At 46.0% G+C, this 144179-nt stretch overlaps 1 protein-coding gene across 1 annotated transcript; it reads left to right on the top strand.

Moving 5' to 3' along the window:
- Nucleotides 1-35964: 35964 nt before the first annotated feature.
- On the top strand, nucleotides 35965-129296 carry LOC143964221 (gonadotropin-releasing hormone II receptor-like). Its single transcript, XM_077473926.1, has 5 exons — nucleotides 35965-36039; nucleotides 52323-52402; nucleotides 69143-69659; nucleotides 99554-99755; nucleotides 124469-129296. Exons 3-5 carry the CDS (start codon nucleotides 69150-69152, stop codon nucleotides 124870-124872), a joined length of 1116 nt encoding a protein of 371 aa, XP_077330052.1. The 5' UTR covers nucleotides 35965-36039; nucleotides 52323-52402; nucleotides 69143-69149; the 3' UTR covers nucleotides 124873-129296.
- Nucleotides 129297-144179: the final 14883 nt, after the last annotated feature.

Genomic DNA, 144179 nt, shown 5'->3' with positions numbered 1-144179 from the left:
AGTATAAGCCGAGATTTTCAGCCTCTTTTTTGAGGCTGAAAGTGCCCCCCTCGGCTTATACTCGAGTCATCGCTGTCTGCCTGCTCGATCAGCGTGTCGAGCAGACAGACAGCGGACATTCTACCCTTCAAACGCCGCGCCTCCGCCTCCGCCTTCGCCTGTGATAGGCGGAACACTGAATTTCCCAGCAGCCTGTGTTCCGCCTATCACGGACATCGTCTCATCCTCGTACTACGGACGAGGATGAGACGATGTCCGTGATAGGCGGAACACAGGCTGCTGGGAAATTCAGTGTTCCGCCTATCACAGGCAAAGGCGGAGGCGCGGCTTTTGAATTTTAGAATGGCCGCCGAGGCGCCGACGAAGAGCGGCGATCCTGGCAAGGCACGGGACGGAGGCAAGGCAAGGCACGGCACGGGACGGGACGGAGGCAAGGCACGACACGGGACGGAGGCAAGGCACGGCACGGGACGGAGGCAAGGAGGCAAGGCACGGCACGGGACGGAGGCAAGGAGGCAAGGCATGGGACGGAGGCTCGGGACACAGGCTCGGGACACAGGTAGGCTGGACACACACACACACACACACACACACACACACACACACACACACACACACACACACACACACACATGGACACACACACACAGGGATGGATGGATGGATGGAGACACACACACACAGGGATGGATGGATGGAGACACACACACACAGGGATGGATGGATGGATGGAGACACACACACACAGGGATGGATGGATGGATGGACACACACACACACAGGGATGGATGGATGGATGGACACACACACACACAGGGATGGATGGATGGATGGACACACACACACACAGGGATGGATGGACGGACACACAGGGATGGACGGACACACAGGGATGGACGGACACACAGGGATGGACGGACACACAGGGATGGACGGACACACACACAGGGATGGACAGGCATGTCTCACCCTCGGCTTATACACGAGTCAATAAGTTTGCCAGTTTTTTTGGGGGTAAATTGGGGGCTTCGGCTTATATTCGGGTCGGCCTATACTCGAGTATATACGGTATATAAAGAGGCTGTACTGCACTGGTGACATGTATAGTATGTAAAAAATAAAAAACATTTGAAAAAATATATTTTTTTTTTCTTAAATTCACTGCTATAAGCAGACATAGTATGTAAAAAAATAAATAAATCTGATCAACTCCACAGAGTGGTACGGTATTACTATGGTAATACTGCATTGCTCTGGTCACAGTATGTAAAAAAAAAAAATGTAAAAAAAAAAAAGAAAGAAAAATAAAGGAAAAAAATATTTTAAAAAAATGTAAAACAAATTATTAATTATTACTTTTTTTTACATAGTGTCACCAGTCCGTGTCCTAGGTCACCGCCACACCACTTATATAAAGAGGCTAGTACAGTACGCACTGGTGACATGTATAGTGTGTAAAAAATAAAAAAACTTTTTTTTTCTTAATTTTCCAAAAAATTGTGACAAAAAAATTACAACTTAAAAAAAAAATGTTCCACGCCTCTTGCTAAATACCTCAGAATGTTTACTTCCCAAAAAGATCATTTGGTGATATTTGTACTGTCCTGACATTTTTGGGCCTCAAGAAATGAGATGGCTGTCAGCACGTCAGGGTTGATCGATTTTCAGATAAATACCATCGTTTGTGGACTCTAGAACTTTCCTACAGACTATATAATATACGCTGATCTGGGTTATTTTCACCAAGGAAATGTAGCCAAATAAAATATGGCCTAAATTTATGAAGAAAGATTATTTATTTGCAAAGAAACAAAATAAAAATGCATTTTTTTTTTTGTTTTTTTTCAAATGTTGGCTCTTTGTTATTTATTTATCAAAAAAAAATAAAAACCCCAGTGGTGATTAAATACCACCAAAAGAAAGCTCTATTTGTGTGACAAAATGTGTAGCAATTACGTATGGGTACAGTGTTGCATGTTTGCGCAATTGTCATTTAAAGTGTGAGAGCGCTGAAAGCTGAAAATTGGCCTGGTCAGGAAGGGGGGGGGGGGGGGGGGGGGTGAAAGTGCCCGGTATTGAAGTGGTTAAAAAAAGCCTGTTGCCCAAAAAGGAGCAGGAACTTCTTTTGAGTGACAAACGCCCATAGGGCAGCTCACTGAAATGAATGGGTTGCCCCCTTTTGTGCGACGCGGAGGTTTGCGTTAAAATCGCCCCCACACAAAATTGCGAGCGGGAACGTGAGTTCCTGCTACCTTCCCCGAAAATAAGACCTAGCGTGATTGTGGGCGATGGCTGCAATATAAGCCCTACACCCCCCCCCCCCCAATTAAGCCCTACCCTGTTTCCTCGAAAAGAAGCCCTATCCAGAAAATAAGACCTACAAGGACTTTAACTAGGGCTTATTTGGGGGTTAGGGCTTATATGCGATAACCTTGTGGACGGCCTTCCCAGAAGAGTTGAAGCTGTTATAGCTCCAAAGGGAGGGCCAACTCAATATTGAACCCTACAGACTAAGACTGGGATGCCATGAAAGTTCATGCACGTGTAAAGGCAGGCGTCCCAATACTTTTGACAATATTGTGTATTTTGGAGTGTCTTTCCTGAACTGCCTGCCTCAGATTATGCAACAGCATTTAAGGGAGAATGAAGTCGGAGCTCTTGGAAATTCTCAAATAAGAGAGTAAAAGGAAGAAAGCAATAAACACAGGGCCAGCATAACAGGGGTTAGTATAAGGTTGGTATAAGGTTTAAGAGCATTAGGGGGATGCTGCAGGATAGGTTATCAGGCTGTATGGGGCCGGGTTTGAGCTGGGTGGAGCAAAGGGGGGTAATTGCTCAGTAGACCGGGAAAGGGAGGGCTGCAGTCAGAAAGCAGAGTGGAGCAACTTCCCACCCTCCCGCCCTGAATATGGTGTTTTTTTTTTCCTGGTTGGGGAATTGGGGGTTGGTTTAGCCAGATGTGGTGGTGGCGGGGTGCAAGGTCCTTTTTAGGTTCAAATGGGCACAAAAGGTATGGTGTAGGGACCCGTCTGAGGTGCGGCTCCCAGTTGGCGGATGTGTACCTGCGGGTTGTCTCCGGGTTGGTGGTTTTTGCGGCTGGAGGCCTATGAATTAGGTACTGTCCTGGGTTTTACGCCTTTAGGGCCTTGTGGCTCTTTCTTTATAATAAGCCGTCTGTTTTTTTTTTTTTTTTTTTGTGTTATTCATATGTTAATTGTTGTTTATTTATATTTGTTTAATAAAAAAGGCTACTCTGGCCAATTTAAAGTGGTTGTAAACCCTTACAACACACTTGGACCTACAGGTAAGCCTAAAGCCGCGTACACACGGGCGGACTGTCTGGTCAACTTAGTCCGTCGAAACACATTTCAGCGGACAGTCTGCTCATGTGTGGGCCTCAGCGGACTTTTTCAGCGGACAGTCTGGCGGACTAAGTCTTTCGGAATTTCCGTAATATTGTCCGTCATACTTTGGTTTCAGCGGACAATCCGCTCGTCAGTAGGCTAGTTAGACGGACTAAGAATGGCGCATGCTCAGAAAGGATTTACATGGCGAAAGGGTGCATTGCTGTGTATTGGACTTCCTATTTCTAGTCCCGTCGTACGTGCTGTACACCTCATCGCGCAAGCTTTCGATGGACTGTTTTGCATCCGTGTGTGGTCAAGTCCGTTCATTCGAAAGTAGGACGGACTGTCCGTCGGATTGTCTGACGGACTAAGTTGGCCATACAGTCCGCCCGTGTGTACGCGGCTTAAGGCTTACCTGTAGGTCCAAGAAATTTCTCCTAAACCTACACGGTTTAGGAGATATTTGCCGAAAGACAGGCACCGCACTGAGCGCGGCACCGTCAACGGCGAATATGCTGCGCGTGGCGGCTCCCGTGCGCATGCGCAGGAGTGACGTCATCACGGCTTCGGAGCAGCGAGACCCACCGAGAAGATGGAGGCGCCGGACTACAGGGGACAGCGGTGACATCGCTGGCTCCTGTGTCAGGTAAGTGACACATAATGGACTACTATGCGATGCGATGCGATGCGATGCACATTAGTCCATTATGCTTACCCTTTGCAGGGAATGAAAGAGGAAGTAAACTCATCAGGGTTTACTTCCTCTTTAACTTCAATTTGGTGTGGTCACTACGGGAAGGGTGGGGTTTTTGGTATAGCAGTTAACAAGACATATTTAATACCATAGCCATGAAATTTTCTTTCTATAAAAGGCTGTCTTTGATGGCCCGGACCTTCACATGACCCAGCTTATTTTAACTTTTGGATGACAGGTCAATATTCAACACTCTGCATAAGAATTTTCTAATATGACTTGACAGTTCCAGATTGTCTTTAGAAAACTTCGGAATGGCAGCCTCTTATTCTTTGATTTTTTTTATTAGGAGAGCTCGGAAAATCACCACTCTTCAGTTCTATGTGTTCCTCAAGGTGCACTCATGAATATGGATGTTAAAGAGGAAGTAAACCCTGATGAGTTTACTTCCTCTTTGATTCCCTGCAAAGGTAAAGCATAATGGACTACTATGCATCGCACAGTAGCCCATTATGTGTCACTTACCTGACACAGGAGCCAGCGAAGTCACCGCTGTCCCCTGTAGTTCCGAGCGTCCATCTTCTTGGTGGGTCTCCGTGGGTCTCGCTGCTCCGGCGCTGTGATTCGGCATGCGCACGGGAGCTGACACTCGCGGCATATTGCCGCGATCTGTGGCTTACCCAGTGCGCCTGCGTGCCGCTGTCTATGGCGCATGCGCCGTAGACAGCGGTGCCTGTCTTCAGGTAAATATCTCCTAAACCGTATAGGTTTAGGAGATATTTCTTGGACCTACAGGTAAGCCTTAATCTAGGCTTACCCAGGGCCGTCTTTAAGGCAGGGCAAAAGGGGAAGCTGCCCTGGGCCCTGTCATTGTTGTGGGGCCCAAAGTAGCTGCCTCATACTTGCCAACTATCCCAGTTTAAATGTCCTTGTCCCTTGAAGTTTTAGCCCTGTTGTTGTGTACAGATGACTCACCTGCAGACCCTGTGTTTACATGTAAATAACTGGCATTCATATGTAAATAGCAGCGGCATTACTAAGCAAAGAGCTGTGGCCATCTGCATTGATATGTAAATAAAGGTGGCATTCACAGTGAGAAGATGTTGTGCTGTAACCTCTAGCAATCAGTGAGTAGTATTACTGTACAGTAATCTCTAGCAACTAATTAACAAGCAGAAATCATTTGCTGTAACCTCTAGCAACTAATCATTGAGCTGTAATGTGTGCTGTAACTTCTAGCAACCAGTCAGTAAGCAGTAATGATATGCTGTAACCTCTGGCAACCAATCACAATTGCTGCCTGATCTGATACATTAAACTGATTTTAAGTCCAGCTTCTATTTATTGTATGTCTAAGAGCAGGTGGAGAGTGAAATTGCATGGGAGGGGGGCCCCCCAAAATTTTTTTTGGGGTTTACAACCACTTTAACTGGATAAGATGCCTGCAGAATCCTCACTGTGACCCCCCATAACCCTTTAATCCTTTCCAGACAATTATGTTTTAGCAAATCTTCTTCTTCTAAATCTTTGGTTGGAGCCTAGTTTCTCAGCAGTGGAGGATTGGAATAACTCCAAACCAGCCTTTCTCAACATTTTAATATTGGAGAAACCCAGAAATAACTTTAAGGCCTTGGGGAACCCTTGCTATTAATTACTGTATCTACAGATTTGATGATCACAAATTCAATTCATTGGAGGACAATCAGTCAAACGGCCCCCCCCCCAATATGGAAAACAAATCATGAATAATAGGTGCAGATATTGTCCCCCACTATAGAGAAGATTTCTCTAGCAAATAACCTCAAATACCTTCAGAGTACAACATAGTAAGTTCTTTATAGGATTGCAAGTTTATCCTTGAAGTATCTGCTGGTTCTAGCACTGAGTAGGCTGTTTCTCGGTGGATCGTAATATCCTCCAGACTGTATCCATAGTCAATTCAGTGGTCTCCACATTGCAGTATGTCCATGCTTGCCTTGCTTTACTTCTACTGATACGAGGCACTATTCCTCCCACTGATACCAATGATGGGGCACTATTCCTCCCACTAATACCAATGATGGGGCACTATTCCTCCCACTGATACCAATGATGGGGCACTATTTCTCCCACTGATACCAATGATGGGGCACTATTTCTCCCACTGATACCAATGATGGGGCACTATTTCTCCCACTGATACCAATGATGGGGCACTATTCCTCCCACTGATACCAATGATGGGGCACTATTTCTCCCACTGATACCAATGATGGGGCACTATTTCTCCCACTGATACCAATGATGGGGCACTATTCCTCCCACTGATACCAATGATGGGGCACTATTCCTCCCACTGATATCAATGATGGGGCACTATTCCTCCCACTGATGGGGCACTATTCCTCCCACTGATACCAATGATGGGGCACTATTCCTCCCACTGATAGCAATGATGGGGCACTATTCTTCCTACTAATACCAATGATGGGGCACTATTCCTCCTACTAATACCAATGATGTGGCACTATTCCTCCTACTAATACCAATGATGGGGCACTATTCCTCCTACTAATACCAATGATGGGGCACTATTCCTCCTACTAATACCAATGATGGGGCACTATTCCTCCCACTGACACCAATAATGGGGCACTATTCCTCGCACTGATACCAATGATGGGGCACTATTCCCCCTACTAAAGGGTCACTGGTTCGAATCCTGACCATGACACCATCTGCCTGGATCTGGGGATGTTCTCCCTGTGCCTGTGTGGGCTTCCTCCAACACTCTAAAGACATGCTGGTAGGTTAATGGGGTCCCGTCTAAATTGACCCTAGTATATGTATGAATGTGAGTTAGAGACCTTAGGTTGTAATCACCTTGAGGGTAGGGACTGATGTGAATGTACAATGTATACGTAAAGAGCTGCGTAAACTAACAGCACTATATAAGTATCTGAAATAAATAAAAAAATAATACCAATGATGGGGCACTATTCCTCCCACTGACACCCATGATGGGGCACTATGCCTCCCACTAATATCAATGATGAGGCACTATTTCTCCCACTGACACCAATGATGGGGCATTATTCCTCCCACTGACACCAATGATGCGGCATTACTTGATGCACTAATACCAATGATGGGGCACTATTCCCCCACTGACACCAATGATGGTGCACTATTCCTCTTACTGATACCAATGATGGGGCACTATTCCTCCCACTGACACCAATGATGGTGCACTATTCCTCTTACTGATACCAATGATTGGGCACTATTCCTATCACTGACACCAATGATGGGGCACTATTCCTCTTACTGATACCAATGATGGGGCACTATTCCTCTTACTGATACCAATGATGGGGCACTATTCCTCTTACTGATACCGATGATGGGGTACTATTCCTCCCACTGACACCAATGATGGGGCACTATTCCTCCCACTGACACCAATGATGGGGCACTATTCCTCCCACTGACACCAATGATGGGGCACTATTCCTCTTACTGATACCAATGATGGGGCACTATTCCTCCCACTGATACCAATGATGGGGCACTATTCCGCCCACTGACACCATTGCCGATGCACCGTTGCTCCCACTGACCACCATGCCTGAGGCAATTTCCACTCTAGATCTGGTATAAATGATTTAGATGAATCAACGTTTAGAACAAATATTTAAATGTGATCATCAGTAGACTTATCCAAATGCCAACCATTGGAAGGATCTTTGTCATAAATCCCACAGCCTTTTAGCCTTTCAATAACACTGACTCATATATTGATTCCAACCAGTTTTGTTTTTGTGACGTGTTTCCCAAGTCGATTCGTGATACAGACTATTTTTATACAGTTCTACGACAATCAATCTGACAGCAGCCAGTTGGGTATAGATTGACGACAACAGATCTTGAGAAGCCAGGCGTTTTGTTTATAAGTGGAGGGGATCAATAGGAGGTGTCCTAAACCCCACAATCACTTATGTTTAAAAAAAAGCAAAGAATCACTTTTCCAATTGGTGAATACTATCACATGACAGGGAGTTTGTTAGACCCCACACGATAGTAATACGGTTAAATAAAGGGAAAGAAAAAAATTATATAAATGTAATAAAAATCATTTTAAACAAATGTCAATGCCCCCTTGCCACTCCCGTATCCAGCCCAACGTGACCTGCGGTGTAGGGCGAACACACGCATGTAAACATAAATTGCAAAATTGCACCACACATGTGAGGTATCTCCATGAACATCACAGTGAGAGCAATTAATCTAGGTCCATAATTTACAGTTAAAGTGGTTGTATAGTCCTTTTAGGTACTTTTACCTACAGGAAAGCCTATAATAAGGCTCACCTGTAGGTAAAAAAAAAAATCTCCTAAACCTGTATGGTTTAGGAGACATTCCCCTCGCAATGCGCCGGGGATTCTCAGCTGAAAGCCCGGCAGACGCCGCACGCGGCCGGGAAGAAATCTCTTGCGTGCATGCGCGGGAGTGACGATATCGCAGCTCCGGCCACTCACAGCGCCAGAGCCACGATACCCGGAAGAAACGCCGAGGGAACATGTCAGCTCCCTCGGCGTGGATCGGACCAGATGTCGGGGCCTCGTTCTAAGGTAAGTATTTCATAATGAGCTAGTATGCGGTGCATACTAGCTCATTATGCCTTTTCCTTTGCGGGTAGGAAAAAAAAAAAAAAACACATCAGCGGGTTTACAACCGCTTTAACTCTAAACTGATAACCTGCAAAGACTTTTAAGGAGAGTTTCGGGGTACCATCATTTTTTGCGATTTCGTGGGCACACAAAATTTTAAAGGTATGACATGTTTGGTATCTATTTACTCAACACAAGCCCATATTTTATATTTTACCCAAAAATTCTGTATTATATTTTGCCATCCAGATGTAGTTAGTATGATTTACATACTGGGCCTCCTCTTAGCCCTTGTACACACGGTCGGAGATTCCGACGGAATGTGTCAGATCGGACCGTTTTGACGGATATTCCGACTGTGTGTGGTCTCCATCGGACTGTTTCTGTCGGAGTATCCGACAGACCAAGTTTTTCAACTTGCCGGTAAAATTTTCCGACAAAATGCTCCGATCGGACATACTCCGATCATGTGTAGAGAATTCCGATCGGACAAAGTGCCACGCATGCTCAGATCAAATTCCTACACCAAAGCTATTGGCTACTAGCCTGAACGTAGTCCCATCGTAACGAAATAAGGTCACCACGTCGGATTTTCCGACAACTTTGTGCGACCGTGTGTATGCAACAGTTTCGGACAAAATCCGTCGGACAAAATCCGACGGATTTGGTTGTCGGAATCGCCGACCGTGGCTTAGTGGGGAAGCATGGGAGGAACATGCAGGACCTTTTGGGAATGCTTGAACACCTTTTTTTTTTCATGTAAAACTAGATTCAGGGCAACCCCTTCTGTAGATAAGGGCTATTCCTCCACTCTCCTCTCCATCAACTCCCTCTATGGTTTGCAACAAAAGGGAATGCGCCATCACCTGTTTTGGCATGACTGATATGTCATTTATCAGGGCTTTTACACTGAGCCGCCCTGGGCGTCGGCAGTAAAGCAGCGCCGGTTTACCGTAGTTTTCAGCGGCGCTATTCAGCAGCTAGCGGGGGCGGTTTTAACCCCCCGCTAGTGGGCAAAATGGGGTTAAATCCGCTGGCAAAACACCGCCGGAGCAGCGTTTTCCAGCGGTAACGCAGCGCTGCCCCATTTATTTAAATGGGGAGCAGCGGTGGAGGAGCGGTGAGTTCACCGCCCCTTCACCGCTCCAAAGTAGCTGCTGGCAGGACTTTTTCTGACCCTGCCAGCGTACCGATCCAGTGTGAAAGCCCTCGGATTTTCACATTGGAGTGAATGGAGCCACTTTTTTCAGGCGTTATTTTTAGCGCTGCAGAGCCTGAAAACCGCTGGCAGTGTGAAATGGGTCTTAGAAGAATTTCTTTGTGTGGACTCTTTACTCTCCTAACCTCAAGATGGGATGGGAACATCCTCTGGAAATGGATTGTGGCTGGTAGAGGCTGGCAACTGGGGTCCGATCTGTAAGATATGAAGCAGGTGGGTGCCGGATGTCTGGGGGAGCTGATTAGGCCAGACCAGGAGTCTCTTAGCCCCTGTACACACGGTCGGAGATTTCCACAACCAAATCCGTCGGATTTTCCCGTCGGATTTTGTCCTTCGGATCTCGTCCGAAACTGTTGCATACACACGGTCGGACAAAGTTGGCGAAAAATCCGATCTTTCAGAACGTGATGACGTAATTTCGTTACGATGGGACTACATTCACGCTAGTAGCCAATAGCTTTGATGTAGGAATTTGATCTGAGCATGCGTGGCACTTTGTCCGATCAAAATTCTCTACACATGATCGGATTAGGTCCGATCGGCCCAGTTGGTCGGGAAATATTTCCAACATGTTGGAAAATTGGGTCTGACGGAGATTCGGACGGAATCAGTCCGATGCATACCACACACAGTCGGATTATCCGACGACACGGTCCGATAGGACACATTCCGACGGATTCTCCGACCGTGTGTACAAGGGCTTAGAGTGTGATTTAGGAGGGTGTGGTACAAGAATTCTGTCCGGTGCACTCCTCTGGGAGTCTCAAGCCCATAGCTACACAGTTGGTCAAGGGCGTTTCTTAAAGAGGAGGGCCGGTTTAAAAAAAAAAAATTTTTAAAGTCAGCAGCTGCAAACACTGTAGCTGCTGACTTTTAATAAGCACACTTACCTGTCCAGGGCGCCCGCGATGTCGGCCGCCCGAGGCTGACCCGTCCCTCGGTCTCGGATCCCGGCGCCACCATTTTGGCTAAGGGAAATAGGCAGTGGAGCCTTGCGGCTTCACTGCCCGTTTCCTACTGCGCATGCGCTAGTCGCTCAGCGCTTTGTGAATGGGGCGCGCTGTGTTCTGGGACCCACAGTTCCCAGAACACAGCGCGACCCATTACCCAGAGGCGCCGCACGGAGGAGAGAAGACCAGAAGATCTCCGGTGAGGAGGAAGAGGCAGATTAGGATGATGTGCCTAGCAACAGGCATTTCTGGTAAGTTAAAAAAAAAAAAATTTCATTTTTTTTTCTGATTTTTTTCTAATTTTTAATGTATTTTTTTTTTTTTTCAGGATCGCCCTCCACTTTAACCTTTTTTCCATCGAGGCACCCTTCGAAATTATAGACAATCTCACCCTTTAAAATTATGAACAGTCTCGAGGCACCCCATTCTAAAATGTAAAAAACTACAGGCATACCCCACTTTTAAGTACAATGGGGTTTATTTACTAAAGCTCGAAAGTGCAAAATCAGGCTCACTTCTGCATAGAAACCAATGAGCTTCCCCGTTTTGTTACCAAAGCTTAATTGAACAAGCTGGGGTTAGAAGCTCATTGGTTTCTATGTAGAAGTGAGCCTGATTTTGCACTTTCCAGCTTTAGTAAATAAACCACATTGTGTACTTAAAAGTGGAGTATGCCTGTATGCTAATAACTTTACACAATGCAGCAACAACCACACGTAGGACACCCAGCGTTAGAGGTGATTTATTCTTCCAAAGCAAATACACTTCTGATCACTGGTACTGACTAGTATTCCAATGTTTATCTTCTCCCTCAACTTCTCTCCATCAGTCAGCTAATGTCACCCCAGTGTTGAGGGAGAGGAGCACAGGAGGGTCAAACAAGGATGCTGTTGAGGCAACACACATCCTCCTTTTTTACTGATGACATCATTGGTTGTTAGGATGCCAGTGTCCAGAAATTCATAATGGTGCATAATGAAAACCTGTGGCTTTGTGTAACTAAAAGGCAGGCTTGAGCCACCTGCTGGCTTGTATACAATTTTTGATCAATTTTAGACATTTTGCCAAGGCACCCCTGAAGAAACCTCAAGGCACCCAAGGGTGTCAGAAATGAAATCAGACCGAGACAGAAGTACAGTTAAAAAAAAACAAAAGGTCTCCACCTGTGTCATAGGTGGAGACCTTTAGTTCTCCCATACAGAGGAGTGTATGGCTCCCATGGTTCTGAGAAGCAGGATCTCCCAGTCTATGGATAGTGTAGGACCCACTAATCATGGGGTACTTTGTTGCAGTAAGTGGGCTTAAGCACCATATAGCAATATGGCGTGACCAAATCCCCATGTTTTCTGAAAATGTGTGCGCTGTAATATTTTGTTCTGTTCAGAAGTACAGTTAAATCACACTTATTTAATAATAAAAGTAAGTAGAATAAAACATAGTCAAAACATAGCCAGAGATCAGGAACCGGAATAGATAGTCAGACAAGCCAAGCATCAGGGAGCCGGAGATGAGCGTAGTAAAACAGCAAGCAGGATCTGGAGCCAGAAGGGATGTCAGCCAAGTAAGTCTTTTAACAGGAATGCAGGAGATAGTCTCTGTTATGTTGAACAAGGCAAAGGCAAAGCTCCTCTGGGCTGGACAGCTTAAGTAGGCAGGACTGACGAGTAGGATATGATCAACAGCTGAGTCACTGTGGAGAGATAAGAGCTGGCAATTAGCTGACAGCTGAAAGGCCAGCTCAGAGAAGGAAAGGCTGAGCCCAGCCCTGACACTGGGAACCAGTGTTGTATTTTGGTCTAAACTACTTTGTATTCTCTGTCAGGCGGTGTGAGATTCCCCCCTTGACAGGTGACTTCTAGTCCCGGCCTCTGAGGTGACGTCACTCAAATGGGATGGGAAGGGAGCGTGGTGCTCATAAACTGAAGTGAGTACAGCAGTAGAAAACTTTTCAGCAGAAGGTGGGCGCTCTGTGTAATGAGGGGGACGGACGAGGGGAGCTCTGCAATGAGGTGTAGTGGCTTACCTGAGGGGGGGGGGGGGGGGGTGTGACTCACACCAGGTACTACAGCTCCAAGGTTGCCAATGCAGATCAAGTCTAACGACACACACTGTTGTCAGCTTGTCTGGTTACTCACAGTGGTTCCAGCACCTCACAGCAGGCCCGTCGCAACAGGACAGGCAAACCAAACAATTGCTTGGGGCCCCCGAGCTGGCCTGGGGCCCCAGCAGGGCAGTCCCTTGCCGGGCCGCGGCTTCCTATAAATGCTGCGGCCTGTAGCTTGGCCGAGCTCCTGTTCCTTCCTCCTGCAGTCAGGAGATTCAGTTTGCTGTTCCCGGCCCAGACTGACAGGAAGTGCGCACACTGAGTGCTCACTTCCTTTCAGTCCGACTGGCCGGGAACAGCAAACTGAATCTCCTGCCGCACGGTACGGGGTGGGCAGTCATCAAGACCTGTTGCTCACAGCTTGATTAGACACCGTTGGATTTCCTTTGCATATTGCACTTTTTGGACTTCTTTCATGGACTGTATTAATATATACTGGCACTAGTTATATACAGCATTTGCCGCTGTGTTCACACGGAATACATTGCACTTTGCACCAGGATTTGCTGCTTTATTGTTGCCCATGCATTTTTTTTTTTTTTTTTTTTAGTTTTTGTGACACATAGCATTCTTTGGACTTTGCACTAATCGTTTGATTCTTTGCACAATGTATTTGTTGTTCGCACCAGATTGGGTAAATCTGTGATGGTTATAACAGTGCACATTTATTTATATATATTTTCTATGCACGTTGCACTATATATTTTTTACAGTATTTTTAGCATGTCATGCATTGTTTTTTATTCAGTTTTTTATTACGTTTATTAGAAGTATATTTTAGCATGTTATACACTGTTTTATACTTTAATACCAGGAGTGTACTGTGATATTAATTTAATTCAAGCTTTTTTAGGGTATGGTTTGACCCTTTTTTTTCGATGTCCACAGCAGTTCCACCATCCAATTTGCATTTACACTTGATAGCGCAGGAATAATTACTCCAGTCATCAAGACCCATTTAGTATGAAAAATATGGTAGCTTGGTGACCATAACCTACCTGGATGATATGTATCATAAACAAAACAATTACCATAGCTTTCTTTCCATTTTCTTTCTTTACCATCCCATTTCTATCTTATTGCTTCTTTTTTGAATCAGGTAATATTTATTAAAGCTTTTTGCAAAAATTTACAAAGCAGAGAAAAGACTCTACACTAGAATTTAAAGGGAAGAACCTGCCTGAAACTTGTAAGCCCCCGTACACACGGCCCGGACATTCCGATGGAAAATGTCCGATCGGACCGTGTTGTCGGATAATCCGATAGTGTGTGGGCTCCATCGGACTGTTTCCGTCTGAATATCCGACAGACCAAGTTTGACAGCTTGGCTATAAAACTTTCCGACAACATTATCCGATCAGACTTTGTCTCCTATTGGAGATTTCCAATAGGACAAAGTGCCGCGCACGCTCAGATCAAATTCCTAGACCAAAGCTATTGGCTAACTAGCCTGAACGTAGTCCCGTCATAAGGAAATAACGTCATCACGTTCTGAACGATCAGATTTTCCGCCAACTTTGTCCGACCGTGTGTGTACAACACAAGTTTCGGACAAAATCCGTCAGACAAACCGTCCGACCGTGTGTACAAGGGCTAAGACCTATATTAACCACCTCAGCCCCGGAAGATTTTACCCCCTTCCTGACCAGAGCACTTTTTGCGATACGGCACTGTGTTGCTTTAACTGACAATTGCGCCGTATTTGATCACCTCTGCGATTTTTATTTTTTGCTCTATAAACAAAAAAAAGAGCGTCAATTTTGAAAAGAAAAACACAATATTTTTTACTTTTATAAATATCCCCAAAAAGTATATTAAAAAAAGATTTTTTTCCTCAGTTTAGGCCGATACGTATTCTTCTACATATTTTTGGTAAAAAAAAAATCGCAATAAGCGTTTATTGATTGGTTTGCACAAAAGTTCTACAAAATAGGGGATAGTTTTATGGCTTTCTTATTATTATTTTTTTTGTTTACTAGTAATGGTGGCGATCTGCGATTTTTATCGGGACTGCGACATTATGGTGGGCACGTTGGACAATTTTGACACATTTGTCAGACCATTGGCATTTTTACAGCGATCAATGCTATAAAATTGCATTGATTACTGTGAAAATGTCACTGGCAGTGAATGGGGTTAACCACTAGGGGGCAGTGAAGGGGTTAAGTGCGTCCTAGTACGTGTTCTAACTGAAGGGGGGGATGGGACTGTGCAGGGGAGATGACAGACTGTCTGTTCATACTCTATAAACAGACGATCTGTCTCTTCTCCCCTCAGAGAACCGGAAACTGTGTTTATACACACAGATCCCGGTTCTCGGTGTGCCCCGAGCGATCGTGGGAGCCCGGCGGTGAACGTATGGACTCCATGGGCGAGCAAGGGGCACACACGCGCCCCCCCTATGGACTTATCATGACAGCGATTCGTGAAGCCGAGCTATGTTGCCGCAGTATAACTGCAGCGGCTGGTCGCTATGCGGTTAAAGTGGAAGTATATAGTCCTGAGTTTTAAAATGTGCGGACAGGCAGGGATTTTAATGCAGAAGAGACATGCTTCATCTCTTCTGCATTAAAGTTACTTAATTGGAAATTACCTTGCGCCAAACATATGTGTGTGCTAAATTTGTGAAAAAATTACCTGGAAATAAAAATTAAAAATATGTGTATATAGCTGCAAACCCCAAACTGAACGATTTAATCACTAGTATAGAATGAAAATTAAATGATAGGGGGCGCTAGTGCATTATATTTTAAATTGAATAGCTATAATAGTGAACCGTGAAACACCTGCTCTATTAAAGTGGAGTTGCACCCAAAAAAATAAAAAAATCATGAATGTTCCTATAAAAAAAAAAAAAACATTTGGAAAAAAAATGTTTTTTTACTCACCTCTAAAATGGCTGTTGCTAGGGGGTCCCTCGTAGTCTGCCGCCTTCAGTGCCTGGGTTGGTGACACCACTTCCCCTCGGCGCAGGAAGGGCTCAGCTCTGCCCCCTCCCTGTCACGTGTCCCAGATGATTGCGTGGCCAATCACGGCGCGTGGCGCCGCTCGCGCATGCGCAGTGGATGCCCGGCTGTGACCACAGTTACTGTACAATGCCGGCACCGCCGAACGGACGGGGAGACGAGCGGGGCTTTGATCCCCCCGCATTGCTGGACCCTGGGACAGGTAAGTGTCCGTTTATTAAAAGTTAGCAGCTGCAGTATTTGTAGCTACTGACTTTAAATTTTTTTTATTTTTTTTTTTAAATGGGAACACCACAAGTATGAGTAGAGTGTGGTAATCTCTATAGATAACACAGTGTTAAGATATCATAAGGATAATAGGTATCAAACAATTATACATTTTCAACCACAAAAAAGCAAAAAAATTGAATTTTTATAACAGCTTACCTGTAAAATCCTTTTCTTTTGAGGTACATCACGGGACACAGAGACTCAGTAATTACTGATGGGTCATAGGGTATCCCTAGGTGATTGGACACTGGCACACCCTAGACAGGAAGTTCAATCCCCCATATAACCCCTCCCCCTACTGAAGGTACCTCGGTTTTGTAGCAAAGCAATATAAGTGTATTAGAAGAGGGGGGGACCTCTGTGTCTCGTGATTTACCTCAAAGGAAAAAGATTTTACAGGTAAGCTGTTATAAAAATCCTATTTTCTTTCTCGTACATCACGGGACACGGAGACTCGGTAATTACTGATGGGATGTCCCAGAGCAATGCTATCTGAGGGGAGGGGAACCACACAAGATAGGGTGTACTCAGACCTGAGGACCCTGTACCGCTGCCTGCAGCACACTACACCCAAAGGCAAAGTCCTCATGCCTTCTCACATCCACCTGATAAAATTTGGTGAATGTATGGATTGATGACCAGGTTGCGGCCTCGCAGATTTGAGCCATGGAGGCCTGGTGATGCATCGCCCACGAAGCACTAATAGCCCTACTGGAGTGCGCCTTGATCTGAAAAGGAGGAATCTATTGCTTCAAACCGTAAGCTTGAACAATTACTTGTCGAATCCATTTAGCAATGTTGGATTTTGACACTGCCTGTCCTCTCTTAGCCCTTGTACACACGGTCGGAGAATCCGTCGGAATGTGTCCTATCGGACCGTGTCGTCGGATAATCCAACTGTGTGTGGTATGCATCAGACTGATTCCATCCGAATCTCCGTCGGACCCAATTTTCCAACATGTTGGAAATATTTCCCGACCAACTGGTCCGATAGGACATACTCCGATCATGTGTAGAGAATTTTGATCGGACCAAGTGCCACGCATGCTCAGATCAAATTCCTACATCAAAGCTATTGGCTACTAGCCTGAATGTAGTCCCATCTTAACGAAATTACGTCATCACGTTCTGAAAGATCTGATTTTTTCGCCAACTATGTCCGACCGTGTATATGCAACAGTTTCGGACAAGATCCGAAGGACAAAATCCGACGGGCAAAATCCGACGGATTTGGTTGTGGAAATCTCCGACCGTGTGTACAGGGGCTTAGGACCCTCTGGCAACACGAACAAAACATCCGTTTTGCGAACCTGCGCCGTCGCTTCCAGATAGGCTTTGACTGCTCTCACTACATCCAAAGAATGTAGTGACTTCTCTTCCATAGAGCAGGGATTTGGAAAAAAAGGAAGGCAGAACAATATCTTGATTTAGATGAAAACCTGAGACCACCTTCGGTAGAAAACTAGGATGAGGGCGCAAGACCACTCTATCCTTGTGCATTATCAGATTACAAGAGAGGGTCGCTAATTCTGATACTCTTCTGGCAGAAAAAATAATGGCCACCAGAAAAATTTATTTCCTTGTCAACAGAACTAAGGGAATTTGATGTATCGGTTCAAAAGGCTGCTACCAACACCTAAGACACTGGTGAAACTGAGGTACCTCCAGTAGGGGGAGGGGTTATATGGGGGATTGAACTTCCTGTCTAGGGTGTGCCAGTGTCCAATCACCTAGTGATACCCTATAACCCACCAGTAATTACTGAGTCTCTGTGTCCCGTGATGTACGAGAAAGAAAACTGTGTCAACAGTGATACAATGTTGGAATATCAATCTCAACAATAAAGCTTCATAAAAGTCCAATGTGATGAAACAAAAGGAGAAAAATACAAAGAAAAGTACAGAAGGATCGGTGCCACCTTCACCAAATATGTTGTCACCCGAAGTGCTCTACATAAGGGTGTCTGCTCACCAGATGATGTTGACCTAATTGTTAAAAAAAGGTCAATTGCGCTTTAGCAAGATTATGCTTGCTACAATGTGGAGACCATGTACTGGGTCTGTACCTCTTCCCCGTATGGATATCACAAGCAGAGTTGGTATGGAAAAAAATAAATAGGATCCAAAATAGTGTAGTCCCATTTATTAAAAAAAATTCCAGTAAAAACAAGAAAGCCAAATGGCAGCTTACATTTAAAAGTGCCCTGGCCCGGCACTGAGGCTGGATGGCATGTGGGTATGTAGATGGAGATCCACGATCAGCGTGTTCCACCGCCGCCAGCCAGCAACCAAAGGGACCGGATGTGATGCGATAACGTGACCAAGTATCGCCTCAACGTACATTTCGTTATTACGTCTTCGGGAAGCTTACTTGGTCACTGGTGGTACATGTTTATATAGTTAAAATACTGCGCCTGGTGGGAGGAGATGGTCATAATGAATTATTTTACAAATTCTGGTGCCGGTAGTTGGGCAAGCGTACGGACTCACGTTATAGATATAACATTATGCACATTACAAGTAAAAAAAAAAAAAATTTGAATTAAGACTATTAAAATTTTAAGTTTACAATACATCCTAATAACCTGCTCCAGATATATATATTAACTACTTGACCACTGGGCACTTAAACCCCCTTAATAACCAGACCAATTTTCAGCTTTCGGTGATCTCACATTTTGAATGACAATTACTTAGTCATGCAACACTGTACCTATTTGAAATGTTTGTCCTTTTTTTTCACACAAACAAAGCTTTCTTTTGGTGGTATTTAATCACCGCTGCGTTTTTTTTTTTTTTGCGCTATAAAAGAAAAGAGACCGAAAAATTCTGTAAAAAAATGAATTTTTCTTAGTTTCTGTTATAAAATTTAGCAAATTAGTAATTTTTCTTCATATATTTTGGCCAAAATTTATACTACTACATATCTTTGGTAAAAATAACCCAAGTCGGTGTATATTATGAAAGTTAGAGTCCACAAGCTATGGTACCAATCTCTGAAAATTGATCACACCTGAAGTACTGACGGCCCATCTCATTTCTTGAGACCTTAAGGCCCCTTTCACACATGCGGACAGTATGTCCGTATTTCCTCCATCCGTTTGTGGATGAAATACGGACATACATGCATTCCTATGGGATAGCGGTTGTCTGCGGATGAACATCCGCAGACACCCGCTATTGTCCGCCTCGGCAATTGTCCGATTCTGCAGATGGAGGAAAATCCTATTTTTCTATCCATCTGCAGAGCGGATCGGATGAACACGGACAGACGGCCCGTGTTCATCCGATCCCCCATAGAGGAGAACGGAGAGCTGACAGGGCGGTCCCTGCACAGTGTGCCGGGACCGCCCTGTCCGCCGCCGGCTCAGCGGGGACGACGGAGCGATCCCCGCTGAGCGAGCGGATCATCACTACTGATCCGTCCCGTGTGAAAGGGGCCTAACAAGCCAGGAACGTACAAATACCCCCCAAATGACCCCTTTTTGGAAAGAAGACATTTCAAGGTATTTAGTAAGATGCATGGTGAGTTTTTTGAAGTTGTATTTTTTCCCACAATTCTTTGCAAAATCAAGATTTTCTTTTCTTTTTTTTCTTTTTTCACAAAATTGTTATATTAGCAGGTTATTTCTCACACACAGCATATGCATAGCACAAATTACACCCCAAAACACATTCTACTACTGCTCCTGAGTACGGCAAAACCACATGTGTGAGACTTTTACACAGCATGGCCACATACAGAGGCCCAACATGCAGGGAGCACCATCAAGCGTTCTTGGAGCTTAAATTACACATATCATTTCTTGACTACCTCTTACATTTTTAAAGGCCCTGGAGAACCAGAACAATGGAAACCCCCCAAAAATGACCCCATTTTGGAAAGAAAACAACCCAATGTATAATCTATGAGGCATATCGAGTCTTTTGAACATGTAATTTTTTTTTTACAAGTTTTTGGAAAATGTGTAAAGAAAATGAAAATGCATTTTTTTTTCACAACGTTGTCCATTTACACAATATTTCTACATTTCAACATATCAAAAATTACACACCAAAATAGATTCTCCTACTCCTCCCGAGTACGGCGATACCACATGTGTGAGACTTTTCCACAGCGTGGCCACATACAGAGGACCAACATACAGGGAGCACCATCAGGTGTTCTAGGGACATAAGTTTCAAATCTAATTTGACTACCTATTACACTTTTGTGAGGCACTGTAGTGGCATGGATGTGGCATGAATGGGGATGGAGGAGCCATGGATGGGGATGGCTGAGCATGAATGAGTATTGCCGGGTACGGCTGAGCATGGATGGGTACGGCTGAGTATGGCTGGGTATAGATGGGATGGCTGGGTACGGCTGAGTATGGCTGGGTATGACTGAGCACGATTGAGTATGGTTGGGTTTGGCTGAGGAAGACTGGGTATGGCTGGGTCCAGCTGGGTATGGCTGGGTACGGTTGCATACGGCTGGGTATGATTGAGTATGGCTGAGTACGGCTGAGTATGGCTGAGTATGGCTGAGTATGGCTGAGTATGGCTGAGTATGGCTGAGTATGGCTGGGTCTGGCTGAGTATGGCTGGGTCCGGCTGAGTATGGCTGAGTATGGCTGGGTCCGGCAGAGTATGGCTGAGTATGGCTGGGTCCGGCTGCGTATGGATGGGGGTGAATGGGATAGCTGAGCATGGATGGATGAATAGATTAGTATTGCTGAGGATTCATGGGTGGATGAGTATGCTGAATATGAATGAGGATGGATGGATGAGTATGCTGAGTATGTATGGATGGGTGAGCATGGATGGATGGATGGGTATGCAGAGTATGTATAGATGGGTGAGTATGGATGGGTATGTAGAGTATGTATGGATGGGTATGGATGGGTATGCAGAGTATGGATGGGTATGCAGAGTATGGATGGGTGAGCATGGATGGATGGATTGATGGATCTGTCACAGAGCAGCGCTGTGGGCACTACACATGCAGCCCACAGCGCTGCTGCCACAATCTCTCCCCTCTCCGCTCACACTGGACGGAGGAACCCAGAAATCATTCTGGTTTGTTTACATGTGATCGCTCATTTTATGGAGCAATCACGTGGTAAATGGCTGTGATTAGTGGCCGTTCACCGTGATCCATGATGCGCTGGGTCCTCTAGACCCGGCGGTCACGGAAGTTCTCGGGTGAACGTGAGAGCAGAATTCTGGGAGAACGTCATAGTACGCCCTCCCAGAGTTAAGCAACCGCCCTGTAGCCATAATTCGGCTATGGGCCAGTTGCTAAGTGGTTAAAGTTACTTACCTGCCTGTCCGTTGCTGTACAGTGCATCATGCACATCCTCTGCAGAGCCTGCTCTGCTCTATGGGCCTCTATGGGCAGTTGGATGTAAACAAACTCTGCTTTCCATTTACACCCGACTGCTGTCTGATCTGGCCCGCCCAAACGGAGGGGAACAGATCCCCTTCCATTTGTTTTTAGCGGACCATATTCGATTGGAGATTGCACCTGCTGCTTCATAGAGGAGAATGGAGGGTCCAATAGGGTTTGCCTAAAAAACAAACAGGTGGATCAAATTGGACTGCTCATGTGAAAGGAAGTAGTGGGACAAATCTAGATGGGGGAGGGGGGGGGGGGCGTTCGACCTTAGTCTTGCCTAGGGCAGCACAAAACCAAAATACACCACAGCTGGGAACCCTGGTTGAAAAAGGCTGGTCTAGGGAACCAACCTAGGGCCAGGCACATATGGGTTGTAAAGGTTACATACAGGGGTGGACCGACAACTCATGGGGCCCCCGGGCAATAGGAGATTATGGGGCCTCCAGGCAATCCGAGATTATGGGGCCACACAGTATACACACACACACAGTATACAATCACACAGTATACACAGACATGTTTCTATTGGCTGAGAAGGTACTGGAGAGGTGGGGCAGCTATAATCTCAGGATTTTTAGACCAAAAGGATGTCGGTAAGGGACATTTCAGAGACAGATGTAAAAAAAAACACAGATTTTTACATACTGTCCCTGGTTTTACTGAGGCTGGCAACCCTGATGGGGCCCCCTAGTGGCTCGGGGGGCCCTCAGGCATTGCCCGAGTGGCCCAATGGTCAGTCCGCCCCTGGTTACATATTCCACCACCAGTTGGCAATTGTGCACATGGAAGACATGCGGACCAGCACATGGCTTCTGTTACATTTCAGTCCTTGTCCTCTGCTTGCCTTTTTTTTGGGGCTCGAATTCTACAACACAGGTTCTCTTTAATTTTGCCTTTTTAATATTAAAATCTACTCTTTTAAAATGACATTAGGAAATATGAGGAATTTATACATACTGATGGGACGCCCTTAGTAGGAGGATTTAGCCAGCCGTCTACTGCTTTTACATTGAGGTTCAAATGCAAAACGCCCTGATGCTTATATAGCCATTGTATCAAATGCATGATAAAATGAATAAATTAATTTTATTATCGTTACAAATATTGAGTATTGCATCTTTTTAAGATTTGTTTATGGCTTTTTTTTTTGTCCATTTCAATGTTACATAGACGCTACCTGACAGAGAAACTGATAACTGACCGGGGTGACTCTCCTTAATGACATATATCTTCTAAGATCTCCATAAATGAACATTGTAAATGCACATTACCTGGATTCTGGTCTAAGCAGTGACTCATTGCATCGTGTTCTGATCAATGTAAGCGTGACGTTCGGTGACCTGCTGCTCTGACAGATACAGCAGTGAGTGCCTCGGGCCGTCCCTAATGAGCAATGTGGCTAATGCTCACTCCTGTCCAAATGCTCTATGATCCCCGTACACTAAATTATAGCCTTCTGGTTTTCTGGAAGTGCATTCTTCATCGAAAGGGAAACTGAAGATGAAAACAGGAACCATTTAGGAATATCTATTTTCCAACTTATTCGATATTTTATTTAAAAAGAATCAATACGGCTAAAATACGTCTAGTCATTTCTGTATATGAATAACACATACACACTCGACAAAAGGCTTTTTAGTTCTAATAAGCTTTTTTAATAACGTGCTATGAAGAGTAATGGTCTGCAGTAGCATGCAGTATTACGTCAAGAATTGTTTTTTTCAATACGAGTTGTTCTATGGGGCTGAAATTGCATGTATGGTTGGTTGTGATGTTACAGGTTAATGCAAACCTCTACCATCTGTGATAGGTTTAAAGCAGTGGTCTCCAAAATGCAGCCTGGGGGCCAGATGCAGCCCTTTGCTCACCTCTATCCAGCCTCTATCCAGCTCTTCCACTGACACCAACAATGAGGCATAATTCCTGGGGGTGACACCAACCGGGCACTATTTCTCCCATTGACATAAAAAATGGGACATTATTCCTCCCATTGATACCAATGATGGGGCACTATTCCTCCCACTAACATCAACGATGGGACACTATTCCTTCCACTGATACCAATGATGGGGCACTATTCCTCCCACTAACATCAACGATGGGGCACTATTCCTTCCACTGATACCAATGATGGGACACTTTTCATACCACTAATACCAATGATGGAGCACTATTCCTTCTACTGATACCAATGATGGGGCACTATTCCTTTTACTGATACCAATGATGGGGCACTATTCCTTTTACTGATACCAATGATGGGGCACTATTCTTTTCACTGATACCAATGACGGGGCACTATTCCTCCTACTGATAGCAATGATGGGGCACTATTCCTCCTACTGATACCAATGATGGGGCACTATTCCTCCCACTGACACCAATAATGGAACACCATTCCTTCCACTGATACCAATGATGGAGCACTATTCTTTTCACTGATACCAATGACGGGGCACTATTCCTCCTACTGATAGCAATGATGGAGCACTATTCTTTTCACTGATACCAATGATGGGACACTATTTCTTCCACTGATACCAATGATGGGGCACTATTCCTCCCACTGATACCAATGATGGGACACTATTCCTCCCACTGATACCAATGATGGACACTATTCCTCCCACTAATAGCAATGATGGGGCACTATTCCTCCCACTGATAGCAATGATGGGGCACTATTCCTCCCACTGATACCAATGATGGGACAATATTTCTTCCACTGATACCAATGATGGGGCACTATTCCTCCCACTGATACCAATGATGGGCCACAATTCCTCCCAATGATACCAATGATGGGCCACAATTCCTCCCACTGATTCCAACAATGGAATGCTATTTTTCTCACTGATACCAATGATGGGACACTATTCTGCTAATGATACCAATGATGGGACACTATTCCTGCCAATGATACCAATGATGGGACATTATTCCTCTTACTGACACCAACAACGGGGCGCTATTCCTCCCCCTAAAACCAAAGATGCATTGTCTACTCCCACTGACACCAGGACAATTTCTACTCCCAATGGCCACAGGCAGGCCCCACTAAAGTCTGAAGCACAGTAAACTGGCCCTTTGTTTAGAAGACTTGGAGACCCTCAGTTTAAAGGGTGCGATCACCCAACTCAGGTCTTTGGTGGATTTTCTCAGGCTTGATTTTTGTTAAATGTCTTCGAGACCCCGTGCTATAAGACCTTTCTAAATGCACATCTGCTAAATGCAGTTCAAGGATGTATTCCTGACTTGTAAGTCAGGATAAGTATGTTGTTCACATAAAATCAATTAAATTAGGACAATGGAAGAATTGACCGCTATTCTATACAACAGGGAAGATAAGCACCAGTATTTTGGATTTTATGGACACATTTCACCTTCTCTGCACAGTATAACCCTATACTGACTATGTCCCCATCTGTCAATGCAACTTAAAATTCCATCATCAGCTAAACATACTCAGAGCTTTCAACCATGGCCTTTATAAAGCTGGGGGGGCACCCCTGACATTATTACTTGATTTTGTGCCCCCACTTTTAATTTCTTTGAGCACACCCCCTGTTTTTCTCCTCTACCTTGGCTGCATATTCTAACAGTCTTTGCCCTTAACGCCCAACTAGGAACTACTTTCTCCCCTCCAACCTCTTACCACACCCCAACACTCATAAAATGGAAAAATTTGAACGCTGTGACACAACAGTCTTAACACACCCATCCACCCAAGTCTGCACACTCTGTGACCATCTACTGTACCATGTCTGCACAGTCTCTGATCAACTCCTGTAGCATGTCTGCACACTCTTTGATCATCTCCTGTAGCATGTCTGCATACTCCCTGACCCTTTTCTGTAGCATGTTCGCACACTCCCTGACCATCTCCTGGTAATATACACATATTGCTATTGTGGTGTAGGATCTGGACCCACTGTCCCTCCAGCCCTCTCTCTCCTTCTTTCTTTCCTTCTCTCTCCTTCCCTCCCTATCTCTCTTTTTTTCCTTTCTCTCTCCCTCTCTCTCTCTTTTTCTCTCTCTCTCTCCCTCCATCTATTCCTCTCTTCCTTCTCCCTCCATTCCTATTTCATGTCAGACTCTACCCACACCCATTTAAGCCATGCCCAACATTTAGCATAGTTTAAACCACGCCTGTTTTTCACTCTGCCTACAGACAAAAGAGTATCCCTATACATTTTTTGAGATTGTTGCCATCTATGCAAAAGGTGCAGGCTGAATTCATGTGATAACGGACTATATACAAGATTTTAGTAATGAGAACGATATCATTAGCAGTAATCAGGATGGATCCATGAAGAATTGTTTTTGCCAAATCAATCTACTAACCTTCTATGAGGAGGTGAGTTCCCAGCTAGATAAAGGAAGGCCCGTAGACGTGGTGTATCTGGATTTTGCAAAAGCATTTGACACAGTTCCCCATAAACGTTTACTGTACAAAATAAGGTCCGTTGGCATGGAGCATAGGGTGAGTACATGGATTGAATACTGGCTACAAGGGCGAGTTCAGAGGGTGGTGATAAATGGGGAGTACTTGGAATGGTCAGGGGTGGGTAGTGGGGTCCCCCAGGGTTCTGTGCCGGGACCAATCCTATTTTTTTTGTTCATAAACGACCTGGAGGATGGGATAAACAGTTCAATCTCTGTATTTGCAAACGATCCTAAGCTAAGCAGGACAATAACTTCTCCGCAGGATGTGGAAACCTTGCAAGAAGATCTGAACAAATGAATGGGGTGGGCAACTACATGGCCAATGAGGCTTAATGTGGAAGAATGTAAAATAATGCATTTGGGTGGCAAAAATATGAATGCAATCTATACACTGGTGGGAGAATCTCGGGGGAATCTAGGATGGAAAAGGACCCGGGGGTCCTAGTAGATGATAGGCTCAGCATACAGAATATTGGCATTAAAAAGAGGATCAACTCCAGAGATAAAACAATAATTCTCCCGCTCTACAAGACTCTGGTCCGGCCGCACCTGGAGTATGTTGTCCAGTTCTGGGCACCAGTCCTCAGGAAGGATGTACTGGAAATGGAGCGACTACAAAGAATGGCAACAAAGCTAATAAAGGGTCTGGAGGATATTAGTTATGAGGAAAGGTTGCGAGCGCTGAACTTATTCTCTCTGGAGAAGAGACGCTTGAGAGGGGATATTATTTCAATATACAAATACCGTACTGGTGACCCCACAATAGGGAGAAAACTTTTTTGCGGAAGGAAGTTTAACAAGACACGTGGCCACTCATTAAAATTAGAAGAAAAGAGGTTTAACCTTAAACTACGTAGAGGGTTCTTTACTGTAAGAGCGGCAAGGATGTGGAATTCCCTTCCACAGGCGGTGGTCTCAGCGGGGAGCATCGATAGTTTCAGAAAACTATTAGATAAACACCTGAACGACCACAACATACAGGGATAAACATTGTAATACTGATATCACACACATAGGTTGGACTTGATGGACTTGTGTCTTTTTTCAAACTCACCTACTATGTAACTATGTAACTGAGTTTGTTTCTAAGATACTTACCAAGAACCTCCTCTTTGCAATACATGTGCCTTGATTACTTTAACTACCATGCTGTCTCTATGGTGACTTATGCCGCGTACACACGATCGAATTGTCTGGCGTACTTAGTCCGACATACAATCCGGCAGATAGTCTGGCGGACTTTCTACCGAACGGACTTGGCCACACACGGACACACAGAAAGTCCGGCGTTTGTTAGTGCGATGACGTACAGCACGTACGACGGGACTATAAAAAGGAAGTTCAATAGCCAGTAGCCAATAGCTTCCTTTTTCGTACTTGCTTCTGGGCATGCGTCATTCTTAGTCCGCCGGACTAGCATACTGATGAACGTATTGTCCGCTGAAACCCAAGTCCAACGGGAAGATTGGAGTGCAAAAATACTTTCTTAGTCCGCCGGACTTCACGCTGGAAAAGTCCACTGAAGCCCACACACGATCGAATTGTCCGCTGAAATGCGTTTCGGCGGACTAAGTACACCGGACAATCTGATCGTGTGTACGCGGCATAACTCACATTGAGTCTGGATGGTTCCCCATTGGGAAGTTGGTCCTTATATTTGAAGATTATTTGTACAAAACCATTGGTTGTTTACTGAATCTACCTGAATTTCCCACCCGAGACTCCCAAAACATGTCAAGTCCACATGAACTGAAATCAGAATCTTTGTATGTTTTGAACCCATACTGAGAGTCAGTTTTTTTTTATGGTACTCAGTCTCTCTACTCTATGTCTACATAAAGTCCATTACTACATATTCTGATCATAGTTGTACATGATTTGTTAGGATGTGGGCATACACTATATTACCAAAAGTATTGGAACGCCTGCGTTTATATGCACATGAACTTTAATGGCATCCCAGTCTTAGTCTGTAGGGTTCAATATTGAGTTGGCCTATTCTTCACAGCTATAACAGCTTCACCTCTTCTGGGAAGGCTGTCCACAAGGTTTAGGAGGGTGTCTATGGGAATGTTTGACCATTCTTAGAGAAGCGCATTTGTGAGGTCAGCCACTGATGTGGACGAGAAGGCCTGGCTCGCAGTCTCTGCTCTAATTAATCCCAAAGGTGTTCTATTAGGTTGAAGTCAGGACTCTGTAGGCCAGTCAAGTTCCTCCACCCTCAAAACTCGCTTATCCATGTCTTTATGGGCCTTGCTTTGTGCACTGGTTCAAATCATTTGGTGGAGGGGGGATTATGGGGTGGGGTTGTTTTTCAGGGGTTGGGCTTGGCCAGTGAAGGGAACTCTTAAGCCCCATACACACTATCAGTTTTTCTGCTGAGTTTTTCCTTCAGATTTACCAAAACCATATAATATGAGGTCAGACCTTAGGAGTTTCAATTTGTATGCAATCAGGTAGGCCCTTCCACTACATGGTTTTGGTAAACCTGAAGGAAAAAATCAGCAGAAAATCTGATAGTGTGTATGGGGCATTAAGAGTTCCCTTCACTGGAACTAAGTGCCAAGCCCAACCCCTGAAAAACAACCCCACCCCATAATCCCCCCTCCACCAAATGATTTGAACATCAGCATACCAAGACATTTTGGACAATTTCATGCTCTCAACTTTGTGGGAACAGTTTGGAGACGGCCCCTTCCTGTTCCAACATGACTGCACACCAGTGCACAAAGCAAGGTCCATAAAGACATGGATGAGTGAGTTTGGTATGGAGAAATTTGACCTTGGCCTGCACACAGAGTCCTGGCCTCAACCTGATAGAACACCTTTAGATGAATTAGAGCGGAGACTGCAAGCCAGGCCTTCTTGTCCAACATCAGTGCCTGACCTCACAAATGTGCTTCTGGAAGAATGGTTGAACATTCACATAGACACATCTCCTAAACCTTGTGGACGGCCTTCCCAGAAGAGTTGAAGCTGTTATAGCTGCAAAGGGTGAGCCAACTCAATATTGAACCCTATGGACTAAGACTGGGATGCCATTAAAATTAATTGATAAAGAAAAGGAGGTGTAAAAAGGCATGGAAAGCCAAGACACTAACTAAAATCTATCAGTAATGAGAAAGCAATCCCGCCCCTTGTCAGTGCAAATAATTATGAGCTGGTTCAGTCTCAACTGATGGCCTATAAAAGGGTGTCTCATTACCAAGTTGTTATACAACAAAAATCTCATGATGGGTAAAAGCAAAGAGCTCTCTCAAGACCTTCGCAACCTTATTGTTGCAAAACATACTGATTCGCATTGGTTACAAAAGGATTTCTAAACTTCTGAATGTTCCACTGAGCACTGGCCATAATCTGGAAGTGGAAAGAATATAATTTCACCATAAACTGGCCATGACCAGGTGCTCCTCGCAAGATTTCTGACAGAGGAATAAAAGAATTGTCAGAAGAGTTGTCTAAGCCCTTGTACACACGGTCGGACATTCCGACAACATAATCCTTCTGATTTTGTCTGACGGATTTTGTCCGAAACTGTTGCATACACACGGTCAGACAAAGTTGTCGGAAAATCCGATCGTTCGGAACGTGATAACGTTCGTTCGTTACAACGGGACTACGTTGCGGCTAGTAGCCAATAGCTTTGGTCTCGTAATTTGATCTGAGCATGCGTGGCACTTTGTCCGATCGGAATTCTCTACAAACTCTCGGAAAAAGTCCGATCAGATTTTGTTGTTGGAAAATTTGAGATCCTGCTCTCAAAATCTTTCCGTCGGAAATTGTAATGGAAAAAGTCAGATAGAGCCCACACACGATTGGATTTTCCGACAATATAATCCGATCGGACCTTTTCTGTCGGAATTTCCGACCGTGTGTACAAGGGCTAAGAGCCAAGGACCACTTGTGGAGAGCTTCAGAAAGACCTGAATTAGCAGGTACAATTGTTCAAAAGAAAACAATAAGTAATGCACACTCAGCCACCATGGCCTGTATGCACGTTCACCACACTAGACTCCATTGCTGAAGAAAAGCATGCCGGAGCTCGTTTAACCACTTGCCGACCAGCGCACGCCGATGTACGTCGGCAGAATGTCACAGGCAGGCAAATGGGCATACCTGTACATCCCTTTAAATTTGCCGCCCTGCCATTGGGAGCGCGCTGGCGGCGGCGCGCTCCCGCGCTGGTCGGGACCCCCGTGAGTCCGGTCGCGGGACCCGCAATTGTCTCACAGAGCGGCCGAATGAAGAAATGCCGTTGTAAACAGCATTTCTCCATTCTGCCTAGCAACTAGTGGCGCTGATCTCTGCGCCATGTGATTGGAGCAGAGATCAGTGTTCACTATATTAAAGCCCAACCCCCCCACAGTTGGTAACACACCCCTAGGAACACTTAACCCCTACACTGCCACCCACTGGTTAACCCTTTCACTGCCAGTGTCATTTACACAGGAATCACTGCATTTATATAGCAGTGATTACTGTATAAATGACAATGGTCCCAAAAATGTGTCAAAAATGTCCGATGTGTCCACCACAATGTCGCAGTCACAATAAAAATCGCTGATCGCCGCCATTACTAGTAAAAAAAAAATAATAAAAAATGATTAATAAAAATGCCATAAAACTATCCCTATTTTGTAAACGCTATAACTTTTGCGCAAAGCAATCAATGATCGCTTATTGCGATTTTTTTTACCAAAAATATGTAGAAGAATACGTATCGGCCTAAACTGAGGGAAAAAAATGTTTTTTTTTATATATTTTTGGGGGATATTTATTATAACAAAAAGTAAAAAATAATGCGTTTTTTTTTTAATTGTCGCTCTATTTTTGTTTATAGCGCAAAAAATAAAAACCGCAGAGGTGATCAAATACCACCAAAAGAAAGCTCTATTTGTGGGGAAAAAAAGGATGTCAATTTTGTTTGGGAGCCATGTCGCACGACCGCGCAATTGTCAGTTAAAGCGACGCAGTGCCGAATCACAAAAAGTGATCTGGTCTTTGACCAGCAATATGGTCCGGTCTGTAAGTGGTTAAAGTTTGCTGCACAACATTTAGACAAGCCTGTGAAATACGGGGAGAATATAGTCTGCTCAGATGAGACCAAAATTTAACTCTTTGGATGCCATAAAACACACCATGTTTGGAGGTCAAATGGCACATCACCCCAAAAACACCCCCCCATACCAACAGTGAGGTTGGAACATCATGGCGTGGGGCTGTATTGGCAAACTTCATATCACTGAAGGAAGGATGAATGGAAAAATGTACCAAGACATTCTTGATAAAAATCTGCTGCCATCTACCAGGATGATGAAGATAAAACGAGGGTGGACATCCCAAACACAAACCCAAGGAAACTCTCAATTGGTTTCAAGGAAAGAAAATAAAGCCGCTAGAATGGCCCAGCCAATCACCTGACTTGAATCCAATAGAAAATCTATGGAGATCAGAGTTCATAGAAGAGGCCCACCGAACCTTCAAGATTTGAAGACTGTTGAAGAATGGGCCAAACTAGACTAGTTTCTCCATACAGGAGCCGGCGTTATGAAGCTGTCATTACCAACAAAGGATTTTGTGTGAAGTATTAAATACATTTCAGTGTTCAATACTTTTTCCCTGTGTCATTCCATGTTATTAAACATAACTTATTTTTTCTGAACTTATTTGATTTGGTGTCTTTGTATGTATGGATTGCGTGAGTTGTTACCGAAATGTGGTGAAAATTTTATGTCAAAAGCACCTTTACCAATATATTTACCTAGAAAAATGGTGTTCAATACTCATTTTACCCACGCTGTATATACAGTATCTCACAAAAGTGAGTACACCCCTCACATTTTGTTAAATATTTGATTATATCGTGACAACACTGAAGAAATGACACTTGTCTACAATGTAAAGTAGTGAGTGTAGAGCTTGTATAACAGTGTAAATTTTCTATAAGTAAAAAAATGGTGTTGCGCTCCTAAATAAAACTCAGCAGCTACTAAAATACTCAATCTATATCTTAAAGATAGGTATCAAAAATATATAAATAATAAAAACTAAAAAACACAGTGCGGACGTGCTAAATATATCTAAAATGATGATGTCAGGAAGAAAAAGTAAAACAAAGTGCATATGTGCATAGCACAAAAAATATTAAGAATATTAAAACTATTAAAACTTAAAAGTGATATAAAAGTGTTTAAATAATTCAATATTTACGGCAATAGTGCTGTGAAAAAAAAAAGTATAATATAAAGTGATGAAGTGCATGTAACAAAAAACTTCAAAATCGATTGGGTTTAATCAAGGTGACCCATAGATAGTCCAATCGTGAAAAGATGTGGTGAAATATCACAACCAAGTGAACATAGTGTAGTTGTGTGTTCACAGTGCCAAGCCAACTCTCTCCGTTCGTGATTTCCACGTGTTAGTTAGTGGCCACACCAGGTAATTACCTTACTGCTGTAAGGTATACAGCGAAATAGCCTTTAATGGGGAACACTCGGATTCAGGAGATGGGCAAGGGGAACTTCAAACTTCTCTAGCGTCAACGTCATCAATCAAATTCCTCCGTGGATACTATCAGCATATACACTCAAAGAATAGATAGAGTCCACTATAGTGTAGTAGATTTAAAATATCATCAAAGTTTATTAAAATAATATTGAACTACTCACAAACATGAGGAGGACAGAACGCACAGCAAACAGACCAAACGAGTGTGTCACTCGGGTGTAGGCGTCACTTCCGGTATCCGACGTGTTACGCCACTTCCCGTGATTTCCCGTGTAAATTTTCTGTCCCCTCAAAATAACTCAACACACAGCCATTAACCCCCCTAGCGGTAATCCCGAGTCTGGCTCGGGTTGGGATTTCACTAACAGGAGCGGTAACCCCGAGCCAGACTCGGGATCGCTTCGCTGGATGCAGGGAGGACACAGGGAGAGTTACTTACCTTGTCCCCTGGATCCAGCGATGTCCCCCGCGCTGTGTGATCGAGCCGTCCTCCGCTCGATTCACAGTGCCGAATGCCGCCGAGCTCCGTTCCCTGCGACGTTACGGCACACGGGAGCGGAGAACGGCGGCAAATTAAAAAAAGTAAAAAGACACAAAACACACACAGCACTGTAAAATTACACACCCCCTTTGTCCCTAGTGGTCTGTGCAGTGCCCTGCATGCACTTTTATATTATAAATACTGTTTTTTCTGCTGGAATTGGAGATTGCCCATAGCAACCAAAACGTGTCCCTTTTTCAGTGTTTTAGGATTTGATTACATTATTGAATCATTTTTATTATTCTTTATTATATTATAAACTTTATCATACCCGGGAGGTCTGCTAGACTCTGGTTTGAACAGATTTAAGAGAGTTATTCCTAAGAATTACAGGACTACAAAATAAAACGCCAAATTTCCATGCAAAATAATTGTACCACTTTCAGCACCTAAAACCAGACTGAATCATCCTGCCAGGGAGGGTAAGGTCTAAACCGCTGGCAAAAAAATGAGTACACCCCTAAGTGAAAATGTCCAAATTGGGCCCAAAGTGTCAATATTTTGTGTGGCCACCATTATTTTCCAGCACTGCCTTAACCCTCTTGGGCATGGAGGTCACCAGAGCTTCACAGGTTGTCCTCTTCCCCTCCTCCATGATGACATCACAGAGCTGGTGGATGTTGGAGACCTTGCGCTCCTCCACCTTCCTTTTGAGTTGGCCCCACAGATGCTCAATAGGGTTTAGGTCTGGAGACATGCTTGGCCAGGCCATCAGGGGTGTACTCACTTTTGTTGCCAGCGGATTAGACATTAATGGCTGTGTGTTGAGTTATTTTGAGGGGACAGCAAATTTACACCGTTATACAAGCTGTACACTCACTACTTTACATTGTAGACAAGTGTCATTTCTTCAGTGTTGTCACATGAAAAGATAGATTAAAATATTTACAAAAATGTGAGGGGTGTACTCACTTTTGTGAGATACTGTATATATAGAGGGATCTGTTATCTGAAAAAAATCACAATCGGTCATTTTATTTAATTCAGCATTTACTCCACTTACTGCAGCAATATGGTCCAATTCACTCAATCTCAATTACTAGCTTGGCTGTTTAAAAGAAAGCAGGCAGCCAATTACTGCCGCCGAATTCACGCAGTGGGATTAAATTGTCATTGCCCAAATTTACCGATTTTGCAGCTGAGTGGTTCAAATCTTTTTGTACACATGAAAAAAAATAAAAAAATCTCATAAAACAGATGTTGAAGCTGGAGCGTTGGCTACTTCACAGATGTTTCTTAAGGAGGAACTCCTCCCTTACAATCCAAAGTCATTTTTTATAAATCTTATGCCGCGTACACACGATCGAATTGTCTGGCGTACTTAGTCCGACATACAATCCGGCGGATAATCCGGCGAACTTTCTACCGAACGGACTTGGCCACACGCGGACACACAGAAAGTCCGGCGTTTGCTAGCGCGATGACGTACAGCACGTACGACGGGACTAGAAAAAGGAAGTTCAATAGCCAGTAGCCAATAGCTTCCTTTTCGTAATTTGCTTCTGAGCATACGTCATTCTTAGCCCTTGTACACACGGTCGGAGAATCCGTCGGAATGTGTCCTATCGGACCCTGTCGCCGGATAATCCGACTGTTTGTGGTATGCATCAGACTGATTCCATCGGAATATCCGTCGGACCCAATTTTCCAACATGTTGGAAATATTTCCCGACCAACTGGGCCGGTCGGACGTAATCCGATCATGTGTAGAGAATTCTGATCAGACCAAGTGCCACGCATGCTCAGATCAAATTCCTACATCAAAGCTATTGGCTACTAGCCTGAATGTAGTCCCATTGTAACGAAATTACGTCATCACGTTCTGAAAGATCGGATTTTTCGCCAAGTTTGTCCGACCGTGTGTATGCAACAGTTTCGGACACAATCCGACGGACAAAATCCGATGGGCAAAATCCGATGGATTTGGTTGTGGAAATCTCCAACCGTGTGTACAGGGGCTTAGTCCGCCGGACTAGCATACTGACGAACGTATTGTCCGCTGAAACCCAAGGCCCGACGGGAAGATTGGAGTGCAAAAATACTTTCTTAGTCCGCCAGACTTCACGCTGGAAAAGTCCGCTGAAGCCCACACACGATCGAATTGTCTGCTGAAATGCGTTTTCGGCGGACTAAGTACGCCGGACAATCTGATCGTGTGTACGCGGCATTAAAAATTATCCTTTGTATAAAAGTAAGAAAAAGCATATTTACTAGTCAATAGAGTCCAATGTTGTCTTGCTTGTAGGGAAACTTCTCCCTACACTATTCCTCTATGGCGACGCCATCTTGAATTCATATCTGGTGTATGCGCAGACATGCCAAAAGGGATCTTTTGCCAGATCTATGGCACCCGGCAGCTTCCAGGGGCATGCCTGTGCATATGCTGGACCCCTGGTGCCAGCAAAGACATGCTGTGGGCCCTGCCAGTAAACTGCGCCATTTCTACACATGCAGCAGATCCCGCGCACTGCCTTCTGGGATGAGTGACATTGAAGCCGCAGGAGGAGGCAGTTTGCAGAATCGCAAACGTGCGCAGAGACTTTGCAATCTCGAAGTGAGTCAATGGTGTTCCTGGCGTGAGTAAGGCCTGGGTATGTCATTCTCGCCTTTTTTTTTTTTTTTTTTTACAATTGTGTTATAGGGAGAAGGGGAAAAGACAGGGGAGAGCAACATAAAAAAAAGGTGAAGGTCAGCTTTACATTTTTTAAACCTATCCAGTTGCAGTTTGTAAAAATGTTTCCTGTTTTATTTTATAATAGGACATCTTGTGGAGCTGTATGGTGCTAGGAGCTGCACTTCATCTTCAATGGGGTGTCTGTTAGTGGCGAGATGCTCCGTCTCCCCTCCCACTACTCCCAGCTCATCCCTCTGCTCTGCACACTCAGGATCCCTCATAGATACAATGTCTGAGGATGTGAGAGCAGACGCTGGACCAACTTCACAGCATCCCAACACAAGAACCATCTGGTGAGTTCATCACACAACTAATTCCCTGATATCATTCATACCATATACTCTATAGAGAGGATATATCATGTTATACATACAACTGCTTATAACTTGTGCAGGATTAGAAAATACATTCCAGATTTATAACATGGAAGGCTGGATACTGGAATCTCAGCAAGATATAAGGAAAGAGCCATGGCTCTCATTGAAATGTAAATAATGTATATATATATATATATATATATATATATATATGAGGATTATCACTGTCACTGCTCAGAGTCCTGAGGATGGGAGATGGAAGGAAAAACAACGGGGGACACAACATGTAACTTCTTCATGGAAGTTTTATTAAAAGAACAGAATTGATATAAATGTCACCGGATGTGAGATGTGACCCTTCAATCACGGACTTCTACAAATCCTCAGCTTCCAGGTAATAGATCTATACATATAACTGACATTATTTATCTCTCAATTGATGATCTATCATTTTAGATCTCTCTGTGTATCTGTCCATCTATCTATACAAAATATATACAATCTATACATACCTGGCTATCTATCTCTCTATCTTTATATATCTCTCTGTGTATCTGTCCATACAAAATATATACATACATATCTGACACTATCTATCTCCCTGTGTATCTACCTGTCTATACATCTATCTATACAATATTTATCTATCTATCTATCTATCTATACAAATTATATATATATATATATATATATATATATATATATATATATATAATCTGACACTATCTATACAATCTATCTATCTATCTATCTATCTATCTATCTATCTATCTATCTATCTCTGTGTATCTATCTGTCTGTCCATCTATCTATACAATACGTATACATACCTGACACTATGGGCTTGATTTAATAAAGGCAAATTTTGCAATATTTGCCTTTAGTAAATCAACCCATCTATACATACATACCTTTCTATCTATCAATCTATCTCTCTATCTATCTATCTATCTATCCAATATCTATCAATCTATCTATCTGTCATTATATATCTCCCTGTGTATCTACCTGTCTGTCTATCTATCTAATATCTATCCATCTATCTATCTATCCAATATCTATCTATCCAATATCTATCTATCCAATATCTATCTATCTATCCAATATCTATCTATCTATCTATCCAATATCTATCCATCTATCTATCCAATATCTATCCATCTATCCATCCATCTATCTATCCATCCAATATCTATCATCTATCTATCTATCCCATATCTATCTATCTATCTATCTATCTATCTATCTATCTATCTATCTATCTATCTATCTATCTATCCATCCATCTATCTATCCATCTATCTATCCATCCAATATCTATCATCTATCTATCTAATATCTATCTAATATCTATCTATCTATCTATACAATATCTATCTATCTATCTATACAATATCTATCTATCTATCTATACAATATCTATCTATCTATCTATCTATACAATATCTATCTATCTATCTATCCAATATCTATCTATCTATCTATCTATCTATCTATCCAATATCTATCTATCTATCCAATATCTATCTATCTATCTATCTATCTATCTATCTATCTATCTATCTATCTATCTATACAATATCTATCTATACAATATCTATCTATCTATCTATCTATCTAATATCTATCTATCTATCCATCTATCTATCTATCCAATATATACCTGCACGATTTATTAAAACTGGAGAATCTGGTGCAGCTCTGCACAGAAACCAATTAGCTTCCAGGGGCTTTTTTTGTCAAAGCTTAAAGTGACACTAATACACACGGTCTGACTTTTTCCTGCAGAAAAGGTCAGACGGAATCATTCCATCGAATATTCCGATCGTGTGTGGGCTTCAGCGGGCTTTATCTTTCGAAAATTCTGACAGACCTAGAAATAGAACATGTTTTAAATCTTTCCGACGGAATCAGTTCCTAACTTCTGTACGCTGTTCCGACGGACCAAAATGGGCGCAAGGGAAGCTATTGGCTACTGGCTATTGAACTTTCTTTTTCTAGTCCCGTCATACATGTTGTACGTCACAGCCAGACATGCGGCCCGGAGGCCCACGGCCCACTGGGAAAACGCCCGGTCTGCCCTATGGCCAATCCGGGCCTGATCTCAGCAATAGATCCCCACACAATAATAGACTCCCCCACAGGGGTGAACTGACAACTCATGGGGCCCCCGGGCAATAGGAGATTATGGGGCCACACAGTATACAATCACACAGTATCAGGGCCGTCTTTAATATTGATTGGACCCTGGGCAAAAATTTTCTTAGGGCCCCCCTCCCCCCATGCAATTTCGCTCTCCACCTTCTCTGAGACGTACAATAAATAGCAGCTAGACTTAAAATCAGTTTACTATATCAGATCAGGCAGCGATTGCAATTGGTTTCCAGAGGTTACAGCATATCATTACTGCTTACTGACTGGTTGCTAGAGGTTACAGCACTCCTTAAGGCTCACTGATTAGTTGCTAGAGGTTACAGCACATTTCTGCTTGTTGATTGGCTGCTAGAGATTGCTGTACAGTAATACTGCTCGCTGGTTGCTATAGGTTACAGCACATCTTCTCCTAACTGCAGGGGGCATGATATACCTATGAATGCTGCCTTTATTTACATATCAATGCAGTTGGCCTCAGCTATTTACATATGCATGTCACTGCTATTTACATATGAATGTCAGTATTTACATGTAAACAGAGGTCTGCAGGTGAGTCATCTGTACACAACAATAGGGCAGAGCTGGGCAGCATTAGTAGCAGCACAGGACTAAAACTTTAAGGGACAAGAGAATGTAAACTGGCATAGTTGGCAAGTATGAGGCAGCTGCTTTGAGACCCACAACAATGACAGGGCCTAGGGCAGCTGCCCCTTTTGCCCTGCCTTAAAGACGACCCTGCACAGTATACACAGATATGTTTCTATTGGCTGAGAAGGTACCGGAGAGGTGGGGCAGCTATAATCTCGGGATTTTTAGACCAAAAGGATGTCGGTAAGGGACATTTCAGAGACAGATGTAAAAAAAACAGATTTTTACATACTGTCCCTGGTTTTACTGAGGCTGGCAACCCCATATGGGGCCCCCTAGTGGCCCGGGGGCCCTCGGGCAGTGCCCGAGTGGCCATATGGTCAGTCCGCCCCTGCTCCCCCAGCAACAATGGACTCCACCCCAACAACAATAGATTCTCTGCAGCAACAGTGAACGACCCACAACAAAATATCACACCCAGTAACAAAATATTCACCCAAGCAAAATTAAACCCCCCCCCAGCAGCACCAACTGATCTCCCAGCAGCCAGCATCAATAGATCATCCAGCAGCCAGTAAAAATAGACCTCTCCCTCAACAGTAGATCCCTTCCAGCAACATAAGACCCCCCAGGAACAATAGATTCCCCATCAGCAACAGCAGACCCTCGCACAAAATCAGATCCCCATGAGTGACAATAGATCCCCCAGCAGCCAACATCAATAGACCCTCCAGCACTCCCCACACCCGATGTTATTACATACATTCAGTGCTGGAGGTGCCGCAACTGCGTTCCCCATGTTCCCACTGAAAAAAAAAGCCCTGCCAATAACAATAGTATTAATAACAAATATACTACTTCTACTACTACTAATAACATTAATAGAAATAATACAACAAATTATAATATTAATAATAAATATACTACTACTACTACTACTAATAACTACTTCTACTACTACTAATAACATTAATAGAAATAATACAACAAATTATAATATTAATAATAAATATACTAGTACTACTAATAACTACTTCTACTACTACTAATAACATTAATAGAAATAATACAACAAATTATAATATTAAAAATAAATATACTACTACTAATAACTACTTCTACTACTACTAATAACATTAATAGAAATAATACAACAAATTATAATTTTAATAATAAATATACTAGTACTACTAATAACTACTTCTACTACTACTAATAACATTAATAGAAATAATACAACAAATTATAATATTAATAATAAATATACTACTACTAATAACTACTTCTACTACTACTAATAACATTAATAGAAATAATACAACAAATTATAATATTAATAATAAATATACTACTACTAATAACTACTTCTACTACTACTAATAACATTAATAGAAATAATACAACAAATTATAATATTAATAATAAATATACTACTACTACTAATAACTACTTCTACTACTACTAATAACATTAATACAAATAATTCAACAAATTATAATATTAATAATAAATATACTACTACTAATAACTACTTCTACTACTACTAATAACATTAATAGAAATAATACAAAAAATTATAATATTAATAATAAATATACTACTACTACTAATAACTACTTCTACTACTACTAATAACATTAATAGAAATAATACAAAAAATTATAATATTAATAATAAATATACTACTACTACTACTACTAATAACTACTTCTACTACTACTACTAATAACATTAATACAAATAATACAACAAATTATAATAATAATAAATATACTACTACTACTAATAACTACTTCTACTACTACTAATAACATTAATACAAATAATACAACAAATTATAATAATAATAAATATACTACTACTAATAACATAATAATAATAATAATAACGGTAAAAATAATAATACTAGTGATGATAATACTATTAATATTAATAATAACCTCTTGTTAACAACTCCCTTCAGTGAAAGCAGAGTTATTGCACATGAAGCAAATTGTCAGCAAGGTGTTACAATTCTAACTAATAAGCAATTTAAAAAGCTGACACGTAACCGCAGCCCTTCCATCCTTGTTTAATCCAATAAGGACCAGGACAGGCTTAGTGCATATCACCGCTGGCTCAGGGTCAGGAGGCATTCATATAGTAATGAAGAATAATTGAAATAGAAGGATACAAGCCTTTCTGAAATGGAGGCGATACATTGTACCCAATGTTTTCTATTATTTAATGTAACAATACTTTGAAATGCCTTGCCTAGAGTCAGGAGACCATTAGTGACATCCACATTGTATTGTGCACTAGACCTGACTTTCACATCGTATATCTCAGATGATTATCACCTCCAGCTGACATAGAAAACAAGCACATTTCTTTCAAAGAATCCCATTTGGAAGGTAAAAAAAATGTAAATAGATACAATGTTATGTCCTTGGGAATAAATTGAACATTCAAATTATTCGGTTGGGGTCATGGAAATTCCTTATCTTAGCATATTCCTTGAATACAGATAGAGATCTCTAATTAGTGGATGGAAGGATTTTGTGTCAGGACAATTATGGCTTGGGAAGTGTGTACTTTATTTACAGAGATCTAATGAACATTAGATAAGCATCATTTCACCGTCTATGGCTCTTTATGTAAAAACATGGTAATCAGCCCCCCGTACGTGGCGGTATCGTTTTTTAATAGGAAATAATGGGAAGCCGTTCACTTTGCAAGAAAACCTTTCTTAAAGCCCTAAAGTGGAACTAAACTCTTTCACTCAATCTTAAAGCGGAGTTCCAGGCTTTTTATGTTCATTAAAAGTCAGCCGCTACAAAACGTGAAGTTGCTGACTTTTAATAAACAGACGCTTACCTGTTCCGCGGTCAAGCGATGCGGCCGATTGGAGCGCCGCTCCTCTCCACCGGCGCCTCCATTGCCACTCTGGGCACCCGGCCGTGACAGCTTTCGGCTTCACGGCCGGGCACGCACGGCGCATGCAGGAGTCGCGCTGCACTACCGGAGTGGACAGGCGATCTCCTGAGACCTGTCACGTGTCCCAGGAGATCGCCTAGAGGGAGGGACCGCCTAAGGCTAATGGAGGAGTTGCCTCAGGGCGCACCCTGTGCGGAAGGAGGAAGTGGGACAGGAAGTCCCACTTCTAACGAAGCCCCCACCCCCCACCCCCCCAAAATAAAATTACATGCCAAATGTGGCATGTAAGGGGGCGAGGAGTGCTTAAAACGGAAGTTCAATTTTTGGGTGGAACTCCGCTTTAACACTGTTTAATCCTTAGGCTGATTGCATTAGTAAATAGATAGGAAAGCATATTATATTTACTTCCATTATAGCATATTCTTTCTTTTTTTCTTTTTCTTTTTTTTACCTTTTTTTCTTTTATATTATATTTACTTGTTGTAAGGTTTTTTACATTTCTTCAGTTGCTTCCTGGGTTCTGGTTGATCTCATACACCCCAGCAGTCTCAATCTCATTGTTCTCAAGACAAGAAGAATGTCTAGCTGTTGCGGTTCAAAGCCAGTGGAAGCTGGCATTGAGTGAGACTTCATTCATTACACTGTTGGATTTTGGATCCCAGGCCTATATTGTATATGAAAGACATTTATATATGGACTAATACTCCTGCTTAGTTGATGGCACTGTTAAGCAGGGCTTGTAAATTTTGTATATAGTTATTAGGGTAGTTAGGCTGTATTTTTTCTGTATTTTCCCAGGGATCTGGAGAAACAAATGGAAAACATGGCGAGTCAACATGTGCTATAGTTATTGTCTATTGATTGTGGCTCGTACTCAGACTCAGTTGGGCCTTTGGTGGTCTGGCCATTACGTTTCACCCTAAATATTACATAAATTCTATGGACTTTAGCATATATTATGCCTTGGGTTTGAAATGGTAAACTTTGACTTGTGCAGGACTATCTCTGTGGAGATAATGCTCCAACCCTAGTGACATAATGTACTGTAAATGTGTTGGTATCTTTGTTTTTTTTTAAGAGGACAACACTCAAGACTTGCACTGCCATTTTCTTTCTAATTACTAACCTTTATGATTAGATAGTGGTAGGGCTTTACCCAGTTAGGTTGCAGATATTCATGTATATAAGAGTGCAGACACCTGGACTGGCCTTGAAGTGACTTGGTGCCAGTTATCCATTTTTTGAATATATATATATATATATATATATATATATATATATATATATATATATATATATATATATATATATATATATATATATATATATATATATATATATATATATATATATATATATATATATATATATATATATATATATATATATATATATATATATATATATATATATATATATCATTTGTATTTAAAACCTTGTACTTTAAATTTGCTTCAGTTTTATCATGTGGAATGCTGATTGTCTGAATATTTATGTGGTCCCAGGCCAATCCCTGAGGTAGACCCCCAGTAGATAACTGGGAGTACATAAATAGTTTGAGGCCTGGAGTAGAGGGGTTCTTGTCCAGGAGGAGAAGATCCTAGCCTGAAGGGCTTCTGCCCTTCTGGCCAGTCCAGCTGTGCTTCTACACTGGTTCATCGAAATCCCAGCTGCAGCAGCTGGGGGGCCTATTCTAGTGAAGTTTGCTGGAGCTAATCGAAGGATTTGTCTGGGGATCTGGTCTGAAGAGCCCACAGGAGACATGTCTGGCTGATATTGGAAGGAGGCATCCAAATTTCCATGGAAATTTGCAAGTACAAACCTGTGTGTGAGACCCCAGTGACTGTGTGCTGTTAGTATCCCTCTGGCACCAGTGTCAGCCTGTGCTAAAAGGTGGACATTCTCTATGGTGTCGGCTCATTCCATTATTTGCTGCTGCAAGGACTGAGCTAGGAAGCTTTGAGAAAGAGACAAGTGTTCTTATATTGATATTTAATGCTACTGGAGTATCCCACAGTTACCCCTGCACCCATCCAAGTTCAAGTTTATTAAAGCATCAGAAAAAGGATACCCCTAAACTCATTATTGAGCCAGAAGAGTGACTGAGACTGTGTGTGCCTGGCTTCAGATACACTAGCCTGGGAAAGAACCTTTGGGACCACTCAGCGCGCCCTTTCAGGGGTGAGCACTACAGGAGTAATATGTCCATTGCTAACAGTTCCAACCATTTGTTAAAACCCAGCAACTATGGGTAGTGTGATCGTCTGCTAGTGAGTTGTCCTAACTGAAGTATTGAAGTTAAACTAAACAGAAGGCAATGCTCTGAGATACGCAGCCTCCTCTGTAAGGGAATGGATGCTTAGGATTTAATGAGCGACCAGCATCCAGGGTCCCATTGACAATTCACAGCTGGAGAATATTTTGCAAAGTGTGACTGGTAATGACATGAGCAGTTGGTACAAGGAGACTAAAAGTGTTGTTCCTGCTGAGCCTCCCGGGAAAACGGGATGACTTAGAGGAGATGTGAACTGATTCCTAACTGCACATCATCTATTCTCTGAGCTTTATGTGGATTACAGAAGATAAAAAAAAAAATATTTATAAAAAAAATATTGGTAAATAAAGAAGAAGGACAGAGGAACAAATCAATTCACACTGATCATCAGTACACACTGGACATAAAACCTTTGGCATAGTCGATGTCCAAGGCCACCAGTGCAGATAGTTATTGTCAATCCATTTCTCTCATGTCCTGTATGGTGGAGAATTACACATAAAGTTTAGACTTTTACATTCGGTAACAATTACATATGGTCAGCATTCCTACAGGAAATAGTAGGCTCTGGAAGTTCCTGTCAGGCCCATTTGTGCGGGTGGTGAACCCTGTATGTTGGGACTGCTCCTTATTCAAGCTGATTTGACGTTAAGTCATACAGATGGGCTTTGGTGTCTGTAGACATCTTTACAGTGACCCTACACTCACAGAGTAAAGCTGGCCATACATGGATTCCCAGACACATCCAGTCGTTCAGATCAGGTGTGTTATTGTGTACCCAAGCCACGTCCAATATTTCAGCTTCAGTGTATTCCTCTGTGCTGCAGCCACATCCAGTTTTCCAGCTCAAGTGTGTTCCTGTGCACTCCAGCTGCATCTAGTCTTCCAGCTTCCATGCATTTCTGTGCACCACAGCCACATCCAATCTTCCAGCTCCAGGGTGTTCCTGTGCACCCCAGACACAACCAGTCTTCCTGCTCCAGTGTGTTCCTGTGCACCCCAGACACAACCAGTCTTCCAGCTCCAGGGTGTTCCTGTGCACCCCAGGCACAACCAGTCTTCCAGCTCCAGTGTGTTCCTGTGCACCCCAGACACAACCAGTCTTCCAGCTCCAGTGTGTTCCTGTGCACCCCAGACACAACCAGTCTTCCAGCTCTGGTGTGTTCCTGTGCACCCCAGACACAACCAGTCTTCCAGCTCTGGTGTGTTCCTGTGCACCCCAGACACAACCAGTCTTCCAGCCTCAGTGTGTTCCTGTGCACCCCAGGCACAACCAGTCTTCCAGCTCTGGTGTGTTCCTGTGCACCCCAGACACAACCAGTCTTCCAGCTCCGGTGTGTTCCTGTGCACCCCAGACACAACCAGTCTTCCAGCTCTGGTGTGTTCCCGTGCACTCTAGACACAACCAGTCTTCCAGATCCAGGGTGTTCCTGTGCACCCCAGACACAACCAGTCTTCCAGCTCGGGTATGTTCCTGTGCACCCCAAACACAACCAGTCTTCCAGCTCTGGTGTGTTCCTGTGCACCCCAGACACAACCAGTCTTCCAGCTCTGGTGTGTTCCTGTGCACCCCAGACACAACCAGTCTTCGAGCTCGGGTGTGTTCCTGTGCACCCCAGACACAGCCAGTCTTCCAGCTTCAGTGTGTTCCTGTGCACCCCAGACACAACCAGTCTGCCAGCTCCGGTGTGTTCCTGTGCACTCCAGACACAACCAGTCTTCCAGCTTTGGCATGTTCCTGTGCGCCCCAGACACAACCAGTCTTCCAGCTCGGGTGTGTTCCTGTGCACCCCAGACACAACCAGTCTTTCAGCTCTGGTGTGTTCCTGTGCACCCCAGACACAACCAGTCTTCAAGCTTCAGTGTGTTCCTGTGCACTCCAGACACAACCAGTCTTCCAGTTCGGGTGTGTTCCTGTGCACCACAGACACAACCAGTCTTCCAGCTCCAGTGTGTTCCTGTGCACCCCAGACACAACCAGTCTTCCAGCTCCGGTGTGTTCCTGTGCACCCCAGACACAACCAGTCTTCCAGCTCCGGTGTATTCCTGTGCACTCCAGACACAACCAGTCTTCCAGCTTTGGCATGTTCCTGTGCGCCCCAGACACAACCAGTCTTCCAGGTCGGGTGTGTTCCTGTGCACCCCAGACATAACCAGTCTTCCAGCTCGGGTGTGTTCCTGTGCACCCCAGACACAACCAGTCTTTCAGCTCTGGTGTGTTCCTGTGCACCCCAGACATAACCAGTCTTCCAGCTCCGGTGTGTTCCTGTGCACCCCAGACACAACCAGTCTTCCAGTTCTGGTGTGTCCCTGTGCACTCCAGACACAACCAGTCTTCCAGGTTTTTCGTGTTCCTGTGCGCCCCAGACATAACCAGTCTTCCAGCTCGGGTGTGTTCCTGTGCACCCCAGACACAACCAGTCTTCCAGCTTCAGTGTGTTCCTGTGCACCCCAGACACAACCAGTCTTCCAGCTTCAGTGTGTTCCTGTGCACCCCAGACACAACCAGTCTTCTAGCTTCAGTGTGTTCCGGGCACACCAGACACAACCAGTCTTCCAGCTTCAGTGTGTTCCTGTGCACCCCAGACACAACCAGTCTTCCAGCTCTGGTGTATTCCTGTGCACTCCAGACACAACCAGTCTTCCAGCTCTGATGTGTTCCCGTGAAATCCAGACACAGCCAGTCGTCCAGCTCCATGGTGTTCCAGTGCACCCCAGACACAACCAGTCTTCCAGCTCCAGGGTGTTCCTGTGCACCCCAGACACAACCAGTCTTCCAGCTCAGGTGTGTTCCTGTGCACCCCAGACACAACCAGTCTTCCAGCTCAGGTGTGTTCCTGTGCGCCCCAGACACAACAAGTCTTCCAGCTCGGGTGTGTTCCTGTGCACCCCAGACACAACCAGTCTTTCAGCTCTGGTGTGTTCATGTGCACCCCAGACACAACCAGTCTTCCAGCTCGGGTGTGTTCCTGTGCACCCCAGACACAACCAGTCTTCCAGCTCCAGTGTGTTCCTGTGCACCCCAGACACAACCTGTCTTTCAGCTCCGGTGTGTTCCTGTGCACTCCAGACACAACCAGTCTTCCAGCTTCAGTGTGTTCCTGTGCACCCCAGACACAACCAGTCTTCTAGCTTCAGTGTGTTCCGGGCACACCAGACACAACCAGTCTTCCAGCTTCAGTGTGTTCCTGTGCACCCCAGACACAACCAGTCTTCCAGCTCTGGTGTATTCCTGTGCACTCCAGACACAACCAGTCTTCCAGCTCTGATGTGCTCCCGTGAAATCCAGACACAGCCAGTCGTCCAGCTCCATGGTGTTCCAGTGCACCCCAGACACAACCAGTCTTCCAGCTCCAGGGTGTTCCTGTGCACCCCAGACACAACCAGTCTTCCAGCTCTGGTGTATTCCTGTGCACTCCAGACACAACCAGTCTTCCAGCTCTGATGTGTTCCCGTGAAATCCAGACACAGCCAGTCGTCCAGCTCCATGGTGTTCCAGTGCACCCCAGACACAACCAGTCTTCCAGCTCCAGTGTGTTCCTGTGCACCCCAGACACAACCAGTCTTCCAGCTCCAGTGTGTTCCTGTGCACCCCAGACACAACCAGTCTTTCAGCTCTGGTGTGTTCATGTGCACCCCAGACACAACCAGTCTTCCAGCTCTGGTGTGTTCCTGTGCACCCCAGACACAAACAGTCTTCCAGCTCCAGTGTGTTCCTGTGCACCCCAGACACAACCTGTCTTTCAGCTCCGGTGTGTTCCTGTGCACTCCAGACACAACCAGTCTTCCAGCTTTGGCATGTTCCTGTGCGCCCCAGACACAACCAGTCTTCCAGGTCGGGTGTGTTCCTGTGCACCCCAGACACAACCAGTCTTCCAGCTTCAGTGTGTTCCTGTGCACCCCAGACACAACCAGTCTTCCAGCTCCGGTGTGTTCCTGTGAACTCCAGACACAACCAGTCTTCCAGCTTTGGCATGTTCCTGTGCGCCCCATACACAACCAGTCTTCCAGGTCGGGTGTGTTCCTGTGCACCCCAAACACAACCAGTCTTCCAGCTCCTGGGTGTTCCTGTGCACCCCAGACACAACCAGTCTTCCAGCTCGGGTGTGTTCCTGTGCACCCCAGACACAACCAGTCTTCCAGCTCCAGTGTGTTCCTGTGCACCCCAAACACAACCAGTCTTCCAGCTCCAGTGTGTTCCTGTGCACCCCAGACACAACCAGTCTTCCAGCTCTGGTGTGTTCCTGTGCACCCCAGACACAACCAGTCTTCCAGCTTCGGTGTGTTCCTGTGCACTCCAAACACAAGCAGTCTTCCAGCTCCAGTGTGTTCCTGTGCACTCCAGACATAACCAGTCTTCCAGCTCCAAAGTGTACCTGTGCACTCCAGACACAACCAGTCTATATCCAATCTCCAAAAAACTCACCATGACTCTTACTAAATACTTTGGGTTGTCTACTTTACAAAAAGGAATAACTTGGGAGGGGGGGGGATTTGTACGTTCCTGACATTTGAGAGTCTTTAAAACCAGTTCCTCATTATCTTTTTATGGGGGCAGAATGGCTCCCTTGTGCGAAACCCCATACGGGTACGGGGTTGCCTTTAAGAGCCGCCAGAAGGGGGACCCGATGTGCGTGGCCAGTGGTCATGATTGCCGCCGGCCACGCACGATCGTGCAGTTCATGCAGATGTGCTGTCAGGGCAGATGAGACATGTCGTTTGTGCCTACTAACTCGGAACAGAGATATGTCTCCTCACCTAGTCAGTCCTATCCCCATACAGCTAGAACATGCTGATGGATCACACATTTAACCCCTTGATCACCCGTAGTGTTAACCCCTTCCCTGCCAGTGACATTTATACAGTGTATATTTATAGCACTGATCTCTGTATAAATGTCAGTGGTCCCAAAAATGTGTCAAAAGGGTCTGATCTGTCCGCCGCAATACCTCTAAAAATTGCAGATCACCACCATTACTAGTAAAAAAATATTAATAATAATAAAAATGCCATAAAAATGCCATAAATCATTCCTATAGTTTGTAGATGCTATAACTTTTGCGCAAACCAATCAATATCAACGCTTATTGTGATTTTTTTTCACCAAAAGTATGCAGAAGAATACATATCGACCATAGAAATGTATTTTATTTTTTTTAAATTTGGGGATATTTATTATAGCAAAAAGTAAAAAAATATTGTTTTTTTTTTTAAATTGTCAATTTTTTTTTTTTTGTGCAAAAAATAAAAACCACAGAGGTGATCAAATACCACCAAAGGAAAGCTGTCTTTGTGGGAAAAAAATTATGCAAATTTTATTTGGGTACAGCGTCGCATGACCTCGCAATTGTCAGTTAAAGCAACACAGTGCCAAATTGTAAAAAGGTCAGGAAAGAGGTAAACTCTTTCAGGGCTGAAGTGGTTAAGAAAAGAGATCGGCCGTCAGTACTGAATGATCGATTTTCAGATATATATCCCATAGTTTGTGGACTCTAAAACTTTCACACAGACTAAATAATATACACTGATTTGGGTTATTTTTATCAAAGAAATGTAGCAGAATACAATTTGGCCTACATTTATGAAGAAAGGTTATTTATTTTCATAACTAACTTCGTTTTTAAAATGTTTTCATTTATATAGCAAAAAAAAAAATTATAAAAACATCCCACAATGGTGATTTAATACCACCAAAAGAAAGCTCTAAAAAAAAAAAGAAAAAGTTTTAAAAATGCTAAAAATTGCATTTGGGCACAGTGTTGCAGTATTTTTTTTTAGGTGACATTGTGACAGTGATTAAAAGGAATTATTAATATTTGTTTATTAAGCAACAGTAAATGTGACTTTCACCCAGAGAATAGGTGCAGGAACTCCCCTCTGCCAAGTCCCCCCTTGTCTCTGTCCCCTACCCACCTCTGAGCACCTTCCCTTGGCTCCGCCCCCTACCCACCTCTGAGCACCTTCTCTTGTCTCCACCCCCTACCCATCTTTGAGCACCTTCTCTTGTCTCCACCCCTGTTCCACCTCTGAGCACTTTCCCTTGTCTCCACCCCTGTTCCACCTCTGAGCACTTTCCCTTGTCTCTGCCCCTACCCATCTCTGAGCACCTTCCCTTGTCTCCCCCCCCACCCACCTCTGAGCACCTTCCCTTGTCTCCATCCCCTACCCATCTTTGAGCACCTTCTCTTGTCTCCACCCTCGTCCCACCTCTGAGCACTTTCCCTTGTCTCCGCCCCCTACCCACCTCTGAGCACTTTCCCTTGTCTCCGCCCCGCTACCTACCTCTGAGCACCTTCCCTTGTCTCCGCCCCCTACCCACCTCCAAGTACCGTCCCTTGTTTCCACCCCATACCCACCTCCCAGTGCCACCTCTTTTAGAGAAAACAGAACCAAGTATAATTTTGTGATGATAAGTAATCTGTATGGAATTTGGTAATTATAATAAGATAATAGCCCTCCCCCAAAGCAAAAAGCAGATCCCCCGCAATAATAAAACCCCCAGCAGCAATAGAAAAAAAAGATTGTCTTTTTTTGTTCATAGGTGATCAAATAGCACCAAAAGAAAGCTCTGTGGGGAAAAAAAGGACGTAAGTTTTATTTAGGTACAGTGTTGCACGACCGCGCAATTGTCAGTTAGAGCACTTTCACACTGGAGCATTGGGGGCTTCAGCGGTGCTGCGGAGATACTTTTAGAGCTGCTTCACAGTCATTTTAGTGGCACTTTTAACCCCAGCTAGAGGCCGAAAAAAGGTTAAAAGCGGCGCTTCGTGGGAAACAAAGGACATCAATTTTATTTGGGTACAGCGTCGCACCATCGCGCAATTGTCAGTTAGAGCACTTTCACACTGGGGTGTTTGGGGCATCGGCGGTAAGGCACCACTACTTTTAGCGGTACTTTACCGTTGTTCTAGCGGCGCTTTTAACCCCAGCTAGCCGCTGAAAAAGGGTTAAAAGCGGAACTTAGTGGGAAGAAAGGGACATAAATTTTATTTGGGTACAATGTTGCACGACCGCGCAATTGTCAGTTAGCGCACTCTCACACTGGGGCTTTGGAGGCATGGGCAGTAAATCGCTGCTACTTTTAGCGGAGTTTTACAGTCATTTTAGTAGCACTTTTAACCCCCGCTAGCAGCCAAAAAAGGGTTAAAAGTGCCCATAAAGTGCCACTGTAGCGGCACTTTGTCGGTGCTTCAGCGGTGCTGCCCATTAATTTCAATGGGCAGGAGAGCTTTAGGAGCGATGTATTCACCACTCCTACAGGGCCTCAAAGATGCTGCTTGCTGGACTTTTTTTAGCGTCCTGCCAGCGCACCGCCCCAGTGTGAAAGCCCTCGGGCTTTCACATTGGAGTGACAGGAGAGGCGCTTTACAGGCGCTATTTTTAGCGCTGTAGCGCCTGTAAAGCGCCCCAGTGTGAAATTAGCCTTAACCACTTCAATACGGGGCATTTTCACCCCCTTTTCCTGCCCAAGCCAATTTTCAGTTTTCAGCGCTGTCGCAATTTGAATGACAAATTTGCGTGGTCATACAACACTGTACCCAAATGAAATATTTATTATTTTTCCCCCCCACATATAGAGCTTTCTTTTGGTGGTATTTGATCACCTCCGCGGTTTTAATTTTTTGCGCTATAAACAAAAGAAAAGTGACAAGTTTGTAAAAAAAAAAACACAATTTTTTTTTTTTTTTGCTATAATAAATATCCCAAAAAATGTTCTCCCTCAGTTTAGGCCGATATGTATTCTTCTACATATTTTTGGTAAAAAGAAAAAAAAAATCGCAATAAGCGTATATTTATTGGTTTGCGCAAAAGTTTTATGGCATTTGTATTTATTTATTTATTTATTTTACTAGTAATGGCGGCGATGTGCAATTTTTATCGCGACTGACATTGCGGCAGACACATCGGACACTTTTGACACAATTTTGGGACCATTTACTTTTATACAGCGACCAGTGCTATGCAAATGCTGTGAAGGGGTTAAGAGTAGGGGGCAGTGAAGGGGTTAACCGTGTTGCCTAGGGAGTGATTCTAATGCCCTGTACACACGGTTGGACTTTCCAACGGAAAATGTGCAATCGGATCGTGTTGTCGGAAAATCCGATCGTGTGTGTGTGGGCTCCATCTGCGGACTTTTTCCGCCCGGAATTTCCGACGCACAAAGTTTGAGAGCAGGATCTAAAATTTTCCCCACAACTAAATCCGATCGTGTGTAGACAATTCCGATGGAGGACCGAAGTGCCGCGCATGCTTGGAATAAATTACGAGACAAAAGCTATTTTCTTGGTGTCGCTTCTAACTTCCCGCCGGCCTCTTTCTCTTGCAGAACGCACACGCGAGCGACCATGCTGATGACCAGTAAGCGGACACGGATTACACGCCCGGGAACGCCAGATCTGCGATTCGGTGAGACGAGACCTGCAGTGTGTGCTAGAAGCAGATGGCTCCCAACTGCTTTTCATTATCTCAGCATCAGTTTGAAAAGCAGTTCTGCTCAGCGTTCTATTGTGCAAGAATGTCATACATATTAAAGGACGATATTGTGACAGCGCGGTCCCCCGAGAGGACCGACTCATTATGTTCTGCTGGTGTTAAATGCCGCAGACCAGGCAAGACACAGGAGAAGGAATTCTACACTGCAAGGGGCTTGGATGGTGCTAGAAAAGCACTTTCACCAAGGGCCAGGGGGGGGGGGGGGGGTCATATATTAACCCTTCATGACCAAGGTCAAAACAAACCTTAGAGGGTAACTCCACTTTTGTGGGGAAAAAATATGAAAAAAAAAAATTATAGCATTTACATACCTCCCATCATTTTGAGATGGGAATGAGGGACATCTACTCACAAATGTATGTAGGTGTAGGACACGCCCCCTTAAAGGAGAATTAACCAAAAAAACAAGGTTAATTAAATCCACAAGGACTTTTTTTTACCACTACTATTCCCTTATATTGGCTTTTAAAATTTACAAATGCAGCAATTTAGAAATTGGATGAAAGGATTAGCGCCGGGAAACACTGTTTCATAGATAAAAAGTGCATTTTATATAAATCTATATAGATCAGACCAAAATGAGGGACAAATGAGGGGGAATGAGGGACAAATTGAATGAGGGATTAAAATTGACAAATGCAGCAATTTAGAATTTGAATGCAAAGTTTAGCACTGAGAAACCCTTTCTGAAAGATAAAAAAGTGCATTTTTTTATACAGTGCCTTGCGAAAGTATTCGGCCCCCTTGAACTTTTCAACCTTTTGTCACATTTCAGGCTTCAAACAAAAAGATATCAAATTTTAATTTTTTGTGAAGAATCACCAACAAGTGGGACAAAATTGTGAAGTGAAACGAAATCTATTGGGTAATTTAAACTTTTTTAGCAAATAAAAAACTGAAAAGTGGTGTGTGCAAAATTATTCGGCCCCTTTACTTTCAGTGCAGCAAACTCACTCCAGAAGTTCAGCGAGGATCTCTGAATGATCCAATGTTGTCCTAAATGACTGATGGTGATAAATAGAATCCACCTGTGTGTAATCAAGTCTCTGTATAAATGCACCTGCTCTGTGATAGTCTCAGGGTTCTGTTGAAAGCGCAGAGAGCATCATGAAGACCAAGGAACACACCAGGCAGGTCCATAATACTGTTGTGGAGAAGTTTAAAGCCGGATTTGGATACAAAAAGATTTCCCAAGCTTTAAACATCCCAAGGAGCACTGTGCAAGCGATCATTTTGAAATGGAAGGAGTATCAGACCACTGCAAATCTACCAAGACCTGGCCGTCCCTCTAAACTTTCAGCTCAGACAAGGAGAAGACTGATCAGAGATGCAGCCAAGAGGCCCATGATCACTCTGGATGAACTGCAGAGAACTACAGCTGAGGTGGGAGAGTCTGTCCATAGGACAACAATCAGTCGTACACTGCACAAATCTGGCCTTTATGGAAGAGTGGCAAGAAGAAAGCCATTTCTCAAAGATATCCATAAAAAGTCTCGTCTAAAGTTTGCCACAAGCCACCTGGGAGACACACCAAACATGTGGAAGAAGGTGCTCTGGTCAGATGAAACCAAAATCCAACTTTTTGCCCACAATGCAAAACGATATGTTTGGTGTAAAAGCAACACAGCTCATCACCCTCAACACACCATCCCCACTGTCAAACAGGATGGTGGCAGCATCATGGTTTGGGCCTGCTTTTCTTCAGCAGGGACAGGGAAGATGGTTAAAATTGAGGGGAAGATGGATGCAGCCAAATACAGGACCATTCTGGATGAAAACCTGTTGGAGTCTGCAAAAGACCTGAAACTGGGACGGAGATTTATCTTCCAACAAGACAATGATCCCAAACATACAGCAAAATCTACAAAGGAATGGTTCACAAATAAACGTATCCAGATGTTAGAATGGCCAAGTCAAAGTCCAGACCTGAATCCAATCGAGAATCTGTGGAAAGAGCTGAAAACTGCTGTTCACAAACGCTCTCCATCCAACCTCACTGAACTCGAGCTGTTTTGCAAGGAAGAATGGGCAAGAATTTCAGTCTCTCGATGTGCGAAACTGATAGAGACATACCCCAAGCGACTTGCAGCTGTAATCGCAGCAAAAGGTGGCTCTACAAAGTATTAACGCAAGGGGGCCGAATCATTTTGCACGCCCCACTTTTCATTTTTTTTATTAGTTAAAAAAAGTTTCAAAAATCCAATAGATTTCATTCCACTTCACAATTGTGTCCCACTTGTTGGTGATTCTTCACAAAAAATAAAAATTTTATATCTTTATGTTTGAAGCCTGAAATGTGGCAAAAGGTTGAAAAGTTCAAGGGGGCCGAATACTTTCGCAAGGCACTGTACATCTATATGGATCAGACCAAAATGAGGGACAAATGAGGGGGGAACAAGGACAGAGGGACATTGCACCAAATCAGGGACAGTTGGGAGCTATGCATTATACAATTGCTACACAAGTTAGTATTAAAAAAATGACCTCTCCGTTTCAATCTGCAGCGCAGTGGTTTTCAGGAAAATGCAATACGGCTCCCAACTGTCCCTGATTTGGAGGGACTGTCCCTGATTTGGAGCAATGTCCCCCCCCCCCCCCCGTTTGCCCCTCATTTTGGTCTGATCCATATAGATGTATATAAAATGCACTTTTTTTATCTTTCAGAAAGGGTTTCTCAGTGCTAAACTTTGCATTAAAATTCTAAATTGCTGCATTTGTCAATTTAAAAAGCCAATATAAAGGAATATTGGTGGTTAAAAAAAAGGCACTTGTTGATTTAATTAACCCTTACTTTTGGATATGTCCCCTTTAAGGGTGTGCAGCAGGGGTGGCGTGTCCTATGCCTACATACATTTGCTAGTAGGTGGTCCCTCATTCCCATCTCAAAATGTTGGGAGGTATGTGTACACAGATGGTATACACCCCCCCCCCCCCACCACGATTTGTCATTTACTGCTTCTGTTAATGGCTCACAAATTTTCCCAGAAGTCCGTGCTAAGATACAAGTTACATTTTTTGCATCCCCTGCAACAAAAGAAAAATGAATTTTTGGTGAGATACTCCCAAAGGCAAATCATGTCTAAGACCCCTTTCACACCGAGCCGCCTAGGGCGTCAGCGGTAAAGCGGCGCTAGTTTTAGCGTCACTTTACCGTAGTTTTAGCTGCGGTTTTAACCCCCTCGCTAGCGGCTGAAAAGGGGTTAAATCCGCCCGCAAAACGCCGCCGGAGCGTCGTTTTGCTAGTGGTATCGCAGCGCTGCCCCATTGATATCAATGGGAAGCAGCGGTGGAGGAGCGGTGGGCGAAACGCCGTTATGTAACATCGCTTTGCCACTAGGGACGCACCCGCCCCCCCCCCAGCCAATGTGAGTGCTCGACGGTCTTTATCACCGCCAGGCTCCCGCAATCGCCACTGACACATGGAGAACCAGGATCTGTGTGTGTAAACAGTTTCCGGTTCTCTGAGGGGAGAACAGATAGATCGTCTGTTCATACAGAAGAGGGATCTGTCATCTCCCCTAGAAAGTCCCCTCCCACCTTCAGTTAGAACACACACTAGGGAACACACTTAACCCCTTGATCACCCCCTAGTGTTAACCCCTTCACTGCCAGTGACATTTAAACAGTAATCAGTGCATTTTTATTGATGCCAATGGTCCCAAAAATGTGTCAAAATTGCCCGATGTGTCAGTCATAATGTCGCAGTGATAAAAATCGCCACCATTACTAGTAAAAAAAAATAATTAATAATAGAAATGCCATAAAACTATCCCCTATTTTGTAGATGCTATAACTTTTTCGCAAACTGATCAATATACGCTTATTGCGATTTTGTTTTACCCAAAATATGTAGAAGAATACATATCGGCCTAAACTGAGGAAAAAAATAGTTTTTTTATATATTTTTGGGGATATTTATTCTAGCAAAAAGTAAAAAATAATGTGTTTTTTTCAAAATGGACGCTTGTTTTTTTGTTTATAGCGCAAAAAATAAAAACCACAGAGGTGATTAAATACCACCAAAAGAAAGCTCTATTTGTGAGAAAAAAACGAACGTCAATTTCATTTGGGTGCCTCGTCGCTCGACCGCGCATTTGTCAGTTTAAAGCTAAGCAGTGCCGAATCACAAAAAATGGGCTGGTCATTCAGCAGCCAAATCTTCCGGGGCTGAAGCGGTTAATAGGGATGGAGCAGCTACCTTACCCATGATATAATTGCTACTCCTTGCTTGCACGTAGATTAGGGGTCGGGCGCATGGATTAGGGGGGCAGCGTCCCTGTGCCCCCTGCATGAGCAGGCCGCCACTGGCCATCTTCCTTTGTGTGCTTGCTTGAAAAGGTATCTGATGAAGAACATGTCATTTTTTTATAAAAAATCTATAGGTTTATTCTCACCGTAGAAAACAAACAAGATGTGCAATTCTTCTTAATGCTGCAAGGAGTATTAAGTCATTACAATAACCCCCAGAATCTCAGTCATACAGCGCCAGGGATTGTTTTCTTGCAACATGAAAAATTCCATTCAATAAATCCCGTAATTGATGCCCAGAGCTCCTGAGTTCTCATACGGCACCACACCGTATTCTGGCATTCTGCACTTTCTTTGAACCCTACGAGCATCGATCATTACACAGCTGTGTCCATGCTTTATCATTTTAAGGAAGTGCAACAATTTTCGATTAAATTGTTTTAGGTGAATCACTGACTCCAGAGGAGATAACATGTGTCCCGTAATGGGTTGTTGAGACAGTCTGCGTCCATTAGGAATTAGGCAAGATTATTAGTCTGTAGACCTATGTGGTCTATTTATATGAACAACGAGTGTCTAACAATGGCTGCTAAACAGACCATCGCCCACTTCTGGAAATCTTCCCAGCTGAACCTGGTTGAGGTTAAAAATAGAGTAACGCTGGCTATGGTCCATGCCAAAGTCGAGGTTGGTCTTTGCGATAATGTTCCACGATTCCCTAGAATTTGGCAGACATGGGTAGATCATTTTCTCCCCCCACATTTTGACTCTACTCCCATGTTGATGACCCCTCGTCACTTGAAGTTGCACCGTCAACTCTGCAAGTCTTTAAGTTATAGAAAGTCCACGGAGCGACAGCCGCAGGCTGTGGGCGAAGGGACGGCATGACAGTTGATTTGGAGGCACTGTCGCTGTCTTTAGGAAGGTAGAGAGGGGCCGCTTTAAGGATCTCGGGTAAGCGGGGCTGTGGGTGGAGCCGGCCATTTCGGCGGGAAGCCGAGCGGAAATCTGGGCATTCGGAGAGCGGAGGAGGATGAGATTCCCACCCCCCCTCACCCTCCCTTTTGGTAGTGGGGTTTTTTGTTAGGGTATGTTTACAGGGGTGGGCAGGTTTTTGGGGCGGTCAGTTGATAAGGTCAAGTTTTACAGGTGGAGAATAGGTTGTACCCATCCATGGTGATGGAAGTGGTTGGATCTGAACTTCACGGTTACATGGGGTTAACCGGGTAGAGTATAAGGGGTAGGTCACTGCATTGGTTTGGGTATAGCCTCCGAGACAGGGGAGTCCGTCTGGAGGTCAAGAGGTTAAAGGTATTGTGCAGTGACCAGTAGGGTCTTGGGTATGCTAATGACTCATGATTCAGTATTAATGTAAAGTTTACATGTTAATTAAAGTTATTTATTGAAAGTTTATATTTGTTATATATATATATATTGGTTAATAAATCAAGGCCTTCGGCCATTTACTCCAAAACATAGTCTAGTCTTGTTAATGGGAGTGAGGTGGTTTGGAGTTAGGTGACGAGTTTGGGGTATTATTGGATATGTGGGGGAAGTGTCAGACAATACAAATGTCATGGAGGGGATGATAAGGCCCTATATACAAGATTTTAGTAATGCAAACTGTATCATTAGCAGTAATCAGCATGGAGTCATGAAAAATCGTTCTTGCCAAACCAATCTATTAACCTTCTATGAGGAGGTGAGCTGCCATCTAGATAAAGGAAGGCCTGTAGACATGGTGTATCTGGATTTTGCAAAGGCATTTGACACAGTTCCCCACGAACAATTACTGTACAAACTAAGGTCTGTCAGCGTGGACCATAGGGTGAGTACATGGATTGAAAACTGGCTACAGGGTGAGTTTAGAGGGTGGTGATAAACAGGGAATACTCAAGATGGTCTGGTGTGGACATTGGGGTCCCTCAGGGTTCTGTGCTGGGACCAATCCTATTCAATTTATTCATAAATGATCAGGAGGCTGGGATAAACAGCTCAATCTCAGTATTTGCAGACGATACAAATTTAAACAGGACAATTTAAAGCAAGATGTGGAAACCTTGCAAGAAGATCTGAACAAATGAATGGGGTGGGCAACCACATGGCAAATGAGGTTTAATGTAGAAAAATGTAAAATAATGCATTTGGGTGGCAAAAATCTGAATGCAATCTATACACTGGGGGGAGAACCTCTGGGGGGATCTAGAATGGAAAAGGACCTGGGGGTCCTAGTAGATGAAAGGCTCAGCAATGGCATGCAATGCCAAGCTGCTGCTAACAAAGCAAACAGATTATTGGCATACATTAAAAAGGGCATCAACTCCAGAGATAAAACTATAATTCTCCCGCTCTACAAGGTCCGGCCGCACCTGAAGTATGCCATCCAGGTCTGGACACCAGTCCTCAGGAAGGATGTACTGGAACTGGAGAGAGTCCAGAGAAGGGCAACAAAGCTAATAAAGGGACTGGAGGATCTCAGCTATGGGGAAAGACTGCAAGCATTGAACTTATTGAAATTACAAATCTATTGCGCTTAGGCTGAAATAAAGGTCTTAACAGATAGCAGCTAGCACAATATTGTTGGCGACAATAAACAGTAGTATGTGGTAAGGGTACAGCGCTGCACCCTTACCACATTGAACTTATTCTCACTAGAGAGGAGACGCTTGAGAGGCAGTGGCAGCTGGTGAGTTCTTCTTTGGGGGGGCGGCAAACAAACAACACCCCCCCCCCAGTAGCGTGGCACAATATCCCCCCCCTTGCTGGAGTAAATAAGTATGTTGCCTGTGCTCCCTTGTATTTTTTGCACCATCAGGTTGTGCACTGATAGTTAAATCTGTAGATACATTTTTGGGACCTCGCAATACTGGTTCTTTTCACTGTTTAAGATGTAATCAATGTTTATGCATGATCAAGGGAACTTATTTTAATCATCCACATTTGGGTTATCAGATAAAAATTAGGGATAATATACGTGCCAGATGAGTTTTGCTCTTTATTTGTTGAAATGCCCATGTGGATATCAATACATTGGAGAAACAACTCAGAAGTTTAACAATCAATTTACGAGACATAAGAAATCTATTAGAGATAAATTGGTACAATTTAATAAAATGGTGAATTTTCTCTGGAATTAGCCAGTCATGGACAAGCTCTTGAGTGGCTAAGTAATAAAGTTAAAAATCAAGGTATGCCATGTCCAACAGAATGCGCAGCAGTTGTATAGTGTCTATTGATGTACAAGGTTTTTTTTTTTAATCCATAGAAAGAAATATCTGGGGAGTTCAATCATTTAGGGCTGGGTAAGGTATAAATGAGAAAACTGGCAAGGATAAGTAGATCATTTTACGCAAACTATTACTTTCCATTACATTCAGTGGAAGAAGAATCCATCTTTCAGCCTTGCTTTTAAAAAAGGCTCAAATACAGAGATATCATTATTCTCAAAGTGCATGGTAATTGGTAGCTAAATTATTAGGCAAGAATAAATGTAAACTTAATAAGCTATATAGGCTTTTACGTATAAATGTATCTTTTGTCATTTAAATTTTTTTTCAGTCTTTTTAATCAGCAGTAAAATCTGGATATCTGGTTATCCTGTCATAGTTACAGTACATACTGTATTTATCGGCGTATAACACGAATGGTTGTATAACAAGAACCCTAATTTTAATAGGAAAGTTTCAGGAAAAAAAACTTGCATTTTAAATAAAGAACTTTGAAGCAAAATAAGGGTCATTGCCCATCTGCATCCTCACCATTGCCCATCAATGCTAAAAAGGAAAAGCTGCGCTACAGATTACTGCAAAAAACATATATACCAGTAGTTAACCTATATAGTGTATGTGAAGTATATGATAGTGCAAAACTACTCCAAACAAGTTCGAATTAAAACAAAATTGAACTAAAAGGAACAAAAATTAAATAGATGCCTCTAATGTCCACATATCGGTATAACTATAAACCACACCCCAGAAATTAGCGGTTAAATAGTCCACAATACAAATCCAACGATGGTTCTTAAGCCCTCCAAAGTGATATTACATACGACATCCAAGAAGATGTGACAAAATATAGCGAAAGGGATCCTCCACCAGTAAAAATACTTTCGCTTACCAGCTAATCAGATCCCTTGTTTAATGAGATCTAATGTGCCTGTGGCTTATACCCCAGCCAGGGTCTCTGTGTCAGAATGACAAAAAAACGTTTCCCACTGCTCTGCTTATATTTACAATAGATGTTCTCCAATGTCCACACCGTAAAGATAAAGAGCTAATTTCCCATATAGAAAAACAGAAGAGCTACCATAGCGTGATACTGTAAACTCTTTAATAAATATAGCAAACAACAATATTGCACTTACATTTCTGTCGTATATAAAAGCGTGTTCTATAAAATATTCAAGCTGGCCGGGTATTCAATCACTGCCCGTCGCTTCTGGGACTAGCGTTGATTCGTGGTGACGTCAGCATGCGCACCTCCCTACACCGTTTTGTCAAAGATGACGTCTTCCAGGGGCACAGGCGGCGTGCTGACTCACCGCCATATATACAAAGTAAACACAATTAGACACGCCCCGCTCTGAGCTTCTGAGGCCGCGTACACACGGGCGGACTGTTCGCCCAACCTTGTCCGCTGAACAGTGTTTGGGCGGACAGTCCGCCCGTGTGTGGGCTTTCAGCGGACAGTTTCAGCGGACAGTTGGACGGACAAAGTCTTTCGGAAATTCCGAAAAACTGTCCGCTGAAACTGTGTTTGAGCGAACAGTCCGCCCGTGTGTGGGCCTGTCCGCTGTACTTTCGAAATGAGCGGACTGTTCCCGCTCGGAAAGTCCGCCCATTTCGAGCGCGTGTACAGGTAGGCGGGGCCCGCGAAGGAGACGTCGCGGGCTCCGCCGCCTGGAATGGGCTTAAAGGGGAACCCCAACGCCGAAAAAAATCGGCGTGGGGGTTCCCCCCAAGTCCACACCAGACCCTTGTCCGAGCACGCTACCCGGCCGGCCAGGAAAGGGGGGCGAGCGAGCGCGCCCCCCCTCCTGAGCCGTACCAGGCCGCGTGCCCTCAACATGGGGGGTGCCTTGGGGAAGGGGGGGGCCGCGCGGCCCCCCCACCCCAAAGCACCTTGTCCCCATGTTGATGAGGACAAGGGCCTCTTCCCGACAACCCTGGCCGTTGGTTGTCGGGGTCTGCGGGCGGGGGGCTTATCGGAATCCGGGAGCCCCCTTTAAGAAGGGGGCCCCCGGATACCGGCCCCCCACCCTATGTGAATGAGTATGGGGTACAATGTACCCCTACCCATTCACCTGTGAAATAAAGTACAAATAAAAACACAACACAGGGGGAAAAAATATTTTATTGCACAGCCGGGGGTCTTCCGTCTTCGGGGGTCTTCTCGCCGGACTCCTCCGCTATGTGTGTGTAGCTCTTTTGCCAGCGGAGGAGTCCGGCTTTCTTCCTCCCCGCCGCCGGCCTCTTCTCCCGACTTCGGGGGTCTTGTCCCCCTCTTCGGTTCTTCTGCCGGGCCACCGCGCCTGGTCCGGTGGCCCGGTCTTCTGTCGCCGTCTTCCGTTCTTCTGTCGCCGCCTTCGGTTCTTCTGCCGGGCCACCGCGCCTTCTTGTAGCTCTTTTACAGGCGGTGGCCCGGTCTTCTGTCGCCGTCGCCGCCTTCCGTTCGTGTTCTTCTTCTTGTTCTTCTTGTTCTTCTTGTTCTTCTCCTGGAGATGTTGACTCGACGAGCTCTCCGGCCGGAATGCCGGGGACGCGCTGTGCGGTCACTTATATAGTGACAATGGGGCGGGGTCACATGGTATATGTCACATGGGTTGGTCACATGGGTTGATGTCACATGGGGACTATGACATCGTAAGGGGGCGGGGTCACCATGTGACATCAACCCATGTGACATATACCATGTGACCCCGCCCCATTGTCACTATATAAGTCACAGCGCAGGGCGGCTCTGGCATTCCGGCCGGAGGGAGCGACGTGTCAACATCGCCTGGAGAAGAAGGGTGGGGGGCCGGTATCCGGGGGCCCCCTTCTTAAAGGGGATCCCGGATTCCGATAAGCCCCCCGCCCGCAGACCCCGACAACCAACGGCCAGGGTTGTCGGGAAGAGGCCCTTGTCCTCATCAACATGGGGACAAGGTGCTTTGGGGTGGGGGGGCCGCGCGGCCCCCCCTTCCCCAAGGCACCCCCCCATGTTGAGGGCACGCGGCCTGGTACGGCTCAGGAGGGGGGGCGCGCTCGCTCGCCCCCCTTTCCTGGCCGGCCGGGTAGCGTGCTCGGACAAGGGTCTGGTGTGGACTTGGGGGGAACCCCCACGCCGATTTTTTTCGGCGTTGGGGTTCCCCTTTAAGCCCATTCCAGGCGGCGGAGCCCGCGACGTCTCCTTCGCGGGCCCCGCCTACCTGTACACGCGCTCGAAATGGGCGGATTTGCCTCCGCCTTACGTGGGCGAGTCCGTTCATTTCAAAAGTTGAGCGAACTGTTTGCCCAACCTTGTTCGTCAAACAGTCCGCTCGTGTGTGGGCAAGTCCGCTCATGCAAATTTTGAGCGGACTGTTTGACAAACTGTTTGCCGAACAAGGTTGGGCGAACAGTCCGCGCGTGTGTACGCGGCCTGAGTCCTTTCCATACATCCGCCATATGAAAAAAGGGAAAACGCCCATACATAAACAGCGCGATCTCTTACTAAGCTCTGCGGATACCCATATCAACCCGCAATCAGCCTAAATTAAAAGATTATTCCTAATCGATACAGAATAATATTTAAATGTTTTAATTATTTTAATTAGCCCGCAACCCATTAATACAATAGGCTGCACTTATGTCTAAATCAGGTGGGAAAATGGAACAACTCATTGCACTACACACAAAACAATCCCCCATCGAGCTCCAAGCGATATAGAAAGCAAAGAGACTCGATTGCTTCCCGTGCGGAATTTGCAAACTTCTCACCATACAATGAAAGTGCTATATCATGCCTGGATGTTTATCTCAATCCAAAATACACTGACTATAAAGGAATTTTTTTTTATATTATAATAAAAAATTAAAAAATGAATAAAAAGGAGGAACATGAATCATCCTCTTTCACCAATTTTAAGACATGTAATATTGTACCAATAGATCAAAAAATATAAAATTAACATAATAAATTGTGTTATCATGATTATAAAAGAGAAAAAGAGTTAATTTGGTTCAAACTAAAAATCACCATGTCTTATATTATCCAAAAATTGAAAAAATGAAAAAAATGAATTAAAAAATGAATTACCAGAGGGAAAAAAAAAAACTTTTTTTTTTATATATAACATTTTTTTTTTTTTATATAAACAACAAAGAGGGTAAACCCCAAATTCCAACAACAGAGAGGGTGAACCCCAACCTCCTTAAGACATTTGCGCTATCATAGGAGCACCAATATATGGAAGGGCCTAACCCATACACTAACAATAGGTAAAAGGCCGTCCCCTATAATAATTCCATCGGTCTGCCAGGATCTCAGAGTGGGTTCACAACACCAGGGTCTAACTATTAAGGCCTCACTGTTATCAATAAAGGCGTTAACATTAGACTTGTGCACAACGGAAAATTTTGTTTAGTTTCGGTTCGTTGTCATTCGTAAAATACATCATTTCGTTCTGTTATATTTGTTATGTTACGTTAATACGTTTTCGGATAATTCGTTATTATTCGTAGAGTGTCGAATTCATTCGTTCGTATTCGTTGAAATTCGCTATTTATGTATGTATAGACATTCGTGATAATGATGCGTAGTTTGGAAAGTCGTTTGTTTATTGAATCTTTTAACACACACAATGACAACGTCTCTTCTCCTCGGCTCAAATACAATACAACACCCTTCTAACTCAGTTCTCAGGAATGCACTTTCCATCCTCCGGCACAAAATTCATTACCTGATTGGACTATAAGATTTACTTTGAGCTGACCTTTTGTTTCATTAGATCTTTAAAGAATTACCGAATCATGTCGAATTCATTCAAATTCATTCGTTATATTTCTTTTGTTGTTATTCGTTATTTTTTTATTCGGACATTCGAATGCATCCGAATGTCCGAAAGATGCAAAATTCGGCCGAATTTCGATTCGTTACAAAACGAATTGCACAAGCCTAGTTAACATCTACATCAACGTTAAGGCCCATCAATGCAGCCTGATCAGTGCCCATCAATGCAACCTGATCAGTGCCCATCAATGCAGCCAGATCAGTGCCCATCTGCAGCTTCACCATTGCCCATTAATGCAGCCTGATCAGTGCCCATCTGTAGCCTCACCGTTGCCCATTAATGCAGCCTGATCAGTGCCCATCTGTAGCCTCACCATTGCCCATTAATGCAGCCTGATCAATTCCCATCTGCAGTCCCACCATTGCCCATCAATGCAGCCTGATCAGTGCACATCAGCAGCCTCGCCATTGTCCATTAATTCAGCCTGATCAGTGCCCATCTGCAGCCTCACAATTGCCCATTAATGCAGCCTGATCAATGCCCATCTGCAGCCTCACCATTGCCCATTAATGCGGCCTGATCAATGCCCATCTGCAGCTTCCCCATTGCCCATCAATGTAGCCAGATCAGGGCCTATCTGCAGCTTCACCATTGCCCATTAATGCAGACTGATCAGTGCCCATCTGCAGCCTCACCATTGCCCATTAATGCAGCCTGATTAATGCCCATCTGCAGCTTCACCATTGCCCATTAACACAGACTGATCAATGCCCATCTGCAGCCTCATCATTGCCCATTAATGAAGTCTGATTAGTGCCCATCTGCAGCCTCACCATTGCAGCCTGGTCAGTGCCCATCTACAGCCTTGTCATTGCCCATCAATGCAGCCTGATTGGTGCCAGATTACACAGAGCCGGGATCTCCTGTTTACTCAGCACTTTCAGTCACACACAGTCCTGCCTCCTGGACTGGCTCCTATGATAGACAGAACACTGGTCCAATGCCGGGACAGGTGACATCTATCATAGGAGCCAGTTCAGGAGGTGAGACGGTGTGCGACTGCGAGTGCCGAGTCAACAGGAGATCCTGGCTCTGTGTAATCCGGCAGCACTCATCCCCTTCCCCACCTTCCCCTCTGAGGCAGCCAGGTATCGGCGTATAACAGGCACACATGATTTTCCCTCTATTTTCAGGGGGGGGGGGGGGGGGGGGAGTGCGTGTTAAGGCCCGTACACATGATCTGACTTTTTGGCAACAAACATGCAAATTAGCTGTTTTAAAGCAACATCCGACCGTGTTTACGCTCCATCGGACAAACTTTTTCGGTTTTCATTGGACTTTTGTTGGCTATGCAAACGGACAAACTTTCCGGCAACAAAAGTCTGATAGAGCAAAGTCCGATCATGTGTACAGAAAACCATCAGACTTTTGTACAAAGTACAAACACGCATGCTCAGAACCAATGCAAAAGATCAGACAATACAGAAGTTGACCAAATGCGGCGGTAAAGAGCAGAAAAAACACGTGATTTGGTGAAAGTTGGCTGAAAAAGTCCTGCCGTGTGTATGCGATACCAGTTCAGGGCCGACGCCCTTTGTACAAAAATCCACGGGAAAATTTGCACAAAGTCCGAGCGTGTGTGTGAGGCTTTATACGCCGATAAATACAGTAGTTAGGATGAAAAAAGACGCCAAGTCCATATAGTTTAACCAATACAAAAAATAAATACATAGAAAACCTCCATTCCTATACCCACAGTTGATCCAGAGGAAGGTAAAAAAAAAAAAACCCTATGAAGCATTGATACAAGATCATTGTTCAGGCACTTCCTGTTATACTATATTATATATACTCTAATATTATAATACTATATTATATTATATTATAATACTATATTATAGTGACAACTATCTCTTAGTTTTTCTCATGTGTTATCACCCTGTCAAAGTTAGAAAGCCTAAACATTTTTTAGGTTAATGCATTCCTTGCATTAACCACTTTACCTTCCGGAAGCTTTACCCCCCTCCATGACCGGGCCATTTTTTGCAATGCGATACTGCGTTACTTTATCTTACAGTGGTGTGATGCTGAATCCAAATAAAATGTATGTCTTTTTTTTCCCCACAAATACAGCTTTCTTTTGGTGGTATTTGATCATCTCTGCGGTTATTATGTTTTGCGCTAGAAACAAAAAAAGACTGCCAATTTTCAAAAAAAGAAAATATATTTTTTACTTTTTTGCTATGAAAGATATTGAATAAAACTATTTAAAAAAGCAAATGTCTTCATCAATTTAGGACAATATGTATTCTGCTACATATTTTTGGTAATAAATATCCCAATAAGCGTATATTGATATTGTTTGTTTGCACAAAAGTTATAGCATCTACAAACTATGGGATATTTTTTTTTTTTTACTAGTAATGACTGTGATCAGCGACTTATAGCGTGACTGTGATTTTGTGGCGGACATTTTGACATGAATTGACACTTTCTGGGGAGCAGTGACACTAATACAGTGATCAGTGCCAAAAATATATACTGTCACTGTACTAATGACACTGGATGGGAAGAGGTTAACATCAGGGGCGATCAAAGCGTTAACTGTGTGCCTAGCCAGTGTTTTTCTAAACAGTGAGTGGTGCTTTTACTAGGGGAAAACATGGATCCTAGTCACTGCTTTGCAGGAACACAGGATTCATGCCTTCCCTACTGACAGAAATGCGCTCTGCCTTGTTTACATACTGTATCTGGTGCAGCTCTGCATAGAAACCAATCAGCTTCCAGGGTTTTTTGTCAAAGCTTCACTGAACAAGCTGAAGCTAGAAGCGGATTGGCTACCATGCACAGCTGCACCAGATTTTTGTAAATCAACCCTTTAGGCTTTACGTTTTGGTAGGTAAACCCACGTAAGAAATATTAGAAATGCACAAAAAAGCATACATTATTGTAAAAATGTATTTTAGTTTCTTACGACTTACTGGCACCATGCAAATTTCTTTTTGATCATGACAGGTATATTTGTATAACAGCAGAATATTTACATATTGTACATTCACATCAGTCCCTGCCCCCAAGGAGTTTACAATCTAAGGTACCTATCTCATATACTATAAGACAGGAGCCAAGTAACCTACCATGTCTTTGGAGTGTGGTAGAAACCTTATGCAGATAGTGACCTAGTTAGGATTTGAACCCAAAATCCCAACCAAGGGCTAAGCACCAAAATCCCAAACAAGAGCTACCCACAAAAATCCCAACAAAAAGCTAACCAGAAAAATCCCAGCCAAGAGCTAACCACCAAATCCCAACCAAGAGCTAACCAAATCCCAACCAAGGACTAACCACCAAGATCCCAACCAGGGGCTAACCACTCAAATCCCAACCAAGGGTCAACCACAAAGATCCCAACCAAGGGCTAACCACTCAGATCTCAACCAAGGGCTAACCACCAAAATCCCAACCAGGGGCTAACCACTCAGATCCTAACCAAGGGCTAACCACCAAATCCCAACCAAGAGCTAACCAAATCCCAACCAAGGACAAACCACTCAAATCCCAACCAAGGGTCAACCACCAGAATCCCAACCAAGGGTTAACAACCAAAATCTCAATCAAGGGTTAACTACTAAAATCCCAACCAAGGACTAACCACCAAGATCCCAACCAAGGGCTAACCACTCAGATCCCAACTAAGGGCTAACCAAATTCCAACCAAGGGCTGACCGTTCAAATCCCAACTAAGGACAGACTACTCAAATCCCATGCAAGGGTCAACCACCAAGATCCCAACCAAGGGCTAACCACCAATTCCCAACCAAAAGCTAACCAAATTCCAACCAAGGGCTGACCGTTCAAATCCCAACTAAGGACAAACCACTCAAATCCCAATCAAGGGTCAACCACCAAGATCCCAACCAAGGGTCAACCACCAAGATCCCAACCAAGGGTCAACCACCAAGATCCCAACCAAGGGTCAACCACCAAGATCCCAACCAAGGGCTAACCACCAAAATCCCAAACAAGGGCTTGCCACTAAGCCACTGTGCTGCCATGGAGATGAGCCTACACAGTGCTGCCACCAGCATCATCGGTCTCTAGGGAATTTAGAGTGAACTGATAAATGACTACAATTTAAAAACCACTGGGTCATGGTGGGACTCTTGGTGGTCCATTCTTCTTCCTTCTCCGAGATCACTAGGTACATGTTTTAACTCACGTTACTCACGTCACATTCCCAAAAAATTTGCTGGGTGTACTTATGCTTTTTGTAGTCCTCCATAAAGTTGATTGATTCAGCCATCTAAGATGTCATTAAAAGTGTTTGAGGATCACAAATAATTTTATCAAAAGAAAATAAATAATGAAGTTTGACCTTACTACAAGTCATATTATTCAAATGTTTCTTTTTTTTTTTTGTATATGTTTTTTAGACTAAACATGGCCATGCAGCTAGCTATCGTAAATCAAAGCCATCTGGTAGTGCCTGATGCCAACGTCTCAGCTTTGGGATTCCCGGGCCCCTGGAGTGAACCTACATTCACAGCAGCTGCTAAAGTTCGTGTAGGTGTCACCTGCTGCTTCTTCCTGATAGCATCGTGCAGCAACGTGGCTGTTCTGTGCAGCATCAGTGGTAAAAGATGTAAGTCTCACCTCCGGATTCTCATCCTCAGTCTCTCCATTGCCGACTTGCTGGTGACTCTTTTGGTCATGCCACTGGATGCCATGTGGAATATAATGATTCAGTGGTATGCAGATGAACTTTCCTGCAAGATCCTTAATTTTGGAAAGCTGTTTTCCATGTATTCTGCTGCATTAGTTCTGGTGGTAATCAGTCTGGACCGCCACTGGGCAATCCTGTACCCCCTCAGCTTCACTAGTGCTGGACAACGCAACCGCATCATGCTGTGGACAGCTTGGATCGGAAGTCTGCTGCTGGCATCACCCCAGGTAGAGGTCATGATTTGTTAATATATTCAAGTTCGCTATTATAATTTAAAGTGGAATTCTGTGTCCCCATTGTGGAGATTGCCCCTCACGTGTGGTCACCAGGACTGGAGATCTACCCTACTCTTTCCAAAACAATGAATATATAAAAATATTTTGCCTGGAGTTATACGTAAAGTTGAACTCCAGGCAGGGGCGGACTGACCATTGGGGCTCTCGGGCACTGCCCGAGGGCCCCATGCCACTAGGGGGCCCCATCAAGGTTGCCAGCCTCAATAAAACCAGGGACAGTATGTAAAAATCTGTGTTTTTTTAAAAATCCCAAGATTATAGCTGCCCCGCCTCTGCAGTACCTTTTCAGTGTGTTTATGTGTATTCTGTGTGTATACTGTGTCTGTGTGTATACTGTATGTGTGTGTATACTGTGTGGCCCCATAATCTCTTATCACTCGGGGGCCCCATAATCTCCTATTGCCCAGGGACCCCATAATCTTCTATTGCCCGGGGGCCCCATAATCTCCTATTGCCCGGGGGCCCCATAATTCTCTATTGCCCAGGGGCCCCATAATCTCCTATTACCCGGGGGCCCCATAATCTTCTATTTCCCGGGGGCCCCATGAGTTGTCAGTCCGCCCCTGACTCCAGGTATGGTTTTAACTGCATAGTTAAATTGGTCCAGCTTGGTGAAATGTAGATATCCGTATTCCATGCTTGTCGCCACTACTTTAGTGATTCCCAAGGTCTTCTGGGTCCTGTTCTGTCACTGCCCTGCCTCTACACCTCTTCCAATACAGAGAACGCCTTGCATTTATTGAAAAAAATACAAGTGTTCTGTATTGGGCAGCTATTCCAAATAAGTGACCCCCTGTGAGAAAAAAAAAAAAAGACACCGCATGTCGCCAGCTCAACAGATAAAGAAGAATGTAAACAGCCTCAGCCTTTAGACTCCTACTAAGCCATGCCACTAGAGCTGCACGATTAATCGTTAAGAATTGTTATCGCACTTTTTTCCCCCTTTGCGGTCTTGACAAAGTATTTCCAGATTCTTTCTATGCAGAGAATTCTCTCTGCTCTGCTAAAGCCGACAGCCGCCAAAAGAAAGGAAAAAAAAACAAAAAAATGGGAAGTCTGCCAAGAATCACAACATTCTTTAGTAGTGGAACTTAAGTATAAACATTGTAACAATTTGTCAAAGGAATAGATTGAGGACATTTTAACCACTTAGGCCCCTTTCACACTGGGGCGGTTTTCAGGCGCTACAGCGCTAAAAATAGCGCCTGTGTAGCGCCTGAAAAAAACGTCCCCTTTCACTCCAGTGTGAAAGCCGGAGGGCTTTCACACTAGAGCGGTGCGCTGGCAGGATGGTGAAAAAAGTTCTGCTAGCCGCATCTTTGGAGCGGTGTATTCCCCGCTCCTAAACCACTCCTACCCATTGAAATCAATGGGGCAGCGCGGCTATACCGCTGGCAACGCCACTGGCGATGCCGCTGCAGCGGCGCTTTGCAGGCGGTTTTAACCCTTTTTCGGCCGCTAGTGGGGGTTAAAACCGCCCTGCTAGCGGCCGCATACCGCCGCTAAAAGGACGGTAAAGCGCCGCTAAAAATAGCTGAGCTTTACCGCCGACGCCCATCCTGCCACAGTGTAAAAGGGGCCTTAAAGGGGCGTTCCGGACGTTACTTTTTTTTAAAAGTCAGCAGCTACAAACACTATAGCTGCTGACTTTTGATAAGGACACTTGCCTGTCCAGCGAGCCCACGATGATGGACCCCGAGGCTAATCCGTCCATCGGATCATCTGCCGGCGCCTCCATCTTAACGAAGGGATACAGGCAGTGGAGCCTTGCGGCTTCACTGCCCATTTCCTACTGCGCATGCGTGAGTCGCGCAGCGCTTTGTGAATGGCCTCGTTGTTTTCTGGGACACACACATGTCCCAGAATGCAACGGGGCCACTCGCCGAAGAGGAGGAATAGGAAGAGGCAGATTAGGAAGAATGCCTAGCAACGTCTGTTCCCTTTTATAGGGAAGGACGATCAGTGATGTCACATGTAAGGCCACGTCCCCCCAGAATAAAAAAAACACATAACGTCATACATAACACCTACACTGCCCCCTAGTGGTTAACTCCTTCACTGCCAGTGTCATTTATACAGGAATCAGTGCATTTGAATAGCACTGATTGCTGTATAAATAACAATGGTCCCAAAAATGTGTCAAAAATGTCCGATGTGTCCACCATAATGTTGCAGTTACAATAAAAAACGCTGATCGCCGCTATTAATAGTAAAAAAAAATCATAGTTCCGTTGTGCGTGTTCTACGTCACCGCGTTCAGAACGATCGGATTTTCCGACAACTTTGTGCGACCGTGTGTATGCTAGACAAGTTTGGGCCAAAATCCGTCTGAAAAAATCCAACGGATTTTGTCGTCGGAAAGTCCGACCGTGTGTATGGGGCATGAGGCTACTTTCACACTGCAGCGCCTGGCCATTGGCGCTAAAGCGCCGCTCATTTTTTGCGGCGCCTTTCGGCCACTAGCAGGGTGAATTTAACCTCCCGCCAGAAGAAGGGGTTAAAAGCACCCGTGTTGAGGCGCTTCCGAAGCACTTCTCAGGCACTTTGGAACCACTGCCCATTCATTTCCAAAGATGCTGCTTGCAGGACTTTTCCTAACTCCCCACAAGCGCACCTCCCCAGTGTCAAAAGACACACTAAAATGAATGGGAGGCGGTTTACAGGCGTTATTTAGAGGCTATTTCTAGCACTAAAATGCCTGAAAACTGCCTCAGTGTGAAAGGGGTCTTATTGGTGCCTAGTCCAAATAAATATGTGCCAAATAAATTGTTCAATCTTCAACATAAATATGGTAAAATGCTTTGTGCTTTCCTTCATAGACTGTTCTAGTGCCACCACAACCCACCATGTGTGTGGTAAAGGTCCCCACTCACCAGACTTAGTTGACTTTCTTGTCATATCACAAAGAGTAGTCAAGTATCGCTTTGTTGGTCTCTCACAGACCCGTAATCACTTCAGGGATTGAGTATATATTCTTCTTCCACGAATGAATCCTCGGAGCATACTGTATGCTAATGTTTATGGAGAAAACAAAAAGAAGGACATGCTTCTCATAGTGTAAAAAGATCCATATTTTATTTAAAATCAATCCGCATGCATTAAATCCACTTCCAAAATTGCAAAAAAATAAATCCCAATATGCAATGGAAGCTGCTGGCCACTCTACTTCAGCATGCGTTCCAACAGCATGTGTATCTACGCACCATACATTCCAACTTGATGAGTTTCGTCACCACGTAACTTCTTCAGAAGCGCCAAAGAGGTTACGTGGTGACGAAACGCGTCAAGTTTGACCGCACTGTGCGTAGATACACATGCCGTTGGAATGTAGGCTGGGGCAGAGTGGCCCACGGCTTCCATTGCATATTCCATAGATATATTCCATAGTTTGTAGATGCCTAAATTGATGAAGAAATTAGTTTTTATTGACATTTTTTATTGGATGTGTTTTATAGCAGAAAGTAAAAAATATTGTTGTTTTTTTTTTCAAAATTGACGGTCTTTTTTTGTTTATAGCGCAAAAAATAAAAACCGCAGAGGTTATCAAATACCACCAAAAGAACGCTCTATTTGTGAGGAAAAAAAATGACATCCATTTTATTTGGGTACAGTGCAGCACGACCGCACAATTGTCAGTTTAAATAACGCAGAGCCATATCGCAAAAAAAATCGCTTGGTCATGAAGGGGGGTAAAACCTTTCCGGGGCTGAAGTGGTTAAACAGGAAGTGTGTTGCTGGCCGGATCACCAGAATTTTTTTTCACTGTAATGGATCATCTCAGTTAATTCTGCAATAGATACCCAACAATACAAACCTTTAAGAAATGGATTATGTAGCCGTAAGGTCAACATTTTTATTTTATTTTTTTATGTACCAAGTCTGTGTACAGCCATATGTTTTAATTTAATAATCCCTGAGCGCCGCTAATATTCAGCAATATGTCAGTGCAAAAGGAAATTCTCAATAGACTACAGACTAAAAAATGCAGGGCTTGCTTTAAATACAGCTACTAAAGTATCATTTATATTTTGTACATATAATTGATAGTGATTGTAAACCTTTTTTTTTTCTTTAAAATAACAAACATGTTATACTTACCTGCTCTGTTTAATGGTTTTGCACAGAGCAGCCCTGATCCTCCTCTTCTCTGGTCCCCTGCCAGCACTCATGGCTCCTCCCCGCTGCTGAATGCCCCCATAGCAAGCCGTTGACTGTAGGGGCCAGTGCAGGGACAAGGCCACCTAGAGCTCAGGGCGAACATGCCAAACTGCACCCCCCCCCCCAAGATGTATGAGTATTATGTGTTAGTAAATATCCCCCCCCCCCCAAATAAGCAAATCCCCCCCCAATAAACAAAAACTGAGCACTAATCTGAATGCTTACTCCCCCAATCACAAATCCCCCCCTCCAAGGACAAATCCCCCCCTCCCCTATAGCATATCACCTCTTGTAGCACAAACAACCCAAATCCCCCCTTCTACCACAAATACTCTTCCCCCATGCCCCCTAGCAGCACAAATCCCCCTAAATCACCTTCCTAGCACCCCCCCCCAAATTTCCACATCTAGAACTATTCCTATTCCCTCCTGCCCCCAAATTCCCCCATCCAACACAAACCCCCTCCCCCCATCTCCTTGTGGAGCCCCCCCCCATCTGACATAATACCACAGTGCCCAGGGCACCTTCCCCTCCTGCCCCCCCTTGCCCCAGCCCTGGGGAGGGCGCTCATGTTTGCTCGTCCCTGAGCTCCGCTCTGTGTGTCCATAGACACACAAAGTGCGGCTCAGCCCACTCCCTCCTCACTGACCTGTGATTGACAGCAGCAGAAGTTGATGGCTCCAACTGTTGTCTCTGAGGTAATAAGCATTTATAGCACAGGGTTTAGGCATATTAGATAAGGGCACTAGCCAGTGCATCCCATTGGGAAATAAATTTAAAACAGCGAACAAAAGTGCCAGAAGACTTAACTCCAATGTAAAAATGCATATAAAAGCAAAGGAGAAGGCCTTCAAAAAATACAAGTTGAGGAATCATCATCAGCATTTAGAGAAAGAATACAACAAGATATGTAAGGATGCAATTAGACTAAGATAGAACACGAAAGAGGAGGAGAGCAAAATAATCCCAAGAAATTCTTTAAAGTGGAGTTGCCCCCCAAAAAATAAAACCACTTAAAAATCTTAAAAAAAAAAAAAAAAAAATAATTGGCAAAAAAAAAAAATTTTTACTCACCTCTAAATACCGGTTGCTAGGGGGTCCCTCGTAGTCTGCCTTCTTCATTGCCCGGGCTGGTGACATCACTTCCCCTCGCGCCGCACATTCACCTGGGACCTGTCACGTGTCCCAGGTGACTGTACGGCGTATCACGGCGCCCTGCGCCGCTCGCGCATGCGCAGTGGGTGCCCGGCTGTGAAGCCACAGCCGGGTGCCCACAGTATGCATGACGGCGCCGCGAGCGGAGCGGGGAGCGAGGGGGGGGCTTCGTTCCCCCGCATCGCTGGAACCCGGGACAGGTAAGTGTCCGATTATTAAAAGCCAGCAGCTGCAGTATTTGTAGCTGCTGACTTTTAATTTTTTTTTTTTAGGGGGTACCCCACTTTAAGTATATAAACAGTAAAAAAGGGAGGGCAGACCATATTGGCCCCATAAAGAATGAGGAAAGACATCTGGTTACAAAGGATGGCGAAGGTATTGAATTTATTCTTCTCCTCAGTCTTCACAAGAGAATCAGGGGGCTTCAGTAATCAAAACTGCAGTGTTTATCCTCAAGACACATCACAGGAAGCACCCTCATGGTTAACAGAGGACAGAATTAGAAATAGACTTGGGGAAACTTAATATTAACAAATCACCGGGACCAGATGGCTTGCACCCCAGGGTACTTAGGGAACTCAGTCAAGTAATTGCCAGACCATTGTTCCTAATTTTAAATGAGTATACTGACTGGAATGGTACCAGCTGATTGGAGAAAAGCCAATGTAGCACCAATATTTAAAAAAGGGCCAAAATACATGGGCGTAGCATAAGGGGTTGCAGGGATCACAATCGCAACCCCCGCCCCTGGCTCCAGGGGGCCCCTACAGCCTCCCTGTCATATTATCATATCCTCCACAAAATCCAGCTCCAATCTGCTCTAGGGCCACACAGCCATGCTCCAGTACTGGGCTTCCACTTTGCCTTCCACAGTCCACACCCCCTCCCCATTGGCTGGAGAGAAGCTATGAGCCATTTCCTGAATGGAGAGGAGCAAGAGGTGAGAACAGCCCTGGATGGGGAAGTGTCTGTGCAGTGTGCTGGCAACATGGAATGGTAACTGAGCTCAGCGAGGCAAGAGGAGGAGAGTTCCGTCCTGTAGCCACGAAGGGACCGATGTCACTGGTGAGGTATGACACCACTCAGTGTCTCCTAGTCACCAGCTGGGATTCTCTGTACCCCCCCCCCCCCCACACACACCCAGGGATGTCTACTTACCCTACTTCCCTGACAATGGGAGAAAAGAGACACACCTCCGGGAGATGAGCTTCCCCCAAAACTGACAGAGAAACCGTCAGAAATTGCTAAAACAAATCCCTTAACACCTCCTCGGGGGGCCCCGGAGGGGCTGCAGGCTCCAGATTTTGTGTCACATGGCTTTGCCCTCCCAGGTCTAAGTTGCCCCCCCCCCCCAAAGCTATGCCCGGCTGCTAAGCTCCTTTCCCTTTACAGCACTCTATACTGCTCCTCCTCCGCAGGGCTGAAATCACATTCCTTTACAACACAGCCATGATCTGCACAGGTTGTATCTGCCTACTGCAACTACACTGCCGTTCCGACCAGAGAATTTCACAAATCAGAAGGGAAACATAAAAGCCAGATATACCCTGTGAAGACTGACGGACTGTGTGTAAAGGAATGTGATTTCAGCCCTGTGTACTGAGGGGGAGCTGTATACAGTGCTGGGATGGTCAAGGAGCTCTGCCAAGTGACCTACCAGGGGTTCCTGTCCTCTGCTTCTCCAGTGATGATCCCTGTCCTCTGCTTCTCCAGTGGTGATCCCTGTTCTCTGCTTCTCCAGTGGTGATCCCTGTCCTCTGCTTCTCCAGTGGTGATCCCTGTCCTCTGCTTCTCCAGTGGTGATCCCTGTCCTCTGCTTCTCCAGTGGTGATCCCTGTCCTCTGCTTCTCCAGTGGTGATCCCTGTCCTCTGCTTCTCCAGTTTTGATCCCTGTCCTCTGCTTCTCCAGTGGTGGTCCCTGTCCTCTGCTTCTCCGGTGGTGATCCCTGTCCTCTGATTCTCCGGTGGTGATCCCTGTCCTCTGATTCTCCAGTGGTTATTCCTGTCCTCTGATGTAAAGAGGATCTCGGGGGCGTGGCCAAGATGGCGGCGTGAACGGACGTGCTAACGGAGCTCTCCTGGAGTAAGATCCGCTATTTAACCTGTATCTGACACTTACATCCCGTTGGCAGACTCGGAGGTCTCTGGATGCCTTCCAGGACCCCAGGGACTCAGAAGAGGGGCAAGAAGAATAAATTCTCCCCGTCCGTCTGGCCTGAGGCTAGCGCGGCCTCCTCTGCCCAGGGCCTGGCACCGCTCTTCTGCAGCATGGCGTCGCAGACGGACCACGAGGAGGAGCAGCCGTCGGACCCCCCGGGATTATCGGAGATACTGTCGGCTATTACCTCCTGCCGGGCAGCGGTCTCGGACTGCCAATCTACCCTGGCTTCGAAAATTGAGGGGGTTCAGCTGGACATTGGCCTGATCCGCCAAGATCTGGACAAGATCCGCTCGCGGGTGTCTGCAGCTGAGTGGCGGGTTGGCGAAACAGAGGACGTCGTTGCTGAACATTCGGCCTCCATCCATACACTGCAAATGAAGGTGAAAGCATTAGAGTACAGAGCCGAAGATGCTGAGAACCGCAGTAGGAGGAACAACCTCCGCATCGTGGGTCTGCCCGAGGGGGTGGAGGGCCGCTCTCCGGCCCGTTTCGCTGAGGGTTTGCTGCGATCTCTGCTACCGGAGGCCTCCCTCTCCCCGTACTTTGCAGTGGAGAGGGCCCACCGTGTGCCGCTCAGACCCGGACCGGAGGGGGCACCCCCCCGAACTTTCATACTCCGTCTACTCAACTTTCGGGATAGGGATGAGCTACTCAGGGCCGCTCGGGCGGTGAAAGACCTTCCCTATGAAAACAGCCGCCTTATGATGTTCCCGGACTATACGGTGGAGACGCAACGGCAGCGCCGTTCATTCGATGGTGTCAAAGCTGCCTTGCGAAGGAAGGGTCTCAAGTACAGCGTCCTGTTCCCGGCTAAGCTTCGCGTGGTGGATGGGGAGACGGTCCGCTTTTTTACCAACCCCAGAGAGGCTTCGACATGGCTGGAGACTCTTCCATAACGGTCGATTATTGACCCCATGAGATGTACTGGACATGCAGCCCTATATGGATCGTTGCTAGGTATTGTGCTGGGTACCCTTTTGTGACGCTATGTCTGCAGTGCTTCTGGGCCCCTGTGCCTTTTCTAACTGTACCCGACGCTGATGACCCTGTTTGTGTTGTGGTCCTGGAGACTTTGTCTGGTTGCCCTGCTAAGCACTGAACGGACTGCCTGGGCGGGGGCCATCCGCCCCCTGTAAACGTAGCTGATCGCGGGGACGGTGTACACTTGGATGGGCTGATGGGGCTGGGACCGCGGCCTTCGTGGTATGCCCTCTGCGATAAATCTCCTTGTGTCAGAAGTTATCCCAGCTGCATGGCTGTTAATCTACTCCATGGACTCCGGACAGAACTGGTGTTCTATTTTTTCATTGTTCTGTTATTTTACTTTTTCCTTTTTGTTGTTTTTCTATTGGTCCTTGGCTTGCCTAACTACGGTGGGCGAGCTACTAGGTCATGTTGACCCATCCATGGTCTGCACCCCTAACCTAGGTTACTACTTGTTACAGTTGGGGTTTTATGGGAATTATGTGCTCCTTGGTTTTTTGGAGGGTGCACGGGGAGGGGGGGCCCGTTGTGGCTACACTTGGTTGGTTATGGGATTTTCTTAGGGTGTTTTTTTTATTTTTGGTTTTGCAAGGGTTGGTCTCTATGGAAAGATGATGAATGTTACTTTTGGGTATTAGGTCCTGGTGGGGTGGACAGGGAGGACCGTCCTGCGGTTCCTACGGGTGGCGGCACAGCGGGCCGACGCCCGCGGGAGGGTAGCCGGGGAGACCCCTCGCACGTTATTATGAGAATAGTAATCTGGCACAGTGTGTAGTGGTATCGTGGAATGTGCGGGGGCTCAACTCGGCGGTTAAAAGATCGCTGGTACTTAACTACCTCCGTAGGCTGCGCCAGCAGATATGCTTTTTGCAGGAGACCCACCTGGTGGGCTCTCGGGTGTTGGGTGTTAGGAGGGCGTGGATTGGAAAGCACTATCATGCCACATATTCCTTCCAACTACGCAAGAGGGGTCAGTGTACTAATTCATCGGTCATTACCGTTTCAATTGTTAGACGTCAAAACTGACCCGGGTGGCAGGTATGTTCTCCTCCACGCCCTCCTCTCGGAGATTCCTGTGGTGGTAGTGGGGATCTATTTGCCTCCCCCGGCCGATGTGCAGTTGTTACATGACCTAATGCAGACAATCACTTTGTATAATGTTGACAATGTGCTAATTGATGGTGATTTTAATATGGTGATGAATGAGGATATGGACAGGCTGCAGGCCTCGGCCTCACAGCGGGATGATCTCGCCCGCTGGGCCACGGTCTTTGGCCTCTCGGACCTTTGGCGACATTTCCATCCCCCTGATAGGGAATTTACGTGCCTGTCTGCCACGCACCGGACTATGTCCCGAATAGATTTGGCCTTTGCCTCTTCTAGTTTGCTCCGCAGGGTGACCTCGGCTGAGATCCTCTCGCGGGGCATCTTGGACCATGCTCCGGTGTCGGTGGTGATACGGCTCTCTGGGGGTGGGGGTGAGCGGACTTGGCGTTTGTCCAGGTTCTGGGTCATGGACCCGGAGATCCACATGGCCATTCCTGAGGCTATGTGTGCTTTTTGGCTGGCTAATGGCGATTCAGGTAATCCTTTGGTGGTCTGGGACGCTTTTAAAGCTTGGCTGCGGGGGAAATATATGTCTCGCATATCTGCAAGGAGGAGGATGGCTGGGAGGTCTCTGGAAGCGCTAGAGGAGCGGGCCAGGATAAAAGAGGCAGAATTTGTGCGCCGCCCTGATGGGGCTCAATATGTGGCCTGGCAGGACGCCTTACGACACCTATCATTACTTAGAGTTGATCTCACCCATAAGTCCATGGTTGAGAGTGCCCAGAGGGTGTTCGAGTTCGGGGACAAAAACGGGAGACTGCTTGCGTGGTTGGCCAAGGGCCAGCGCGGTATCACCCATATTGCCCGGGTGAGGGATCGGTCGGGTGGACTCCTGACTTCGCCTCCTGAGATTGCGGAGAGATTTCTTGAGTTCTATCAGACACTGTACTCCTCTAGGGTGACCTACGACGATTCGCAACTTGCTCAATATTTGGAGCAGATTGAGCTCCCTGTCTTGGATCAGGACCAGCGTGCCAAACTCGACAGGGATATCACCCTGGAGGAGGTACAGGAAGCTCTATGTACTATGCACCCGGGGCCTGATGGCATACCCGTTGAACTGTACTCTGTGTATCAAGAATTCTTAGCCCCTAGATTCACATCCCTAGTTCACAAGAGCTTAGAGGCGGACGCGCTCCCAGATTCATTAGCTGAAGCAGTGGTGGTCTTGGTGCCTAAACCTGGTAAGGACCCGGAGGAGTGTGCGTCGTATCGGCCTATCTCCTTGATAAACGCAGACGCTAAGCTGCTGGCCAAAATTCTGGCCCTTCGCTTGAGGGGGGTCATTGAGGATTTGATACATACGGACCAAACCGGGTTTATGCCGGGTAAGGGCACCGATGTTAATATCCGCCGGCTTTTTTTGAATCTGTCTGCCCGGCACACGAACGGGGGTAAGAGAGTCATGGCCTCTCTGGACGCAGAGAAGGCTTTCGACTCAGTAGAGTGGAGGTTCCTCTGGCAGGTATTGCATAAGTTTGGGCTGGGTCCTAAGTTCCTTCAGTGGCTACAGCTGCTGTACAGAGCCCCGAGGGCGAGAATTAGGATGAATGACTCTCTCACGGGTTCCTTTCTCCTCCAGAGGGGCACTCGGCAGGGATGCCCACTGTCTCCTAGTCTTTTTGCCTTGGCTCTGGAGCCGCTGGCGGCTCTGGTCAGGCAGTCCGACCGGATAGTCGGACTTAAGGTGGGCCCTCTGGAGAAGAAAATCTCCCTATACGCGGACGATGCCCTACTGTATTTGCAGGATGCTGAAGCATCTTTACAGGCTGCCCTTGAAATATTTGACGAGTTTGGGAGGTTTTCGGGTATATGGATTAACTGGTCAAAGTCGGTGCTCTTCCCACTAGATGTACAGGCGGTGGGTCTGGAGCCTTGGCTGTCGCTGCGGTGGGTTGAGGAGTTTACTTACCTGGGCATTAAAGTAACAAGGGACCTCCAGTCGTATCAACATCTGAATGTCCGCCCCCTGATACAGCAAATGAAGGATCATTGTGCCAAATGGACCTCTCTCCCTTTGAATTTATTGGGACGTATTAGCATTATTAAAATGGTCTATCTGCTTAAATTTCTTTATTTCTTTCGCAACTGCCCAGTGGGGTTGCCCCGGTCTCTTTTCAGAGAACTGGAGGGATACTTGGGAGGTTTTCTATGGCAAGGCTCCCCCCCTAGATTGGCCAGGGTGACTTTACAGCTGCCGGTCAGCGGAGGGGGGCTGGCAATGCCTAACCTGTTGCTGTATTACTGGGCGGCCGTGCTAGTCACGGTGCGATGGTGGCTTGTTGGGAACAAGGGGAATGCTGCAGTTCGCCTGGAGGCAGCTATGGTCGGGCCCCTAGTGGAGCTGAGCGGTATGGTACACTCTGGATCCGCACATCGCCCTGCGATTGCGGGCCCCACCAGGTCCGTGATACGGATCTGGGGGGCCGCGGTAAAGCGATTCGCTGGTCCTAATAGGTGATCCCCCCGTTGTCCCTTGTGGGGAAACCCGTTACTCCCCCACTTCAGAACCATCCCGGACCCGCAGCTGTGGATCAGGTATGGCATTAGGACCCTGGGGGATGTCATTTCCAATGGGACTCTGGTCCCTTTCCGGGAGCTGGTTGGGAGGCATGCTGTGCCTGGTAGCATGCTTTTTCGGTATTGGCAGTTGCAGCATGCCTTTAGAGCACAGTTTCGGGAACCACCATCTCTTGAACTAGATGCACTCGAGGACCTATTAGCTCAGGATTCAATTAGGAAACCCCTCTCTGAACTCTACTTAGTGCTGATTAATAACTCATCCCCTAGATTGGAAACTTTATGGGAAAAATGGAGAGGAGACATTCCAACTTTAGATAGAGGGGACTGGGGGGACTGCTTAGAGGGGAGTATCAGACTGCTAATATCTTCTAAAGATAGGTTGATACAAACGAAGATTTTACACAGGATACACTTCACGCCTCAGAGGCTACACAGAGTCTTTCCAGACAGATCCCCACTTTGCCCCAGATGTCGCTCCTCTGTGGGCTCCTTCTTGCATATGTTCTGGACATGCCCGCGCATATCGCAGTACTGGTCTGCGGTGATGGACTGTATTAATGAACGGCTTCAGTTGAGTGCTGAGCTGGCACTCTTGGCTATACATGATGACGTACAGAGGCCCAGACACACCAAAACATTGATTTCGCTATTGCTCTTTTATGCCAAAAAGCTAATTCTTATTAAATGGATCTCGCCTCTCCCCCCTACTAGGAGAGCCTGGGAAAAGGCTGTTGATGATGTGCTGCCAATGTATAAATTGACTTATGCTAGCAGGGGCTGCCCCCAGAAATTTACACGGGTGTGGCAACCGTGGGTGGGCTCAATGGAGTAACAGATTTTGTTCCTCATTCTCCTAACTCCTGGATGGGTGGGGTGCGCTGGGTACCTGTCTTCCTAGCCCACCTCCCCCCCCCTCTTTTCTCCCCCCCCCTCTTCTTCTCCCCTACTGCTGCCCCCCTCTTTTTCTCTTTCCTTCTCCTACATCCCCTATGTTTCTTCCCCCCCCTTCTTCTTTTCTCATGTCCTCCATCTGGGGTAGGTGACTCCGGTATTAGTAAGATGGTTGAATCTCTGGCTTTTCATTCTAATATGTGATGTGCTCTGCAGCTGTGATATGTACTGTTACTGTGTACTACTTGTCAATTATTTGTCTATCTCTAATAAAGACCAACCCTTTTTGTTAAAAAAAAAAAAAAGAGGATCTCTGGGAACTCAAAACTCTTAAGCCCCTTCAAGTATCTTGGCGTGCGGTGGATGTATCTGCACGCACGTTGGAAGTAGTGGCAGGGGGGCCCAGGTCAACTTTTGCATCTGGGGGGCCCACAAGCTTCAAGCTTCTGCCAAAATACATCCCTTTCTTTGTTCTTTACTGTAATGCCGCGTGCATTCCATCAGAATAAACTCTGACGATTTTTCGACGGAGTTCCGCTTGAAACGGACTTCCCTACACACGATCACACCAAAGTCCAACCGCTTAGAAACGCAGTGACATACAACACGTACGATGGGACTAGAAAAAGGAAGTTCAATAGCCAGTAGCCAATAGCTGCCCCTGTGTCGTTTTTGGTCCGTTGGAACAGCATACAAACGACCGGTCTTCCCGATAAGAATTTATTTCTAGGTCTGTCAGAATTTTATTTTATTTTTTTAAACCACTACAATACAGGGCACTTTTCGCCCCCTTCCTTCCCAGCCCAATTTTCAGTTTTCAGCGCTCTCGCCCAAATGAAATTTTTATCATTTCGCACAAATAGAGCTTTATTTTGGTGGTATTTATTCACGACTCCGTTTTTTTATTTTTTGCGATATAAGCTCAAAAAGAGCGGAAATTTGGAAAAAAAAACAATATTTTCTTCTTTCTATTTTCAAAGAAATCCAATAAAATCAAATTTTGTCGTAAATTTAAGCCAAAATGTATTCTGCTACATGTTTTTGGTAAAAAAAAATTCAGTTAAGTGTATAATAATTGGTTTGTGTGATCACGGACATATGTACGTAAATGATCATGTACAGATGTGTGCAGGTGATCATTGGGACATGTGATTTTGGTGGGACATATGTGGGGGACATGTGTTTTTATTATTTGGGGACATGTCTTTTTATTATTTGGGGACATGTATGTTTTGGGGACATGTGTGTTTTATACTAAACTGGTGATCAGTCAGTAAATAGCTGTAAAATCAGCTCATACTCACTGATCATCAGCCGGCTGCAGCGATCTGCAGGCATGTACTGGCCATCGGGACTACCAGGAGTTTCCCGGTGGGCCGATGGCTCAGTGGGCCACTCTGATGTAAGGGGGCTGGTGATGGGCCACTCTGATGTAAGGGGGCTGCTCATGGGGCACTCTGATGTAAGGGGGTGCTGATGGGACACGCTGATGTAAGGGGGCTGGTGATGGGACACTCTGATGTAAGGGGGCTGGTGATGGGACACTCTGATGTAAGGGGGTGGTGATGGGACACTCTGATGTAAGGGGGCTGGTGATGGGACACTCTGATGTAAGGGGTGCTGATGGGACACTCTGATGTAAGGGGGCTGGTGATGGGACACTCTGATGTAAGGGGGTGCTGATGGGACACTCTGATGTAAGGGGGCTGGTGATGGGACACTTTGATGTAAGGGGGGTGCTGATGGGACACTTTAATGTAAGGGGGGTGCTGATGGGACACTCTGATGTAAGGGGGCTGGTGATGGGACACTCTGATGTAAGGGGGTGCTGATGGGACACTCTGATGTAAGAGGTGCTGATGGGACACTCTGATGTAAGGGGGCTGGTGATGGGACACTCTGATGTAAGGGGTGCTGATGGGACACTCTGATGTAAGGGGGCTGGTGATGGGACACTCTGATGTAAGGGGGTGCTGATGGGACACTCTGATGTAAGGGGGCTGGTGATGGGACACTTTGATGTAAGGGGGGTGCTGATGGGACACTTTAATGTAAGGGGGTGCTGATGGGACACTCTGATGTAAGGGGGCTGGTGATGGGACACTCTGATGTAAGGGGGTGCTGATGGGACACTCTGATGTAAGAGGTGCTGATGGGACACTCTGATGTAAGGGGGCTGGTGATGGGACACTCTGATGTAAGGGAGTGCTGATGGGACACTCAAAATGTAAGTGGGCCGGTCTGGATGAAGTCCAGGGCCAAATTTCTGTCCCAGTCCAGCCCTGGCGATCTGCTCTCCTCTCCTCAGCGACGACTTCTGTGTGAGGAGAGGAGAGCCAATTTCCTAGCAACCGGCTGTCTGTTTACATCACATGACGGCTGTGATTGAACACGGCCGTCATGTGATCAGGAGGGCCAATCACAGAGCCCTCCTGCCGATCTGAGGTGCGCTGTGTCCGGGTGACACGAGTGCATCGGGCACGCGCGCACACGATCCCCCTCCTTCTGAAGGACGTTCCTGAATGTCCAGTCAGAAGGAGGAGGCTCCCACCCGGCCAATGTATATAAATGGCCGTTTATATACATTGGCCAGGTGGGAAGTAGTTAAAGTCCGCTGAAGCCCACACACGATCAGAATATCCGATGAAATGATTCCGTCTGACTTTTTCTGCTGTGTGTACACAGCATAAGAGTGGCAAGGATGTGGAATTCCCTTCCACAGGCGGTGGTCTCAGCGGGGGGCATCGATAGTTTCAAAAAACGATTAGATGAGCACCTGAACGACCGCAACATACAGGGATATACAATGTAATACTGACATATAATCACACACATTGGTTGGACTTGATGGACTTGCGTCTTTTTTCAATCTCACCTACTATGTATCTATGTGATACCCAACAAGTGTATCCACTGCCCTGTTCCAATTTCCAATGTTGTAAAATGAGTTTACGGATCTGAAATAAAGCTCTGGAGACCCCCTCCCTAGCATGTTTCTGCACGACTACTTAATATGGGACTTAACGTGCATTGTTTAGGGTCTAGTTTAACATTAGTTTGAAAGGCATCATTGAGGGTACTAATAACCATTGCCCAAAATCTACAGTATCTCACAAAAGTCAGTACACCCCTCATATTTTTGTAAATATTTTATTATTTTTTCATGTGACAACACTGAAGAAATGACACTTGTCTACAATGTAAAGTAGTGAGTGTACAGCTTGTATAACAGTGTAAATTTGCTGTCCCCTCCAAAATAACTCAACACACAGCCATTAATGTCTACACTGCTTGCAACAAAAGTGAGTACGCCCCTCTGTGAAAATATCCAAATTGGGCCCAATTAGCCATTTTCCCTTCCCGGTGTCATGTGACTCGTTAGTTTTACAAGGTTTCAGTTGTGAATGGGGAGCAGGTGTGTTAAATTTGACAGTGACAACCTGTGAAGCTCTGGTGAATTCCATGCCCAAGAGGGTTAAGGCAGTGCTGGAAAATAATGGTGGCCACACAAATTATTGACACTTTTGCCCAATTTGGACATTTTTACTGGGGTTTACTCACTTTTGTTGCCAGCAGTTTAGACATTAATGGCTGTGTGTTGAGTTATTTTGAGTGGGCAGCAAATTTACACCGTTATACAAGCTGTACACTCACTACTTTACATTGTAGACAAGTGTCATTTCTTCAGTGTTGTCACAGGAAATTGCACATGTAATTGGACCCTTATGTGGAGTTCCCTGGTGTGCTGGTGACATATCTATTGCTTTCTGTCACCGTGGGGTGGGCTCAAGATGGTAGGAAGGGAGCCCACTGCAGAACATGCGAAAGGGCACTTTATAATAAAAGGGCTCCGCAACAGAAGTAAAGAGCCCCAGGATCAGTGGGGAGGGCCATGGGACCAGAGAAAAGGGCCCCATGACCAATTACCTCAGGGGTGCCCACCAAGGTTTATTGCACCAGGGCCCTGAAGGTTCTAGTTACACCTCTGGGTAACCCTACTCTATGTTTGGCTGGGCTGTGAAATGTCAATCCAGTACAGCAGCGCCCCCATCCTCTGTTAAGTCCCACTGGGCCCATTATTATGGATTACTGGATTATTCAGAGGAAGTCCCGCCGCCTGGACTGGCTCATATGATAGGCAGCACACTGGTGACGTCTAATATAGGAGGCGGGACTTGTCTGAGGACAGCGGCCTCGTGGGGTAAACAGGAGATCCCTGCTCAGTATAATCCGTCTCCTCTCCTCTAGGTAAGGCAGCATTTATGGGCACTGAACTGGCTGCATTTATAGTCTCTGAACAGGTTGAGCTGATGGCTGCTGAGCTGCTGGGCACTGAACAGGCTAAGCTGCTGGGAACTGAACAGACTGAGCTGCTGGGCACTGAACAGGCTGAGCTGCTGGGCACTGAACAGGCTGAGCTGCTGGGCACTGAACAGGCTGAGCTGCTGGGCACTGAACAGGCTGAGCTGATGGGCACTGAACAGGCTGAGCTGATGGGCACTGAACTGGCTGTATTGATGGGCACTGAACAGGCTGTATTGATGGACACTGGTGAGGATGCATTGATGGACACTGGTGAGGATGCATTGATTGACACTGGTGAGGCTGCATTGATGGGCATTGATCAGGCTGAGCTGATGGGCACTGGTGAGGTTGCATTGATAGACACTGGTGAGACTGCATTAATGGGCACTGAACAGGCTCAGCTGATGGGCACTCAACAGGCTGCATTTATGGGCACTGAACAGACTAAGATGATGTGCACTGAACAGACTAAGATGATGTGCACCGAACAGGCTACATTGATGGGCACCGAACAGGCTGCATTTATGGGCACTGAACAGGCTGCATTGATGGGCACCGAACAGGCTGCATTGATGGGCACTGAACAGGCTGCATTGATGGGCACTGAACAGGCTGCATTGATGGGCACTGAACAGACTGAGTTGATGGGCACTGAACAGGCCGAGTTGATGGGCACTGACCAGGCTGCATTGATGGGCACTGACCAGGCTGCATTGATGGGCACTGACCAGGCTGCATTGATGGGCACTGACCAGGCTGCATTGATGGGCACTGAACAGGCTGCATTGATGGGCACTGAACAGGCTGCATTGATGGGCACTGAACAGGCTGCATTTATGGGCACTGAACAGACTGAGTTGATGGGCACTGAACAGACTGAGTTGATGGGCACTGACCAGGCTGCATTGATGGGCACTGACCAGGCTGCATTGATGGGCACTGACCAGGCTGCATTGATGGGCACTGACCAGGCTGCATTGATGGGCACTGACCAGGCTGCATTGATGGGCACTGAACAGGCTGCATTGATGGGCACCGAGCAGGCTGAGCTAATGGGCACCGGGCAGGCTGAGCTAATGGGCACCGGGCAGGCTGCATTGATGGGCACTGAACAGGCTGCATTGATGGGAACTAAACAGGCTAAGCTGATGGGCACTGAATAAGATACAATGAACAGGCTGCATTGATTGTCACTGAACAGGCTGCATTGATGGGAACTGAACATACTGAGCTGATGGGCACTGAACAGGCTGCATTTATGGGCACTGAAGAGACTGAGCTGATGGGCATTAACTGGTTGAGCTGATGGGTACCGAAAAGGCTGAGCTGATGGGCACTGAACATTCTGCATTTATGGGCACTGAACAGGCTGCATTAATGGGCATTGAACAGGCTGCATTGATGGGCATGAACTGGTTGAGCTGATGGGCATGAACTGGTTGAGCTGATGGGTACAAAAAAGGCTGAGCTGATGGGCACTGAACAGGCTGCATTTATTGGCACTGAACAGGCTGAGATGATGGGCACTGAACAGGCTGCGTGATGGGCACTGAACAGACTGCATTAATGGGCACTGCAGGCTGAGTTAATGGGCACTGAACAGGCTGCATTGATGAGCACTGAACAGGTTGCATTGATGAAGACTTAACAGGCTGGGCTGCTGGGCACTGAACAGGCTGCATTGATGGGCACTGAACAGGCTGCATTGATGGGCACTGATCAGGCTGAGCTAATAGACACAGAACAAGTTGCTGTTATTGGGAGGAGGCGTGTGTCAGAGGCAGGCTGTGGTTGGGAGGGGGTGTGTGCCAGAGACAGGCTGTGATTGGGAGGGGGTGTGTGCCAGAGCCTGACTTTTATCAGGAGGTGGCGTAGTAGCTAAGCAAACTACTCAATACAGGCATGCTGGGTGTCTGTACATTGTCCTGTACCTCTGAATGGCCAGCCAAATGATGAAAACTGACCACACTAACACAGCTTCTGTGCTTTGTGTGGTTAGTTTAGAAAAAGGAAGAAATGTGCCTGGCAGGATCAACCAAGCACTTCAGATAGAGGAAGTACATGACAATAACAGAGACTATGGGGGTTATTTACGAAAGGCAAATCCACTTTGCACTGCAAGTGCACTTGGAAGTGCAGTCGCTCTAAATCAAAGGGGTAGATCTGAAATGAGGGGAAGCTCTGCTGATTTTATCATCCAATCATGTGCGAGCTAAAATGCTGTTTTTTATTTTTCTTGCATGTCCCCCTCGGATCTACAGCAACTTCACTTCCAAGGGCACTTGCAGTGCAAAGTGGATTTGCCTTTAGTAAATAACCCCCTATGATTTATAAAATACACATATGGGAAGACACACATAGAAAAATATATACATTTAGGATTATATACATTTTTTGGCATTCATCGTACCCAGAAATTGATGGATTTTACTATTTGCCCTCAGTGTCTATTTATGGCGGTATAAAATTAGCAGCGGTTGCCATGGGAGCCTTCACAGCATTGCACGAGCCTTCATATCCTTCACTTCCCTCAAGCAAAATTTGATCATGGGTCACTGGACATGGTGGATACTTCACGAGCCTCTATGAGCATAAAGATGACAAGATATTTAATCAGTATTATTAACTAAAATGGAGATTTTATACACCTGAGTTTAAAGATAAAAAATAAAAAGATACAAAATAAAAAACTAGGCTTAAGGCTTCACATCCCTGCAGGTCAAGAACATAATTGTGCGCATTCCAGACCCGCGGACAAAACACACTGCTCGTTAATTCCTAATGGCACCCCCCACACATCGTAAAACACAGCGTCTTTTCGAGTGAGCAAAACCACATGGCGCTGCAGCGCCGCAGCACCACACAGTTCTGTTCAGCCGAATAAAATAAAAAAAAAGGGGTTGGTGAGTTTTTCCCCGCCTTTCACACATACGCAGCAGTCTATTCAAATGAATTAGCCGCTGGGCCCGCGCAATCACGAGCTGCAAGACCCACACAAGTGTAAACCCAGCCTTAATATTCAGGTAGGATAATACAATAAATGTGTATTGATAAAAAAAAAAAAACGACATTTTGAAGTGGCTATAGTGTTGAGTTACCTTAAAGTAGAGTTCCACCCAGATTTTTTTTTCCTAATTCGTTCTGCTACACTGCATTTAAAGCGGGAGTCCGCCGGGAGTTCCGCCGTTTTTGTTTTTTTTTAAAAGCCAGCAGCTACAAATACAGCAGCTGCTGACTTTTAAAATAAGGACACTTACCCGCCCAGCGCGCCCGCGATGTCGGCACCCGAAGCCGATCTCTCGATCGTCTCTCGGGTGCTGCCGCCGCCATCTTGGGTATGGGAATCAGGAAGTGGAGCCTTTCGGCTTAATTTCCCGGTTCCCTACTGCACATGCGCGAGTCGCGCTGCGCAATAAGGATGGACCCGCTGCCTCTGGGATCTGTGTGTTTCCCAGCAGGCAGCGGGGGACTTTCGGAAAGGGGCGTAGATCTACGCCCCTTTCCGCAGAGAGCTATCCCGGAAGTGGGTGCAGATACCTGTACTGTACAGGTACCTGCACCCCCCTCCCCCCTGAAAGGTGCCAATTGTGGCGCCGGAGGGGGGGAGGATTCCAATGAGCGGAAGGTCCACTTTAGGGTGGACCTCCGCTTTAATACTTTAATGCGTGTGGTTAACCACTTAAGCCCCGGACCATTTGGCTGGCCAAAGACCAGAGCACTTTTTGCGATTCGGCACTGCGTCGCTTTTACTGACAATTGCACAGTCATGCGACGTTGTGCCAAAACAAAATTGACGTCCTTTTTGTCCCACAAATAGAGCTTTCTTTTGGTGGCATTTGATCACCTCAGCGGTTTTTATTTTTTGCGCTATATACAAAAAAAAGAGTGCAGATTTCGAAAAAAAACGCATAGTTTTTAACTTTTTTGCTATAATAAATATCCACCAAAAATATATAAAAAAACATTTTTCTTTCCCTCAGTTAGGCTGATACGTATTCTTCTACATATATTTGATTTAAAAAAAAAAAAAATCGCAATAAGTGTTTATTGATTGGTTTGCACAAAAGTTATAGCATCTACAAAATAGGGGATAGATTTATGGCATTTTTATTAATATTTTTTATTTTTTTTTACTAGTAATGGCGGCGATCAGCGATTTTTATTGTGACTTGCGACATTATGGCGGACACATCGAGCAATTTTCACACATTTTTGGGACCATTGGCATTGATACAGCGATCAGTGCGATTAAAATTGCATTGATTACTGTAAAAATGTCACTGGCAGTGAAGGGGTTAACACTAGGGGGCAGGGAAGGGGTTAATATGTATCCTAGGGAGTGTTTTAATTTAAGGGGGAGGGGACTGTGCAGGGAAACTAATGCCGGCCATACACGGTTCGAATTTCGAAAGAATTTTCTTTCGAAAATCGTATCTAAGAATTTTCGTATGACTTTCGCACCATTAGTGGGGCTGCAGCAACAGCCGATTTTCGTGCGGAAATAAAATTTGAGGAATCGGACATGTTGGAAATTTTTTGAAAAACGAACGATTTTCTAATCAATGATGGGAGAATCGTGTGAGAAATGTAATAAGAAAAGAAAATTTACGGAGATAAAAGAAAATTTACGGAGAGAAAAGAAGATTCCCGGCCAAGAAAATAATTTTCTGTAACAACATGAGGTGAAATTGAAGGCTTGGTCGGCCGAATTTCGAAAATCAATGGTGGCAACATCGGATCACAGAAAAAACGAATTTTCTGATTTTGAAAAGAAAATTTGTTCGAAATTCGACCGTGTATGTACCATAACAGATCGCTGTTCATACTCTGTATGGACAGACGATCTGTCAGTTCACTGCTCAGAGAACCGGAAACTGTGTTTACACACACAGCTGCCGATTCTCCGTGTGCCTTCGAGCGATCGCGGGAGCCCAGCGGCGATCAAGACCCCTAGTGGCTGTTTATGTTAGCGATGTAGCATAACGGCGTTTCGCGCATTCATCTTCACTGTGGGCATGTGAAGCCCACTAGGAGTCTGTTTCGGGATATGGTGCTGCTGGATACCCAACATGCACCTTCCTATCTTGTGCGTGTGCGCAGCGTACACAGGCCGTAGCGCAGGTAGTGCCCGTCCCGTTGTTATGGCTACAAAGATAATCTATCTATCTGTCTCCTGGGATTGAAGACACGCATCTCCCAGGAGACATTGCAAGGCCGGAAATGACGCGGGTGTGATGGAGGAAGTGAGAATTTACCAACCACTTCAGCCTCGGCAGGTTTTACCCCTGCGACGATCCAGGGTGATTAACCACTTCAATACTGGGCCTATTCTGGCACTCCTCTCCTACATGTAAAAATCTACCTAGGGAATAAAATGGCGGTCATTGCTTTTTATCTTGCACGGTATTGTGTGTGTGTTTCTTTTGGGGAAAAAAATTTGAAAAGTTTGATGATTTAAAAAAATAACAAAACAGTAAAGTTATCCCAATTTTTTTATATAATGTGAAAAGATGATGCTACGTTCAGTAAATAGATACCCAACATGTCACGCTTTAAAATTGCGCACACTCACGGGATCAAAGGTGAGGAGAAAATTCTGGACAGCCGCACTCCAAAGGAAAGTCTTGCCTTTTATTAAAAAAATCAGGATCACAAAATACTGGTCACAGCAGAGCGATACAAAAGAACTGACGCGTTTCACAGTACAGATAGTGCTTACTCAGAGCTCTGAGTAAGCACTATCTGTAGTGTGAAATGCGTCAGTTCTATCCAGAATTTTCTCCTCATCTTTGCTGCTATATGCATTGCCAGCACCTGGGGCTCCTGCAAAGTGGAGGAGAGGTTTCAGCTTTGTCCGTCCTGCCTGAAGCGGTGGTATCTTTTTTTCTCTATCTTACACACTCATGGAATGGCGCCAAACTTCAGTACTTAAAAATCTCCTTAGGTGATGCTTTAAAATTTTTTACAGGTTACAGAGGAGATCTAGTGCTAGAATTGTTGCTTGTGCTCTAACGCACGCGGCGATACCTCACATGTGTGGTCTGAACGACGTTTACATATGTGGGCGGGACTAACGTGTGTTTTCGCTTCTGAGCGCGAGCTACTGGGGACAGGGGCGTTTTAAAAAATTTTTATTGTATTTTTTATTTTACTTTATTTTTTTTATTTTTACTTTCTTTTACAACATTTTTTTTTTTTTTTTATCGCTTTTATTCCTATTACAAGGAATGTAAACATCCCTTGTAATAGGAATCATTTGTGACAGGTCCTCTTTATGGAGAGATGCGAGGTCAGTAAGACCCGACATCTCTCCTCCAGGCTGGAAAGCATGAGATCGGGGGAAAAAAGAACACGATCTCATGCTTACCAGCTGCAATCGCGGCTTTGTTCACATCTGCGGCCCGGACGTGACATCATAACATCGCGCCTGGGCCTTCCGACGGTCATAGAGATGTCCGGTGACCATATGGTCACTTGACGGGTCAATTGATTTCACCCTATTTCTGGAATTGCTACACTTCTCTTTTCTGTCACTAGGCGGCCGGGTATCTGGTGGCATTAGATAAGACAAGGGCATTGCAAGGACAGATTAGGAATGAACGGGGTGTGTCAGCTGACAGCCTTAGACCTGGGGGGCAAGTCCAATCAAGTGGCCCACCTTAACCCCGAATCCGTTCACTATCTATGCCCACCTTGTATTACAAGGTTACCCATGGCTAGTAGCCAGCAGAGCCCTACAGGCCATGATCAGCTCCCAGCAGGACCTACAGGTGCATGGCCATCTCCCAGCCCGTGGGTCCTGCTCACCTCTGGGTCCTGCTGGCCACTGGCCATAGCCAGCTCCCAGTAGGACCAACAGGCAGTGGCAGTGCGTCCATAAAGGCGCAGGAACGCCGCCCCCCTGTCACTTGCTCTCTCACATAGATTCATGCATTGCATGAATCTATCTATCTATGGTCACCGCTGCCGCCCCCTATTCATGTGCCTGGTCCCTTGTTGGGTGCCATGCATATGAATTACAGCGGCGGAGTTTCTTTGGAAATGCCTGATTAGAGCCATAGGTTCAAATAGGCTTCCTGATTAAAGCCATGGGCTCTAATAGGCTTCCAAAAGGGAAAAACAGCGGGCATACTGCTGTGCGTTCGCTGATTACTCATTGGTGTGTTAGGAAAGCGATGTCTTTGGTTCTCTAACACTGACCTGCCTCACAGCCAATCAGGTTGCTCAGGTCATGTTACCTGTCATCTGATTGGCTGAAACAGGCGCCGCTATTGGACGCCTGACGGGAGAAGAAGTGCAGGAGACGCATGAAGGACCCGCTTGTTGCTGTCACCTGCTGCCCCACAAGACAGGGTAAGTGCAGGGCAGAAGGCGAGCGGGCGTCACACTGGCAGATTTTGGCACACTGGCAGCATTGGGCACACTGGCAGTGTTTGATGGCACTGTGGCTGCATATGATGTATTTTTTTCACATTTTTTTCAGTTTGTTTGCCCCCCCCCCCCAAATATTTTAGCACCAGCCGCCACTGCCAACAGGCCATGATTAGTTCCAGCAGGACCCACAGGGAATGGCCAGCTCCCAGCAGGACATCATGTACTGTACCATTCCCGAGTCTTTTCTGCAGGTGATCCCTCTGTGTAGTGCGGGGACAAGGTCATCCAGTGCCCAGGCAAAGATAGCAAACTGCATCCCCCCCCCCAGGTGGAGGAGGGAATCGGGGTAATAGTGCCATAATGTTTGTGTTGTGCTGTGGGGTCACTGGAAGGAAAAAAATGCTGCTGCATTGCAGTCAGTTTGAGAAGGACTGATTGATAACTATGTCAGTGCCATCCGGTGCACTGCGATAAAATGTAGAATTACTGGATTTTATTGCAGCTTACTGCACCTCTGGACTGCAGTGTAAATGGGGCACATAGAGAACAGCTGTATTCTATGTGCTCTAGCAGTGACTGGTATTTTTCCAGTGTGGGAAAAATGGCAGTCACTGCACTAGTGTGAAAAAGCCCAAATTCTTTAGTATAAGAGAGAGTGAGGGGCTGCATGTGTTAGAGGCATGATTCTGACAGAACTATTGTATTAGATAAAAGTAAGCTGGGATGGAAAGGGTGTCAGCCCAAGTACATGTGTGGAATGCCCAGAGCTGAGAGGCTACAGTGATTTATATGAGGAGAGCAGAATTACAAAACAGAAGAGACGATAAAATGAATGGGAAAAAGATAAGTGAATTGGTGCAAGGAGAGTGTGACTTACCTACAGCAAGATTGTACCGGCAAGAGAGATGAGTACACAGAGGGAGGGGGAGGGGGATGAAGCATGAGTGAAATCAGCCTGGAATAAATGAAAGAAACTGAACAGAAACAAACGTGATGTGTCCTGGAAGGAGAGAGAGGTTATAGGAGTGAAGAGTGATACATTGCAGCCAGTAGGAGAGTTATCACAAAGCAGGTGCAGCTGCTGGGAACAGAGCAGCAGGAGAATGAAAGCTTGAAGTTGCTGGCTGGCCGCCCCCCCCTGTGAAGTGATGGGTCTCCCTGCCGGGAGTTGGAGTTACCTGCTGCGCTGCTCAGTTCCCTCCAGTCTCTACCCACCAGACTACAAGTCCCAGAATGCAGCGCAGCAGCAACACAGCCAATCGGCGGCCGACTTCCTCAAAAAAAAAAAAAAAAAAAGTGTCAGCAAACAGCGGCTGTTTTGATTAAAAGTAAGACGGCCTGGGGGGAAATTTCCACCCTGCCCCCGGCCCAGCACGCCCCTGGTCTGAGGGCCTATCCAGAAGCAGGAGAGCAGCGTAGGATTGGGACTGTGGGCTTGCAGTCAACCCAGAAGTAACGGTTCCGCCGACTGGGGAACCAGTTGTGGTCGGAGGTGGAGGGAAAGCTGTCGCCGCTAAGGGACCATCCACCTCGCCACCGGAGACCACTGTGAGTGAGCTGAAGCAGGTATCTGAGCGGACTTCTCAGCAGCCGGGGATGGTGAAGAAGTGGGGAAACTTCAGCAAGTGCCAAGACAGGGACCCAGCGGGACAGCAGAGGTGACGCTTGAGGAGCATCAGTGGATGCCAAGCCAGGGACCTAACGTGTCAGCGGGGGTGAAGCTTGAGGAGTATCTGGAAGTGCCAAGCCAGGGACTCAGAAGTGAAGCGGGGGTGACCCTTGAGGAAGATACTGAATAGACATGGGCGCCATCAAAAATTTTTGTTTCGTTTCGTATTAAAAAAATAATAATCGTATTTCGTAATTTGTGTACGAAATTCAATTCGGATTCGTACGAAATACGAATTTTTGTTAGATTCGTCAAATTTTCCTTAAAATTACGAATTTTCATTATGATGAATTTATCATTATGAGGGGCTCCCACCATCCCTGTGCTGTGCCCATTATGAGGGGCTCCCACCATCCCTGTGCTGTGCCCATTATGAGGGGCTCCCACCATCCCTGTGCTGTGCCCATTATGAGGGGCTCCCACCATCCCTGTGCTGTGCTGACTTCCTGGGGTTTTTTTTTACTTTTAGGTCCGTTAACTTTTTGTAACAATTACGAAGCTCCCAGTTCTGTACACCCGCTGTGCCCATTATGAGGGGTTCCCACCATCCCTGTACTGTGCTGTGCTGACTGCTGACTTCCTCTGATTGGTGAACAAAACACCAGTCACGTTTCCATTGTAATGGAATTTGGATCCGAAATTTCCAAAAATTCGTTAACGAAATTTCATATAAAATTGGTAAGCATAGAAATTCCCATAGGGTTCCCACCATCCCTGTGCTGAGTTCCCAGGTCTGTACACCCGCTGTGCCCATTATGAGGGGTTCCCACCCATCCCTGTGCTGAGTTCCCAGGTCTGTACACCCGCTGTGCCCATTATAAGGGGTTCCCACCCATCCCTGTGCTGAGTTCCCAGGTCTGTACACCCGCTGTGCCCATTATAAGGGGTTCCCACCCATCCCTGTGCTGAGTTCCCAGGTCTGTACACCCGCTGTGCCCATTATAAGGGGTTCCCACCCATCCCTGTGCTGAGTTCCCAGGTCTGTACACCCGCTGTGCCCATTATAAGGGGTTCCCACCCATCCCTGTGCTGAGTTCCCAGGTCTGTACACCCGCTGTGCCCATTATGAGGGGTTCCCACCCATCCCTGTGCTGAGTTCCCAGGTCTGTACACCCGCTGTGCCCATTATAAGGGGTTCCCACCCATCCCTGTGCTGAGTTCCCAGGTCTGTACACCCGCTGTGCCCATTATAAGGGGTTCCCACCCATCCCTGTGCTGAGTTCCCAGGTCTGTACACCCGCTGTGCCCATTATAAGGGGTTCCCACCCATCCCTGTGCTGAGTTCCCAGGTCTGTACACCCGCTGTGCCCATTATAAGGGGTTCCCACCCATCCCTGTGCTGAGTTCCCAGGTCTGTACACCCGCTGTGCCCATTATAAGGGGTTCCCACCCATCCCTGTGCTGAGTTCCCAGGTCTGTACACCCGCTGTGCCCATTATGAGGGGTTCCCACCATCCCTGTGCTGAGTTCCCAGGTCTGTACACCCGCTGTGCCCATTATGAGGGGTTCCCACCATCCCTGTGCTGAGTTCCCAGGTCTGTACACCTGCTGTGCCCATTATGAGGGGTTCCCACCATCCCTGTGCTTCAGTTCCTGGGTCAGTGCAATTGCCGTGCCCATTATGAGGGGTTCCCACCCATCCCTGTGCTGAGTTCCCAGGTCTGTACACCCGCTGTGCCCATTATGAGGGGTTCCCGCCATCCCTGTGTTGACTTTTAACTTTTAGGTTCATTAACGTTTTGTAACAATTACACATTTTCGTTATGAATTTGGATCCAAAATTTGTAAACCAAATTTCGTATTTCGCACAGAATTCATATGCATAAAAATTTGTATTTCGGATTCGTATGAATTTACGGAAATTCATACGAAACGAATCGCACATGTCTAATACTGAGTGCTAGATTGGAGGAGCTCAGGGGATCCAGCGGCCGTGGAAAGTAAGTCTAGTGAAAGACTGAGAGCTCAGTGGAGTGAAGTTCTACAATAGGAGATTGTAGAAGATGTGAAAGAGTTCATTGCAACCTTTGTTAGAAATTGTTACAAGACCATAGCTCCCAACTGTCCCTGATTTGGAGCAATGTCCCTCATTCCTCCATATTTGTCCCTCATTTTGGTCTGATCCATAGAGATGTATATAAAATGCACTTTTTATCTATCCCAGTGCTCAAACTTTCATCTGATTTCTAAATTTCTGTATTTGTAAATTCCAAAAGTCAATATAAAGGAATATTAGTGGTAAAAAAAAGCACTTGTGGGTTTAACCAATCTTTTATTTTTTTGTACAATTCTCCTTTAAGGGGCCGTGTCCTATGTCTGAATACTTTTGCTGATAGGTGTCCCTCATCGCCACCTCAAAAAAATTACAAAGCCCCCCCCCCCCTCGTTCCCCGCTCCGCTCGCGGCGCCGGCATTCTTACTGTGGGCGTCTGGCTGTGGCTTCACAGCCGGGTCCCACTGAGCATGCGCGAGCGGTTTTGCGCGCCATGATACGCTGCTCAGTCATCTAGGACAGGTGACAGGTCCCAGATGACTGTGCGGCGCCGAGGGGAAGGGGAAGTGATGTCACCAGCTCGGGCACTGAAGGAGGACCCCCTAGCAACAGGTATTTAGAGGTGAGTACATTTTCTTTCCCAATTATTTTTTTATTTTATTTTTTTATCAATTTTAGGCTTTTTTTTTTTTGGTGGCAACACAACTTTAAGAGACAATAAATCTCTTTGCATTCAAGAAGTGTCTCGTGCCCATCAATCTACTTTGCATTACACCCACAATGCCTCGTAACCCACTCTACAGAGAAGGATGTCAGCTGTCCCTAACCCTGGAGGGGACCATTAGGCCTCAGGGGCCCCCCAGGACTTGGCTTCAAAGGCACAGGGACACATGTGACGCCCAGAAAGAGCACAATGGCAACAAAGGCATTCCATGTGTCCCTGTACCCAATTCGTCCAACTATAAAAAAAGTGGGAACCACCCCAACCTATAACTGGCGTTTGCAGTAAGATGAACATGGAAGGGCAATGCAAATCACAAACAAACAAACGCTTTCCCAGCACACTTACCAGCCAGCCTGCAAATCAACTGAATTGGCCCTGTCTAACAGTTTAGGATAAAAAAAAAACACAGCACAGTGGGTGATTGACAGCCTCAGCTGTGCATGTTTCCCTATGAGACTGTGTAGAGGTGGGTGTGTCCATTCCCTCCACTCTGGTCCCAGATTACACTCAGCTCCCTGCTCTATACTGTGCAGTGTGTGACATCCGATGCCTGCCCCCTGCCTTCTGAAGATCAGAAATGCTGTGTAAATTTCAAACTTTGAATGGATGTAGAGGTGAGAGGACCGCAGATAAACAGGTAAAACTTATGTAGCAGGATTTGTTTAATCTCTGTTTATCGCCCGAGGCCAGTCACTTATTGTGAAATAGCTATGCGGGTTTTAGCCGATATCATTACATGTACACGTTTTCTGATACCTTATTATTATTTTATTTTTTTCAGCTCTTCCTGTTCCGTTTGCGGACGGTCCCCGGAGCCAATTTCACACAGTGTGCAACGCATGGGAGCTTTGCCCAGCACTGGCAGGAGACGGCCTACAACATGTTCACGTTTTGCACCCTGTTTGTCACTCCGCTAGGCGTCATGATTGTGTGCTACACACGAATACTCTGGGAAATCGGCAAGCAGATGAAGCACAAGAATGGTGAGAAACGTTTCTAACCATAAACCATAGACACCGAAGCTTCTGCCAGACCATCTGCTTTCCCAGCTGGCTCTGCGGCTGGTTCTTTTATGAAGCGTGGTTATCCCGAGACTCTCAGGGCTCTTCCTTTTCCATTGACAATCTTTGTCTAGAATTGTGTTACAAGTAGTGATGGTCCTGGCGTTTTCGGCGAATACCGGACGCCATGAGGCATGCGCAGCAGAGTCCAGCGCCGCGGAGTGCCCCATAAAGCACTGCGAGGGTGCAGTACATTGATGCCTAATGATTGGCCAAAGCATGCACCTGACCTGCATGCTTTGACCAATCACAGCGCACTCTGCTGTGAGAGCCATGATTGGCCAAAGTCAATGCCGCGCACTATATAAGGCTGCTTACATGGTGGCCGTATATAGTGCTATGAATGAGAGAATGTTAGCTAGAGGCAGGTTAGTTACTGGCATTCAGGCAGTTTAATATAATATATGTAGGAAGGCCAGTATGGTGGCCTGAATTTATGGGAGGAGCCCGGGGGGTATTTAACCAGCCCGTTCGCCTGTGGTGGTTGTCGGTTTCCGGTGCGCAATACCACGTCACTAGGCCGACAGCTCGTGTTGATCACCATTTGATTACCATTCAGACAAACGTCTCCCTTCTTGGAAGTCTCGTAGTTTTCGTGTTCCGTCCGGTTTTGTACAAATCTCGCCGGCTCGACTGCCGCAGGTAGGGGTCTCGACTGACCTTCATTTCTATTCATTTCTACTTTATTTGAGTGTCGTAAACCCTAAAAAATGTCACATCGTTCGGGTTGATACCGGGTTGTTATCACTCATGTCGCACTTGCCCGCACACGCCCTTCATTTCACGGGCGTCGTTCGGTAGGTTGTCTGTGATACTTTGTTAGCTACCGGTTGCATAAACTTGTTCGTCATGTTCCGCAGTCATATCGTTGTCAGTCGTATCTTGCGGCACAACGACCCATGCCTCTGCCACAAACTGGCTCACGTAGGCCATTTCTTCATTTCACCTGTCACTTACTACGCTCCGATTCGAATCCAGTTGCATCACCTAAATGCGCCGATTCGTCCCGGGGTGCCCCTAGGTATTCGGCCTCATTTCGGTACATGCTCCAGAGTCCGCTCGTTCCAACCGTCCGGGTCTCTGTCATGGGTTCATTTCACGTCACCTACTACGTTCGAATCGATACCAGTCGTTTGCCAAAAAAACGCACAGGTTCGATTAAACGTGTCCCAAATAGCTTGGCCTCATTTCGGTACATGCTCCAGAGCCCGTGCGTTACCATTTCAACCCGGGCCCTGTCATGGGATTCATTTCACGTCACCACTACGTTCGAACCAATACCAGTCGTTTAAAAAAAAAAAAAAAAAAAAACGCACAGGTTTGGTCGACGTGTCCCAGTTGTCGTTGGCCTCATTTCAGTACATGCGCTAGAGCCCGTTCGTTGACGGTCGCGAGTCGCGCCCTCTCCGAGTCGCAGCTCTACCATGGGAAAACATTTCATCCTCATCTAGTTCGCCCGGGTCGAATCCGGTCGCATTTCGTTTGCATCGATTCGCCCGGACGGTCCCACATTTTTTGTAGCTTTTTCGGCCTCATTTCAGTGCATGCTCCAGAAATCCGGGTTGGTTCCAGCCTCAGTTTGGGGCCGGCCATTCCAGGCCTCTGTCATGACAGTAGTCCTTCATTCATTTCACTGTCACATTCCGCGCTCCGGTTCGAATCCAGTCGCACGATCGGATGCACCGATTCGTTCCGGTTCGCCCCCAGGTTGTTGCCCTCATTTCAGTACGTGCTCCAGAGTCCGTTCTGCTGTCAGTTGTACTAACGACACGACCAGTTTGTGCCTCTGTCACGGCAAATCGTGCTTCATTTCATGGTCACTTATAGCGCTCCGATCCGAATCCAGTAGCATCTATGATGCATCGATACGGTTCGGCGTGCCCCAGAGGGAACAGCCACATTTCATTTATTTTTTCCACAGGTTGTCTGGCGCTGGGCCAAAAAAAAAAAAAAAAAAAAAAACGGAATCTCAAAAGGATAACAGAAACAATGAGGGAATAACGGCGTGATGGTTAGGAATCATGGCGCAGAAATATCTACTCACCGGTGCACTTCAGTTGTGTTAGCCAACTACTTACGTCACATGCCAGTTTTCCTTGTTAGGCTCCTTCAAACAAATGTCATCTGTTGTTTCTCTCTCCAGGTCAGTCAAAGCTTAGTAGGTCCACCCTGCACCAGCTTGGACGTCGTCTCCCAGGTAAAAAAAAAAAAAAAAAAAAAAAGAAGGGCTAGGAGTGGAAAAGGCGTCAGCAAGACGGACCGGTACACATATGTATGTAGGCGAAGGAACGTCAGTATATATGTGTATTCGCGTTCGCTTCCGCCTTAGTACCCAAGCAACAGGTGGGCTCACTTGGAAAATAGAGAAACAGTCTTGACTTTGTCATCCTCTATAGGTTCCGGTCGTCCATCTATCTTCCCCAAAAGAGATAGGACATCACTCCCGGGGCTCGATCCATCAGGAACCATGTCCCAGACCAGCAGTGAAGACCTTACTGCCCCCCTGTCACCTCGCCCGCCTTCAGTGGGCGACAGCATTCAGTCTTTCAGGGGCTGGACTATCCCTAGGCTGTCAGCGGAGCTCAGACGCAGGGGCATTCCCTTCCCAGCCACAGCTAGGAAGGCAGAGCTGTTCAGGCTCCTCTCTGCCCCCCCAGCTACCGCCGGGCCTAGTACCCCGCCTCAGGCTACGCTGCAGTCCATCTCTTCGGCCATAGGTCAACTGCATACCATGGTGTCGTCTCTGGCCAGCTCGGTCACGGATGTTCAAACCAGGGTGACCCTCTTAGAAACACCTCCAGCTACAGCCACCACTGTTCCGGATGCAGTCCCGTCTCTTCTACCAACAGGTACCGAAGGCACATGTCCCGTGGTCTGTCCAGCACATCTTGTGCCGGCCAGCATTAGGAAGGACATCTTGGACGGCAAGGATGTTAACCTTGCCTCCTTGCTCATTTCGGTGCATGACCTGGCAGAGAACAAGGCTTACACCTGGGGGGATGTATCCGTAGTTCTCAAAGCTAAGGACCCCAGGCTAAACCGGAAGCTATCCATCCCCGAGTTTACCCTAGCCTTCGGCATGCTCAGAGATGTCGTTTGCTCAGCCTCTCCTGCCAGGAGGGTTGAATTAGATTTGTATCTCCACACGGTGGTGGACCTGGGGTACAAATATGGTGGCTTTGCATTCTACGACTACCATCGTTCCTTCTCAGCGAAAGCAGCCGCCAAACTGGCACAGTTCCAGTCTCTCACAGACTGGAGCCTGATGGACACGGAACTATTCTGCCGGCATTTTGCCGGCCTTCGTTCACCCCTGTGTGCCGTCTGCCAGTCCTCCACCCATACCGCTCCCTGGTGCGCCAACATACCGGCTACTCGCCCGGTAGAATTTCCCTCCACCTCTGCCGCAGCCCCAGGCCCATCAGGCTCGGCACCAAAAAACCAGGTGGACAAGTTTGGACGCACGGTCCAAACCATTGGGGGCGCGGCCATCTGCAATAACTTCAACTACGGTTCTTGTAATTACAGCCAGTGCCGTCTACTGCATATCTGCGTTATATGCCACAGGGCGCACCCCAGGAATTTGTGCGAGGTCAAAGCGCACAAAGGTTCATGACTGAGCCGTATAGACATACTTTGCCTGGGCTTCTACCTCAACACGCACCCCACTCCTTCACTAACCACCTTCCTCGTAGGCGGCTTCACCGCAGGTTTTCACACCGGCCTCATCTCCCTACCTCACCAAACCCACGAGTGCAGAAACCTCCGCTCAGCAGCCTCTGACGAACAGGCCATCGACCTGCTGCTGCAGAACGAGGTGGATCGAGGCTTCGTTATAGGCCCCTTCACTCAGCCCCCCTTCAATATGTGGAGAGTTAGCCCTATTGGGCTTGTCAAGGGCAAGTTTTCCAATAAAAGTCGTTTAGTGTATGACCTGTCTGCGCCTCATTTTTCTCACATCCCTAGCTTAAACTCATTAATCCCTTCTGAAGAATTCTCCTTAAAATATTCCTCAGTGGACATGGCAATCCAGGCCATCCTTAAAGTAGGCACAGGCGCATGGCTGGCGAAAGCGGACATATCCGACGCCTTTAAACTGTTACCTATCCACCCGTCCCTCTGGTGCTGGCACGGGATTAAGTGGAAGGATCAATACTACTTCGCCACGAAGTTGACGTTCGGCTCCAAAAGCAGCCCGTGGCTGTTCGACATATTTGCCCAATCTCTCGAGTGGATTCTCTTACACAAGGTCGGCTGTCAGCAAGTTATCCACTACTTAGATGATTTTTTATTGATAGAACGGCCAGGCGCACCTCCCAGAGATCTTGACAAGTTAAGGACCGTTTTCGGGAACCTCAATGTTCCCATCGCTGAACATAAGGTGGACGGACCCGCACATTCAATCACCTTCCTGGGTGTTATTTTAGACGCCGGCTCCATGAAAGCCAGCCTGCCCCTTGACAAACTAACCCGCATCAGGGCGGCACTTCACGAGTTCACTCGGACCAGGGGATGTACTAGGAGACAGCTGCACTCACTGTTGGGCATGCTCAATTATGCCATGCGCATTATCCCACAAGGCCGTTCCTTTATCTCACGACTGTTGGTCTACCTGTCTCAGGCTCAAGACCCGGATCATATCCTTTGCCTAGACACCGCAGCTTTAGCAGACCTGGCAATGTGGGACGAGTTCCTGTCCAACTGGAATGGCATCTCCCTTTTCATCCCGTGCATTTCACCTCTCTCACCACAGGTAGTCACAGACGCCGCGGCCTCTACAGGGTTCGCAGCAATTTTTGGCCACCATTGGTTCGCCGGACCCTGGCCTTCTCAGATACTTAGCATCCCGGGCTTTAGTCAATCCTCTTCACTCTTCGAGCTCTACCCCATGGTTGCAGCCGCCCAGCTCTGGGGCCCTACCTGGTCCGGACAAACGGTAGGCTTCACCACCGACAATCAGGCCACAGCCGAAATTGTCAATAAAGGCAGGTCTAAATCCCCCTCCGTGATGTCCTTCCTACGCAGGCTGGTGCAGCTGTCACTACAGCACCAATTTAACGTCATCTGCATGTTTATCCCAGGGAAATATAACCGGGCAGCTGACGCCCTCTCCCGCTTTAATTTCCGGTCCTTCTTTCTACAGGTTCCCAGTGCAGATGCCGCATCAGCGCCTATCCCGCATTGGTCGCAGTTGACCCTGGACTAGAGCCGCATTTACTAGGAGCCACGCAGCTCATCAACCGTTCGTTATCGGACAATACTCTCAAAGCCTACCAGGTAGCCTGGAGAACCTTCAACGCATTTCTGGTCACCTCCTCAGTAGGCACCCCCACAGATACTAGACACATTCTAGCCTTCATCTCGTACTGCCACAACCAACTGGCCTTGTCTTTTAACACCATTCGCTTATACTTAGCTGGTGTTCAGCACTTCCTTTCAATCCAGGATCCTACCAAACCCTCTGTTTTCTCGTCCCACGCTGTCCGAGCCATATTACGCGGCATCCAAAAGCAACAGCCGCCAGTAAAAGTCAAGCGGCTCCCCATCACCAGTGCCATCTTCAGGGACATGTCCACCATACTCAACAGCTACCCCTTTGGTGTTCTCCCCAGTCTGGTCATACAGGCAGCCATTTACCTAGCCTTCTATGGCTTCCTTCGGCCCGGTGAGTTTACTCACAACAGCCTACACGGCCCAGTCCTCCGCAGATGTCATCTGCTCCGTCACCAGGACCATTTCATCCTCCACCTCCCGGTAACCAAGACCCAGCAGACAGGCACCGGCGTAGACATCCACCTCTACAAAACCAACAATGCCTGGTGCCCGGTCACGATGCTTACACAGTTTCTCGCTCGGCTGCCCGAGCTCCCGGACTCTAGCCCACTTTTGCCCTTCCCGGTGAAACCACTAACTAACCAACAATTTGTTAAGCATATCAGGATTCTCCTCCGCAACCTGCTCCTCAATCCTAGTGAGTATTCCGGCCACTCCTTTCGCATTGGAGCAGCTTCATCCGCATCCCGGCATGGGGTCCCGGACCACGTCATCAAAAGGTTGGGCAGGTGGAAGTCGGCCTGCTTCACTCGGTACATCCCTAACCCACAGGTGGAGATGTCTCGAGCATTCACTCAACTGGCTCAATAAAATTAACCAGGAAACAATAAAACTCTCTTATCCCTACCTGACTGTTTTGCCCCCTTATTTTGGTATACCGTCCATTAGACCAGGGCACACTTTCAGGTCCATTTCATAAAAGGTGTCTCATGATAAGCTTGTTTTGTTCAGATACGTATCGGCCATAGGGCTCCAGCCATAAGTAGGAAGGCCAGTATGGTGGCCTGAATTTATGGGAGGAGCCCGGGGGGTATTTAACCAGCCCGTTCGCCTGTGGTGGTTGTCGGTTTCCGGTGCGCAATACCCTCCCTCCCATCCCCTTTTTAGGGCATTTATCAAAAAACATTTCTCTTCAATCATATTCATTCTGATTACTGGGTATGCCCCCTTATTTTGGTATACCGTCCATTAGACCAGGGCACACTTTCAGGTCCATTTCATAAAAGGTGTCTCATGATAAGCTTGTTTTGTTCAGATACGTATCGGCCATAGGGCTCAATCCATAAATATATATTATATATATATCTATATATATATATATATATATATATATATATATATATATATATATATATATATATATATATATATATATATATATCCCAACTTTTTGAGATGGGAATGAGGGGACACCTAACAGCAAAAGTATGTAGGCATAGGACACACCTCCTTGCCACGCCCCCTTAAAGGAGAATTGTACAAAAAAACAAGATTGGTTAAACCCACAAGTGTTTTTTTTTTACCACTACTATTCATTTTTATTGGCTTTTGAAATTTACAAATGCAGCAATTTAGAAATCGGATGAAAGGTTTAGCGCTGGGAAACACTTTTTTGATACATAAAAAGAGAATTTTATATACAACTATATAGATCAGACCAAAATGAGAGACAAATGAGGGAGAAATGAGGGAGAAATGAGGGACATTGCTCCAAATCAGGGACAGTCCCTCCAAATCCGGGACAGTTGGGAGCTATATATATATATATATATAGTCTTAGTATTTGTGTCTTCAGCTAACTTTCGTACACTTAATCACTTCCCAACCGGCGCACGACGATGTACGTCGGCAGAATGGCATGGGCAGGCAAATTTTCGTACAGGTACGTCCATTTGTATTTGCCGCCCTGCCATAGCGCGTGCCGTTCGGGACCCCATAAGTCCGGTCGCGGGTCCCGCGGACTCGATCGCCGCGATCGTCTCACAGGGTGGCTGAACGGAGAGATGCCGATGTAAACAGCATCTCCCCGTTCTGTCTAGCAACAAGTGACACTGATCTCTGCTCCATGTGATTGGAGCAGAGATCAGTGTTCGCTATCACACAGCCCAGCCCCCCCCACAGTTAGTAACACGTCCCTAGGACACAGTTAACCCCTACACTGCCACCCACTGGTTAACCCCATCGCTTCCAGTGTCATTTACACAGGAATCAGTGCATTTGTATAGCGCTGATTGCTGTATAAATGACAATGGTCCCAAAAATGTGTCAAAAATGTCCGATGCGTCCGCCATAATGTCACAGTCACAATAAAAACTGCTGATCGCCGCCATTACTAGTTAAAAATATATATATATATATTAATAAAAATGCCATAAAACTATCCCCTATTTTGTAAACGCTATAAATGTTGCGCAAACCAATCAATAATCGCTTATTGCATTTTTTTTTACCAAAAATATGTAGAAGAATACGTATCGGCCTAAACTGAGGAAAAAAAATGTTTTTTTAATATATTTTTGGGGATATTTATTATAGCAAAAAGTAAAAAAATAATGTGTTTTTTTCATAATTGTCGCTCTATTTTTGTTTATAGCGCAAAAAATAAAAACCGCAGGGGTGATCAAATACCACCAAAAGAAAGCTCTATTTGTGGGAAAAAAAGGATGTCAATTTTGTTTGGGAGCCACGTCGCACGACCGTGCAATTGTCAGTTAAATCGGCGCTTTGCCGAATCGCAAAAAGTGCTCTGGTCTTAAGCCAGCAAAATGGTCCGGTCTAAAAGTGATTAAACTCCTGAATAGCAGTGCCAAACACAACTGGCCCGGATTAGAAGAAGGCAGAATTTTTCTCAGTGCCTGGGAATGGATGGCCTTATCATTTAGCCCTGTGGCACTACAAGTGTCAGCAAGATGACTAACAGCAATGATGTCTGTATACAGTGTCCATATAACTTCTTCTTCTGTGGTGCAGTGTCCCTATTTTTTACAAATGGGCAAAAGCCCTCTCACCCAATCCTGCGGTCAAGGCCCAAACGAAGGTCCAGGAATAGGCAGGCTCTCCTGGTGATCCGGCTGGTCACCTCACACTGGAGCGCTTCGAGCCGTAAACCTTTTACAGGTTATACGTTTAGAGCAGTGGTCTCCAAACTGCAGCCTGGGGGCCAGATGTGGCCCATTGTTTGCTTTGATCCGGGCCCTTGAGCAATTATTCCCCCCAACTGTCAGCAACAGTGGAGCATAATTCCTGCATATTCCTCCCACTGACACCAATGATGGGGCACTATTCCTTCCCGCTGACACCAATGATGGGGCATAATTCCTCCTACTGACATCAGTGATGGGGCATTATTAGTCCCACTGACACCAATGATGGGGCACTATTTCTCTCCCTGACCCCAACAATGGGGCACTATTCCTCACACTGACACCAAGGAAGGGGCACTATTCCTCCCACTGACAGCAATGATGGAGCACTATTCCTCCCACTGACACCAATGATGGGGCACTATTCCTCACACTGACACCAAGGAAGGGGCACTATTCCTCCCACTGACGCCAATGATGGAGCACTATTCCTCCCACTGACACCAATGATGGGGCACTATTCCTCCCACTGACACCAATGATGGACCACTATTCCTCCCACTGACACCAATGATGGAGCACTATTCCTCCCATTGACACCAATGATGGGGCACTATTCCTCCCACTGACACCAATGATGGGGCACTATTCCTCCCACTGACACCAATGATGGAGCACTATTCCTCCCACTGACACCAATGATGGGGCACTATTCCTCCCACTGACACCAATGAAGGGGCACTATTCATCCCACTGACACCAATAAAGAGGTGCTATTCCTCCCACTGACACCAATGATGGGGCACTATTCCTCCCACTGATACCAATGATGGGGCACTGTTCCTTCCACTGACACCAATGATGGGGCATTATTCCTCCCACTGACACCAATGATGGGGCATTATTCCTCCCACTGACACCAAGGAAGGGGCACTATTCTGGCACAGCCTGGCCCTCCTAAAGTTTGAAAGACAGTAAACTGTTTAGAAAGTTTGGAGACCCCATGGTTTAGATTTTACCATGAATGATGCCCTGGAATTATTGCTCTCACTCCAACTTTCATGGCATGTGTGCACGGGGTGACAGGGATGCTTCTAAAAAAAAAAAAATTATTGTTTTTACCTATTTTACTATCATTTATATTTTAGCACCTTTTTTTTTTTTTTTTACTTGAATGTTATCACAACATTCACAGTACCATCAAAACGATTGGGTGGCTGTACAACCGTTTTTCCTTAATAGCCAGGAGCCGGATCCAAAAATGAGGACCAAGCACTTTGTTTGGACCACTCGAGTTCCAAACCAAGTGGAAACCAAGTGTGTAAGGGGCTTCCGATTGGCTGCGTGTTGAGGCCAAAGGTAAAAGTCCCCACCCCCCGCTTCTTCTTGATGCAACAATAAACCACCAGCTTGTAGCCCTCTACCTCCGCCATATTGTGCCAAACTCCATGTCATAGACCAGGGATCCTCAAACTACGGCCCTCCAGCTGTTGCGAAACTACACATCCCATGAGGCATTGTAAAACTCTGACATTCACAGACATGACTAGGCATGATGGGAATTGTAGTTCCTGAACAACTGGAGGGCCATAGTTTGAAGACCCCTGCCATAGACCTTCCATGACATCCCAGGCCATTAGCCTTTATATTCAAAGAAAGGAATGTCCACACATAGTACAGTTTCCGCGCTTTACTGATGTTTCTTCAGAAGATGGCAGTAACCAGTCACATCACATAGACATACTGTCCGGGGGTCACGTGACATTACTTTATCACCCTTATATCCTTCCCTTTGTGCTCTCTCTCTCTCTCTCTCTCTCTCACCAAGGAGGCATTTCTCCTAGGCCCCATTCCCACCACAGTGTTATGTAGCTTGAAGCTCAAACTTTGGAGAAGAAAAAAAAAAATCAACGATTCTCTGTGGAGACGGTTCACATCTCCCCTCCAAGTCACCTGAAGCCAAACGCCCAAAGCTCAAAAAAGTTCTGGAGCATTTTTTTTTTTTTTTGGCGCTTTTTTATTCCCATTGAAATGAATGGAAACGCGCCCTTCACGCGCTTTTGTGCGCATTCACACATTTTGTCGGTCGTAGTTGCGCCATTTTCTGCTCAAATTTAAAAGATGTAAAAAGGAAAATAAAATAGTAACAATATATAAATAAATAAATAAATTTTGGCGCGTTTTTATTCCTATTGAAATGAATGGAAACATGCCCTTCACACGCTTTTGTACGCATTTGCGCATTTTGTCGTATTTGTGCCATTTTCTGCTCAAATGAAAAGATGTAAAAAAAATAGTAACAATTTATGAATGAATAAATGTAAAATATATACAGAAATAACAAAAATCACCATAAAGAATAAATAAAATACATGAATAATATGTACTAATACATAAATAATAATGAACCCCTACCCTTAAAAATGATAAATAATTATTATTATTATTATTATTATTATTATTATTATTATTATTATTAATAATAATGAAAAAAATAATATATAAACACCCAACCCTCAAAACATAAATAAATTACTATAATAATAATAATAATAATAATTATTTATTTATTTATTTAGTATTAGGGTTGAGGTATTTAGCTATGTATTATTATTTTTTAAGGGTTAGAGGTTTAAGTTAGGGGTTATTTATTTATTTATTTATTATTATTTAATATTCATTTATTTAAATTATTTATTAGTTATGATTGTTTTTATTTATTTGTTTATTTATTTTAAATTAATGTATGAATTTATTATTATTATTATTATTATTAGTAGTAGTAGTAGTAGTAGTAATAGTAGCAGAAGTAGTAGTAGTAGTGGTAGTATTAACACCCTAACAATAAATAAATAATATATAACCCTAACCCCTAATCCTAACCCTAACCCCAACTCCTAATCCTAACCCTAACCTAACCTTAACTCTAACCCCTTACCCTAACGGAAAAAAATAAAATGATAAATGAATAATAATAAAAAAAAAGAAATAAAAGCTAATAAAGTTGAAATGCCTAGCAACTAATGATGCAACCGATGATAGTTTTTCTCTATTGGCTAATAAAAAAAAAAATGGCAAAGCGAAAAAATGCTGTATAAAAACACGCAAGTCGCGCATAAAAATGTGCCAAAATCGCGCATAAAAACAAGCGGAAAAAATTCCAGAAAAACACTCAGGTGTGAATGCAGCCTAAACAGGGAGCTGTGCCTTGCTTATAACTTTCCCCTTTTCTGTGCTATAATGAGAACAGAGCCATCTAGTGGCCAGCCAGCTAACTGCACCTGCTTACAAGTAGTTAATAAGCAGTTGATAAAATAAAATAAACATAAAAAAAGAGAAAAAAATAAAATAAAATGCAAACAAATATAATTGAATATAAAAAAAAAATTTTTTCTGTTGATACTCAAATATTCACAAATTATTATTATTATTATACAGGATTTATATAGCGCCAACAGTTTACGCAGCGCTTTACAATATAAAAGGGAGACAATACAGTTATAATACAATAAAATACAAGAGGATTAAGAGGGCCCTGCTCAAAAGAGCTTACAATCTAATAGAGTGGGACAGGTGGAACAAATGGTTGTAACTGTGGGGAATGAGCTGATGGAAGTGGTAGAAGATTAGTTGGGGACGTGATTGGCTTTCCTGAAGAGATGAGTTTTCAGGGATCGCCTGAAGGTAGCAAGAGTAAGGGGATAGCCAGAAAGGTTGAGGTAGTGAGTTCCAGAGGAAAAGTTGGTCCATCGGATATTCCGACGGAGACAGTCCGATGGAGACCACACACAGTCGGAATATCCGACAAAACGGTCCGATAGGAAACATTCCGTCGGAATCTCCGACCGTGTGTACAAGGGCTATGAGGGTTGTACCGAAAATAAAACAAAAGGGGCATAACTTTATTAACTTATATAGATCATTCAAATTTCACATGTTGGTAAGGTAATTCTTCCTCTGTATGGTAAGGGTCCTTTCACACGGGGCGGATCAGTTCTGATCCGCCCCGTGGATGTCCGTTTGCTCAGCGGGGATCACTCCGCCGATCCCCGCTGAGCAGGGAGATGACAGCTCCGTCTCTGCACACTGCGCAGGGACGGACCTGTCACAGCGCCGCTCTCCCCTATGGGAGATCGGATGACGACGGACCGCAGTGCCCGTTGTCACCCGATCCGATCCGCAGACGGATGGAAAAATAGCTTTTTCCTCCGTTACACTTTTTCGGATCGGAGCGGGTCGGATGTCAGCGGACATGTCACCGCTGACATCCGACGCTCCATAGACCTCTATGGAGCACCCGTTCAGGTCCGCCTGAAAAACTGACAGGCAGGCCTGAACGGGACATCGGTGTGAAAGAGGCCAAACTCTTCTTCTTTTTCATTGCCGGTAAATAATGGATTTACAAGCTGAAACAATGTGTCATTATTGAGTTCTTGACAAAGGAAGGGTGCAGACTGTCCAACATCCACAGAAGGCTACAAAATGTTTGCAGTGATGACACCATAGATAAGAGCAATGTCTCGTCATTGGTGACTCTTGTCAAAGGTGTCATCTCTGTAAACATTCTGTAGCCTTCTCTGGATGTTGGACAGTCTGCACCCTTCCTTCATCAAGAACTCGAGGACCTCAAAGAGAGTGCGTTGCTTCTGCTCAGAATCTTTTATTTACATACAATGAAAAAGAAGATGAAGAAGAGTTACTATAGAGTAGGGATCTCCAAACTACGGCCCTCCAGCTGTTGCGAAACTACAAATCCCATGAGACATTGTGAAACTCTGACATTCACAGACATGACTAGGCATGATTGGAATTGTAGTTCCTGATAACTGGAGGGCCGTAGTTTGGAGACCCCCCGCATAGAGGAAGAGTTACTTTACCAACATGTGAAATTTGAATGACGTATGTAAGTAATAGAACCACGTGCCCCTTGCCCTGACTTCTCTGTCAAGATCAATGGCACAACTATCAACCTGTCCCCACGTCTAGGTCCTTGGTGTAATCCTGGACTCTGAACTATCCTTCATTGTCCAAATTTTGCTACCTCAATCTCTGCAACATGTCCCAAATATGGCCCTTCCTAATCAATGACACCGCAAAGCTTCTAATTAACTCCCTGGTCTTCTATCACCTTAAGTACCGCAACTGCCTCCTCATGGGATCACCTTTTATATAGGCTATCCTTCCTTCAGTCCATCATGAATGCTGCTTCCAGACTCACCCACTTTAACAACCATTCAGTATTTGCCAACCCTCTCTGCCAATTCCTCCATTGGCTTCTGCTCACCCAACAAATTTGATTCAAAATACTAACAACTTACAAAGCCATCCACAACTCTGCCCCCCATTGCTAAGCTAGTGTCAAAATACCAAACAATGCATTCTCTTCGTAAGACCTCCAGGACCTCTTCCAAGTCTCTTCCATTCTATGGAACTTCCTACCACAATCTGTCCGACTATCCCCTACTCTGTCCACTTTTGGGGGATCCTTGAAAGCCCTTCTCTTCAGAGAATCCTATCCCGCCTCACCCCCCACAATTGCTGCCTTTTATATCACTTGGCCCTCCCTATAAGATTGTAAGCTCTAATGAGCAGGGCTCTCTGATTCCTTGTCACATACCTGAAGGTAAAGTCTTGATTGTGTAGAGATACCAGTGTTGCTCTAGATACACTGGCAGATCTCAGGAGTCAGGAGCCAAAACCAGGGTCATACACACAAGGTCAGTCAGGAACAGGAGCACAAGCATAGTCAAGATCAAGCCGAGGTCATACACAATAAGCAGGCAGTAAGCGAAGTCCATGTAAACAAGTCAGGATCAGAGCCAGGTGAGAAGCCAAAACTGGTCCAAGATCAAGCCGGGTCGGCAACGGGAAATCCAAGAATACAGCAACAAAGAAGGCCATTGGGTGCCAGGATCTGTGACAATTTGCGTGCGCCCTTGTGTACAGCCAAGTGCAAATGCGCGTGCACACGCATGCGTACGGGGACGTGCCCAAGCACCCGTGCCCACAATCTGCGCGTATTTCCACAAACATTTAGCGTGACCATGTTGAGTGTTGAAAAGTATGCCAGTTCTTCTGCAGTTCATCCTCCAACATTCCTCCTGTTATGAATTGTATTGTAACTGTACTGTCTGCCCTCATGCTGCACAGTGCTGCACAAACTGTTGGTGCTTTATAAATCCTGTATAATAATAGAAAAGTTATGCCTACTTTTGTATCATACTTTTTCAATCCTGTTTTGCTCATTGTATTGTTACTGAGTTTACTGAATGCCGTACCATACTGCAGTACCGCAGAACATATCACCGGATACCAACTGCAGTAAGCAATATGAAGAGGTCAATATAATTTAATATAATATAATATCAATATAATATAAGAGGTCAATGTCTGGGAGTGGGGGTGTGAAAATCCTCTTGTCTTATCCCACACAATGTATGACTTGTTAGGTCTTCCCTGCTGCCATCCACATGTCCACACACTCCCAGCGGCTCTTTCATGCAAAGAAAGTCTGTTAATTGGGCTTATGACAGTCCTTTAATGCCATGCTCAGTGGAAGCTTGCAAATCTCATTTATTTTGTAGCAAACGACATGAGAGATAATGGCTTATAGCTGAGAGTCTTTCCTCAGGAGGTGCAGCAAAAAAGCTTTTTATACATGCCTTTCCATTTGATGAAGAGCTACAAATCTAATTGCAACACATGTTGGAGGATAGAAAAGAGGTATAAAAAGGTACAAAGAAGAAAGGGCGGCATGGTTGACCAATAAACTGAGCCTACAGCCTAACAAGTCTTATGCAGGCCATACACGGTCGAATTTCGAACAAATTTTCTTTTCAAAATCAGAAAATTCATTTTTTCTGTGATCCGATGTTGCCACCATTGATTTTCGAAATTCGACTGACCAAGCCTTCAATTTCACCTCATGTTGCTACAGAAAAGAATTTTCTTGGCTGGGAATCTTCTTTTCTCTCCGTAAATTTTCCTTTATCTCCGTACATTTTCTTTTATCTCCGTACATTTTCTTTTCTTATTACGTTTCTCGCACGATTCTCCCATCATTGATTAGAAAATTGTTTGTTTTTCAAAAAATTTCCAACATGTCCGATTCCTCAAATTTTATTTCCGCACGAAAATCGGCTGTTGCTGCAGCCCCACTAATGGTGCGAAATTCATACGAAAATTCTTAGATACGATTTTCGAAAGAAAATTCTTTCGAAATTCGAACCGTGTATGGCCGGCATTAGACAGGTATCTGCACCCCCCTCCCCCTTGAAAGGTGTCAAATGTGACACCGGGTGGGGGGGGGGGGGTTCCGAAAAGTAGAGGTTAAATTTTTGTGTGAACCTCCGCTTTAAGGTTTGACATGTTGGGTATCCATTCACTCAGTACATCCTCCATCTTTTTTACCTCATATTTTACCAAAAAAAATTGTAATTTATTGCCTTTTATGTGCTCTAAAATCAACTTTAGCGTATTGTTTACTGAAATTTCTTTCTTTCTTTCCTTTTGCAGTAATTCCTTTTTAAGCAAGTATGCTAAAAATGCAAAAACGTCTCAGGCAGCGAAAGGGTTAAGATACATTGAACACTATAATAAGACATTAGCATAGTCGCAACATCTTCTGGATGGCATTGGTAATTTATCGACTGATTTTACATATTACCTGGAATTTCCATTAGTGATCTGCAGCCATGGAATATTGTGCTCTACTCTCAGACTGTGGTGTAGGAAGTGGGAAAACACGCAAACAGCCATGGCACTTACCTTATTTTGTAGAAAATAAAGACAGTCCGTGAAAAAAAAAAAAATAATCCAACTAAGCTAATTTCTAGGTCCTTTTGGAGCAATCAGCTTAGGGATCCAGTTGCTAGCTACTAAGTCATATATATGGAGGCTGAATGAAACCAATGACAATCATATTCTGTGCATTGTGACAGCGCTATGCCTTGTCATTGGATCAGAAGGGGTATAGGTCACGCAGGGTTTTCAATTATGCAGGTTGAGGGGCTCCAGTATTGGTAACTCCACAATTGGACCAAACAGAAAAGACAGAGACAATTGAGAATTTATATGAGGCATGCACCCTGGAGATAACATAGTGATAGTGAATATGACAGGTACCTAAAGTAATACAAAAGAACAACAAAGACGCTGCATATAAACATCACATGACATCAATTGGCACTGGGAGGTTTAATTGTAAAAAAATTAATAATAAAAATATTATCATAGTTCATATTATAAATATTATAAAAACCCAAATTCATCAGACAGAAGTCTCTAATATTGTAAAAGATGTAATCAACAACATGATCAATTCATAATGTAAATGCTGTAAACAACAAATTCATTGGGCAGATCTCTATGACAACTAATTATATTCCAAATTCAGTTACATATAAACCAATTGATATATAGAGTCATGTACTGTTATAATTGTAAACATAGGGAGGCAACTATTTGGCTCACAATCCCATAGTAAAACAACAAATTGGTTCATATTGTAAACCTTTGTAAGTAATCATATTCACCACGACGTGTCTCCATAGTAAATAATTCCAATCATAGTTGGTTGGTACAGTCCAGCTGATATATAGAATAAATAGAAGATAACAATATAATGTAGAAGGGAGAGCACCTATTGGCTCATAATGTGAAAAGGAGAGCATCTATTGGCTCGACGCGTTTCGTGGCGACTGCCACTCTTCAGGAGCAGGTATGAAGTGGGTGTCTATAAATATTAAAAAACAATGCGCTGGACAAATTATATCTTATATGCCATAGACCTATTGGGGGAGAGAGGAGGGAAAGGGAAAAGAAGGGGAAAGAGGGATAAAACTCCACAATTGGGTTCTGGAATCCAGAGACTAGACAATGTGCGCCGTCAATAAATTAGTTTTGTTTCTTTCCGTTTCGTATTAGAATTAATTCGTATTTCGTCATTTGTGTCCAAAATTTCGTCCAAAATACGACTTTTCGTTAACGTTTCGTAACAATTACGAATGTTTGTTATGATGAATTTATCATTACGAGGGGCTCCCACCATCCCTGTGCTGACTTCCTGGTTTTTTAACTTTTAGGTTCGTTAACTTTTCGTAACAATTACGAATGTTCGTTAGGAATTTGGATCCGAAATACGTAAACAAAATTTTGTATTTCGTACAGAATTCGGAAGCATAGTAATTCGTATTTCGCATCCCCCTGAATGTACGAATTTACGGTTCGTACGAAAATAATCACACATGTCTACCAGAGACTTCATTCTTTACGAGACTCTTTGAAGTCTCTGGACACCATTACCCAATCCAGGAGTTACCAGTGCTGACGAAAACCAAAAAAACTGTTTTCTCCACTCAGAATAGCCATCTTGGAGCCCCTCAACCTGCACCATTCAGAACCTTGCGTTACTTATAACCCCTTCTGGTATGATAAGGTGTAGCACTATCACATCTTGGGTACCAGGAGCAGTGCAAAAAGCAGTGATGATTTGCCGAACCATATTGACCAACCAGATTTCATCTTTTCTTTTTCTGATTACAGTTATTATTTTTAACAAGGGAATTATTCTAATAATTTTGCTTAAAAAAATAGAGCCATTTAAAAAATATCCACAAAAAACCCTTGCATTAAATGATTTTATTGAACGTTTATGTATGGGCAACAATAATTTAACAAAATGCATAAAGATATGCAGCGCTAGAAAGAATGTAAATAAAAATCCTCTGTCATTGAACGTAAAGAGTCCATGTTCCAAGAAATGGCATCACCCACAGTGTAAATATGACAAGCTGAGGTGAATTATGAAATTCTCCACCGCACACCAACACACCGGGCCTCTTACCGCAGAAAATGGATCACTAGGTTATAGGTGGTCGGATAAGCATGATATATCCACTATAGCACGACTCCACTCTGGTACCAGACAGCTGAATCTCATAGGGTGATAACATGGAGTGAATTCACAGGTTCATATTTAGGATAAAAGAGAAGCAGCTCCTCATACTGTAGTATGTTCATTTAAGATGATTTTCTTAAGTCAAAATGGCTGCAGTCTGTCGTGACGTCAGATCTCCAGGCTCCACCCTACGTGGCGTTTTGTCCTATAAGGAACGTCGTCAGTGGCGTTGTTAGGAGATCTTCACTTCCTCTAGATATATATAGGCAGTAGGGCTAAGTGGAAACGCCTCTTCCTCCTTGTGTTTCAAGCCTCAATGTCAGACACCGAGAGTGGAACCACATCCACCAGAAGTGATGTCACATCACAACCAGAAGTGAGCAAAACAATCCAAATCACAAACAGAAACTAGAAATACTTCACTGTTCTGATTTCTAGAAAATAGAAAACCGGGCCATATGGAAACAAATTATAACTATATAACAACTTTCCTAAAACATTTTAACCATTTCAGGCTGCTGAATGACCAGGCCATTTTTTGCAATTCGGCACTTCGTTGCTTTAACTGACAATTGCGCGGTCGTGCTGCGCTGAATCCAAACAAAACTGGCGTCCTTTTTTTCCCCACAAATAGAGCTTTCCTTTGGTGGTATTTGATCATCTCTGCGCTTTTTATTTTTTGCTCTCTAAACAGAAAAAGAGCGACAATTTTGAACAAAAACATAATATTTTGTACTTTTTTCTATAATAAATATTCAAATTTTTTTTTAAAAAAAGCTAATTTCTTCTCAGTTTAGGCTGATATGTATTCTTCTACATATTTTTGGTAAAAAAAAAAATGCAACAAGCGTATATTGATTATTTTGCACAAAAGTTATAGCGTCTACAAAATAAGGGATAGATTTATAGCATTTTTATTTTATTTTTTTTACTAGTAATGGCGGCGAACTGCGATTTTTAATCGGGACTGCGACATTATGGCGGACACATCGGACACTTTTGACACATTTTTGAGACCACTGTCATTTATACAGCGATCAGTGCTATAAAAATGCACTGATTACTGTAAAAATTTCACTGGCAGGGAAGGGGTTAACACTAGGGGGCGATCAAGAAGTTAACTGTGTTCCCTGTGTGTGTTTCTAACTGTAGAGGGAGGGGACCGACCTAGTGGAAATGGCGGATCGTGATTCCTAGCTATTGGGAACTCACGATCTGTCTCTCCTCACAGAACAGGGATTTGTGTGTTTACACACACACACACACACACACGTCCCTGTTCTGCCTCTCGTGCCCGCTATCGCTCATTGCGACCGTCGACCACAAGCATCGGCACCCCCCCGAGTGCAGAGCGGGAACCGACATATAACTACGATGGCTCGCAGGATCGCGCCGACCTGCTGCAGTATAATGATGGCGGCTGGTCGGCAAGCGGTTAAAAAACATTGATAATGATTTAACATCCGTGAGAGCCCGTTTCAAGGGCCAATCAGGACAAAAACTGCCATTTAGTGGTTGGAAACAAACACTACTATGATTATTAAAAATGCAAAGATAAATGTAAAAAAATATTAAAAACAGCCTAGGAGCTCAACTATTGTTTATGAAGGCATTGACATCCCATTCTATGTTCAGGCCATATGGTCTATCAGATTTTAAACAAAAAATCCACCAAGTCTCCATTTTAGAGATCTCTCTCCTGGTGTGACTACGGCTCCAATAGGGGGTTAAACGTATCTATAGCCATGAAAGGCTTTTACCATGGCATAACACATAATGTTTTGACAGGCTATGATTCAAAAAGACTTTGCGGATATTAGCCAAGTCTGATCTCTAATTAGTGAATAGTGCGACCTACATAGTGTAGCCCGCAAGGACACGTGATCACATAGACCCCATTCTTGGTCGAACGTGTAATAAAGGAATTGAATCTATATTTTTGACCAGTAACATTGGAGTCCAAAAGAGAGATACTTTCTCTCCCCAAGACAATTGTTATGGCAAACCTCACACTTTCTACACAAATAGTAACCTTTGAAGTGATTGGGGGGTTTGATTATGTTAGGAGCTACCTGGAGTCTGGGGGTGGGGGGGCACCTCTATAAGTAACCCTAGGGCAGTAATGGCGAACCTTGGCACCCCAGATGTTTTGGAACTACATTTCCCATGATGCTCTAGCACTCTGCAGTGTAGTGGAGCATCATGGGAAATGTAGTTCCAAAACATCTGGGGTGCCAAGGTTCGCCATCACTGCCCTAGGGTGTTCAGGAAGTATGGGACCTAGTATTCTGTAATTTTTCAAAAATTCCAGTGTTTTTTGAAGATCGTTTTAATGGAATAATGCTGGTTTGAATAGGTAGTAAAAAATAAAAAAACGGGAAGGGAAATCATCATTGTGGTTCCTAATCATAGGTTTTAACAATTCTTCTCTTTCCCTTGAGCCAACATCAGCAATGACCAAATCAAGTTCATTAGCTGCATAACCCTTCCGGAGGAAGCGAGCTTTACAAAACTCCGCTTCCCTCGTATAATCATCTTGAAGGGAGCAATTTCTCCTCAATCTTGTGAATAGGCTCATAGGGACAGATCTGAGCCAAGACTCATGATGACAACTATCAGTCCCTATGTAGCCATTCCTGCCTGTATCCTTAAAATAGGTAGATGTAATAAACCTGCCATCCTAGATTCTAATGTCCAAATCCAAAAAAATGGATAGTGGAGGTACAATAATTTAACAACTTGCTTACTGGGCATGTATGCCCCCTTCCTGCCCTTTATATCTTTTTTCACACATATAGAGCTTTCTTTTCGTGGTATTTAATCACTACTGAGTTTTTTAATTTTTTGCTAAAGAAACAAAAAAAGACGGAAAATTTAGAAAAAAAAACTAAAAAATGTTGTCGTTTGTTATAAAATTTGGCAGACATGTCATTTTACTGATGAAGCTGCAGTGGTGGGCACTGATAGTCTGCACTGATGGGCACTGATGAGGCAGCACTGATGAGGCGGCACTGATGGCCACTGATGAGGCAGCACTGATGAGGCGGCACTGGTGGGCACTGATGGGCACTGATAGGCAGCACTGATGGGTGACACTGATGATGAGGCCCTGATGGGCACTGATCGGTGGCACTGATTGGCAGTACTGGTGGGCACTTATAGGTCGCACTGGTGGGAACTGATAAGGGGCACTGGTTGTCAGTACTGGTGGGCACTTATAGGTGACACTGGTGGGTACTGATAGGGGGCACTGGTTTGCACTGTTGGGCACTGAGGGGACTAATGTCTCTGTAACAGAAGCCGGTTACTGGATTCTGTCTTCTCTGCTCACGCTGATCGTAAGTAGGTAAAAGTTGATTACAGGCTTCTGTTCACTTCCGTGTTAAAGGAGTTGTAAAGGTAAATGTTTTTTCACCTTAATGCATTCTATGCATTAAGGTGAAAAAACATCTGACAGTGCCGGTGCCCCCAGCCCCCCTATTTTACTTACCTCACCCCTCGAAAGTCCCACGCTCGTCCCCCGACGTCCTTTCCACCATTCAGCCTGGCCGCTGATTGGCTGGAGTGGATGGATGGAAAGCAGTGCAGCCATTGGCTCGCGCTGCTGTCAATCACATCCACTGACGCGGAGCACCGGGGGGCGGGGCCGTGTGATACAGCGAGCGGCTATAGCCGCCGGCTGTATCACGGGAGCACGCCTGCAGATGCTTCTCACCATGCGAGGGAGCTCGCATGAACGTGAGAAGCACCTGCGGGAGGAAGCCGAGACAGCCGCCGGGGGACCCCAGAAGAGCAGGTTCGGGGCCACTCTGTGCAAAATTAGCTGCACAGTGGAGGTAAGTATAACATGTTTGTTATTTAAAAAAAAAAAAAAAAAATTCACTTTACAATCCCTTTAAGCTGTCATTAGCTGACAGCAGATCACGTGGTAAAGGGCCATGATGTGATTTACACAATCCTTTACCCCAATCTGTGATCAGCTGAGTCGGAAGGGGGCGATCACTGGAGAACGTCTATTGACGCCTTCCCGGCACTGGACACCCGCGTTGTAGCCGTCTTTTTCAGGCGGGAAAGTGGTTAATACATCCATCAATACATGCACATTTCTCATGTTTTGTCACTTTAAAAACATGGAAAATACAGAAAAATACCTGTGGGTCTGCCAGAAATCCAAAGAGCTTGCAGTGCAATGAAATCCCAATCCGTGTTGTCCACCTTGCTCTTTACTCCCCAGCCAGAAGGGGGAGGTGTTCTGTAGTCTTGAGCCGCGTACACACGGGGCGGACTGTCTGGCCAACTTAGTCCGTCAGACAATCCGACGGACAGTCCGTCATACTTTCGAATGAACGGACTTGACCACACACACCACTTTTTGAGCGGACTAATACGGCGTACTAAGTCCGCCATACTATCCGCCCTACTTTTGAAATGAACGGACTCGCCCACACACGCGGAGGAAAGTCCGCTCATTTCGAGCGCGTCTCCAGGTAGGCGGGGCCCGCGAAGGAGACGTCGCTGGCCCCGCCGCCTGGTATGGACTTAAAGGGGAACCCCAACGCCGAAAAAAATCGGCGTGGGGGTCCCCCCCAAGTCCACAAAAGACCCTTGTCCGAGCACGCTACCCGGCCGGCCAGGAAAGGGGGGCGAGCGCCCCCCCCCCCTCCTGAGCCGTACCAGGCCGCGTGCCCTCAACATGGGGGGTGCCTTGGGGAAGGGGGGGACGCGCGGCCCCCCCACCCCAAAGCACCTTGTCCCCATGTTGATGAGGACAAGGGCCTCTTCCCGACAACCCTGGCCGTTGGTTGTCGGGGTCTGCGGGCGGGGGGCTTATCGGAATCCGGGAGCCCCCTTTAATAAGGGGGCCCCCGGATACCGGCCCCCCACCCTATGTGAATGAGTATGGGGTACAATGTACCCCTACTCATTCACCTGTAAATCTGCATTCCGGCCGGAGAGATTGTCGAGGCAACATCTCCTGGAGAAGAAGAAGAAGAAGAACGAAAGGCGGCGGCGACGACGGCGGCGACAGAAGAACCGAAGAGGGGGGCAAGACCCCCGAAGTTGGGAGAAGAGGCCGGCGGCGAGGAAGAAAGTCGGACTCCTCCGCTAGCAAAAGAGCTACAAGAAGATAGCAGAGGAGTCCGGCGAGAAGACCCCCGAAGACGGAAGACCCCCGGAGCTGTGCAATAAAGTATTTTATCTCGTGTGTTGTGTTTTTTTTTTTGTACTTTTATTTTACAGGTGAATGGGTAGGGGTACATTGTACCCCATACTCATTCACATAGGGTGGGGGGCCGGTATCCGGGGGCCCCCTTATTAAAGGGGGCTCCCGGATTCCGATAAGCCCCCCGCCCGCAGACCCCGACAACCAACGGCCAGGGTTGTCGGGAAGAGGCCCTTGTCCTTATCAACATGGGGACAAGGTGCTTTGGGGTGGGGGGGCCGCGCGGCACCCCCCCATGTTGAGGGCACGCAGCCTGGTACGGCTCAGGAGGGGGGGGGCGCTCGCTCGCCCCCCTTTCCTGCCCGGCCGGGTAGCGTGCTCGGACAAGGGTCTGTTGTGGACTTGGGGGGGACCCCCACGCCGATTTTTTTCGGCGTTGGGGTTCCCCTTTAAGTCCATACCAGGCGGCGGGGCCAGCGACGTCTCCTTCGCGGGCCCCGCCTACCTGGATCCCCGCTCGAAATGAGCGGACTTTTCTCCGCGCTGGAAAAGTCCGCTCATTTCAAAAGTACGGCGGACTGGCACACACACGGGCGGATTGTCCGCCGAAATGCGAGTCTGACGGACAGTATTACGGAAATTCCAAACGCTGAAAAAGTCCGCTGAAGCCCACACACGAGCGGACTGTCCGCTGAAATGTGTTTCGGCGGACTAAGTAGGCCAGACAGTCCGCCCGTGTGTACGCGGCTTTGTCCTATGATGGCATGCCACCTCTGTAGGTAGAGTACGGTGAGTAAGTGTTGTCACCCATGGAAAGGACGTGTTTTACTGGCAGAATTGGCCGGTGGAAATAAAGACTAAAAAGGCTAAATAAAGAAAACAAATGCAGCCACATCTGGATTCATAAGCAGCAGACTTTTTTACAGTTTTGTTCTTGAGTTTAGATACATTTTAAACAAGAGAATAACAGCATTACAGAGTGTCGTCTTCAATCATGTTGCAAATCACCTGTTCTGTAAAATATTAAACATGTGGTGGGATTTTATTCGTTTGGAGCAATGGTGAATGTATTTGTCTGCAGCTGAGTCCCCCCTGGGTGATTTAGGCAGTGGCCTGCAAACACTTTATAATTGATGTGTCTTTTAAAATTTTCCAGAGCTTGCAAGGAGTAAGAATGACCTCATCTCCAAAGCACGGCTCAAGACGCTGAAGATGACGCTGGTTATTGTGGTATCCTTCATGGTTTGCTGGACCCCTTATTATCTGTTGGGAATATGGTACTGGTTCCAGCCAGAGATGATCTACCTGACTCCCGAGTATGTCCACCACAGCCTGTTTCTCTTTGGCCTCCTTCACACCTGCACAGACCCTCTCGTTTATGGATTATACACCCCTTCATTTAAAGAGGATCTGCACACATGGCTCAGGAGACTCGGGGGTCTGCTGACAAGGAAAGCCAAGAACAGCAAGCCACTTGCGGACTCTGAGATGAACATCAAAGACTTTACCTCCATGGATGGCCCAACAACTACGGCCACCACTGTACAGTCTGTCTTTTGAAACCAGTTTTGCCCACTTTAAAGTTTCACTGTGCAGCTGTCCTTAAGATCTAGAAAACATAAGAAATACACTGTTATTGTCAAAAGCATTGGGACACCTGCCTTTACACGCACATGAACTTTAATGGCATCCCAGTCATATGCCCCATACACACGATCGGACATTCCGACAACAAAATGTTGGCTCAAACTTGTCTTGCATACACAAGGTCGCACAAAGTTGTCGGAAATTCCGATCGTCAAGAACGAGGTGACGTGCAACACGTACGACGGGACTATAAAGAGGTAGTTCAATAGCCAGTAGCCAATAGCTTTCGTCTCCTAATTTATTCTGAGCATGCGTGGCACTTTGTGCGTCGGAATTGTCTACACACGGAATTTAAATGATTGGATTTTGTTGTTGGAAAATGTTATATCCAGATCTCAAATTTAGTGTGTCGGAAATTCCGATGGAAAAAGTCCGATGGAGACTACACACGGTCCGAATTCCCGACAACATGCTCCGATCGCACATTTTCCATTGGAAAATCTGACCGTGTGTACAGGGCATTAGTCTGCAGGATTCACTATTGAGTTGGCCCACCCTTTGCAGCTATAACAGCTCCAACTCTTCTGGGAAGATTGTCCACAAGGTTTAGGAGTGTGTCTATGGGAATTGGTGGAGGGGGGGTTATGGTGTGGGAGTTGTTTTTAAGGGGTTGGGCTTGGCCCCTTAGTTCCAGTGAACTCCTAAGGCATCAGCATACCAAGACATTTTAGACAATTTCATGCTCCCAACTTTGTAGGAACAGTTTGGGGATGGACCCTTCTTGTTCCAACATGACTGCGCACCAGTGCACAAAGCAAGGTGCATAAAAACATGGATGAGCTAGTTTGAGGTGGAGTAACTTGACTGGCCTGCACAAAGTCCTTACCTCAACCCAATAGAACACCTTTGGGATGAATTAGAGCGGAGACTGTCAGCCAGGCCTACTTGTCCAACATCAGTGCCTGACCTCACACATGCGCTTCTGGAATAATGGTCAAACGTTCCCATAGACACACCTTGTTGACAGCCTTCTGAGAAGAGTTGAAGCTGTTATAAGTGCAATGGGTGGGCCAACTCAATATGGAACCCTATGGATTAAAGTTCATATGCCTTCAAAGGCAGGTGTCCCAATACTTTTCACAATATAGTGTATATTTTATCAGGTCTTGTTACATCCTTTATTGGGTAAGAAAAGTTCTCAGGTTGCTAATCACCGTAATTCTCTAGTCTCAAACTGTTGGCATCTAAGGCTACCTATACACACACTTTGATTTCTCTTGTTCTGTTCCACAAGCCAATAGAGAAAAATGTATTCCCCCATCTATGCTAAACAGCATCAGAAATCGACACTGCTGGCATTGCATTAAGACAGCCGCAGTCCCCGTGGATGCTTGTGGGTGGGTGCAGCATGGTGACGCACACTTAGTCCAGATGCAATAGTAAGAACTTGTATTGAAGTAAAAATATAACAGTTCACAACAAGCCCAGCGGAAGGCAGCCCAACCAGGAACACTCATGGATGACAGCAGCATGTAGCAGAGCTGATCTCAGCCAATGCGAACTGGCTGGTCTGAGTCCAAGTAGGGTGGTTTCCAGGATGAGTGGCGGATCCCTATGCTTTCCCTACTCTTATGGAACCTTTCTCTACCAGTAATACTGTCCCTGACAGACAGGCGACCTGTCCTTACACTATCCACACGCTAAATGCACGCCAAACTCAGGAACCAGTGCCTCAAATAGACTCTGCCTGACCCAAGATGGTCACCAGAGTTGCATGGGCCATCAGCATCCAACCAGATCGCTGCCCCAGTGACCAGGAAACCATAGAGGAACCATGTTCCTCTTGGCTTCCTCTCCCTCTGCCCTGCCGCTGTGGTTGAGTGCTAGCTACAGTGGAGAAAATAGACTACATCAGCCTACATGCTTGAATACCCAAACAACGACCTGTTCGGGTAACAATTTTCTGCTTAGCTCCTTCAACATTGAAATTTACTATTGTTGACCTGTGTAAGGGCCATCTTAAATCTATCGATCTTGGAAGGCGTAGCTATTCCCGTCTTCATCACTTTAAAAAAGGATCTATAGCAGTATATCAGTTGTTCATCATTGGTGGTAAGACAATACTAAAGCTATCAGTCTACTGGTAATTTGTAGCACAACAGAGGAAGAGGACAGTAGAAAGTGGACACCATAAGTCAGGATAGGTTCAACATTGGACCCTATGACTGAATCCACATACCAGGTAAAATTAAAAATGATGTTAGTAGCGTGAATGTGGGTCTCCAGGTTAAGTTGAAATGAGAGGGAGCCAGAAGATGTCTTCAACATGCTATATATGAATCAAACCTGTGGGAGAAAACTAAATACTAAACTAAAAGCAGGTCTAGGTACTTGGTCAGCACATATATTTTACCTTGCTAAGCCAGGGAACCACCCACCATGGTGAAGAAGATGCATGCCCCCCCCCATTCCCAATACCCAGTACCCAGGGGACCTATCATGGAGGTCCTGGAATTTATACACATAGGAAGAGAACATGTCTTTGCTAAGGGTATGCAACCATCAGAAAGTATTCATTTGCAAAGCCATTTGGTGGAAAAAATGTGATGCTGAGGTTACAGACATTAAAGTAAAGGTATTGTGCTAGCAACTAGCTGGTTTTCCTGTCATCTCAGGAATGAATATCCCCATCTTCTGCCTGCCAAATTTACAACGTAATCAAGAGCTATCACCCGAATTAAAAAAGGAATGTAAAACCCCACCACAGGACCCAGTGCACCTAGCACTCTTCCCCGTTAAATTTGGCTGTGGTTTGTCAACAAAATGCCATGTTTATGTCACGTCTACTCCTAGCATAGGTGGTCATACACTATAGCTGGCTTTGTGTTGTTCACCTATAGAAGTTCCCTTACCCATAAGGCAAGCAGGTCTACCGGTACTCAGTTGCCCCCAGGTCCTATACACAATGTCATAGTGCCTGGCTACCACACTGGGGCTGACACAAGCTAAGCACAGAAAACAGGTTGCTGTTGGCATTCAGGCAGGGTGGTCTAAAGGCAGACCGGGTTCAAGGCAGGCAATGTTCAGAGAGTAGTCAGGATCAAATCTGTGGTCAAAAGGCAGGCAGAGTTCAGAGAGTAGTTCAAAGTCCAATCCAAGGTCAATAACAAGGAAATCCATATTAGCTGTCAGGGCAGGGATCGGGCAAAGGTAAGGTCAAGGCACAGGAACAAGGCAGGTAAACAGGGAGCTGGAAGCACATGTTGCAAACAGTATCACAAGCATGACATTAAGGGCTTGGCAGGCTTAAAACAGATTTGGACTCCACCCAGAGCCAATGTCTGCAGAAATCACCCTGCAGGTGGACAGTCAGACAGGGAGATCGCAGCTCAGCCAAAAACTGGATGCTGGACAAGCCTGACTATTACTATCACTGTTGGCTGTAGCTCAACCCCAGTCAGAAGCCCAAATTATGGGCATTTCTATGAGGGAAGTACAGGCGGCACTGAAGCCACAGCTCAAAAACTGCAGACCTTCTTGCCATGCAATCTGTGCCTTTTCTGCTCTGTTTGTCCAGATAAAAGGCTAGAAAATTGTCTGAACTACAACCTAGATGGGCTTGTGTCTTTTTGTCAACCTGACATTGTAACTAAGATCATAATCTCCCGCAGCCCCTTTCACATTCTGCAGTAATGCCTGCTCTACTACTGTTAAAAGACTGAGCATGCAGCCTCCAGCTAGTTTGCTGGTGGACTTGAGATATGCAAATGACAACGGCTGGGAAGCAGCGCCCTTATTTACAAAAACACAAGCTGATAACAGCACACACACTAGTTTTTGTGTGAGAGAGACTAACATAGTAGCTTTTGGAGTGTGTTGTTGTCAGCTTGTGTTTTTGTGAGTGATGGTGCTGCTGTCATTCCCACAACACAAGCTGCCAGCTACTACTGAAGTCATCTCCTATGAACTAGCTGGGAACTGTGGGAGGTTGCAGGCTCAGCCTTTTAACAGGAGCAGAGTCATGGCTGCAGAATGGAAAGGTTGCTTGCACAATAGGAGCAGAGGATACATGGCCTGGAGGGGCTGCAGATGTTCTGTTTTCAGCATTTAGAGGAGTACAAACAAATTTCCACTGTCCCCACCTATAACTGGCCTTTGCAGCAAGAAGCACATGGAAAGGCAATGCATGTCAAACAAAACCAAAGAAGGTTCCTAGCTCAACTTACCAACCAGCCTGCAACCAACCAAATGATCCTGTCTAACAGTATGCATTACAAAACAGGGGTTTAGTTTGCACACATTTGCAAATACATTCGTCAGCTGCAGAGCCACTTCACAGCACCCCAGTATTATCTGAAGTCCTAACTCTATACATTTTGAGAGCCTCCATAGTAGAAGCACATGTATAATAATGTATAGATAGAGGGCAGGTGAGCCTGGAGAAAGCCTACCCCTTCTTAAAGGCACAGGGTCACACTGGACAACCAGCACATAGCACCATAACAGCAAAGGCGTACAGTGGATCCCCTCACCAGTATTACAAGTGTACAAACAAATACTCACTGTCCCCCACCTATAACTGACCTTTACAGCAAGGAGCACTGTTGGAATACTAATGAGCACCTATGCTGCAATGGTGCTATGTGCTGGGTGTCCAGTGTGCCCCTGTGCCTTTAAGGAGGGATGGGCTCCCTCCAGGCTCACCTGCCCTCTGCCTGTCCATTATTATACATGTGCTTTTACTATGGAGGCTCTCAAAATTCAGAGTTAGGACTACAGTACACAGGGAATGCGGACTGGCAAGGAAATTAATATTGCCTATTGTCTTCCTGATTCTCATCCTGGCCAATCAGGAAGCGGGTTCTGAGACCCGATTGGCAAGGGAGTCATAGAACTCCCAGCCAATCGGGTTCCCGGGCCCGTTTCCTGTTCGGCCAGGAGGAGAATGCCCGGCTCTTCCCAGATCCTCCTTGAGCGAAGAGCAGCAGACCTACCCCGGATCCATGTCATCTTCCTCCTCACGGTAAGGCCTCTAAACCCCTGCCTTCCCATTAGTCTCCCGCTGGGGGTGGGGTGGTGGCGATGCGAGTGAGGGGGGCATGTTTGTTTGCCCCCCCCAAATATTGAGCCTCAGCCGTCACTGCCACCTACTGTATATCAGGGTATATAGTATAAACAGAAAAGTCAGTGCTACTACCCATACACCACATAGATAGCGGAGCTCCCAGGTGCTCGATCCAAAGTCACTGGCTGAGTGGAGTAATGTAGAAAAAAATGATTCGCACTCCGGTTGTTGCTCTTAAAATGTCTTCATTTTATTGAATAGCCACAATGAACAAACGCAGATTTCAGCGTTTCAGCCTGTAAGGCCTTAGTCATAACCACCATAGTCATAATTTTTTCTACATATCAGGGTATAAACAGGCAATGGCAATTTTTTTATTTTATTTTTTATTTTATTTAGTTTGTTTTTATAAGGTAAGTTGGATAGGTGGCCATCATGTAAGCAAGAAAACATATGTATCTGCTTAATGTACGTAAAAGGAGGAAGATCTACTAATAAGATATCGGGAAAGAAGCTTTTTACTTTTCTATGTAGCCTTCATAGGTGAGCCTGGCTCTGGAAATGCGCACTTTTATGTGAAAATCCAATTAGAGTAATTACCTGAACCTTATCACAGTTCTCCACAGAATATTTTCTAGATACTGTTCTATATATACACACACACATAACCTTTCTGGCCTTCTCTGTGAATTACGTTTATTACATTTGTGCATGTACAAATGTTTGCTATTTTTTTTTTTTTATCTCCTTGGTGCATGAAATGAAATTTGAAGTCACTTTGTCATATCTCAGAGATCCCTGAAGTCCAATTGACACAAGTAGAGTATTTTTGTATTCATTAAACAACCTTAAATCTAATGTTTTCTTGGATGATGTGTGCAACAGAATACGGTGACAATAATGGTACGTCAGAAAATTATTTACAGTAATGGGTAGTAAGTACTTTTTTTTTTATAAATCTTTTTTTATTGGTTTTCTTAACAAACAAAACAAAACACTACAAAACATTATACACATTGAACCAGGAATATGAATAAAAAATACATTTTCAAAATCCAGTATAGAAATGATTAACCTATAGGAGAAAGAAAAAAAAAGGAAGGAAGGCAAGCATTAGTTCCATCTCTCCCCAATGGCTCCGAACCTATATTCATATACAGAGACGTAACTAGAACCTTCAGGCTCCCGGTGCAAGAAACCGTGAAGGGCCCCCTGACCCCCCCAGCTGGGGCCCTTCCCGCTGATCCAGAGGCCCTTTACTCCTGTCACAGGGCCCCCTTCTTGCTGTCTTGGGGCCGCCCCACGGTGGCAAAACACCAGGGCCCAGTTACAAAGGCGACCTTTCCTACCCTGGCAGTTCTGCCACTGGTGTCAGTGGTTTTTATTTTTGTTATTTTATCTAAGGGCAGAGGATCTTAGGTCAGTCATAGTAGATGGTTGGGTGTAATTAATACTTTGTTGGCCTCATGGGCTCCTTTACCCCTCCCTCCTCTTCAGGAACTTGTAGTTCAGCCTTCTCTGGATCCCCTTCCCCCATGACTGATGGCTCAGAAAAAGTTCCTGAGGCAGGGGCATGGCGAGCTAGACACTGCGCATAGACCAGGGAGCCCCGTAATGATCCGTCCCAAGGGGAGGGGTAATGGAGGGGCGGGCATGACCTGGTGCCTAAGGAACCAGGAAGATAGAAGAGGGAGTGGCAGGGAAGAAAAATAGAAGAAGGGGAGGAGCGGTATAAAAGGGGGGCGGAGCTAGAGCGGGCACCAGTGCACGAGGGAACTCAGCGGAGGAGGCAGCTTTTCTCACTGCTCCTCCACGCATCATGGCACGAAGCTGCGGACGGAGGCGGAGGTGCGGGGGACGGCGTGGATGGCCAGGCAAGTGGAGGACCTAATGGGGGATGACGCAGATGCGGGTGGCGGTGGGGTGCCTGTGCAGCGGGCCCCGGCGGTCTCGGCCGCCGGCGCGTTTTTCACAGGGCCCCGCCCCTCGGCCACCTCCGGAGGATAGGAGCCTGATGGGGGACAGGTCGGTCCCCACAGCCGAGCGGAGGCAGCGGGAAAGTCGGGGCACAGGGCGGTCGACACGCCGCCGGCCCACCCCGGGGGGCGGGGCCACGGGGGCGCCGGTTCCCCGTCTTCCTGCCCGGCAGCCAGTCACGTGGGGGAGCCCAGGGAGGGCCCCTGCATGAGCGGGGGACGGAGGGGGGAGGGCGGGGGGGCAGAGGACAGTGCGCAGGTCGCGCGGACGTAGTGGGAGGGGACACGAACTGGCAGGTGGGCGGGCTGTGCCCAGCAGCGGACTCGAGGAGTCAAGGGCCATGCGGGGGGCGCCCCAAGTCTGGGACACTCCGGGGGTGGGGCCCCTGCGGAGGAGCAACTGTCCTGCCGTCGGGGCGATATGGCCTCTGGGGGGGGGGTATCCTAGGGGGGGCTCCCTTCCCAGGGGAGGAAGGACGTGGCGGAGCGGTCGGCAGGAGAGCTGCCCACAGATGAAGAGGTGCGGATCCAGGGTGGAGAGCGGCGGCGCAGCTGTGGGGCATGTTCCTGGTCGGCACGGTAAGTCTGTGCATATTGTCTTTACTGTTGCTTTGCAGGGGTTGCTGGGGGTGGTTCGGGGTATGTCCACAATGTCTACGGTGCCGGCAATGCCGGTGAGTGGGAATGGGAGGGAACAGCTGGTGGAGTGGACTGGCCCGACTGTGCCGGGGCCCGCACCACCAATACTGGGTCCGGGGGCGACAGAGTGGCGGAGGTGGTGTCTGGCGGTCGGACATGGTTAGGATTGGGGATGGGGCAAAGGGGGGGTGTTCGTTTGCTTCGAGGGCCCGCTGGGAGCGCTCCGGGAACCGGAGGTCCGTGAGAGGATACCCGGAGGTGACTATGTGGAGATATTCTTACTCCTCCCGTGAGAGAAATTCGACTTAGGTGGGGTCAAGCCCACTGACGCCAGGAAGATGACGAGGATGAGAGGCATTACGGGCTGCGACCGCGGGCGTTTGCGACTTGGTTGCAGGCGTTTGCGATCTTGGCGGGCGTCATGGAGGAAGAAGACCCCGGACACTGCTCGGCGTCATTTTTGCTGGCTGGACGTCATCGGGGAGGCCCAACGGGTACGGGGGTGTCTCATGGCTCGGGGACGATGACCAGTTCAGAAGGCGGTACATCAGGAACTACGGTGGGATCACAAGGACATCAGCCTCTGGTCGCGGCTGCTGTCCTCGGCCCGGGCCCCATTTCAGGTTTTTCAGGGGGGGCCGGGGGGGTACCCATTCCTCAGGACTGGGTGGGGCCACCGTTGGCGAGGAACCTCGGGTTAGCCCTGCAGCTGCCCACGGTAGTGGGCGACAAGTTGGGCGTGGAAGTAGCCTTGGGGGGTCTTGTGGTGTCTCCGCTGGGGGTTGTCCCCGCGAAGGAGCTGAACATATTTCGGCTCATGCACCACTTGTCGTTTCCCAAGGGGGGTTCGGTCCATGACTTCTTTGATCCGGAGGTCTGCGCAGTGTGATATACGTCCTTTGACGCGGCTGCCTGGTTGGTACGGCGGTGTGGCCGGGGGGCGCTTATGGCACAGGGGACACCGAGTCAGTGTTCTGGTTGCTACCTGGGCACCCGGACAGCTCTCGGCGGTTTGGTTGTCGTTGGTGGGAGCGGTTTTCCGTGGACAGGGGTTTGCACATGGGCTGCTCCATTTCGTGTTCCATGTTTGAGCAGTTTAGCTCGTTTTTGGACTGGGTGGTAAGGGATGTCTCTGGCCTTGAATCAATCATTCACTAGTTGGACGAATTTTTTCTCTGCATTGGCCCCGGGGTTTTCGCTGTGTGTGCGATCCTCCTTTTCTACGTTGCAGCACATCACGGGCATTTTCGCGGTGCCATTGGCGGCGGGAAAACAGAGGGCCCGGTGGAGGTGTTGAGTTTCTTTTGGGCTTAGCGATCGATTCCGAGGCCGTGGACTGCTGGTTGCCGTTGAAGTAACGGGAGGACTTGCGGAGGGAGATTCGGGGGATTTAGGGCCGCAAAAAAGTACAGTTAACAAAGCTTGCAGTCCTTGCTTGGGAAACTGACCTTTGCGTGCCACATTATGCCTATGGGGCGGGTGTTCTGCTGACGGCTATAGACTGCGACGGCTGGGGTGTACTCACTGATGCAATTCATTTGTTTGACGAAGGAAAACAGGGATGACTTACGCGTGTGGCGTGAATTTTTGTCCTCGTACGACGGCCGAGGGGTGTGTGTGGCCGGGCCGGCGAGCACTTTCGAGATGGAAGGGGTTACCGACGTGGCCCGGCCAACAGGTTAGAGCGCGTTCTTTCAGGGCGAGTGGAGTGCGGCGCCATGGCCGCAGTCAGGGAAGGATGCGGGTTTCCGGGGCAATTGGGTGCTGCTGGAACTCTTCCAGAGAGTGCTTGCTTTGGAGCTGTGGGGGGGGGGGGGGAGTTGCAGGAACTTGAAATTGCGTATTAATTTCCAAAAATGGGGGTGGTGCTGGTGGTGCGTCGCAATTCGGCAACCCCCCCCGGTTATTCGAGTTTTAAGTCGGTTAGTCCTTCAGTGCCTGTGTTGGCACGTGTTCCTATATGCAGTCACATCCCGGGGGGTGGATAATTCACTGTCTCTTTTTCAGGGGGACAAGTTCAGGGAACTGGCGCCTAGCGCGGCTGTGGAAGGAGTCCCTTGCCTGGAGTGGGTGTGGGCGCTAACCTTGGAGTCGCCGCGGGTTGGATACGGCGGTCCGTATGTGGGTCTGCCTGGTCAGCGTACGACCAGGTATGGGGGAATGGCAGGGGTTAGTGGTTGAGGTGTCCTCGGACGGGGATGCCGGCGAATGGTGTTTACTGGTGCTGTATTTTGTGGTCCGGTATATGGAAGACGGGCGCTCAGCGGCCGCGATTGACCAGAAAACGGCGGGCTTGTCATTTCTTTTTAAATTAATGGGTTCGGTGGAGTGGACAAATGATTTTTGGGTGCGACAGATGCTGGGTGTTTTTTTCAGAAACAGGTAAATCGTGGGGACACAAGACGTCCGGTAACGTTCGAGATTTGGGCGGCCATATGTGCGGAATTGGTATCAAGTTGCACGTCACGGTTGGAGGCACTATTGTTTACAGCGGCTTTTTCCTTATCGTTTTTATGGGGTGTTTTCGGGTGGGGGAGTTGGTCAGCCTGTCCAAAAAAGTACCGGGGGGACTGTTGGATAGGGACGTACGGGTAGCGGCTGCTAAGGTTTATATCCTGCCCAGGCGATCTAGAACCGACCGGCGGGGTCGGGGAGTGGAGGTTTGCTTGTTTCACTTGCCTTGGTCCCAGGTTGGCCCGGTGGCCGCGGCTCGAGGGTATCGCAGGGTGAGACCAGGAAGGGAGGGCCCGTTCCTTATGCACGAGGAGGGGTCCTTCCTGTCGAGCTTTCAGTTTGTGTCGGTGTTTTCGGCAGTGTTTGGGGAATAGCGGTTTGGTGGGGTCGGAATATGCTTCACGCTCCTTCCGCATCGGGGCGGCCACAGAAGCGGCCAGATGTGGGTTGGATGAAGCGTCGGTGCGTATGATGGGTCGTTGGGAGTCACGTAGGTTCAGGTCCTACGGTAGGCCGCAGCTTGCAGTCGGTCAATCTCGGTGAGGTGTGGGTCTGGAAACTTATTGCTAACACAAAAAAAAAATGAGGCCATATGGGAGGCAGCTGTGGATTGCCAGGAGAGAAGCGGGGTTACATTGGTCGGGAATCCCGGGCATGCAGTGGGAGAGGGTGGGGTGCGTCTGGTGGACAGGTGTGTGCATTTGGACGGGCACCCACGAGTGTTGTTTCTCCGGGCTGGGGGGATTGACCTGAGGGTCAGGAAGGTTGGGTAACTGCTCGGGAACGTAAGGGCGGATTTTCTGCGGCTTCGGCTCGGTTCCCGAACACAATGATATTATGGTCAGACATCGTGGCCCGGACCCACTGAAGGTGGGCTAGATCGGTGGCAAGTATCCTGGAGATGAGGATGCGATTTTGGTGACTAAGGTGGTGGGGAGTTTTTTCAGTCAAGAATGGAGGGTTGGTAATCAGGCACGGGGAACTGGAGACTACTGTGGGATTGCGCCTGAGGAGGGATCGGGTACATCTCATGGATGTCGGCATGGATTTAGGGTCCCTGGGTTTGCGGGAAGGCCTCCAGAAAGCATTGGGGGTGTGGGGTTGCCCTCAAGGGTAAGGTGGTCACCCTTTCAGGCTGTGGCGGTATCTTTCTGGTGGTCTTTGACGGTGGCGGTAAACGGAGTGGATCAAAAAGGGGTGGGGGGCTCATCGGTAATATGGGCCCCTTCGGTGTATTCCTGAACGGTGGACGGAATACTGGGATGTTGGGTATTCCTGAACGGTGGACGGAATACTGGGATGTTGTGTATTCCTGAACGGTGGACGGAATACTGGGAGGTTTTTCACTGCAGGAATTGGTTGTCTCTGAGCGGTCACAGCTGGAGGCCTGGTATGTTAAAGGTACCGCAGTGAGGTTGGTGTTTGGGTTTAAAGTGGGTCAACGTCAGAGATCACCAGACTGGAATTTAGTTTAAAAATGTTGTTTATGGTTGGATATACATGTTTATAGATTTATATATTTATATATATATCTTTGGAGTGAGTAAAAAGTTTGGGTTGTGTTAATAAAGGCTGTTGTGGCCAGTTTACTCCAAAGAGAAGGTGTGGTCTCATTATTATTATTATTATTAAGGTTGATAAGAAGGTCGAGGTGGCAGTGGGTCAGGAAAAGGGGACCTTTGGGCTACGCAGGTCATGGCTGCAGGGCCTGGATAGGAGGGGTGGCGGGGTTGACATACAGAGGAACTGTCACCCCCACTGCCCCTCCTTTCCAGGTGCACAGGGGAGCCGTATGGGCCCCCTGGAGCATGGGGCCGGGTCACAATTGAGACCCCTATAGCTACGCTCCTGCTCATATAGAATAACTCATATTATGGATAGTGGCCCACCATGAGCATTCAGTGCTGTAAACGATTTATCCAGCCTCTTAGCCCAAACTTTATCAAACTTACTAGGGCAAACCCTGTTCATATAAGTATCTCTATTTAATGGAAGATTATTCTTTACAATTTTTTTCCAATACAAGAGTGTAGGAGGCCGAGGTTTCTTCCAATGCAACACAATAGCTTTTCTTGTAAAAAATAGCATTGTATTAGCAAACACGCGCTCAGACACTGTAGGGAAATAGTCTCTACCAACCCCAATGAACAAATGGACATTTAAATCGGTAAAGGTGCGGAGGTGATAGAATTTAATAAATCCACCACTTCCATACAAAAAATAGCTATGTATGGACAAGTCTAGAAGATGTGTGTAAAGTCCCCCTGAATCATTCCAAATCTCCAACACTCTGAAGAGCACATAGGATTTATCTTTTTAAGTCTATGTGGCGTGATATATGCTCTGTGTACCAGTTTGTATTGGATCATACGATCTCTCAAAGATATCAAAGATCACAAAGGGAAATCCCACACACTCCTCCAATCCTCCATATCTAAATCTGGTATATCTCCACCCACCTAGCTCTAAGGGCCTCTAATGGCAAGATATAGATTAATATAAGATAATAATACAATCTCGATATAGATCTATCCAAACACTCGGACCTAAGCTCTAGTCAGGGCCTTCTTTAAGGCAGGGCAAAGGGGGCAGCTGCCCTGGGCCCTGTCATTGTTGTGGGGCCCAAAACAGCTGCCTCATACTTGCCAACTATCCAGGTTTAAATTCCCCTGTCCCTTGAAGTTTTATTCCTGTGCTGTGTCCTAATATCTGTGTGAAGTGCTGGTTCTAATGCTGCCCAGCTCTGCCCTATTGTTGTGTGCAGATGACTCACCTGCAGACCCTGTGTTTACATATAAATAACCAGCATTCATATGTAAATAGCGGCAACAATACTAAGTAAATAGCTGCGGCTGGCGGCATTGATATGTAAATAAAGGTGGCATTCCTATGTATATCATGCTCCCCTGCTGTGAGGAGGTGATGTGCTGTAACCTCTAGCAACTAGTCAGTAAGCAGTAATGATATGCTGTAACTGCTGGCAACCAATCGCAATTGCTGCCTGTTCTGATACAGAAAACGGATTTTAGGTCTAGCTGCTATTTATTGTATGTCTCAGAGTAGGTGGAGAGGGAAATTGCATGGGGGGGGGGGCAAGAAAAATTTTGCCCAGGGCCCAATCTATATTAAAGACAGCCCTGGCTCTAGTTCTAGAGTAGATTGTCTAATCTTTAAACTGTCCCGTGGAAATTGTGTATGGAAAGTGTGATGAAGCTGAAGGTATCTAAATAAGATGGGAGAGAAAAGTCGAGGTAAGTGTAGAGAAAGTAGATAATTTCCGATCAGTAATCACCTGAGAAAGAATTTTCATATTACATTTAGTCCATGCAATAGGCTCTGGTGTCTCAAAAAAAATGGGGAAGTGTAGGATTAAGCGGGGCATTTGGAGAAAGTGTCCTTAGGATAATGCCCACATGTAAGACCAGCCTTATAGGCTTGCATAGTAGTAAGCATTGAAGGAGTCAGCCAATATGTTGTCCTACGGCCCCTAAATAAAAGAGCCTTAAGAACATCCATAGAGCCTACTACTGCCGCTTCCAACCATGTAGAGGAGTTATATGTATCAGGATTTAGCTACCATACGTCAGTCATCAGCTGGGTGGCCAGAAAGTATATATAGTATGTAGCACTGACCCCCGAAGGAGCAGCTGATTTTAATGGGCTTACCATTACCTTCTTGACCTCGTGTGTAGGGATGAGCCGAACACCCCCCGGTTCGGTTCGCACCAGAACTTGCGAACGACCCCCGCGTTCGGCACGAACGTTAGAACCCCATTGAAGTCTATGGGACTCGAACGTTCGAATTGGAAAGTGCTAATTTTAACGGCTAATATGCAAGATAGTGTGCTAAAAAGGGTTTGGCGATCTGCCTCCTGCCTCAGGGGACATGGGTCACTGCAAAAAAAAGTTTTAAAAACTACCGTTTTGGCGGGAGCACTGATTTTAATGACGATTAAAGTGAAAAAAAAAAAGTGAAATGTTCCTTTAAATATGGTGCCTGGGGGGTGTCTATAGTATGCCTGTGAAGTGCCACGTGTTTCCCGTGTTTAGAACAGTCCCTGCACAAAATGACATTAAACGGAAATAACACCATTTAAAACTGCTTGCGGTTTTAATGTTATATCTGGTTCCTGTAATATGGTTGAAAATCATTGAGAAAAATGGCATGGGTAGCCCTCCCTGCCCATTACCAGCCTATTTGGGTCTTGTACGCATATTAAGGGGAACCCCGTACCCATATTAAAAAAAGGAAATGCGTGTGGCCCCCAGGCCCTATATACTCAGAACAGCAGTATACAGGCGGTGCAAACAAGACAGGGACTGTGTAGGTTTGTTGTGTTAAGTTGAATCTGTTTGTCATTTTCAAGCGGTACATTTTTAAAGTGTAGCTCCAGTCAAAAAAAATATCTTTAAGCTTTTTGGAAAACATAGGGAAGGGTTATCACCCCTGTATAATTTGTTTTGTCGTCCATCTTTTTTCATCTCACTTGCTGTTGTCTCCTTCCGTTTGCAAGTAGGAGATGTTTGTAAATTGGATGTTTGAAAGTAGGGGCCTGCCCTATATGCTCTGCAGAAATGGCGGAACAAGGTGTTGGTTTTGCAACAACATTGTAAGCCCTCAAAGTGACTCTTGGTGGCCGCTGGAGCGCCCTGCTGTGAACGATTATATCAAGAATTGTAATTACATGCCATTGTTGAACAGTGGTAGAAAAATTGACCTTTGGTGGTTGTGGTGCTGGTGCCACAACACTATAAGTCCTCACAGTTACTCTGGGTGGGCACAGGAAGGGGCCCTCCTGTGAAATATTATATCAAGAATTGTAATTACATGTCCCTGTTAAACAGGGGCAGAAAAATTGGGCCTTAGGCACTGGTGCCATCACACTGCAACCTCTGCCATACACTCTAGTTTTATTGCAGGAATTAGCCCTGCTGCAAAGCATTGCATCAAAAATTGTACTTAAACGCCCCTGTTAAACAGGGGCAGAAAAATTGGGCCTTAGGCACTGGTGCCATCACACTGCAACCTCTGCCATACACTCTAGTTTTATTGCAGGAATTAGCCCTGCTGCAAAGCATTGCATCAAAAATTGTACTTAAACGCCCCTGTTAAACAGGGGCAGAAAAATTGGGCCTTAGGCACTGGTGCCATCACACTGCAACCTCTGCCATACACTCTAGTTTTATTGCAGGAATTAGCCCTGCTGCAAAGCATTGCATCAAAAATTGTACTTAAACGCCCCTGTTAAACAGGGGCAGAAAAATTGGGCCTTAGGCACTGGTGCCATCACACTGCAACCTCTGCCATACACTCTAGTTTTATTGCAGGAATTAGCCCTGCTGCAAAGCATTGCATCAAAAATTGTACTTAAACGCCCCTGTTAAACAGGGGCAGAAAAATTGGGCCTTAGGCACTGGTGCCATCACACTGCAACCTCTGCCATACACTCTAGTTTTATTGCAGGAATTAGCCCTGCTGCAAAGCATTGCATCAAAAATTGTACTTAAACGCCCCTGTTAAACAGGGGCAGAAAAATTGGGCCTTAGGCACTGGTGCCATCACACTGCAACCTCTGCCATACACTCTAGTTTTATTGCAGGAATTAGCCCTGCTGCAAAGCATTGCATCAAAAATTGTACTTAAACACCCCTGTTAAACAGGGGCAGAAAAATTGGGCTGCTGGCATCACCCAGAACCAAAAATGTTCTTCCAACATATCAGCGGAGGAGGAAGAGGATAGACAATCAACATAACAGGACAGTCACTCAGCATCAGCATAGGCAGTCTTGAAGGGATGTGGTATTTCAAAAAAAATTATTCGGTTACATCAGCTTCAGGTGCTTGGTAGCTGTGGGTGATCCAAGACTGATTCATCTTGATGAAGGTCAGTCGATCAACTGATTCGGTGGACAGGCGCACCCTGTGATCGGTAACGAAGCCACCAGCAGCACTGAAGGTGCGTTCCGAAAGAACGCTGGATGCAGGACAGGCCAGGAGCTCAATTGCATACTGTGCAAGCTCTGGCCAGTGATCCATCCTCAAGACCCAGTAAGCCAGAGGATTTTCAGTGGGAAAGGTGTCCAAGTCTGACCTTGCCCCTAGGTATTCCTGCACCATGTAAATTAGACGCTGGCGATGGGTGCTGGAACCAATCATACCTTGGGGCTGCGGACTAAAAAATTGTCTGAACGCATCAGTCAGACGGCCACCTTCTCCACCGCTCCTTCTGACTGATGCCTCAGCAACACGTTGTCCAGGACCAGGAGTTTGTGACCTCCCAGTCTCTGGGAACGCATTGCACAGAGCTTTCTGCAAGGCCTCCCGGAGATGTCTCATCCTCTGCTCCCTCTGCGATGGCAAGATAAGGTCGGCAACCTTACCCTTGTACCGTGGATCAAGGAGAGTGGCCAGCCAGTAATGGTCCCTCTCCTTGATCCGAAGAATACGAGGATCCTTCCGCAGGCTTTGCAGGATCAGGGAGGCCATGCAGCGTAGGTTAGCTGAGGCATTCGGTCCGGAGTCCTCTGGGTCACTAAGGACAACATGATCCGCAGCTACCTCCTCCCAGCCACGTACAAGTCCACGTGTTTCTTGGGACTGTAAATCATCCCTATAAGACTGCTGCTGCTGATGCTGAGTGCCAGCCTCCACCTCCATGCTGACACAATCATCCTCCTCCTCCTCTTCCTCCTCCTCACCCTCTTCCTGTGTGATGGGTGGCACAGCAGGAACACTGTCTGGATAAAGGGGGCCTTGAGAGGCAAGGAAGTCCTCCTCTTCCTGCCTCTGTTCTGCCTCAAGTGCCCTGTCCATTATTCCACGCAGCGTATGCTCCAAGAGGTGGACAAGAGGTATAGTGTCACTGATGCATGCACTGTCACTGCTCACCATCCTTGTGGCCTCCTCAAACGGTGACAGGACAGTGCATGCATCCCTGATCATGCCCCACTGGCGTGGTGAGAAAAAACCAAGCTCTCCTGACCCTGTCCTGGTGCCGTAGTCGCACAGGTACTCATTGATGGCCCTCTGCTGCGTGTGCAGCCGCTGCAGCATGGCCAATGTTGAGTTCCATCTGGTGGGCATGTCACATATAAGGCGGTTCTTGGGCAGGTTCAACTCCTTTTGGAGCTCAGCCAGCCGAGCACAGGCATTAAATGATCGGCGGAAATGCACACAGACTCTCCTGGCCTGTTTCAGGACATCCTGTAAGCCGGGGTACCTGCCCAAGAACCGCTGCACCACCAGGTTAAGGACGTGAGCTACACAGGGCACATGGGTCAGTTGTCCCTGTCGGAGGGCGGAGAGGAGGTTGGTGCCATTGTCGCAAACCACCATTCCTGGCTTAAGCTGGCGTGGCGTCAACCACCTCTCGGCCTGCCCCTGCAGAGCTGACAAAACATCCGCCCCAGTGTGGCTCCTGTCCCCCAAACAAACCAGCGCAAGCACGGCATGGCATCGTTTTGCCTGCGTACTTGCGTAGCCCCTGCAACGCCTACGGAGCACCGCTGGTTCTGAGGACAGAGCACTGGAAGAGGCCGTGGAGGAAGAAGAAGAGGAGGGGGTGGAGGAGAGAGGTGTGTCACAACCAATAGTAGCATTTTGGAGGCGTGGTGGCGGAACAACCTCCAATACTACTGCACCTTGTCCTGCATCCTTCCCAGCAGCCAGAAGAGTGACCCAATGGGCCGTGAAAGACAGGTAACGTCCCTGTCCATGCCTGCTGGACCATGAGTCAGCGGTAATATGCACCTTACCGCTGACCGCCCTGTCCAGCGAGGCAAGGACATTGCCTTCCACATGCCGGTAGAGAGCCGGAATTGCCTTCCGTGAGAAAAAGTGGCGTTTGGGGACCTGCCACTGAGGAACCGCACATTGTACAAACTCACGGAAGGGGGCCGAATCTACCAACTGAAAAGGCAGCAGTTGAAGTGCTAGCAATTTAGCCAAGCTAGCATTCAACCGCTGGGCATGTGGATGGCTGGGAGTAAATTTCTTCCGCCGGTCCAGCAGCTGGGGCAGGGACATTTGTCTGCTATAATCGGACGTGGATGTACCACTAGCAGAGTTCCCGGAAGCACTTGGCTGTGACACACCTAATTCTACACCTTCATTCCTCTCAGAGCAGGTTTCAGAGAGGACTGAAGGTCTAGTGGGGTTGGAGATGCCAGCTGATGAGGAGCAAGGAGAGGTCCGCTTTGTTCTTTGGTGTGGGTCTTTGAGGTATGCTTGCCAACGAGCTGCATGGCAGGTCAACATATGTCTGGTCAAGCATGTGGTGCCCAAGCGGCTGATGTTTTGGCCACGTGAGATACGCTTGAGACATATGTTGCAAATAGCAGCGGTGCGATCTGATGCACTCGTCTCAAAAAAGGCCCACACCAAAGAACTTTTAGAATAACGCGCAGAGGAAGCGCTCTGCGCAGAGGAAGCGCTCTGCGCAGGCGGAGCTCTGCGGTGTGATTCAGTCTGTGTGCTGCCCCTAAGCTGGCCCCCGGAGGGCATCCTGCCTCGTTGGACATGTGCCTCCTCCTCCTCCTCCTCCTCCTCCTCCTCCTCCCTCCTTCCAGGCACCCACGTGGAGTCAGTGCCCTCATCATCCCCTCCCTCTTCATCGCTGTAGCAAACCTGGCAGTATGCTGCAGCTTGTGGAACATTACTGCCAGATTGCTGTCCTTCTTGAGCATCCCCTCTCTCTGTGCTCACGCTACTGCCTTCCTCTAGCTGAGTGTCATCATCAGAGCCCACCAAACACTGGGCATCCTCCTGGAGCATGTACCCAACACTGTGCTCAAAGAGTTCAGGAGACTCCTCAGGAGGACGTGGTGGGTCTAGGGAAGGAGTCACTGATGATGACATTGAGAGGAGGGACGAAGATGTGTTGGCAGCTGCTTTTCTACTACCCTGAGACTGGGTGAGAGAGGATGAGGAGGATGAAGAGGGCTTGGTCATCCACTCTACCAAGTCGTTGGCATGTTGCGGTTCAACATGTCCAGCTGCAGAAAAGAAGGACAAGCATGTCCCATGGCCACGTGCTGATGACAATGCACCGCGTCCCCGACCAGCACTGTTGTCTCTAGACACAGAGCCTGCTTGCCCTCTTTTATCGGCTCGCGCCTGTCTGCCTCTCCTTGCTGGCCTTCCAGAC

The sequence above is a fragment of the Lithobates pipiens genome, unplaced genomic scaffold (assembly GCF_037356315.1).
Source record: "Lithobates pipiens isolate NorthernLeopardFrog02 unplaced genomic scaffold, aLitPip1_a1.2 Scaffold_8, whole genome shotgun sequence".
Lineage (NCBI taxonomy): Eukaryota > Metazoa > Chordata > Amphibia > Anura > Ranidae > Lithobates > Lithobates pipiens.
The sequence above is the reverse complement of the archived record's forward strand: the minus strand, read 5'-3'. Positions and strand labels throughout refer to the sequence as shown.

Bases quoted from the DNA above. Each gene is read 5' to 3' on its own strand.
- LOC143964221 (XM_077473926.1), top strand. From the start codon at position 69,150: ATGGCCATGCAGCTAGCTATCGTAAATCAAAGCCATCTGGTAGTGCCT. The intron at 69,660-99,553 runs GTAGAGGTCATG...TATTTTTTTCAG, and splicing joins TGCTGCTGGCATCACCCCAG to CTCTTCCTGTTCCGTTTGCG. The intron at 99,756-124,468 runs GTGAGAAACGTT...AAAATTTTCCAG, and splicing joins GCAGATGAAGCACAAGAATG to AGCTTGCAAGGAGTAAGAAT.